At 40.2% G+C, this 144,179-nt stretch overlaps 1 protein-coding gene across 1 annotated transcript; it reads left to right on the top strand.

Annotated features, from left to right (window-relative positions):
- Positions 1-51,845: 51,845 nt before the first annotated feature.
- On the top strand, positions 51,846-111,646 carry RARRES1 (retinoic acid receptor responder 1). Its single transcript, XM_053710095.1, has 6 exons — positions 51,846-52,190; positions 86,073-86,135; positions 87,589-87,763; positions 106,104-106,240; positions 109,408-109,470; positions 109,556-111,646. Exons 1-6 carry the CDS (start codon positions 51,975-51,977, stop codon positions 109,697-109,699), a joined length of 798 nt encoding a protein of 265 aa, XP_053566070.1. The 5' UTR covers positions 51,846-51,974; the 3' UTR covers positions 109,700-111,646.
- Positions 111,647-144,179: the final 32,533 nt, after the last annotated feature.

The raw sequence follows: 144,179 nt of genomic DNA, 5'->3' as shown, positions 1-144,179 counted from the left end.
AAAGGAATTTATCAGGTAAGCATAAATTATGTTTTCTTCTGTTAAGTGTGATCAGTCCACGGGTCATCATTACTTCTGGGATACCAATACCAAAGCAAAAGTACACGGATGACGGGAGGGATAGGCAGGCTCTTTATACAGAAGGAACCACTGCCTGAAGAACCTTTCTCCCAAAAATAGCCTCCGATGAAGCAAAAGTGTCAAATTTGGAAAATTTGGAAAAAGTATGAAGCGAAGACCAAGTTGCAGCCTTGCAAATCTGCTCAACAGAGGCCTCATTCTTGAAGGCCCAAGTGGAAGCCACAGCTCTAGTAGAATGAGCTGTAATTCTTTCAGGAGGCTGCTGTCCAGCAGTCTCATAAGCTAAACGAATTATGCTACGAAGCCAAAAAGAAAGAGAGGTAGCAGAAGCCTTTTGACCTCTCCTCTGCCCAGAGTAAACGACAAACAGAGAAGACGTTTGTCGAAATTCCTTAGTTGCCTGTAAGTAAAATTTTAGAGCACGGACTACATCCAGGTTGTGCAGTAGACGTTCCTTCTTCGAAGAAGGATTTGGGCACAAGGAAGGAACAACAATCTCTTGATTGATATTCCTGTTAGTAACTACCTTAGGTAAGAACCCAGGTTTAGTACGCAGAACTACCTTATCCGAATGAAAAATCAAATAAGGAGAATCACAATGTAAGGCTGATAATTCAGAGACTCTTCGAGCCGAGGAAATAGCCATTAAAAATAGAACTTTCCAAGATAACAACTTTATATCAATGGAATGAAGGGGTTCAAACGGAACGCCCTGTAAAACATTAAGAACAAGGTTTAAACTCCATGGTGGAGCAACAGTTTTAAACACAGGCTTAATCCTGGCCAAAGCCTGACAAAAAGCCTGGACGTCAGGAACTTCTGACAGACGTTTGTGTAACAGAATGGACAGAGCCGAGATCTGTCCCTTTAATGAACTAGCAGATAAACCCTTTTCTAAACCTTCTTGTAGAAAAGACAATATCCTAGGAATCCTAACCTTACTCCAAGAGTAACCTTTGGATTCACACCAATATAGGTATTTACGCCATATCTTATGGTAAATCTTTCTGGTAACAGGCTTCCTAGCCTGTATTAAGGTATCAATAACTGACTCGGAAAACCCACGTCTTGATAAAATCAAGCGTTCAATTTCCAAGCAGTCAGCTTCAGAGAAGTTAGATTTTGATGTTTGAAGGGACCCTGTATCAGAAGGTCCTGTTTCAGAGGTAGAGACCAAGGTGGACAGGATGACATGTCCACCAGGTCTGCATACCAAGTCCTGCGTGGCCACGCAGGAGCTATTAGAATCACTGATGCTCTCTCTTGTTTGATTCTGGCAATCAATCGAGGAAGCATCGGGAAGGGTGGAAACACGTAAGCCATCCTGAAGTCCCAAGGTGCTGTCAGGGCATCTATCAGGACTGCTCCTGGATCCCTGGATCTGGACCCGTAATGAGGAAGCTTGGCGTTCTGTCGAGACGCCATGAGATCTATCTCTGGTTTGCCCCAACGTCGAAGTATTTGGGCAAAGACCTCCGGATGGAGTTCCCACTCCCCCGGATGAAAAGTCTGACGACTTAAGAAATCCGCCTCCCAGTTCTCCACTCCCGGGATGTGGATTGCTGACAGGTGGCAAGAGTGAGACTCTGCCCAGCGAATTATCTTTGATACTTCCATCATAGCTAGGGAGCTTCTTGTCCCTCCCTGATGGTTGATGTAAGCTACAGTCGTGATGTTGTCCGACTGAAACCTGATGAACCCCCGAGTTGTCAACTGGGGCCAAGCCAGGAGGGCATTGAGAACTGCTCTCAATTCCAGAATGTTTATTGGCAGGAGACTCTCCTCCTGACTCCATTGTCCCTGAGCCTTCAGAGAATTCCAGACGGCACCCCAACCTAGAAGGCTGGCGTCTGTTGTTACAATTGTCCAGTCTGGTCTGCTGAATGGCATCCCCCTGGACAGATGTGGCCGAGAAAGCCACCATAGAAGAGAATTTCTGGTCTCTTGATCCAGATTCAGAGAAGGGGATAAGTCTGAGTAATCCCCATTCCACTGACTTAGCATGCACAGTTGCAGTGGTCTGAGGTGTAAGCGTGCAAAGGGTACTATGTCCATTGCCGCTACCATTAAGCCGATTACCTCCATGCATTGAGCCACTGACGGGTGTTGAATGGAATGAAGGGTGCGGCAAGCACTTTGAAGTCTTGTTAGCCTGTCCTCTGTCAGGTAAATCTTCATTTCTACAGAATCTATAAGAGTCCCCAGGAAGGGAACTCTTGTGAGTGGAACGAGTGAACTTTTCTTTTCGTTCACCTTCCATCCATGTGACCTTAGAAATGCCAGTACTAACTCTGTATGAGACTTGGCAGTTTGAAAGCTTGAAGCTTGAATCAGAATGTCGTCTAGGTATGGAGCTACCGAGATTCCCCGCGGTCTTAGTACCGCCAGAAGAGCACCCAGAACCTTTGTGAAGATTCTTGGAGCTGTAGCCAATCCGAATGGAAGAGCCACAAACTGGTAATGCCTGTCTAGGAAGGCAAACCTTAGGTACCGGTAATGATCTTTGTGAATCGGTATGTGAAGGTAGGCATCTTTTAAATCTACAGTGGTCATGTACTGACCCTCTTGGATCATAGGTAAAATTGTCCGAATAGTCTCCATCTTGAACGATGGAACTCTTAGGAATTTGTTTAGGATCTTTAAGTCCAGGATTGGTCTGAAAGTTCCCTCTTTTTTGGGAACCACAAACAGATTTGAGTAAAACCCCTGTCCCTGTTCCGATCGTGGAACAGGATGGATTACTCCCATTAACAAGAGCTCTTGTACGCAGCGTAGAAACGCCTCTTTCTTTGTCTGGATTGTTGACAACCTTGACAGATGAAATCTCTCTCTTGGAGGAGAGTATTTGAAGTCCAGAAGGTATCCCTGAGATATTATCTCTAGCGCCCAGGGATCCTGGACATCTCTTGCCCAAGCCTGGGCGAAGAGAGAAAGTCTGCCCCCCACTAGATCCGATCCCGGATCGGGGGCCCTCAATTCATGCTGTTTTAGGGGCAGCAGCAGGTTTCCTGGTCTGCTTGCCCTTGTTCCAGGACTGGTTAGGTTTCCAGCCTTGTCTGTAGCGAGCAACAGCTCCTTCCTGTCTTGGTGCAGAGGAAGTTGATGCTGCTCCAGCTTTGAAATTACGAAAGGAACGAAAATTAGACTGTCTAGCCTTAGCTTTGGCTTTGTCCTGAGGCAGGGCATGGCCTTTACCTCCTGTAATGTCAGCGATAATCTCTTTCAACCCGGGCCCGAATAAGGTCTGCCCTTTGAAAGGTATATTAAGCAATTTAGACTTAGAAGTAACATCAGCTGACCAGGATTTTAGCCACAGCGCCCTGCGTGCCTGAATGGCGAATCCTGAATTCTTCGCCGTAAGTTTAGTAAGATGTACTACGGCCTCCGAAATGAATGAATTAGCTAGTTTAAGGACTCTAAGCCTGTCCGTAATGTCGTCCAGAGTAGCTGAACTAATGTTCTCTTCCAGAGACTCAATCCAGAATGCCGCTGCAGCCGTGATCGGCGCAATGCATGCAAGGGGTTGCAATATAAAACCTTGTTGAACAAACATTTTCTTAAGGTAACCCTCTAATTTTTTATCCATTGGATCTGAAAAAGCACAGCTATCCTCCACCGGGATAGTGGTACGCTTAGCTAAAGTAGAAACTGCTCCCTCCACCTTAGGGACCGTTTGCCATAAGTCCCGTGTGGTGGCGTCTATTGGAAACATTTTTCTAAATATCGGAGGGGGTGAGAACGGCACACCGGGTCTATCCCACTCCTTAGTAACAATTTCAGTAAGTCTCTTAGGTATAGGAAAAACCTCAGTACTCGCCGGTACCGCAAAATATTTATCCAACCTACACATTTTCTCTGGTATTGCAACTGTGTTACAATCATTCAGAGCCGCTAACACCTCCCCTAGTAATACACGGAGGTTTTCCAGTTTAAATTTAAAATTTGAAATATCTGAATCCAGTCTGTTTGGATCAGAACCGTCACCCACAGAATGAAGTTCTCCGTCCTCATGTTCTGCCACCTGTGACGCAGTGTCTGACATGGCCCTAATATTATCAGCGCACTCTGTTCTCACCCCAGAGTGATCACGCTTACCTCTTAGTTCTGGTAATTTAGCCAAAACTTCAGTCATAACAGTAGCCATATCCTGTAATGTGATTTGTAATGGCCGCCCAGATGTACTCGGCGCTACAATATCACGCACCTCCCGATCGGGAGATGCAGGTACTGACACGTGAGGCGAGTTAGTCGGCATAACTCTCCCCTCGTTGTTTGGTGAAATTTGTTCAATTTGTACAGATTGACTTTTATTTAAAGTAGCATCAATACAGTTAGTACATAAATTTCTATTGGGCTCCACTTTGGCATTGCAACAAATGACACAGGTATCATCCTCTGAATCAGACATGTTTAACACACTAGCAAATAAACTTGCAACTTGGAATACAATTCAATTAGAATAATATTAAAAACGTACTGTGCCTTTAAGAAGCACAGAAGATCTATGACAGTTGAAAATTAATAAATTGAAAACAGTTATAGTGTAAACAACACAACTTTAGCAAAGGTTTAATCCCATTAGCAAAGATAACAAATTCTGAAAGCAGGAAACAAATTACAGAATAAACGTTTTTTTATCTCAGTCAACTATAATTCTCACAGCTCTGCTGAGAGAAATTACCTCCCTCAAAATAAGTTTTGAAGACCCCTGAGCTCTGTAGAGATGAACAGGATCATGCAGGAAATACAATGAGCTGCTGACTGAAATATTTGATGCGTAGCAAAAGCGCCAAAAAATGGCCCCTCCCCCTCACACACAGCAGTGAGAGAGAACAGAAACTGTGAGAAAAAAGATTAAGCAACTGCCAAGTGGAAAAATAGTGCCCAAACATTCACTCAGTACCTCAGCAAATGAAAACGATTTTACATTCCAGCAAAAACGTTAAACATAATTTCTAGTTATTAAACAGCTTTATGTAATTCTTACAGTGTAATTCTAGTGAAGTACCATTCCCCAGAATACTGAAGTGTAAAGTATACATACATGACATTATATCGGTATGGCAGGATTTTCTCATCAATTCCATTGTCAGAAAATAAAAGCTGCTACATACCTCTATGCAGATTCATCTGCCCGCTGTCCCCTGATCTGAAGTTTACCTCTCCTCAGATGGCCGAGAAACAGCAATATGATCTTAACTACTCCGGCTAAAATCATAGCAAAAACTCTGGTAGATTCTTCTTCAAACTCTGCCAGAGAGGTAATAACACACTCCGGTGCTATTTTAAAATAACAAACTTTTGATTGAAGATATAAAACTAAGTATAATCACCATAGTCCTCTCACACATCCTATCTAGTTGTTGGGTGCAAGAGAATGACTGGGAGTGACGTAGAGGGGAGGAGCTATATGCAGCTCTGCTGGGTGAATCCTCTTGCACTTCCTGTTGGGGAGGAGTAATATCCCAGAAGTAATGATGACCCGTGGACTGATCACACTTAACAGAAGAAATCAAAGCAACGAGTACTGACACATATCAAGATATTATATTTAATAGTAGCCGTGTCTGTGTGTGGGACTGATCGATTATTAGAAAAACAGCGAATGCGTGCAGTAACAGGGTAAATTAATCAATCACATAGAGGATTGATAGTAAAAACCGCCCCATACTAATGACGTGTGCCCATAATGATAATGGCTAATATTAATTTATAGACCATATAGCCATTGTTGTATATTTAATATTTCTTCTAAAGATGTGGTGAGTCCACGGGTTCATCTTAATTACTGTTGGGGAATATCACTCCTTGCCAGCAAGAGGAGGCAAAGAGCACCACAGTAAAACTGTTAAGTATTACTTCCCTACCCATAAACCCCAGTCATTCTCTTTGCCTCTTGTACAAGGAGGAGGTGAAGTTTAGTGTGTAATTAAAATAGTTTTTTATGAAGAAGATGAATTACTTCAAGCAAGTTTCAGGGTATAGCTATGCTCCACGTTAGTCTTTGCGGTCAAGCTGTGGTGGCTTTAAAGCAGTGGGGAACTTGAAAAGAGGTGCTTGCTGCGTTTTCCTCAAATTTGCTGCCCTGGTTTCAGATACCAATGTTGGTTACTTTATCTGCATTTTGGCAAGGTCGCTGTGAGGAAGAGCTGTCCTCTCATTCCTAGGGACTGTCTTCATGTCGGACAGCTGCATAGGTAAATGCTAGTCTTCCAGATGGGAGAAACGGCACTTAGAATGTTGTACACCTTACTATGTGTATAGGGACTCTTTTAGCTCACCCTGGTGTAAGGGCTTCACTAAGACATGTCTGCAGGCACAGTGTTTGATAGACATTTAGAGTTAGTCTGAGAAACGCGTTGCAATCTGTTCTTTTTATGTATCAGAGTCATATGGTTGACACCTGATTTTTTTTCCCATTAAACTGTGGTTCTTTTTTAATACTTTCACTGAGAGCCTGAGCTTGTTTTTATCCACTGAGGACATCAGGGTTACCGGCATTAACGCTGAGACAGTGAGCTGGGACACTGCAAGCTCCCAGTCTGCCTTATTTAGCACAATTGGGTGCTGCTCCACTTGTGAGTATTCATTTAGCATCTATTTCTTTCCATTTCTATCCACCATATCACACTAGGAGGCGCCTTTGTTTTGTGATCTTGTCAGAAGGCTCTTTTTAGGTGTGTTGGGTGCTTTTTACTTTTGTTTGTTTAGTTTGGCTTATTCGCACAATGGCGGTGTGTTGGACGGCTTTACCACGCCCCCTCCTTCCCTGTTGTTCCGCGGCAAGTTTTTCGCACCTCCTCTACGTTCGGTCACATAATGGGCCCTGCCTCTCTGCACCGTTCACTACAGAGGTGAATCTCTTCATTGCGACTGTTTTTCTGTGTGGGAACACTCATAGCGCTATAAGGAGAGGTGAGTGCAAGCGGTGGTGGTAAGGAGGCATCTCAGTATACTGAGGTGTGGATGGAGTCTTTAGTCGGAGTGACAACGCTCACTCAAGCATAGCCTGTCTATTAATCTAAAGTAGCGGTTTTATTTTCCTTTGCCCCCTTTAGTCAGAAATAGAGCTTGAAGCAGGGCATTAACTGTTTACCAGCTCTTACCTTTTGTTATGACTTTTCATAGTCTGGGCATTATTCTAACATACGGTTAAGGCCGTGGGGATTGTGACAAGCATGTCTGATATGGATCAGGAGCCTGCTTAATTTAACCCTTGTTTATTGTGTTTAGAGGCACAAATTGCAGCACCCATGCAATTCTGTTCTTCCTGTGTTAAACTTACATTACAGGGTAAATATAAGTTTTTTAATGTGGAGCCTAATGTCTCTCAGGAGGATGCTGTCCAGGTGTTACCAGGGCCATCTCCTAGTTCGTCCCAAGCCTCTTTGGCAACTAACACTGTGTCCTGCGGTTCCTCGCTAAGTCCCAGTGGAGTGTTTTTAAAGGCAGATATTGCTGCATAGGTATCCTCAGCGGTATCTGCAGCATTAGCCGAGTTTTCCAGGTTTTTGGTGAAGCGCAAGAGGAAATCTAGGAATTCAGAGAATAAGGTGTCTGTCCCTGGCGATGAGTCTCAGGCTCCTCATAGATCTGAGGATGAGAGAGGCTCTCATTCTGAGGGTGAGATCTCAGATTCGGACAGTATAATTCCTCAGTCTGATGGTGAAGGAGTTTCGTTCAGGTTTAATTTTGAACACCTCCGGTTACTATTAAAGGGAGTTTTAGCTACTCTAGATGATTCAGAGACCCAGGCGGTAGTTGCGCCTAAGAAGTCTAGTAAACTGAATAGCTTTTTTGATGTCCCTTCCTACTCAAAGGTGTTTCCTGTACCAGATCGGGCTAAGGAAATCATTACTCAGGAATGGGAGAAGCCTGGAGTGCCTTTTACGCTGTCCCCAGTGTTTAGAAAAATGTTTACGGTAGAGACCACTATCAAGGAGTCTTGGTCTACGATCCCTAAGGTGGAAGGGGCCATCTCCACCCTGGCTAAAAGAACCACTATTCCCATTGAGGATAGTTGCTCTTTCAAGGATTTAATGGATAAAAAGATGGAAGCTTTTGGATACTTAAAGAAGATTTATGTACATCTCGGTCTCCAATGGCAACCTTTAGTTTGTATTGCCACGATGAATAGTGACTAGTTCCTATTGGTTTGATGCCTTGTCTGATTCTCTTCAGGAGGAGACGCCCTTAGATGAGATTCAGGATAGGATTAAGACTCTTAAGTAAGCCAATATCTATATTGCAGATGCTGTTCTTCAAGTTCTTAAACTGGGAGCTAAGGCTTCCAGTTTTGCAGTGTTAGCCAGAAGGGCTTTATGGTTGAAGTCTTGGTCAGCCGATGTTTCGTCTAAGGTCAAGCTTATGGCGCTTCCTTACTAGGGTAAAACCTTGTTTGGACTGGGACTGGCTGAGATAATTTCTGACATTACAGGATAAAAAGAACAGACCAAAGGGACATCAGAGTAATTTTTATTGCTTTCAGAACTTTAGAGGAAAGCAATCCTCTTCCTTGTCCAAACAAGACAATCCCAAGCCCTCCTGGAAGCCAAATCAGTCTTGGAACAAGGGGAAGCAGTCTAAAAAGACCAGTAATGACTCAGCATAAAGGGGTTGCCCCCAATCCAGGCTTGGATCAGATAGGTGGCAGGCTGTCTCAGTTCTCTCAAGTCTGGCTAAGAAACGTTCCAGATTCTTGGGCTGTGGAAATTGTCTCCCAGGGTTACAAGTTGGAGTTCAAGAATTGCTCTCCCAGTAGCAGGTTTCACCTTTCCAGATTATCTGCAGACCAGATAAAAAGAGAGGCATTCTTGAATTGCGTTCAAGATCTCTCATCACTGGGAGTGATTGTACCTGTTACAAAGCAGGAACAGGGTGTGGGGTTTTACTCAAATATGTTTGTGGTACCCAATAAAGAGGGGACCTTCCGACCCATTCTGGACTTAAAATGTCTAAACAAGTTCCTCCGGGTCTAATCCTTCAAGATGGAAACCATTCGTCCGATTCTTCCTCTGATTCAAGAGGGACAATTCATGACGACCATAGACCTAAAGGATGCTTACTTGCATGTTACCATTTAGAGGGATCATCACAAGTTCATGAGGTTTGCCTTCCTCGACCAACACTTCCAGTTTGTGGCCCTACCTTTCAGCCTAGCCATGGCTCCCAGGACATTCTCAAAGGTTCTAGGAGCTCTCTTAGCGGTGGTTCGGTCCAAGGGGATTGCAGTGGCTCCCTACCTGGACGACATTCTGGTACAGGTGCCAACTTTTCATCAAGCAACATCTCACACGGAGATGTTTCTGGCTTTCCTCCAATCTCACAGATGGAAAATAAATTGGGGAAAGAGCTCCCTGGTCCCGGCGACAAGGGTGGTTTTCTTAGGAATGATCATAGATTCAGTGCTGATGAAGATCTTTCTGACAGATGCCAGAATAGTGAAGCTCTTTTCCACTTGTTGAACCTTGCTGGGGACGGCTCTACCTTCAATCCCCCAATGCATTGAAGTAATTGGTCTAATGGTGGCCGCCATGGACATCGTTCCATTTGCTCGATTTCATCTGAGAGCTCTGCAGTTGTGCATGCTCAGTCAGTGGAACGGGGACTATGTGGATTTATCCCCAAAGTTATCTCTAGATCAGAAGACGAGGGTCTCTATTCGGTGGTGGTTCTCTCTGGAACACATGTCTCAGGGCACCTGCTTTCGGAGGCCTTCTTGGGTGATAGTGACCACGGACACCAGCCTACTGGGCTGGGGAGCAGTCTGGAATTCATTAAAGGCACAGGGGCTTTGGTCTCGAGAGGAGTACATGCTGCCGATCAACATCTTAGAGTTGAGAGCAATTTTCAACGCGCTGTTGGCTTGGCCTCAGTTGGCCTTGAGCCAGTTCATCAGGTTCCAATCAGACAACATAACTTCAGTGGCTTACATCAACCACCAGGGGGAAACTTGTAGTTCTCTAGCCATGAGGGAGGTGTCTTGGATCATTCAGTGGGTGGAAGCTCATGGTTGTTGTCTTTCTGCCATCCACATACCGGGCGTGGACAACTAGGAAGCGAATTTCCTAAGCAGACCGACATTCCATCCTGGGGAATGGGAACTTCATCTGGAGATGTTCTCCAGGTTGGTCTCCAAATGGGGGATTCCAGAGTTGGATCTGATGGCGTCTCGACAGAATGCCAAGCTTCCGAAGTATGGTTCCAGATCGAAGGATCCTCAGGCCTGCCTAATAGATGCTTTGGCACTCCCTTGAAATTTCAGCATGGCCTATCTGTTTCCTCCGTTTGCTGTCCTTCCTTGGGTGATTGCCCGCATAAAGCAGGAAAGGGCATCAGTGATCCTAATTGCTTCGGCTTGGCCTCGAAGGATCTCGTATGCGGATCTCGTGGAGATGTCGTCTCTACCTCCATGGAGGTTACCTCTGAGGAAGGACCTTCTTCTTCAGGGGCCCTTCTTCCACCCAAATCTCGTTACTCTGAAGCTGACTGTCTGGAGATTGAAAACATATTCTATCTAAGCGTGGGTTCTCAGAGTCAGTAATTGAGACTGATTCAGGCGCATAAGCCTGTTACTAGAAAGATTTACCATAAGATATGTAGGAAATATCTTTATTGGTGTAAATCCAAGGGCAACTCTTGGAGTAGGGTTAGGATTCCAAGAATTTTGTCTTTTCTTCAGGAGGACCTGGAGAAAGGGTTATCTGTTAGCACTCTGAAGGGTCAAATTTCGGCCTTATCTGTTCTGTTACACAAGCATTTGGCAGATGTCCCTGATGTTCAATCCCTTTGTCAGACCTTGGTCAGAATCAGGCCTGTGTTTAAGCTTTTTACTCCACTTTGGAGTCTTAATCTTGTTCTTTAAAAATTGCAGAGGACTCTGTTTGACCCAATGCATTCTGTAGACATTAAATTGTTGTCCTGGAAAGTACTTTTTCTTTTGGCTATTTCTTCTGTGCAGAAGGTTTCTGAACTCTCCGCCTTGCAGTTTGATTCCCCTTATCTTATCTTTCATGTGGATAAAGCGGTTCTTCGCACTAGGTTGGGTTTTTTCCCAAAGTTGTTTCCACTAAGAATATTAATCAGGAGATTTTTGTTCCATCACTGTGTCCGAAGCCTTATTAAGATAAAGAATGTCTGTTGCACAATTTGGATGTGGTTCATGCCCTTAAGTTCTATTTAGAGGTGACTAAGGTCTTTTGCAAGTCTTCTGCTCTCTTTGTTTGTTTTACTGGTAAGCATAGGGGTCAGAAAGCTACTGCTTCTACTCTTGCCTTTTGGTTGCGAAGTGTGATTCGTCTGGCATATAAGTCTGCTGGTAAACAACCTCCAGAGAGAATTACGGCTCATTCCACCAGGGCTGTAGCCTCTTCTTGGGCTTTCAAAAATGTAGCCTCTATGGAACAAATTTGCAAGGCTGCAACTTGGTCTTCCTTACATACTTTTGCTACATTTTACAGATTTGATACTTTTGCCTCGACTGAGGTGGCTTTTGGGAGAAAGGTTCTGCAGGCGGTGGTGCCTTCCTTTAAGGCATGCTTATTCTCCCCCCCCCCATTCATCTGTGTCCTCTAGCTTGGGTATTGGTTCCCAACAGTAATTAAGATGAACCCGTGGACTCGCCACATCTTTAGAAGAAAACAAAATTTATGCTTACCTGATAAATATATTTCTTCAAGATGTGGTGAGTCCACGGACCCACCCTTTTGTTTGTTTTTCAAGATTTTTGTCTAAACCTCAGACTCCTCCGCACGTTGTGTTGCTTTCCTTTCTCCATTTACTTTTGGTCGAACGACTGGGGTTTATGGGTAGGGAAGTGATACTTAAAGGGACATTATACACTCATTTTTTCTTTGCATAAATGTTTTGTAGATGATCTATTTATATAGCCCATAAAGTTTTTTTTTTTTAAATAAATGTATAGTTTTGCTTATTTTTAAATAACATTGCTCTGATTTTCAGACTCCTAACCAAGCCCCAAAGTTTTATGTGAATACTGTCAGCTACCTTCTCCAGCTTGCTCCTGTTTGTGTAAAGGGTCTTTTCATATGCAAAAGAAGGGGGAGGGGGGAGTGTCTTATTTGCCACTTGCAGTGGGCTTTCCAGCTACCTTTTCAACAGAGCCAAACTGTCAGCTTCTAAGTAAGTTTTTAAACTGTTTTATACTGGATTTTTATATCAGTATCTGTGCATCTTATTCTTTATAGTAGTGTCTATTACATGCAGTTATATGAAAATGAGTGTATACTGTCCCTTTAACAGTTTTACTGTGGTGCTCTTTGCCTCCTCCTGCTGGCGAGGAGTGATATTTCCCAACAGTAATTAAGATGAACCCGTGGACTCACCACATTTAAAGAAATAAATTTATCAGGTAATCATAAATTTTGTTTTTTATTGAGATGATGTATTAATGCCATATGTTACATATGTAACAAATGTATGCATGAAGGTGTTTGTATATGCACACATGCGTATGTGTGTACAGGTTTGTGTATGTATGCTTATATGCATATGTGAGTTCTTATATATATATATATATATATATATATATTTATATATAAGTATCTGGATGTGTTTATGTAGGTTGTCAGGGAGATTGATTGTAGGGGGGGGTCTTAGGCCCACAGGTGTTATCAATCTAAGTTTTGACCTACCACGGTTTAGCCATTAAAATATATATAGCAAGTGTATGTCATTTTTTAATTTTATGTAGCCTGAAGAAACAGCCTATTGCTGGCTGAGAAACGCGTGGCTGTTTTTATAATAGGTTTTAAGTTTTTCATACACTAGTGCTATTTTTGGATATATTCATTCTGTTGTGGATTCCTTTGCTGTGACCTTTGGAGTGCAGTCAGCTGGGAGGCTGTGAAGTCCCAGCCTGCGCATTCAGCACATATTTGTGCACTTGTTACGTAAGTATTCATGATCTAATTTCTCAGTCCCTATATCAAACTGTACTGGGCTATGTGGTGTTGTGTTTCCCTTCTATAGGAACTGACGCTGTTGTCCTGTTGGCTGTGGACATTATTTATACAGTGAGCTGTACCACTGTGAAGGGTCAGCCTGCCTTATCAGCATCTCTTTAGTGAACTAATTTTGTAAATAGCCACTTATTGTTTACATTTCACCCCTTGCCAAATTGAACTAGGCCATTCAGCGCCTTTGTGTTCTATTCTCATTTTTCGCAGATCATTTCCTGGGAGACTGATCATCTCCAGACAAAGAGCAGTCGAGATCTTGTACAGTGTTGAAGGACATATATCTCCATTTTCCTTTCATCTCATATACTCACCATACATCAGAGACTTTGTTGTATGTGTAATATATATTTTTTTATTATTATTATATAATATTCTACCTAGCAAGATTTGAGAGCGCCCCCTAGTGGCTGTGTATGTTTGTATACATAGCCTGCATATTTCATTACACTCATCTAATAAAAATTATTTAAAAAAATATTGTACACAAAAGTTTTAAGGGATCAAACATATGAGATCTCAGGTATTATAGGGGAAAAAAAGCTGCTGAAGGGCTTTAACATTGAGATACATACTGATACATGTCTAATGATGTATTTGTATGTATATAGATATGTTTATGTATATACTGAAAATATTTCACATTACAATGTTATGCACATAGCACAATATGTTCTATGTATTTACAGTTAGATATTCCGATATATATCTTAATATCTAGGTATAAATATTTATTTGTGTAAAAAAAAAACATCAGATATATCTAGAAATATTTATGTATGAATAAATAGAACATATTCCGTTACGAAAACCTCATTAGAATATGGAATATTTATATTTTCATGTCGAGTTAGCAAGACTGAGAATACTTTATGGTGTTTGTGCGAGAGAATCGGGCGTTAGTTTTAAAATTTTTTGGCTCCATTGACTTCTATAGGGGAATACATGAACACACACGCGATATGTTGTTTTGTTTTTTGCTAGTCTTTTAACTTGTAATACAAGCGCTACCCGATAAGGGCGATAAGATTAATAGATACAGCGCCACTTGTAATCTAGCCCATAGTTGGAAGTGAGGCTAGTAAAGGGACAGTCTACACTAGAATTTTTATTGTTTTAATAGATAGATAATCCCTTTATTACCCATCCCCCAATTTTGCACAACCAACACAGTTATAATAATATACTTTTTACCTCTGTGATTACCTGTATCTAAGCCTCTGCAAACTGCCCCCTTATTTCAGTTCTTTTGACTGACTTGCATTTTAGCCAGTCAGTGCTGACTCCTAGGTAACTCCCCGTGCGTGAGCACAATGTTATCTATATGACACACATGAACTAAATGTCTAAGAAATTAGCATATGAACCTCCTAGGGTTAGCTTCCAACTAAGAATACCAAGAATACAAAGCAAAATTGGTGATAAAAGTAAATTGGAAAGTTGTTTAAAATTACACTCTCTATCTGAATCATGAAAGTTTATTTTGGACTAGACTGTCCCTTTAAGTGTTTTTTATAGGTGCATGGGGAGCCAGTGTAGGGACTGTAGGTGGATAAGTCTAACTGAAACATTCATGACAGAACGGAAGGTGGAGAAGCTGTCTTTGGGAAGGCCATTTAGGAGTAGTCAATAGTCAATACATGACAAAATGAGAGAATTAATTAGCATTTTTGTTGTTTCTTGAAATGTTGCATAGTTGTTCATGACAGGATTTCGTAGGTTACTAGAAAAAAGAAAAGAGAATATTTGTGAATACTATTATCTACTTGTAGACCTTGATTCAAATGTGTTCTTAGGTCAATACAGATAGTTGGGCTATAAGCATGAGTGTTAATGAACAAGTATGGTTCACCTACAAAGATATAGGTTGCCCTAGGGGAATATTTTTTATTTTAATCAGCTCACCTTTTGTTTAACTAACATATAATGATTAATATTAGAATTTAATCTCAATAGCTACTGTATTAGTCTCTAACCACTAGGGTTTATCATACAAGGGGAGGAGGGATTTTCGCTCTACTTTATTAAGCGCCGTCACCTACGGCTATATAATATCCTACCTACAGTACTATTAAGTTAACTATATCCTATTTAGACCTATTACATTTATGCATATATCCTGTTTTACAACCAGCATTTAGCATATGTAGAACACTCTATGTAGTGTTCCCCTCTCCCTGTACCCCAGGGGTGATACATTTGTTACTCTTACAGCAGTATAAATCACTAATCACAAATCAAGTATCACTATTTCACTCAGTTACAAAGGTGTAGTGTTTTAATTATGTGTCAGTGTATTTCTCTGCTTTCTTTTTAATATATATTATAATAAAAGTTACTTTTTATGTCTTGATTATAAATACTGATCATTATATTTCTAAATTGTGCGGAAAAGCATATATTTTTGTGTAAATCTATATCTTTGTAGGTGAACCATACTTGTTCAGGATTTCGTAGGTGTTTGTGTGTGTTTGAAGTGAATTTGACTTCAGAGTCAAGTGTAACACTGAAACAACTGACCTGGGATGAGGTGTTGAGAATAGTGTTTCCAACTGTAAGAGAAATGTCAGGTGTGGGATTTCTATGAGAGTGGGGAATAAGAAGAAGCTCAGTTTTAGTTTAGTTGGAGGTAGTGTGAAGACACCCAGAAGGATACCGCAGAGAGACAGTTGGTGATGTGGTCAATTAAAGAGGGAGGAATATCAGAAGAGGAACAATAGATTTGGGTGTCATCAGCATATAAGTGGTACTAGAGCAAAAAAAAGGATATAACTTTTCCAAGTGAGATGTATAGATATAAAAAAATGTAAGGGACCCAAGATAGAGCTTTGTGGCACTCCTGCTGAGAGAGGCAAACAATCAGGATATTTTGTTATAGGAAACTGTAAATGAGTGGTTTGAGAAATAGGAAGCAAATCAAAAAGATAGTACAGGGCAACTAGCCTGGAACGTAACTAATGGTCAAGGCCTGGCTGAGTGAGTGCTGAGGTTGTGTGTTATTGTTACAATGTTGCATTGTGTGGGGGATGGATTTACTCACCCTTTATATGTGATGTGCAGGGAATCCACTTCCTCTTTGTTCCTGTGAATCCCTGGAAGTTTTTCCCCACTCTCCTTTCCCTGTTTGAAGGTTTATTGTTATGTTGTAATGGCGGCAATCAATTAGTTGTATCTCTTTATGAGACTCAGTAGGTGTCTAAGGCAGGAAGAGGGCTACTTGAACTACTTCCTTAACTCTGAGGACGGTAATTTGAGTTCCCCAGTTTTTGACATGCTGTTCACCTAGTTGATGCTGGACCTACCGGTTTGGAGTCCCCCTTGATGGCACTCTAATTTGGCGGGTGGTCAGGATCACGGTTGCAGGCTGTAAGGAGGTTAGAGTGACGGCCATTGCAGTCAGGGTGACGTCCACAGGCTCGAAGTCTGGGGGTGACCTGACTGGTTGAAGGTGGGCCAAGAACTCCCTAAGCTATCAAATGCGTCAAGCTATCTCTACCTTTTGTATGCAGCGGTGGCTCCTGTCCACTTTCTAGAAGGTGCAAACAGAAGGTATAAACAAAGCGCTAGGCCTAAAAGTTACAACCTGCCACTCCCAGACCACCTCCCTAAAAGTGGACAGAGTTTGAACAATAAATAAAATGAGAGAGGGCACTAAAAAGCTGGAAGTAACAAACACATGTATTCAGTGGACATCTAGTCAATAATCTAAAGATATAATAACGGATAATAATTTCCTCATATAAGATAAGCTAAACAATTGGTATAAGAACGAGGGACATCTCCCTAGAAACCCATGAAAAAGATTTACAATATGATTGTTAAAATAAATAATGATAGCAAATAAAAACCATGCAATATAAATTTGCTATGTACCACCTTAAAAAAATACTTATAAAAAATGCTTAAAAAAATGCCATATAGTTCTGGTAACGGAGACAATATCAAAAGATCTTAAAGTCTGTGTCTTTGACACACTGTAGACAAATATAATAGTCAACAGAAGTGTTACTGTGGCCACACAGTAATAGTGATGAACTATATAAGAATGTATCAATTCCTCCTAGTAGTTATAAGTTACTCAGGCGATATGATCATGTCCTTATTAGACAAAATATAAGCAGCCCACCTTCTTCGGGTTCTCTCCGAGTCTGCTCCTGCTGAAAATAGAAAACAATGCTGGCCTTCAGGGTACAATATGAGCAATCTCACTCACCCTTCTTCTTAACACTTAACAGCTTCTGTTTCTAAATTGGGACTCACAGTTCCGGTGCGTGGAGCCTGCCAGGAAAGGTCCAGTAGTTTGCAGTGTTTGTATCCAAACGTTGCAATATTCTTATCCAAGTGTGTGACACCCCACACTTACCATGTATCACTCGCGGGTTACTAGGTACCTAGTAGAGAAAAGTCTGTATATTTTGCAGGAAACAGCTTAGCTTCAACACGTTTCACCTGTATTGCCAGGCTTTTTCAAGATAGCAGCTGCTCCTGGAAACCTTGTTTAAATACCTGCTGCTATTCTTCGATTGGTAGAAATTCCATCCTAATTAATTCTTAAGGAGGAATGTTATTTAAGGTGGTACTTCCTCCTTAGTCTACAAAGTGTTATACTTGTCTTCTTTAATATAAATAGAATGATCATAGCAAACTTATATAAGGTGGTACAGCAACATATGATAAAATGTACTAAAAAAAAATACAAATAAATTTTCCTAATTTAGCCAATTGTGTATTATGCTTAATATTCGGAATTTTGAACCTATACATGGGTTATATATTTCTTTCTTAAGATGGTAATACTTTTTTTCTACACAAACACAAGTTACTTTATTATTTATAACAATAATAAGCCATGTATCATAAAACTGCTTACTGCCTTATTTTGATGAGACAGAACATTTCATAAAAGAATCCAAATTCTTGATTCTCAATGAACCTTAATAGAATCCGACAGAGGATTGCTGTTTATGATAAACAGTTTTGAACTGATGACCTTAAACTCCTAAAAAAGGTGACAGATCTAGTTCTGAATTTAACTCATTAGGGAAAAGGGTGTCTAATTTATTTATTAATTCTGATTCCTTCCTCAAGATTTTATTTGCAAAGTTACCCCCTCTCCAGTTGCCCTTGACTATGCATATACCCCAAAATTTGAAGTGTTTGATATTATTTTTATGAGTTTCTCCAAAATGTTTATACAAGTGGCTATCTAGATTACCTTTCTCTATATTACAGAGGTGTTCTCTGATTCTGTTTCCAGGATCCTGGTAGTTTCACCAATGTAAAATAAATTGCAAGAACATTTGACTAGAGATATAACCCATTTTTGTGAACATCTGATCGTATCTTTGATGTTAAAATTTTCCCCAGTTTTTGGTAAAAAAAAAAATAGAATTACTTTTTGTACTATATCTGCAGGCTCTGCAGGTGTGACATGGAAAAAAACAAACTAACATTGAGCCCTTTTAAGTCTTTATCTACCTTATCTATACCATCTCTTTTTAGTTCACTAGGGGCCAGTATTTGTTTGAGATTCTTTGCTTTTCTGAATATCATTTTTGGTTTATAAGCCAGAGCATCACCTGTCAGAGGGTCCTTTTTTAGGATATGCCAATGTCTATTTATTATTTTCTTAATGGCCAAATGGTTTTCACTGTAGTCAGTTATAAAAGCTACATTGAACTCACTACTATTCTCATTAGTATGAAGTATGGTATTCTTATATTGTAACAGAGTACTCTTTTCCGTTTTGTGTGCTCTAGTTATTACCCCTCATCTAAATCTTTTTTATGGGTTTTTAGGGAGATGTCCCTCGTTCTTATACCAATTGTTTAGCTTATCTTATATGAGGAAATTATTATCCATTATTATATCTTTAGCTTATTGACTAGATCTAAGAGATTATGACCCAAAAAAACAAAAACCCAACTTTAATTTAACCAAAAAAGACAGAGAGATTATTGAGAGGTTACAAAAAAACAAACAAGTGATTATAAAGCCAGCTGATAAAGGGGGTTGTAATTATGAATAAGGTTGACTATATAACAGAAGCTAATAGGATCCTAAGTGATCCTAAAACCTACAAGATACTTGAGTTAAATCCAACTAATAAATTTAGACAAAATCTTATAACCATTTTTGAGGAAGGAAAAGATAAAGGTATTTTGAATGATAAGGAATTTAAATTTTTATATCCAGATTTCCCTAGAATTCCCATTTTTTATTTTCTCCCCAAGGTTCATAAGAGCCTTACAAATCCCCTGGGGAGACTTATAATTTCTGGAATTGAGTCCATTACCTGCAATTTATCGAGATATGTGGATATTCACCTTCAAAAATATGTCCAGAACCTAGGTACATATCTAAGGGCCTTAACACAAGTGCTACAATTAGTAGAAAATATACAATTGGAATATAATCTTATTTTAGCAACAAGTGACGTCACTTCACTGTACACGGTCATTGACCACATTAAGGGATTACAGGCAGTTGAAAATCTTCTAAGTAAAGATAAAGAAGTTAGCCAAGAGATGTGTCAGTTCATTCTGAAAAGTATCAAGTTTATACTACAAAATAACTATTTTGAGTTTAACAATAAATACTATTTACAGATTCGCACCAAGCTATGCGAACATTTTTATGGGGGATTGGGAAGATCAGTTCCTCAGTGCGCATGAGCTTGGTGCGGATCTCATGCTCTTTAAAAGGTACATTGATTATATTTTGATCATCTGGAGAGGATCTGAAGACAATCTAAAAAAATGTTTTCAAGATATGAACTCTAATGATAAGGGTCTACATTTCACTTATGAATACAGTAAAGAATCAATTTCTTTTTTGGAGTTGGAGATATTTGTAGATAAAGACAAATTTGCCACCAAGACTTTTTTTTAAGAAAGTAGACTGTAACAATTATGTACATAAAAAAAGCTGTCATCTCAAAAGATGGAAAGAAAATATACCTACTGGACAGTTTTTGCGAATGAGAAAAAACTGTTCAAGACAAATAGATTTTGAAACACAGATCAATATTTTACAAAAAAAAGATTCAATGAAAGGGGATATACAGACCAAGAGCTAGGAGGGGCGATAACTAGAGCACACAAAATGGAAAGGAGTACTCTGTTACAATATAAGAATACCATACTTCATACTAATGAGAATAGTAGTGAGTTCAATATAGCTTTTATAACTGACTACAGGGAAAACCATTTGGCCGTTAAGAAAATAATAAATAAACATTAGCATATCCTAAAAAAGGACCCTCTGACAGGTGATGCTCTGGCTTATAAACCAAAAATGATATTCAGAAAAGCAAAGAATCTCAAACAAATACTGGCCCCTGGTGAACTAAAAAGAGATGGTATAGATAAGGTAGATAAAGACTTAAAAGGGCTCAATGTGAGGTTTTTTTTCCATGTCACACCTGCAGAGCCTGCAGATATAGTACAAAAAGTAATTAATTTTTTTTACCAAAAAACTGGGGAAAATTTTAACATCAAAGATACAATCAGATGTTCACAAAAAGAAGTTATATATCTAGTCAAATGTTCTTGCAATTTATTTTACATTGGTGAAACTTCCAGGATCCTGGAGACAGAATCAGAGAACACCTCTGTAATATAGAGAAAAATTTTGGGGTATATGCATAGTCAAGGGCAACTGGAGAGGGGGTAACTTTGCAAATAAAATCTTGAGGAAGGAATCAGAATTAATATATAAATTAGACACCCTTTTCCCTAATGGGTTAAATTCAGAACTAGATCTGTCCCCTTTTTTAGGAGCTTAAGGTCATCAGTTCAAAACTGTTTATCATAAACAGCAATCCTCTGTCGGATTCTATTAAGGTTCATTGAGAATCATAGGCTTAGGAAAATAAAAGAATTTGGATTCTTTTATGAAATGCACAGTCTCATCAAAATAAGGCAGTAAGCAGTTTTATGATACATGGCTTATTATTGTTACAAATAATAAAGTAACTTGTGTTTGTGTAGAAAAAAAGTATTACCATCTTAAGAAAGAAATATATAACCCATGTATAGGTTCATAATTCTGAATATTAAGCGTAATACACAATTGGCTAAATTAGGAACGTTTATGTGTATTTTTTTTTAGTAAATGTTATCATATGTTGCTGTACCACCTTATATAAATTTGCTATGATCATTCTATTTATATTAAAGAAGACAAGTATAACACTTTGTATACTAAGGAGGAAGTACCACCTTAAATAACATTCCTCCTTAAGAATCAATTAGGATGGAATTTCTACCAATGGAAGAATAGCAGCAGGTATTTAAACAAGGTTTCCAGGAGCAGCTGCTATCTTGAAAAAGCCTGGTAATACAGGTGAAACGCGTTGAAGCTAAGCTGTTTGTCCTGCAAAATATACAGACTTTTCTCTACTAGGTACCTAGTAACCCACGAGTGATACATGGTAAGTGTGGGGTGTCACACACTTGGATAAGAATATTGCAACGTTTGGATATGAACACTGCAAACTACTGGACTTTTCCTGGCAGGCTCCACACACCGGAACTGTGAGTCCCAATTTAGAAACAGAAGCTGTCAAGTGTTAAGAAGAGGGGTGAGTGAGATTGCTCATATTGTACCCTGAAGGCCAGCACTGTTTTCTATTTTCAGCAGGAGCGGACTCGGAGAGAACCCGGAGAAGGTGGGCTGCTTATATTTTGTCTAATAAGGACATGATCATATCGCCTGAGTAACTTATTACTACTAGGAGGAATTGATACATTCGTATATAGTTCATCACTGTTACTTTGTGGCCACAGTAACGCTTCTGTTGATTATTATATTTGTCTACAGTGTGTCAAAGACACAAACTTTAAGATCTTTTGATATTGTCTCCGTTACCAGAACTATATGGCATTTTTTTAAGCATTTTTTATAAGTATTTTTTTAAGGTGGTACATAGCAAATTTATATTGCATGGTTTTTATTTGCTATCATTATTTATTTTAACAATCATATTGTAAATCTTTTTTATGGGTTGTTTAGCTTATCTTATATGAGGAAATTATTATCCGTTATTATATCTTTAGATTATTGACTAGATGTCCACTGAATAAATGTGTTTGTTACTTCCAGCTTTTTAGTGCCATCTCTCATTTTCTTATTCACTTTCTAGAAGGGGTTGTATAGTTAGTTATTAAGCCCAGATTGCCGCCACCCATGTATATACTTATCGTATTGCAGTTCCCAGTGCTGGGCAATAATAAATACGATCCACGGGTCTTTCACCGACTTACTTTGTTGTGTGTTATTTATGACAAAGTAATTATGCTAGCTGTTAAGATAAGTTATAGGTTATTTATCCTACCTGTTTATAGTCAGCTACTCAGGAAAAGTAAGGCATTTAATCCCTTAAAGGGCTGTGTCTTGGATGCTAAAAGAATATAGAATTTGAAAAAGGAGAAGATGGTCAACTGTGTTCCAGAAGAATTAGTAAGTAGTAGTTTGTTACCTTAGTAAGAACAGTTTCTTTTGAGTGTTTAGGGCTGAAACCATATTGAAGGGGGTCAAGTAAAGCATTAGTTGACAGAAATTGAGTCAGGCAAATATAGACTAATTGTTTCAATAATTTGGAGGCAAAGGGAAGTAAGGAGACTGGCCTATAGTTAGAAGGGGTGGTGGGTAAAGCATGGGCTTTTTTAGAATTGGTGTGATTAACACATGCTTGAATGTATCAGGAAATGTGCCAGTGGTAATAGACTGGTTAAAGATGGCAATGGTTAAAGAAGGACAGAGAGCGTGGGAAGAAATCATAAAGGAATGGGGTTGAGTGGACAGGTTTTGAGATGATACAAGAGAGAGGAGAGAGTTTCATATAAAAGGAGTGGGTACAAAGGCTGGCTTTAAACGGGTTGTGGAGACATGTATTTTCTAATTGTGTCAATTTTATTTTTGGAGAGATCAGCAATAGTCTGAGCATAATCTGAGCAGTAATTTGTTAGTGTGCGGAGGTGCAGGCATACGTAGGAGGGAGTGAAATGTTGAAAACAGCCTTCTAGGGTTAGATGAATGAGTTGACATGAGGGAGGAAAAACAGAGTTGCTTATAGCTCACACATCTGCTAAAAAAAGCAGCACAGTGTCAGGCCTGTGCCTAGGATTGTCTTAGGTCTTTCTGTTTTGCTGTTTTGTGCTTCTCCCCTTTGAGCCACTGGAGGACTCTGTATTTGTCTTCTACTTTGGTAACCTGCTGCCTGCTCTGGCTCCACCTGTGGTCTCCTAATCAGCCTCTGGCTATTTTAGGTTGCCTTGCATTCAACTTCTTGCCTGACATTGAGCATACTCTCTGTTTGTGCCTCTGATTTTGTATCCTGAACCTGCTTACTGGTTTTGCTGGCTTTTGACCCGGATTTTTCCTCGGACTCTGCCTTTGAATCTCCCCTTGTTGTGAAGACTTGATTGATTGATACCACAGTGATTTGAGCTTCCTGCCTGGACTTGTTCTCTGACTGTAAGGTGCAATCTTTGTTGTTTGACAAGTTCCTGCTGTACCCAGTCTCCTACCACATTTTGGCTGTATCCAGTCTGTGCTCTTGTGGTTCCAGTACCCAACTTGTGCACCAGTGGTTCAACTATCCAGCATGTGCTCTAGTTGTTCCAGTACCCAGCCTGTGCTCTTGTGCTCCCAGATTCCTGCACAGTGTTCCAGCGGTGCCAATATACATATCACAAACTTACCTGCCAGCCAGTACCAGTGTCAGTACTACTACTACTACTTATCTCACAGTGTTTATCACTGTTTTCTCTGCTGTTACCACAGAACTTGCCTTAATAAACACTGTGCATTCCTAAATCTTCCATGCCTAAAAGTAAACAGAATTCAAAGTCTGAAATCACCTCACAAAACCAGCGCCACACACCTGAACCCAGCTTAAATGTGACACATATGTTCCACATAACTAGTTCCATTTCCACTGTTTATTCAAAAGCTCCAGCTGCCTTTACTTATATAACTGAGAGAGGATAGGAAGATGATTCAAATTACTTCATGCAAGAAATTGGAATTGGATTTCTTAGAGCTAGACCTAACTGAGTTTCTAAGCAAAGGTTACAGCAGGGTCCCCATTTCTACAATGCCTTTTCTGGCTGTTTGCAAATGCAATCAGCAGCAGCCAAGCCTGCAGCCACATAGGAGCAAGAAGGATGTTTTCTGTACAGCAACACTGTGACAGCCATCTTTGGAACACTATCACCTTATATGCAAAAGCAAATCCAAGCACTTTTCTTACACTGTGAGTCAAGGCAGGAATCAGGTGGAGCTTGGGACTCACTTGCCTAACCTCTGCTGTGACACCACTACTGACTGTAGGACAAGATGGGCCCTGTCTCAATTAAGCCCTCTGAGACCCCTGTAGTTATGTTCCTGCTTACAGTTTTTATTTAAATAATTCTTACCAGTACTTATATTTCCCTGGTGGAACAATCTAAAGATACTTTTTACCCTGAAAACAGCATTTTTGCTTGGGGAGGAGATGCATACATAAAAAAGTGCACAATAAAATTTGCATTTTAAAATTTTACAATTCACACAAAAATACACAAAAAATTGTATTGTTAAGGTGCATCAAAAATAGGCAGTAGGTCTGGGGCAGTACCTGGAAGGGCCACTCTTTTTTTTTTTCTTTCTCTATAAGCTGGAACTCACAAACTGCAAGTACAAAGCCTTATACTAAGGGGGCTTTAATGGCTGTAGACGAATATGTTAATCTGAGAGGGCCAGGCTAGATAAAGCAAATACAAAAATTAGCCAACTGAGGGTACTGAGCGACCCAGTGAAGAGCCAATTAAACCTGCATAAAGAAGGGGGAAAAATCAGTAACGTTTAAGGAGATTGAGTAGTATTTGTAAACCTGATTATGGAGACTGGATATTTTGTATGACCTATGTAAAACATAAAAAATGGGCACATGTAAAGACAAGTAAAGAATCCCCTAATTGATGATGACACCCCTGTGACAAATTAAACCAGCCACTTAAAGCCAAGGCCAAAGGATATTATTGCACCAAAACAATTCGAATGGATAATCCCATGTTCCATACACTCTTTTATGTATACTTTATGTATACTCTCCAGCGGAGATCTGAAAATAAGGACAGTAATAATGGGCTATGGAGTGATTTATCTATCAAGCAAAATATATCATACATAAGACTGTGACTTTAAAGCAGTAACCTGTTTAGACTACGAAGGATCAATAATTAATTCTAAAAATATGAGACAATGGCCTCTAGTTATCAATGTCTGTCGGACCTGATCCGACAGAGTGGATCAGGTCCGACAGACATCGCTGAATACGGCGAGCAATACGCTCGCCGTATTCAGCATTGCACCAGCAGCTCACAAGAGCTGCTGGTGCAACGCCGCCCCCTGCAGACTTGCGGCCAATGGGCCGCCAGCAGGGGGGTGTCAATCATCCCGATCGTACTCAATAGGGTTGATTTCCAGCGATGTCTGTACGCCTGCTCAGAGCAGGCGGACAGGTTATGGAGCAGCGGTCTTTGTGACCGCTGCTTCATAACTGCTGTTTCTGGCGAGTCTGAAGACTCGCCAGAAACAGAGGCCATCAAGCTCCTTACGGAGCTTGATAACTAGAGGCCTGTGACTTTAAAGCTCTCAAGAATAATCTAGAAGAACAAGCAGCACCAAAATAAAAAATAAAAATTAAAAAACTTTTTGGCCAGACTGCTATTACAATAGAGGCAGTAATCTGCTTAGACTATGAAGGTACAATAGTTACTGTATGTCTGATAACACAACACAAATAATGGCCAACTTGTTCCACTGTTAAAACAAAAAAAGGAAAAAAAGTCAATATTTGAATTTGTAACTGTCTTTTAGAAACAATAAGTTCATATAGGTCAAAGTGTATTTATATCTATGTTTGAGCTAGTTGCAAAATGCCAATTTTATCTAGAAAGAAAGTGATGATCTATATTTAGGAGTAAAGATCAAATGGGGAACTGTTAGAACAGCAAGAACATCTTATTTTACTCTTAGTAGATAAAGCTCTAGAAACACAAGCTAACTTTGGCCGATTATATTTAACGGGCAATAGTAATACTTTTCACTTTAAAGAATTAGCTAGGACCCTAAAGAACAACAAATTAAAAGGGCTTTCTCCAACATTGGTGTGTCCGGTCCACGGCGTCATCCTTACTTGTGGGAATTTCTCTTCCCCAACAGGAAATGGCAAAGAGTCCCAGCAAAGCTGGCCATATAGTCCCTCCTAGGCTCCGCCCACCCCAGTCATTCTCTTTGCCGTTGCACAGGCAACATCTCCACGGAGATGGTTAAGAGTATGTGGTGTTTAGTTGTAGTTTTTTATTCTACTATCAAGAGTTTGTTATTTTAAAATAGTGCTGGTATGTACTATTTACTCTGAAACAGAAAGAGATGAAGAATTCTGTTTGTGAGAGGAAGATGATTTTAGCAGACAGTAACTAAAATCCTTTGCTGTTTCCACATAGGACTGTTGAGATGAAGTAACTTCAGTTGGGGGAAACAGTTAGCAGACTTTTCTGCTTAAGGTATGACTAGCCATATTTCTAACAAGACTGTATAATGCTGGAAGGCTGTCATTTCCCCTCATGGGGACCGGTAAGCCATTTTCTTAGTCTCAAGCAGAATAAAGGGCTTAATATGGGCTATAAAACTGGTAGACACTTTTATGGGCAAAATCGATTGCTTTATTTGGGCATTTTATACATGTTTATGCTGGTATTTCACATTTATAAACTTGGGGAACGTTTTTTAATGTCAGGCACTATGTTAGACACCTTTTCCAGTCAGGAAGGGCCTTCCCAGTTGTAGGCTGAGCCTCATTTTCGCGCCATTACTGCGCAGTTGTTTTTGAGAGCAAAACATGCAGATGCATGTGTGAGGACCTGAAAATAGTTGGAAAAGTTCCTAGAAGGCGTCATTTGGTATCGTATTCCCCTCTGGGTTTGGTAGAGTCGCAGCAGAGGCTGTAGCTGGGACTGTAGAGGGGTTAAAACTGTAACCGGCTCCGCTTTCGTTATTTTAAGGGTTAAAGCTCTGAAAATTGGTGTGCAATACTTTTAATGCTTTAAGACACTGTGGTGAAATTTTGGTAAATTTTGAACAATTCCTTCATATTTTTTCACATATTCAGTAATAAAGTGTACTCTGTTTAAAATTTAAAGAGACAGTAACGGTTTTGATTTAAAACGGTTTTTGTGTTTTACTGACAAGTTTAAGCCTGTTTAACATGTCTGTGCCTTTAGATAAGCTATGTTCTATATGTATGAAAGTCAATGTGTCTCCCCCTTCTAAATTATGTGATAATTGTGCTAAAGCGTCCAAACAAAGTAAGGACAGTACTGTCACAGATAATGAAGTTGCCCAAGATGATTCATCAGATGAAGGGAGTAGACATGGTTCTACATCATCTCCTTCTGTGTCTACACCAGTTTTGCCCACGCAGGAGGCACCTAGTACTTCTAGCGCGCCAATGCTTATTACCATGCAACAATTGACGGCTGTAATGGATAACTCCATAGCAAATATTTTATCCAAAATGCCTGCATATCAGAGAAAGCGCGATTGCTCTGTTTTGAACACTGAAGAGCAGGAAGGCGCTGATGATAATTGTTCTGTCATACCCTCACACCAATCTGAAGGGGCCATGAGGGAGGTTTTGTCAGACGGGGAAATTTCAGATTCAGGAAAAATTTCCCAACAGGCTGAACCTGATGTTGTGACATTTAAATTTAAATTAGAACATCTCCGCGCACTGCTTAAGGAGGTATTATCTACTCTGGATGATTGTCACAACCTGGTCATTCCAGAAAAATTATGCAAGATGGACAAGTTCCTAGAGGTTCCGGTGCACCCCGACGCTTTTCCTATACCCAAGCGGGTGGCGGACATAGTGAATAAGGAATGGGAGAAGCCCGGCATACCTTTTGTTCCCCCTCCTATATTTAAGAAATTATTTCCTATGGTCGACCCCAGAAAGGACTTATGGCAGACAGTCCCTAAGGTCGAGGGGGCAGTTTCTACTCTAAACAAGCGCACTACTATTCCTATCGAGGATAATTGTGCTTTAAAAGATCCTATGGATAAAAAATTGGAGGGTTTGCTTAAAAAGATTTTTATACAGCAAGGTTACCTTCTTCAACCCATTTCGTGCGCAGAGTGGTTCTGGTTCGAGGAACTAGAAAAGTCGCTCAGTAGAGAGACTCCATATGAGGAGGTTATGGACAGAGTTCACGCACTTAAGTTGGCTAACTCTTTTATTTTAGATGCCGCTTTGCAAATAGCTAGATTTGCAGCGAAAAATTCAGGGTTTGCAATTGTGGCGCGCAGAGCGCTTTGGCTAAAGTCTTGGTCAGCGGATGTATCATCCAAGACAAAATTGCTTAATATCCCCTTCAAGGGTAAAACTCTCTTCGGGCCAGAATTGAAAGAGATTATCTCAGACATCACTGGGGGAAAGGGCCACGCCCTCCCACAAGATAGGCCTTTCAAAGCCAAGAATAAGTCTAATTTTCGTTCCTTTCGTAATTTCAGGAACGGACCGGGCTCTAATTCTGCATCCTCTAAACAAGAGGGTAATACCTCACAGACCAAACCAGCCTGGAAACCGATGCAAGGCTGGAACAAGGGTAAGCAGGCCAAGAAGCCTGCCGCTGCTAACAAAACAGCATGAAGGAGTAGCCCCCGATCCGGGACCGGATCTAGTGGGGGGCAGACTCTCTCTCTTTGCTCAGGCTTGGGCAAGAGATGTTCAGGATCCCTGGACGCTAGAAATAGTTTCTCAGGGTTATCTTCTGGAATTCAAGGAACTACCCCCAAGGGGAAGGTTCCACATGTCTCACTTATCCTCAAACCAAATAAAGAGACAGGCATTCTTACATTGTGTAGAAGACCTGTTAAGGATGGGAGTGATACACCCAGTTCCAACGGCGGAACAAGGAATGGGATTTTACTCAAATCTGTTTGTGGTTCCCAAAAAAGAGGGAACTTTCAGACCGATCCTGGATCTAAAGATCCTAAACAAATTTCTCAGAGTACCATCGTTCAAGATGGAAACCATTCGAACGATTCTACCCACAATTCAGGAAGGTCAATTTATGACTACCGTGGATCTAAAGGATGTGTATCTACATATCCCTATCCACAAGGAACATCATCAGTTCCTAAGGTTCGCCTTTCTGGACAAACATTACCAGTTTGTGGCCCTCCCATTCGGGTTAGCCACTGCTCCAAGGATTTTCACAAAGGTACTCGGATCCCTTCTAGCGGTTCTAAGACCAAGGGGCATTGCAGTAGTACCGTACTTGGACGACATTCTAGTACAAGCGTCGTCTCTTTCAAAGGCAAAGGCTCACTCAGACATCATTCTGGCCTTTCTCAGATCTCACGGATGGAAGGTGAACATAGAAAAAAGTTCCCTGTCTCCGTCGACAAGAATTCCCTTCTTGGGAACAATAATAGATTCCTTAGAAATGAGGATTTTCTTGACAGATGTCAGAAAGTCAAAACTTCTAAACGCTTGTCAATTTCTTCATTCTATTCCTCGTCCTTCCGTAGCTCAGTGCATGGAAGTAGTAGGATTGATGGTTGCAGCAATGGACATAGTTCCTTTTGCGCGAATTCATCTAAGACCATTACAACTGTGCATGCTGAAACAGTGGAATGGGGATTATACAGACTTGTCTCCAGTGATTCAAGTAGATCAGAAGACCAGAGACTCACTCCGTTGGTGGCTAACCCAGGATCACCTATCCCAGGGAATGAGCTTACGCAGTCCAGAGTGGGTCATCGTCACGACCGACGCCAGCCTAGCGGGCTGGGGCGCGGTCTGGGAATCCCTGAAAGCTCAGGGACTGTGGTCTCGGGAAGAGTCTCTTCTCCCGATAAACATTCTGGAACTAAGAGCGATATTCAATGCTCTCCAGGCTTGGCCTCAGCTAGCAAAGGCCAGATTCATAAGATTCCAATCAGACAACATGACGACTGTTGCGTATCTCAATCATCAGGGGGGAACAAGGAGTTCCCTGGCGATGAAAGAAGTGACCAAAATAATACAATGGGCGGAGAATCACTCCTGCCACCTATCTGCGATCCACATTCCAGGTGTGGAAAACTGGGAAGCGGATTATTTGAGTCCATCCGGGGGAGTGGGAACTCCACCCAGAGATCTTTGCCCAGTTGACGCAACTATGGGGCATTCCAGATATGGATCTGATGGCGTCCCGTCAGAACTACGGGTCCAGATCCAGGGATCCCAAGGCGACTCTAGTGGATGCACTAGTAGCGCCTTGGACCTTCAACCTAGCTTATGTGTTTCCACCGTTTCCTCTCATTCCCAGGCTGGTAGCCAGGATCAAACAGGAGAGGGCCTCGGTGATCTTGATAGCTCCTGCGTGGCCACGCAGGACTTGGTATGCAGACCTGGTGAATATGTCATCTGTTCCACCATGGAAGCTACCTTTGAGACAGGACCTTCTTTTTCAGGGTCCATTCGAACATCCAAATCTGGTCTCCCTCCAGCTGACGGCTTGGAGATTGAACGCTTGATTCTATCAAAGCGTGGATTTTCAGATTCAGTGATAGATACTCTGGTTCAAGCCAGAAAACCGGTAACAAGAAAGATTTACCATAAAATATGGAAAAGATATATCTGCTGGTGTGAATCCAAGGGATTCCCATGGAATAAGCTAAAGATTCCTAGGATTCTTTCCTTTCTACAAGAAGGTTTGGATAAAGGATTATCTGCAAGTTCTCTAAAGGGACAGATTTCTGCTTTATCTGTCCTACTGCACAAACGACTGGCAGTTGTGCCAGATGTTCAAGCATTTGTTCAGGCTTTGGTTCGGATCAAGCCTGTTTACAGACCTTTGACTCCTCCCTGGAGTTTAAATCTAGTTCTTTCAGTTCTTCAAGGGGTTCCGTTTGAACCTTTACATTCCGCAGATATTAAGTTGTTATATTGGAAAGTTTTGTTTTTGGTTGCTATTTCTTCTGCTACACTGTCAGAAAAAAGGGTACGGTTGGAGTCTGTTTGTGAACACTTAGGGTACAACTGCTGTGGTTGTACCCTCAATGGATCATAATTACACCTTAAGGAACTAATATGTACCATTTAGCGGTAAATAAGGTACAAATATGTTTCCAACTGTCAAAGGGTCCATGTCTGTACCATTTAATCCCCCAAAAAAGGTACAATCACTTGTGTGACGACTAAAAGGTTGAGGGGATGGGTGGTTCAAGGCTTCCAAACCCTGCAAGTCCATATCATTTGTACACCTCAATGTATCATGATTTGTACACCTCAATTATTCATATTCACATAACTGTCAGTCACCCAAAATTAATGCAACATACATGTACAGCAAAATAATTCTGTTCAATCGTTGTTGGTAATATGCAAGAAGTGGGCAAAGCAAAAAAATAAAGTATTTAAAGGGACAGTCTACACCAGAATTGTTATTGTTTAAAAAGATAGATAATCCCTTTATAACCCATTCCCCAGTTTTGCATAACCAACACAGTTATATTAATATACTTTATACCTCTGTGATTACCTTGTATCTAAGCCTCTGCAGACTGCCCCCTTATCTCAGTGCTTTTGACATGCATGCAGTTTAGCCAATCAGTGCAGCATATTTTTTATCTATATTACACACATGAACTAGTACTGTCTAACTGTGAAAAACTTTCAAAATGCTCTGAGCTAAGAGGCGGTTTTCAAAGGTTTAGAAATCAGTTTGAGCCTACCTAGGTTTAGCTTTTCAAAAATACCACTAAGGGAACAAAGCAAATTTAGTGATAAAAGTCAATTGGAAAGTTGTTTAAATTTTCATGCCCTATCTGAGTCATGAAAGTTTAATTTTGACTAGACTGTCCCTTTAATAACCCATATATTCAATGATACTGTGTTGCTGGTTCTAAATGGCAAACAAGCACTTAACATTTAATGTTTATATTTAGAGCATCAAGATGTTAACTCTTAAACATAAAGCAAATGTATTAATTAAAATTACAAAGAAAAAAAATTGTTTTAAACTCTATAAAATAAACAAGAGCTGTTTAAGAACCAGTTTTTTTAAAAATAAAAAATAAAATTGTAACCGTTCCCCAGTCACATACATGGACATTGTGTGACATACCATAGCGCCATCTGTTGGTTGAAAGTTCTTTGACATGTGTAACACAGCTCCATCTATTGGTAGAAGGTTCATCACCAAAATGTGTACTAGGGAAATAGATGCATTTGCATATATTTTGCATAGAGTGACAATTCAATGTATGGTTGTGAATTTTATCGTTTATCCCTCCCCTGAATCCCCCTTCTGTTCGTTAGAGTTAGATTTTATTATTATGTTGTTTTCTATATGTTTTCTATATATTTATGTTTTATGTGGCATGTCACCCTAAATTATATGGGGTATTTTTAGAGTCTAGTACAGAGTGATACAAATCACATTGAGTAGTTCAGTTTGGAACTGGTTGTTTAGCTTGGTTCAAGCAGGTGGTTCTGTAGTAGTCTTTGGAATAGTTACAGTTAAGTATACAAACCTTTTAAAACTGCAGTGTGGCTATTGTAATACTGCCTGAAAAAGTACACATTGAATGCATATATGAATGTTATATGATAAATTTAATGGATCAGCATTTGTAATATGCTGTGTTGAGTACAAATGTGCCATCATGAGATACAAAGGGCTTGCCACTGGGGCAGTACCCTTAAAAGGCCAGATTTGCACCATTTTTAAGGGTACGATATGGTACCATAGGACTGAGGTCCAATCTAGTCACCAAAGGTACATATTTGCCTTTGAAAGGTACAATCTGCAAAGGTACCAATTTGTACCAATTTTAAAGGGTACAGCAGGTGTACCTTTGAGGGTACTGCCCCAGTGACAAGCTGTTGTATCCCTAAAGGTACAATTTTTGCACATTTTTTCTGACAGTGTAGAAGAGTTTCTGCGTTATCTGCTCTACAATGTACTCCACCCTATCTGGTGTTCCATTCAGATAAGGTTGTTTTGCGTACTAAGCCTGGTTTTCTACCAAAGGTTGTTTCCAACAAAAATATTAATCAGGAGATAGTTGTACCTTCTTTGTGTCCGAATCCAGTTTCAAAGAAGGAACGTTTGCTACACAATTTAGATGTAGTCCGTGCTCTAAAATTCTACTTAGAAGCTACGAAAGACTTCAGACAAACTTCTTCTCTGTTTGTCGTCTATTCTGATAAAAGCAGAGGTCAAAAAGCAACTTCTACCTCTCTTTCTTTTTGGCTTAAAAGCATCATCCGATTGGCTTATGAGACTGCCGGACGGCAGCCTCCTGAAAGAATCACAGCTCACTCCACTAGGGCTGTAGCTTCCACATGGGCCTTCAAGAACGAGGCTTCTGTTGATCAGATATGTAAGGCAGCGACTTGGTCTTCACTGCACACTTTTGCCAAATTTTACAAATTTGATACTTTTGCTTCTTCGGAGGCTATTTTTGGGAGAAAGGTTTTGCAAGCCGGGGTGCCTTCCGTTTAGGTGACCTGATTTGCTCCCTCCCTTCATCCGTGTCCTAAAGCTTTGGTATTGGTTCCCACAAGTAAGGATGACGCCGTGGACCGGACACACCAATGTTGGAGAAAACAGAATTTATGCTTACCTGATAAATTACTTTCTCCAGCGGTGTGTCCGGTCCACGGCCCGCCCTGGTTTTTTAATCAGGTCCGATGAATTATTTTCTCTAACTACAGTCACCACGACACCATATGGTTTCTCCTATTTTTTCCTCCTGTCCGTCGGTCGAATGACTGGGGTGGGCGGAGCCTAGGAGGGACTATATGGCCAGCTTTGCTGGGACTCTTTGCCATTTCCTGTTGGGGAAGAGATATTCCCACAAGTAAGGATGACGCCGTGGACCGGACACACCATTGGAGAAAGTAATTTATCAGGTAAGCATAAATTCTGTTTTTTTTTTTTTTTTTACATAATTTGATGGACAAATATCTACAAAATAATACAATGGCCCTAAAAATTAAACAGGGAGAAAAAGCAAGTAGGAGGTCAATAGACAGACCAATAGACCATCAGCAGGTAATAATAGCAGAAGGCTATGAAAGAGACACTAACAATATAATAACCCACATAACTGAAATTCTGATACCAAAAATTGAAAGTGTCCAAAAAGAACTACAAAAAGATATTCAACAGAAATTAAAATCTTTCAACAAAGGTTAGGCGAGGCAGAACAGAGAATCTCAGATATTGAAGACAATCAATTAAATATAACAGAGAGGTTCAGTGAATTGGAAATACAGAGCAAAAATGTAACACTTAAAGTTGAAGCATTAGAAAACCGGTCTAGAATAAATAATTTAAGAATCCGAAGAATAGCGGAAACAATCAAGCCAGAGGAACAAGCAATATTTATAGAAACACAGATTCCTAATATGCTAGGTATCAGTATGAAAAAGGGCCCATTTTCAACAGAGAGAGCCCATAGAATTAATTAGAGGAATTTTAATCCAAGGAGAGATAACCCTAGACCAGTAATAGTGAAAATTCTAAATTACAGAGCAAAAGCAATGATTTTTAATATTTACAAACTCCTTAATATTTCAAGGTAATAAGATCTCTATCTACCAAGATTACGCTGCTGAAACGGTTAAAGCAAAGAAAAGAGCTAATTCCAGCCTGTAACAAATTGAACAATAAAGGCTTTAAAGCATTTTTAATATTCCCGGCTAAAGTAAAAACTTTTGTCCAATGCAAAGTTAAAATTTTTAACAATAAGGAAGAAATATTTAAATTTCTTGACTCTGTGAAGACTTAGTTTTGCTTGAGGGGTGTTAGAGGGTGGTAAGGGAAGATTAATAAGGACAAAAGTATGTATATTAATTAATATATATATATTATTATTTTTTTTTTAAATTCTCTCATTTGACTTTTAAAACATCAATAACAACACATATTTTTACACTTATAGAGCAAACACAAAATCACTCTTTACCACTTAATCACTTTTTTTTTCTTCTACCACAGATCCCTAAACTTACAGGAGATTAGACACTTTTCAACAATCATACTGTTTTCTCACATTTTTCCAAGTAGAACTATGTTTAGTATATAGCATTATTATTCACATAATCCCTCTTCATTCTCTACTACTTAATAGTAGAAAACATTAATAGCAACACATATGTTTACATCCTTAAAGCAAACATAAAGTCACTATCTTTCACTTATCTTTTTTTTTCTTTCTTTTTTTCTTCTCCCCCCTCTTCTTCCTTCCTCCAATCCTTCATCCCTAAACTTAATCCGTTAATGTACTAAAACTATACTGATATAATGGTAAACCTAATATTATGGAATGTGGGAGGGATAAACTCCCCCATTAAAAGGAAATCCATTTTTAATCATCTAAAGTAACCCTGATATAGTATTTCTTCAGGAGACACACTTACTGGATAAAGAGCATGCAAAAAATTGAAAAGAGAATGAATGGGTTAAAGAGTGTATATTTGTATTATATTAAAAGTCAAGCAGAGGTATCGCAATTTTATTTAACAAAAATTTAGAGTATCAAGTAAAAACAGGAATTTGTAAAACTTAAGGAATGTTTCTTATTGTACAGATATTGATAAATAAATAGATACTAACATTATGTAATATATATGGGCCAAATAAATACAGCATATTTCTGGGAATCGCTGATTGAATTATTAACCAAATGTCTAGATACAAGAATGATTATAGGCGGTGACTACAATCTTACCTCAAATGTTTACATTGATAGATCAGGCATCCAGAAGGATAAAAAAGAGAAATCTAAAACAAAAAAAGGACTAATGAAAAAAAATATATATATTTTCATTTATGGAGTCCTTGAATCTGATTGACTCATGGAGATACAGGAACCCGGTAGTAAAAGAATACACATTTTTTTTCAGGGAAATATCATTCTTTCTCGAGAATAGACTTGTTTTTGATATTAAAAGAAATTAAACAACAAATAGTAGAAGCAAAAATTGGAGACATTGTGATCTGAGATCATGTCCCTATCCAAATAATACTGTCCCTATTTAATAAAGCAAAATATTTCCACCATTTTAAATTCCCCACATTTTTGTATGGATCAAAAAAATTTTAAGAATTCCTGAAAGAAAGATGGGATCGGTATTTACAAGATAATAATAAAGGAAATTGTAATACGCAAATAATTTGGGAAGCAGGCAAAGCAGTTATAAGGGTAGACATTATCACATTTGTTTCTAATTATAATAAAGCTCTGCAAAAACAGTTCAAACAACTTTGCGGTAAATTAGAGAAGTCATATTCTAACTATCTTTGGAATCGCTCTTCTGTTAATTTGAGAGAATATCTAGCAGATAAAAAAGAGATGAATATTTATCTTACCCAACAAGCCACCAGAGATACAAGAAAATGCAAGGCAAATTATATAGATTTAGTAATCAGGCTGGTAGATACTTGGCTAATTTGGTCAAAATTCAGAAATCAGCTAATCATATCTTAACTATAGATTCAGACAATGGTTAAAATAAAAAAAACAAAGAAATTTTAGAGGAATTCAAGAAATTGTACATGAATCGATACACATCAGGAAAAAAAAAGATACCGGGAATCATGAGAACGTTAAATATTTTGAATCACTAAATCTACCTAAGATCTCAAATGTACAGTAAGAACGGTTAAACAGGGCAATCTCAATAGAAGAAGTGAAAAAAATAATATCTGATTTAGAGATAGGTAAGGCCAGACAGTCTTCCAATTGAATGGTATAAAATAGTGGAAGATCAATTAGTGGAAATTCTGTCAGAACTTTTCAATGCATATTTATCTGGAGACATTTGACCCTCACAGACCTTTTCGGCTGCGAATATTATAGTACTACTCAAAGCGGGCAAAGACCCATTAAAGATAACATCATATAGGCCTATTTCGATTCTTAACCAAGACAGAAATATTAGCTAACAGACTAAAGGAAATTCTCCCAAATCTAATTCATAAAGATTTATCCAGGCGAGATCGCCAGCTAAAAATATGAGGAAAGATTTACACATAGTTGATCACTATTGGCATCTGAGAAATAAATCCAGTTTAGAAGAATCAAGAGAGAATGTGGCACTTCTGGCCTTTGATAGGGTCGAATGGTCTTTTCTATATTCATGTCTAAAAAACTATAATATTCAGGGCACTTTTTACTCTATAATAAAGAATCTATATTGAAGCCTGAATGCCTACTTAACAATAAATGGTGATACATCGACGTGGTTTAATCTAGAGAGAGGCACGAGACAAGGGTGCCCACTGTCGCCATTACTTTTCAATGTAACACTGGAACCCCTAGCCTCTAAATTATGAGAGATACCGTTTGGGATTTGCATAAATAAAATAAGACACAATTTTTCACTTTACGCTGATGATATGCTGCTTTTTATTTGTAAACCCGAGGTATATATTGATTCTATTATGAAAACTATTAATTCATTTGGTAAATTAGCAGGATATAAAGTCAACAATAACAAGTCAGAGATATTGTGGCTTAATAGGAATAAAGAGAAAGTTTTAAAAGAATTATCGTTTATTGATGTAAAAAATCATTTACATTATCTAGGAATTACATTATCTAGGGAATAAAATATCAAGTAACCCAAAGAACTGGTATAGAATACATTTTTCACAGATCTTTGATTCTATTTACCAAAACCTTAAACGCTGGAAATCTTTACCTATCTCTTAAAAGCCCATGTGATCAAAATGATGATTTTCCCTAAACTTATTTATCCCATGAACATGCTCCCCCTCCTGATCTCTAAAAAAAGATATTGTAACAATTTATAAATCCATTAATGATTTTTCTATGGGGAGGGATGAAAGACCTGTATCAGACTTAAAAAAAATTACAGCTGGCCCCAGAATTGGGAGGTTTCGGAGTCCCAGATATCCATTACTATAATTTTGCAGCACTCTCAAAGGTGGCTATTAATTGGCTATTAGATAGAGAAAACTTTTTTTGAGAACTCAGTAGATGATCAACAGTTGGGTGGCATTTCTAAAGCATGGTTACTTCATCAAGTTTGGAAGGACATTCCCCAGATAGTTAAGAACAATATTTTGTTCGAAGACATACTTAAAGTTTGGATCAAGCTACATAAAATAATGTGGGTTTCTCCAACATAGGTGTGTCCGGTCCACGGCGTCATCCTTACTTGTGGGATATTCTCCTCCCCAACAGGAAATGGCAAAGAGCCCAGCAAAGCTGGCCATATAGTCCCTCCTAGGCTCCGCCTACCCTAGTCATTCTCTTTGCCGTTGCACAGGCAACATCTCCACGGAGATGGCTTAGAGTTTTTTGGTGTTTAAATGTAGTTTTTGTTCTTCAATCAAGAGTTTGTTATTTTAAAATAGTGCTGGTATGTACTATTTACTCTGGAACAGAAAAGAGATGAAGATTTCTGTTTGTAAGAGGAAAATGATTTTAGCAACCGTTACTAAAATCGATGGCTGTTTCCACACAGGACTGTTGAGATGAAGTAACTTCAGTTGGGGGAAACAGTGGGCAGACTTTGCTGCTTGAGGTATGACACATTTCTAACAAGACTTGGTAATGCTGGAAGCTGTCATTTTCCCTATGGGAACCGGTAAGCCATTTTCTTAGTTTAAGTAAAAGAATAAAGGGCTTCATTAGGGCTTAAAAAACTGGTAGACATTTTTCTGGGCTAAAACGATTACTTTACTAAGTATATTTGGCAGATTATTACTTTTAAATATATGTGATATATTTGTGTCATAATGTCCAAACAAAGTAGGGATTATAATGCCATAGATATGATATTGCCCAAGATGATTCCTCTAATGAGGGGAGTAAGCATGGTACTGCATCATCCCCTTCTGTGTCTACACCAGTTTTGCCCACACAAGAGGCCCCTAGTACATCTAGTGCGCCAATACTTATTACCATACAACACTTAATGGCTGTAATGGATAATTCTATTGCATGCATTTTTTCCAAAATGCCTACTTATCAGAGAAAGCGTGATTGCTCTGTTTTAAACACTGAAGAGCAAGAGGACGCTGATGATATCTGTTCTGACATACCCTCACATCTATCTGAAGGGGCCAGGAGGGAGGTTTTGTCTGAGGGAGAAATTTCAGATTCAGGGAAAATTTCTCAACAAGCAGAACCTGATATTGTAACTTTTAAATTTTAATTAGAACATCTCCACGCACTACTTAAGGAGGTATTATCTACTCTGGATGATTGTGACAATTTGGTCATTCCAGAGAAATTAGGTAAGATGGACAAGTTCCTAGAGGTTCCGGTGCCCCCCGATGTTTTTCCTATACCCAAGCGGGTGGCGGACATAGTAAATAAGGAGTGGGAAAGGCCCGGCATACCTTTTGTCCTCCCCCTATATTTAAGAAATTATTTCCTATAGTCGACCCCAGAAAGGACTTATGGCATACAGTCCCCAAGGTCGAGGGGGCGGTTTCTACTCTAAACAAACGCACTTCTATTTCTATAGAAGATAGTTGTGCTTTCAAGATCCTATGGATTTAAGGTTAGAGGGTTTGCTTAAAAAGATGTTTGTTCAGCAAGGTTACCTTCTACTACCAATTTCATGCATTGTTCCTGTCACTACAGCTGCGTGTTTCTGGTTCGAAGAACTAGAAAAGTCGCTCAATAAAGAATCTTCGTACGAGGAGGTTTTGGACAGAGTTCAAGCTTTTAAATTGGCTAACTCTTTTATTTTAGATGCCGCTTTGCAATTAGCTAGATTAGCGGCGAATAATTCAGGGTTTGCTATCGTGGCGCGCAGAGCGCTTTTGCTTAACATCCCTTTCAAGGGTAAAACACTGTTTGGCCCTGACTTGAAAGAGATTATTTCAGACATCACTGGGGGAAAGGGCCACGCCCTTCCTCTGGATAGGTCTTTTAAGGCTAAAAATAAACCAAATTTTCGTCCCTTTCGCAGAAACGGACCAGCCTCAAATTCTACACCCTCTAAGCAAGAGGGTAATACTTCTCAAACCAAGCCAGCCTGGAGGCCGATGCAAGGCTGGAACAAGGGTAAGCAGGCCAAGTCACCTGCCACTGCTACCAAAACAGCATGAAGTGTTGGCCCCCGATCTGGGACCGGATCTGGTGGGGGGCAGACTTTCTCTCTTTGCTCAGGCTTGGGCAAGAGATGTTCAGGATCCTTGGGCGCTAGAAATAGTTTCTCAAGGTTATCTCCTGGAATTCAGGGAACTACCCCCAAGGGGAAGGTTCCACAGGTCTCAATTATCTTCGAACAGGCATTCTTACACTGTGTAGAAGACCTGTTAAGCATGGGAGTGATTCATCCTGTTCCATTAGGAGAACAAGGGATGGGTTTTTACTCCAACCTGTTCATAATTCCCAAAAAAGAGGGAACATTCAGACCAATTTTAGATCTCAAGATTCTAAACAAGTTTCTAAGGGTTTCATCGTTCAAAATGGAAACCATTCGAACGATCCTTCCTACCATCCAGGAAGGTCAATTCATGACCACGGTGGACTTAAAGGATGCGTACCTACGTATTCCTATCCACAAGGAACATTTTTGGTTCCTAAGGTTCGCCTTTCTGGACAAACATTACCAGTTTGTGGCACTTCCATTCGGATTAGCCACTGCTCCAAGGATTTTCACAAAGGTACTAGGGTCCCTTCTAGCGGTGCTAAGACCAAGGGGCATTGCAGTAGTACCTTACTTGGACGACATCCTGATTCAAGTGTCGTCTCTGTCAAAAGCAAGGGCTCATACGGACATTGTCCTAGCCTTTCTCAGATCTCACAGGAGGAAAGTGAACATAGAAACGAGTTCTCTGTCCCCGTCAACAAGAGTTCCCTTCTTGGGAACAATAATAGTTTCCTTAGAAATGAAGGTTTTTCTGACAGAGGCCAGAAAATCAAAACTTCTAAGCTCTTGTCAGGTACTTCATTCTGTTCTTCTTCCTTCCATAGCGCAGTGCATGGAAGTAATAGGTTTGATGGTTGCGGCAAGGGACATAGTTCCTTTTGCACGAATTCATCTAAGACCATTACACCTGTGCATGCTCAGACAGTGGAATGGGGATTATACAGACTTGTCTCCGATGATACAAGTAGATCAAATAACCAGAGATTCACTCTGTTGGTGGCTGACCCTGGACAACCTGTCACAGTGAATGAGCTTCCGCAGACCAGAGTAGGTCATTGTCACGACCGACGCCAGTCTGGTGGGCTGGGGCGCGGTCTGGGAACCCCTGAAAGCTCAGGGTCTATGGTCTCGGGAAGAATCTCTTCTCCTGATAAACATTCTGGAACTGAGAGCGATATTCAATGCTCTCAAGGCTTGGCCTTGACTAGCAAAGGCCAAATTCATAAGGTTTCAATCAGACATCATGACGACTGTTACATATATCAACCATCAGGGGGAAACAAGGAGTTCCCTGGCGATGGAGGAGCATCCGGGGGAGTGGGAACTCCATCTGGAAATCTTTGCCCAAATAACTCAATTATGGGGCATTCCAGACATGGTTCTGATGGCCTCTCGTCAGAACTTCAAGGTCCCTTGTTACGGGTCCAAATCCAGGGATCCCAAGGCGACTCTATTGGATACAATAGTAGCACCTTGGATCTTCAACCTAGCTTATGTATTCCCACCGTTTCCTCTCATTCCCAGGCTGGTAGCCAGGATCAATCTGGAGAGGGCTTCGGTGATCTTGATAGTTCCTGTGTGGCCACGCAGGACTTGGTATGCAGACCTGGTGAATGTGTCATCGGCTCCACCATGGAAGCTACCTTTGAGACAGGACCTTCTTATTCAGGGTCCATTCGAACATCCGAATCTGGTTTTCCTCCAACTGACTGCTTGGAGTTTGAACGCTTGATTTTATCAAAGCGTGGGTTTTCAGATTCTGTAATAGATACTCTTATTCAGGCTAGAAAGCCTGTAACTAGAAAAATTTACCATAATATATGGAAAAAATATATCTGTTGGTGTGAATCTAAAGGATTCCCATGGAACAAGATAAAAATTCCTAAGATTCTTTCCTTTCTACAAGAAGGTTTGGAGAAAGGATTTTCTGCAAGTTCTCTGAAGGGACAGATCTCTGCTTTATCTGTTTTACTTCACAAAAGGCTGGCAGCTGTGCCAGACGTTTAAGCGTTTGTTCAGGCTCTGGTTAGAATAAAGCCTGTTTACAGACCTTTGACTCTTCCCTGGAGTCTTAATCTAGTTCTTTCAGTTCTTCAAGGGGTTCCGTTTGAACCCTTACATTCCGTAGATATTAAGTTATTATCTTGGAAAGTTTTGTTTTAGGTTGCAATTTCTTCCGCTAGAAGAGTTTCTGAGTTATCTGCTCTGCAGTGTTCTCCGCCCTATCTGGTCCATGCAGATAAGGTGGTTTTACGTACTGAGCCTGGTTTTCTTCCGAAGGTTGTTTCCAACAAAAATATTAACCAGGAGATAGTTGTACCTTCTTTGTGTCCGAATCCAGTTTCATAGAAGGAACGTTTGTTACACAATTTGGACGTTGTCCGTGCTCTAAAATTCTATTTAGAGGCTACTGAAGATTTTAGACAAACATCTTCTTTGTTTGTTGTTTATTCTGGTTAAAGGAGAGGTAAAAAAGCAACTTCTACCTCTCTTTCCTTTTGGTTTAAAAGCATCATCAGATTGGCTTTTGAGACTGCCGGACGGCAGCCTCCTGAAAGTATCACAGCTCACTCCACTAGGGCTGTGGCTTCCACATGGGCCTTCAAGAATGAGGTTCCTGTTGACCAAATTTTTTTTAAATTATATACTTTTGCTTCTTCGAAGGCTATTTTTGGGAGAAAGGTTTTGCAAGCCGTGGTGCCTTCCGTTTGGGTGACCTGATTTGCTCCCTCCCTTCATCCGTGTCCTAAAGCTTTGGTATTGGTTCCCACAAGTAAGGATGACGCCGTGGACCGGACACACCTATGTTGGAGAAAACAGAATTTATGCTTACCTGATAAATTACTTTCTCCAACGGTGTGTCCGGTCCACGGCCCGCCCTGGTTTTTTAATCAGGTCTGATGAATTATTTTCTCTAACTACAGTCACCACGTTACCATATGGTTTCTCCTATATATATTTCCTCCTGTCCGTCGGTCGAATGACTGGGGTAGGCGGAGCCTAGGAGGGACTATATGGCCAGCTTTGCTGGGCTCTTTGCCATTTCCTGTTGGGGAAGAGATATTCCCACAAGTAAGGATGACACCGTGGACCGGACACACCGTTGGAGAAAGTAATTTATCAGGTAAGCATAAATTCTGTTTTCAAATATTTTTCCAATTTACCTACCTTTCTATTAGGGAAAATCCGGATTTCCCGCCAGGTATGAATAAAAATAATTTATAGGCATGGGAAAAGGTTAAAATAAAGACAATAGGGGACCTTATCGACCCTGCAAAAAGAACGGTAATACCCTTTACAGAATTACAACTAAAATATAATTTAGCAGATGCTCAGTATTATGCCCATATACAACTTGTGCATTACATTAAAGAGATATTAAAGAAATCCCCTAATTTAAACAATCCACACTATCAGGCTCTTTTAAAAATAAACATTTTCATATTCAGCGACCTATAAAGTTCTGATGGATTCAAATAGGGATAAGCAAATGACATCCATTATATAAGAAAGAAGCAGGTTATATATTAACAACAGAGGAGGTGAACAGAAGCCTTACTATTGTTCGCCAAACTAGCTGTGATGCATATTTTAGAGAATCCTAAATGAAAATCCTTCATAGATATTATGTTACCCCAAGATTAGTGTGTAAATGGCTATTAAATGTAGAAGGGAAAATCCTAGTTTAAAACATTATATGTGGGAATGTCCAATGATTAACCAATTATGGGTGAAGATTAGTTATTGGCTAACAAAGTTGCTAAAAATAAATTTCCAAATTGAGTTTGGACATATAATCTACCTGTATTACAATTGTGTAGGGAAAGAAAAAAATCCTGTTTTTCATAATGGTGTTACTAATGACAAGAAAAATAATTTTGAAGGCTTGGCTTTCCCCTAGAGTACCAAATCTAAGAGAGATTAAGTTAGCTCTAAGAGATCAATTAATAATTGAAGTATTTGATGTTTTATATGAAAAAGACTGAAGAATAGAGAAATGCATTTAAAAATGGGGCATATTTATTAAAACATTAGAAACCCCAATTCAAAAACAAGTGATTTACCCTTTGTTTGGAGGTAGAAGTACTAATATATATATTAGTATATTATTACTATAATATTAATCAGTTCTTTTGACAGTCATGCATTTTAGCCAATCAGTGCTGACTCATAAATAACTCCATGGGACTGAACACAATGTTATCTTTATGGCACACATGAACGAGCGTCTAGCTGTCAAAAAAATGTCGAAATGCACTGAGGCGGCCTTTCAGGGTTTAGAAATAAGCATATGAGCCTACCTAGGTTTAGCTTCTTTCAACAATGAATACCAAGAGAACAAAGCAAATTTGATGATAAAAGTAATTTGGAACATGGTTTAAAATTGCATGCCCTATCAGAATCATGAAAGTTTACTTTTAAATACACTGTCCCTTTAAGTTACAAAACAAACAGGGATAATTAGTTAAAAATAATTTGCATAAAAAGAAAGGGTTAATGGCGAGGCACTGCAGTATAAATTTGCAGGTAAAGTAATTAAAGTACATATTATTATATTTTGTCTATATCCCAACTTGTTTTTGTCCCTTTAATCATTGTTAGCCTCACAGTCTGCTGCCTAACTCTGATAAGAAGACAGCTCCGCGGTCGGGCAGAACGGGGGGGGGGGGGTGCATTTGACAGCATTTTACAAAGTGCTATGGTTCAGCAAGCCATTTAGGGAAGAAAAGTGCTGCTGACCTGTACAACCCACAGGCTTTTTCCCAACTGTTCAGTCTGTGCTGAGTGTTCTCCCTCCCCCTGTCCCACAACGGCATGGCACACTCACTTTTATTTGCAGAAAATAATTTCTTGAAATACAGTACCCAGGTTGAAGGGCTGTGTTCAGTGCTGTCAAGAGCAAGGAACTGTCTGCCATGCAGCGTGCTAACCCTGACTCCAAATCAGTGACACAGAGTAAAATTGCCCATCCAAACTCTGTCCCTCAGCACAGTTAGGCTGACACTGTATGTAGCAGATTAAAGTCTCTACCTCTAACAGTCATACTAGAGCTACATAACTGATAGGCCTCTATGATTGTCTGTAAGGCCTGCTGTCAGATCCTGGGGACTAGGGATAACACTTCCAACTAACACACATAGCACCATCACCTTCATGGGCTTGCAGCTTGTTCCTCTGAAACACGTAAACAAGGTTTAGATAAAATAATGCTTCCAGTTGGTGTCAGTGACAGAGATGTACTTAAATGTTCATTTTACATTGTTCTCTCTAAGGGCCTGATATTCAAAACCTCGCTGTTCAGGCGAGATATTCTAAGAAGTCTTGTCGGTACAGCGAGGCCCTTAAAAAAAATGTAGAAACACAAATATTAACTTGAGACATGTTTATGTTGCTATATAGTGTTCTTTATGTGAAACAGAGGGGCCCATTTATCAAGCTCCGAACGGAGCTTTTGGGCCCCTGTTTCTGGCGAGTCTTCAGACTCGGCAGAAACAGTGGTTATGAAGCAGCGGTCACAAAGACCGCTGCTCCATAACCCTGTCCGCTTGCTCTGATGAGGCGGACAGGAATCACCAGAAATCAACCCGATCGAGTACGATTGGGTTGATTGACACCCCCCTGCTAGTGGCTGATTGGCCGCGAGTCTGCAGGGGGTGGCGTTGCACCAGCAGCTCTTGTGAGCTGCTGGTGCAATGCTGAATACGGAGAGCGTATTGCTCTCTGCATTCAGCGAGGTCCATGGGACCTGATCCGCACTGTCGGATCAGTTCCGCAAGACCTTTGATAAATAGGTCCCAGAGACTCCTATATTACAATACAAGGTCTAAAAAAAATCACAAAGATTTTGAGCTTTCCATGCCGGTGAAATTGTGAATATCAGGCCCACAGTATTTGTTTTTGAGTAAGCAGTAAACGATAAGGTGGAATTGTGTAAATTATTAGACAAATAAGATAAGATAATGTTTTCCCTGTTAGCTCAATCCATTTCATTGGGTTGTGGTTTAATTAGCAGAAACAGTTATTTCATATACAAAATTATACATAAAGGTGCAACTGATATAACAAGTAATTGTAAACACATTAACCCCTTAACAACCACGATATACACTGTATGTCGCTGGTCAATAAGGGAATCTCAGGTTATAATAACGCGGGTCTTGCTGTGAGTGGCAAGACTGTGCTATTAGACCCTCCTGTGGGCTTGCTACTGGCTATTGAAAAAGTCACCCACATAGAAAGACCAGCGACATTCAGGGTGTGTCGCTGGTCATTAAGGGGTTAAAGAGAAACAAATGTTATTGTACACTATCCCTTTAACAGAAACTTTGCAGCATATTGTGATGCCTCTTCTAAAACTGACAGGAGGTCTGTGTTTTTCGCTGCTTTCATTTGGTTTGGCCAACTGCCAACTCTCTAAAGGGCTTCTAACAATATCCCAGAGGGCAAGACATTCTGCATGCAACAAATGAAGTTACCATAAACATCAAATCATGTGTTTCTGATTCACAAATACTTCATTATATTACCTAAAATTCCTATAATTTCCTCACCCACTCCTACACTTTTGTAATTTTATGTACAAATCTATGTACCTCCCCCAACAGATGTGATAACTGTTACATTTCTATTTTCTTTCATATAGCTGATTTCCAAGCTTCCAGTCTAACCGCTAGACAATTCTGTTACTAATATATGAAAACCGCCTTCCACTCAGTCACTGCAAGTTACTCTTTATCCAAAATAAACAGATTTCTTGCCTTTACTCCTTTGTCTTTATTCCAGACAGAGACATTGTTAGGTTGCAAAAGATCACTGGTGCGTTTAGTGGAGCCTCTCCAAAATCCCTCGCAAACTTTGTTGCATATTACCACGATTCTATCATTTCAGCGGCTGATCCAATCAGCCTGACTAGTTGCACGACTAGCTGTGTAATTAGCGCTACTGATTGGATCAGTGGCAGTTTCTGCTCGGGGCCAGCAGTGCTCTGCAGATCCTGTGGTACTTCTATTGTGTCTTTAACCCCTTTTGCATGGGGGTTAAAAACATAGTAGTGCAGGATTGTTACTTCTAAAATTACATATTCTAACGAATTAGAAAATGCATTTTTTTTTAATTTACCTTCACTTGATGCCATTAACACACACAGAGTAATAATGTGTATCCCCTTGGCTGCCATTAACACACAAGGGGAAGTGATATCACCCTTTGGCTGCTAATGACACACAGTAGTATTGGTAATAATCCCATCTCCTGTCAGGAACACAGTGATTATCCTACTTTTTACCCAACACACACATGCAAAGACACACATCACATCAGGGATACACTACAATAATATTTACTAATAAAGGTTAAACCAAGCCATATCTCAGTCACATTTATAATGATGTTATTTCCTAATACAATGTGTTTCTGCACCATTTTAGGGTAATGCTCTGTTTACTTTTTCTTTAAATCCCAATGAATAACAGACAGGATCATCTATTTTTGCATTTATTTAATATTATAATTTCCTAGGACATTATACACAAATCTATATATCAGCCTTAGAGTCTGATATCAAAATGAGCAACTGAATATCTGCTTACAATACAATATATAATGTGACAAAAAAAGGCATGAACAAAATGTTTATTAGGCTAGTAGAAGTATTCAAACATATTGAAAATAATTACTGGTTGCACTCGAAGAGCATAAAATATATTTTCTCACAACATATATATTCAACATAATATATTCTCACAACATTAAAAACAATGATACTAGGAGCAACACAATATGATGATTAAGTCCCCGTTCTAGGCACGAAATGCGTAAGGTGTCTCTCCTAGTGTCATTTTTTTGTAATGCTGTAAGAATAAAAGTTATATTTTATGCTCATCAAGTGCAACCACTATTTTTTTTCAATCTGTTTGGCTACACAGAAGGCTCAACTGTTACGGCATGCACCCTGGTGCAACATGGGAATTGTAGTCTTCCCCTCTCTAGGCCTTGAGTTCCGGTAGTGGAGCGTTGATGTTGAACTTGGAAGCAGCGGTGCAAGACATAGTAGACGTTTTCACTAACAAGCTTGTTTCCCAGAAATATATATATATAAAAAGAAATTTTACACAAACTTGTAATAGTTTTCTCATGATATGTTCCCAGCAATGTATTTCACTCCTACATGTCACAGAAATAAAACCTTAGTTCTCAAGTTTCCTATTAAAGACTGTATCTCTGCAAGGAAAGCAACCGTCCCCTCCCCTTTCTCCTTATCTTTCTTATACTGGAAAGAATATTTTTAAACCTTTGTGTGATATTATTGCACAGTGAGTATTTCTTAAAGAATATATACCAAAGCGATAGCAACCTTTTACACTGTCTTAACCAATACATGTCAGAAATACCTCTGTCTCACTCTGTAAATAACAGCACTCATTAAATCTATTAATAACAATGTAGCCTAAATATTAGAGTACTAGTCCTAAAGCCTGTTCACACGGCCATTTTTTGCAGTACAGTGGTCCCACCCCTTGCGTTCTCTTCCTCCCACTCTCTTTTGCTTTCTCTCTCCCCCCCCCCTCTTTTGCGCTCTCTCTCTCCCCCCTCTCTTTTGCGCTCTCCCCCTCTCTTTTGAGCTCTCTCTCTCCCCCCTCTCTTTTGCGCTCTCTCTTCCCCCACTCTCTTTTGCACTCTCTCTCTCCCCCCCTCTTTTGCGCTCTCTCTCTCCCTCTCTATCTCCCCTCTCTCTTTCTCTCTCTCCCCTCTCCCTGTCCATCTCCCCTCTCTCTCCCCCCTCTCTCTCTCCCTCTCTCTCTCTCCCCTCTCTCTCTCTTTCCCCTCTCTCTCTCCCCTCTCTCTCTCCCCTCTCTCTCTCTCCCCTCTCTCTCTTTCCCCTCTCTCTCTCTTTCCCCTCTCTCTATCTTTTTACCCTCTCTCTCCCCCCTCTGTCTCTCTCTCTCCCCCCTCTGTCTCTCTCTCCCCACATCTCCCCTCTCTCTCTCTCCCCTCTCTCTCTATCCCCCCCCCTCTCCCGCGCTTTCAATTCATGTGTGAGGTTACGCTCTGAGGCCAGCAGTTATATGTGTGAGGTCTGAGTGAAGTATAGCGGAGCGTTCGTGAGGTTATGAGGTATTTGCGCTCTTTTTAAAGCCTCGCACCTCCTTGTGACAGCCAGACGCTTGTTAACTGATCCGCTTGTTAAGTGATCCTCGCACGGGTGCTGTCTCGCGCTTCGGTTTACTGTGGGTGCGCGTGCGAGGTATGTGTGGGTGCGCAGTCTCTGTGCGCTGAGGGCAAGTGTGTGGGCGGCCAAGTTTGTGGGTGCGAGGGTGTGCGCGTGCGGCCAAGTGTGTGGGTAGGTCCTGTCAGCTGTGCGCGTGCGAGGTGTCTTCTCAGCTCGGAGGTGCGCGTGCGAGGATCTAAGGCCAAGTGTGTTTGTCTCTACTGCGCATGACGGCTTCAGACAAACACACTTGGCCTTTTATAATATAGGATAGCATTAAAAGAACAGTCTTCTCCGGAATTGTTATTGTTTAAAAAGATAGATAATCCCTTTATTACCCATTCCCCTGTTTTGCAAAACCAACACGGTTATATTCATATACTTTTTACCTCTCTGATTACCTTGTATCTAAGCCTTTGCAGACTGCCCCCTTAAAGGACCAGTAAACACAGTAGATTTGCATAATTAACAAATGCATGATAACAAGACAATACAATATCACTTACTCTCAACTTCAAATGAGTAGTAGATTTTTTTCTAACAAATTTCAAAGTTATGTATATTTCCACTCCCCCTGTACCATGTGACAGCCATCAGCCAATCACAAATGCATATACGTATAGTCTGTGAATTCTTGCACATGCTCAGTAGAAGCTGGCGACTCAAAAAGTATAAATATAAAAGACTGCACATTTTTTTAATGGGATTAAATTAGAAAGTTGTTTAAAATTACATGCTGTATCTGAATCATGAACGTTTAATTTGACCTGAGTGTCCCTTTAATTCAGTTCTTTTGACAGACTTGCATTTAGCCAGTTAATGCCCTCTAATTTGTAACTCCATGGGAGTGGTCACAATGTTATCTGTATGGCACACCTGAAATAACGCCCTCTAGCTGTGAAAAACTGCCAAATTCATTGAAATAAGGGGAGGCCTTCAAGGGCTTAGAAATTAGTATATAAGCCTACCTGGGTTTAGCTTTCAACAAACAATACCAAGAGAACAAAGCAAATCTGATGATAAAAATGAATTGGAAAGTTGTTTAAAATTGCATGCCCTATCTGAATCATGAAAGTTTAATTTTGACTAGACTGTCCCTTTAAGGAAGATATTCATCAATAACTGTAGCGTGAGTATATATGAAAATACTGAAGACAAACATTTCTATAATGATTAACTTTAAGAAATGGCCAAATTAGGCCATTAGAGCACACATTGTCACTGCATATTAGCAAGGTCTATTCACTTCCCAGAATCCCCAAACTACTGGTCTATCTGCATAGGGATCTAGCCACCCCATACAGCTCTTTCTCGGCCTGCATAGCTAGCACCCCCAAATAGCATTCACAGGTCTCGTAACTAACAGAAACCTAGAATTGAGACTGAATATGATGAAGATAGGTATTGGGAGGTAGGCCAATGTTAGGCATCTCTTGCTAAACAGATTTCTTGATCCTAGACAATCATGCCAAATCTCTCTTTGAGTACATATTTTGGCCCTTCATCCATCGAGCTAATGACAAGGAAACTAATGGCATCAATCTGGTCTAAACACCTTGATTTGCCTTGCCTGATTGTAATTGCCAGCCCTGAGCTAAAAAAAAAAGAAGAAGCTTGTCACTGATGTTATCTATATTATAGGAGACTGGGGAAGATGCATGTGGGTCACATGATTGACTGTTCAAATAGAGTGAAGATCTTATGAGACAAAGTTTGGATGATATTCAAAAAGCTGCCTATATTTGACCATTATTCCTAAATAAGCATCCTGAATTCTCAGGGATTTCTCCTCAATTATGTACAGAAGCAGAATTATTACACCAAGAAGCATTTTTTTTTCTAAATAAATAAAAGAAATTGTAAAACATTTTTATCCTCATTTTATTGACGTAAGAAGAACCTCTGGTCCTTAAGGGGTTAAGTTGTATAGTGTGTTGCTGAAGCCAGGTCTCCAAAGTAAGTTAAAATACGTGTGCATCAAGATGACGTGAACATCTAAAGATGATTGCCTGAGTCAGTGCTGCTTTAGGTAGCATAGAGCAAAAAAAAGTGTATTTCGTTATATTTGTGATGTGCTGCTCGCCGAGTCTGACTGGGTAAACATGAAGGTTACATGTGACGCAGTATATTAATTTGAAGAAGTTTGGCCATAATTATATCTGGATAGTGCACAGCTGCAACTAATGGACGATTTATGGGAAAAAGTAATGTAGAAAACACAAAATAATGACCTTCTGGGTAAGAGATAAAGCTGTGCCTGGTGGGAGGCAAAGGATGTTGGATAAGGAAAGAAAGGGGGCTGGCTCTAGGTCATGGACAAGGGACATCCCTGCAATGAAATCCACCTTCTAAAGGGAGGACCCTGAATCGCATATAATATTCTTACCGAGGCAGCAATCCCAAGATCACAAGGGACTGTGAGTCAGCTGTGTGAGGACAGTGATCAATCTGCAGCCTGGGCACTGCTCGCATTTTGCTTAACCCAAGTATAGCTCTACCCACAGCCCTAATCTTCACTATGCAGCAGCTTCTGTGCCTCTTCGTGCTGTTACCCCTCGCCACACTGGCTCTGCCCTTCTCTGTGCCTGATGATTTCTGGTCCGCCCGAAAAATCCCCACTAGCCAAAGGGCAGCACGGGAGACTGCGCAAGTAGCCGTGCAGTACCTTAATTACTACTACGGCTCCCCCAATAACCTGCGGATGGTGCATGAAGTAAAGAGAGCATCGGTCAAGGTAAGTGATTGGCAGCTAAATCTCTGCTGCATACCGTTATGTTATCAGCAGTGGTGCAAATCTTGTACATCATTAGGGCTGCATTCATGAACATATGAGGTTGAATTGTTAATACACTGATATATGTGAATGATATTATTTGATTTATTAAATGCCTTGTAAAAAGAACCAAGTAAACTATTTTGTTCTTAAAGTGAGTGTAATTATCATGTGTTATGCTATATACAATATATAAACCGTGCTGCTACTAGTTAGGCGTTTACAAGAAGGTGATATCACGATAAAAACAGGAAGCATGAATGTAATCTCAAACCTGCTTATAAAATACACAAATAATAATACAATATATGTGGGCCTATGAGATGCTTATCCAGCGTTTAGAGAGCTCAATCAGAGATACATTTAGCATTTCTGCAAATGTATTAGATGCGTATTCATCATTTGTCTCTGGCAGCATTTTCTCCTTTTCTCTTTTTCACATTCACTATCTGCATCTGATTTACCTTCTCTTCTAATGAAACAATGATCTATTAGCATAAAAGCAATAGCTGCAAATAACTGCATAAGCAGTAGGTTGCTATAGCACTCATTGCATAGCGTTGTGGTTGCTATAACAATTATTTGACTTTTTTATTTCTTTGGTTATACAATGTTTGTTTAATACAGATCTCTTTGATATTGTTTGCACTTTTATTTTCACTTTTAAAATAAATATTAATGTAATTTTGTGTTATATGTAATGTCTCATTTAAAATATCTATTCTGTGGTAGGGTATATTTAAAGTTCTGGGACTTGCTACATATACAGACTTCACTGATAGGGCTGTTCAAAAAGCTCAGATTTTTTTTTTTTTTTAAATCAATGGAAAAAAGGAGGACAGTTAAAGGGACAGCATACTCCAATTGTCATATAACTGCATGTAATAGACACTACTATACATTTTTACAAAAGAACTCCCAGATGGCCTATATAAATGGATCATCTACAAAACATGTATGCAAAGAAAAATCTATTGTACAATGTCCCTTTAAAGATAGAGGCACTTCCTAGTCCAGTAAAAGGTGAGGTATAAACAAGGAACCAACATTTAGAAAAAAATAAAACTGACCGGGACTGAACTTGAAATAACCTGTTAACAGATTTTTGTTAAAGGGATACTGAACCCAAATTTTTTTCTTTCATGATTCAGATAGAGCATGCAATTTTAAAGGGACAGTAAACGTTCAGAATAATGTTATATAGTTCTGCACATAGTGCGGAATTGTATAACATTATTTTAGCGGTAACTTCAAAAATTAAAAGTATTTACAGGTTTTGTAGTCTAAAGTTGGATTCCGCTCCAGGATCTACTGAGCGGGTCTTGGAAATCCAAAGCGCTTTGCGGGCTTGCTGGCTAATCACAGCACGCCCAGTCGCACTATTGGACTAAATGTAGCTCGCTCCCGCTACTAGACCAGAGCGGGAGCTAGCTACATTTAGTCCAATAGCACAACCGGGAATGCGGTGACTAGCCAGCAAGCCAGCAAAGCGCTTTGGATATCCAAGACCTGCTCAGTAGATCCTGGGTAGCGCTTGCTAATTGGTGGCTAAATGGAGCCACCAATAAGCAAGCGCTATCCAGGGTGTTAAACCTAAAATAGGCCCGGTGTTTAAAAATAGAGGCACTTTCATGAAAGATTACATTGCAGCGGTTTTATTAAAATACTTACCTTTTTCTTCTTCCAAGCCGGACCAGCGATCCCCCTCCCGGTTCTCATGCTGTACTTAGCACAGCAATGACGAAACCGGCTTCCTCCAATCACAGCATGGCCTCAGGAAATGTTTGCTCTGGGGGGGAAGCCATGATTGGAGGAATCCAGATTTGTCATTGCTGACGTAAGTACAGAGGATCTGCAGGCGGGGGATCGCTGGTCTGGCTTGGAAGACGAAAAAGGTACTTTAACAAAACCGTTGCAATGTAAACTTTCATGAATGAAAGTTCCCCTGTTTTTAATAGTATTTTAAAAACCGAGCACTCATTCATGAAAATTTACACTCACTTTTTAAGCTTTACATTCCTGCTTTTTAAATAAAGATAGCTAGAAGAAAAATTGATAATAGGAGTAAGATAGAAAGTTGCTTAAAATTGCATGCTCTATATCTGAATCACGAAAGAAAAAATTTGGGTTCAGTGTCCCTTTAAATTTGACAAGGTGGTCAAATGTCAGAATTTGCTTTTTTGCTAGCAAAGCAGACTTTTAAAAGACCGCAGGCTGTTAGAGTCTCTTGTAACAGGTGATTTTACCATTTTTTTTTTCTTTTTTAAGGAGATTTTTCATTAATTTTCGGCATGATTACGAGTGGGGTGTTAACATTTACGCACAAGCGATAAGGAGTTTATCATGGGTGTTTGCACGTGTCAGGTTTTCCACTCGTATTCAAAGTTAAAAGTAAACACCATCTAATAAACATTATTTTTTAAAAAAAAAATATGGCACAAAACAGTTATAAGGGCTCAAAGATATGAGGTCTGATGTGTTAAAAAAAAAGAAAAGGCAGCCTAAGGGCTTTAACATAAACATACATACATACAAAGAACTTATTAACATATTTGACTTCTTAATAAACAGCATTCAACTTTCTTTGCCTCTGTACATTAAAAATTACTATCTATGTCAAGTATAAATAGGTCTAGGAAAAATTTTGTACTTTCTGTACTGTATTCAAACCTCATATGAGGTTTGAATACAGTACAGAAAGTACAATATTTATCCTAGGCCTATTTAAACTTGACATAGATAGTAATTCTTAATGTACAGAGGCAAAGAAAGATGACTGCTGTTTATTAAGAACTCAAATATGTGTTAATAAGTTCTTTATAATATGAGGTAACCAGCAAATGAATAATTCCCCCCCCTTGACTCTATTCTTTAGTATCTTAAAGGGACATTCAACACTGCCCACAACATTAATCTATGTTGAAAAACTAAAAATAAAGATCAAGCTGCAACGTGCCTCCTTTCTCTTACTTCCTGCCTTCACTGTTGAATCCTCTACGATCACTTCCAAATTGGTGTTCTAACATGGCTTCCTAACTCCCCCCACCGTGACGTATTCACCTTCTTTTTCAAACCAGCAGCGAATGATAGCCCATTCCTCGGACTGCAATCCAAGCGCGTTCATGGCCGTTAGCACATGCGCGATACACTAGGAACACTAAAAGCAGAACCATAATAAGCCAATTTGTTTCCGTTCCGCTTATATTACGCATAGTACTCTGAAACAAATTGGCTTATTATGGTTCCGCTTTTAGTGTTCCTAGTGTATCGCGCATGCGCTAACGGCCGTGAATGCGCTTTGCATTGAAGTAGGAGAGATGGGATATCACTGGCAGCAAGTTTGAAGAAGAAGCTCTATACGTCACAGTGGGGGGAGTTAAGCAGCCATATTAGGACAACAATTTGGAAGTGATCGTAGAGGATTCAACAGTGAAGGCAGGAAGTAAGAGAAAGGGGGCACGTTGCAGCTTGATCTTTATTTTTAGTTTTTCAACATAGATTAATGTTGTGGGCAGTGTTGAATGTCCCTTTAATGTTTATTCCAACACTCAGTATAAGTAAAAACATTTGGCATATGTATTGGATGGGATGGAATTGTGTGAAATCTACAGTGGAATAAAATAGACCAAAAAGGTTGAGGTACGTAGTGTTTCTAAATACCCCCATAAAATGCCATATATTAGATACAGCAAAATTGTAACATAGTATACTTAGCAAATACGTATGGATTGGATACAATGGCTGATAATGTTAACATTGTATAGAAACATAGAATTTGGCAATTTGAAACTACTAACATGAAGCTATAAGATATTCAAGATGACATACATCTTGCGCTTAGAATTAGGACGTAACTTGCTATTGATGTGTGTTTTTACACTAAGATATAAGCAAAAGGAAGATAATGTTGGTTTTTCATATAACAGGCCTAACTAAGTTTAAAAAATACTATGGGTACAGCGCTTAATAACTGAGAGTTGAATTAAGATGATATGAATAGGTAACAATGTTGATGTTTTGTGTCAATTGGTGAAATAGAATTCATTTCTCAAATATTGTTCACAAGTGTGTAAAGGGTTAACCAAAGCAAGGAAATGAACGTCACAGGACATTGTGTTTCTATTGAGGCTGTAAGGTCCGTGCAGCACGGTCTATGAGGAAGGCGCAAGCTGAAATGCGTAAGACCGATGCTGCACTGGCCTCTTGATCCTGTCTTGCATCTTTTAAGAATGGAATAAAAGTTATATTTTATACTTTTACATCCGCTGCCTCGTCTTTGTATATTATGTTACTTTTGGTTCGGGACACAAACAAGCGATTTGCAGCAGATGTTTTTTCATAGGAGGAAACGGGTGGAGCCTATTATGTATCGTGGAGCACTGAGACGCTGAAACCATTGGGTGTTTAGTGTTTGTTTTGCAGAGAACCTTCAGCTGTGGAACAAGGAGGAAACCAGAATGAGAAACACGCAACTAGCAAGAAATGTAAGTCACGAATGAATGTTTGACTACTGCTACGGTTGCATACGATTCCAAAATTAGACTGGGATATTGTCAGTATTCCACCTACCCCTACACTGAAGCACAGACACATGAAACACAGTCCGCTGTTGTTTAAGGGAATTTTTCTATTTCTGATACTGTTAATATAAATATGTTCATGTATGTGTGTGTGCATATTTGTATGTGTATATATGAAGGGGTGAAGGCCCCAAAACATCACATTAAATTATAGGATTCACATGTTGTGAACCTGTCTACATTCAATCGCAGATTGTGGGGAACATATTTTCCTTCTATTTTTCTAATGCTGCCACCCTACTCTTGTACAACCAATTACATGAGAGTAGTGTTTGTCAATCACCTGGGTCGAATGAGTCTGGGGGTGATTTTCATCCGCCAAATACAAACTGGCGAGAGGGTTTATAAAGCAACTTTATAAATATCAGTTACAGGCTCAAATGAACGAGCCTGCAACTGATAGAGGCATTCACCTCTTGATAAATCTTACCCTATGTGTTTAACCCTCTGCAAAAAGTAAAGACATTAAAATACCTATTGGGAGCCAGAGCACTGCCGATCCTAAATGTAGTGGCAGTTGCGCATCTGGGTTCTGTGACTAGCCTGCCCATTATTCTGTGTACAAGAACATCAGGCAGTGTTACCTGTGAAAAGGGTATATGCAATACTTCCCTGGATTCTGATAAATGAATTTGTTGCCAGTGATATAGTAGAATGTATTATGGCATTTCCTAAAGAAAAATGATACAGCAAGAGAGGCGCCGCATGTGTGTGTCAATAAACACAGGTTTAGCACAAAAACAGTAAGTACAGGGTACTCAGATTTGTGAAAGACACCCAAGTGTGCCAAGTAGCGCGGGCTGGATGTTTTACAGCAACCTAACTAGCTGTACTCCAGTATTGCAGGAACACTGGATTCTCCACAACAAGCAATGGGCTCAGACTCCAGCTGGTAGCGTAAGCTCATATAGAGCAACGGTTCAAAGGATAGTAAAAAGTGAAGAACATTCATTCAAAATGACATAATACACCAATTAAAATCACTGATAAAGAACCATATCATATGATCATATAAAAGTTTAAAACAATGTCTAATAAGAGCAAAACCTGTTGTATTTAAAAGAATATGTTAAAAAATGAAACACACAAGAAGTTTGGAAATATTTTAATGTTTATTTTTGTATGCAAATCTTTCAAGATGTAAAACTGCAAACACAATGTAATGTAACACTTGTATTTCTATTCAATTTATATAAAATCAATAAAACAAAATTTCAATACAATTTTTTTTTTAAAACAATGCACGCGTTTCTCTGCATAAACGATGTTTCATCAGGCATGTTACATAAGCATTGCGCTTGCCTTTAAATAAGGCTACGCTATCTATCAAATTGAAGCTCTCCCCATTCTCTCGGCACCCACGCCAATCACTGCCGACCTTTCCTCTTAGTCGGCATAATAATCTCACCTGCATCAGACTTGTTATAAGTGTATATATGGTTGTCGCACTCGTATGTGTTTGAAGGTACTGCTCACGATCACAATATCATGCCAACATCCAATTATCCAGACGTAGCGTCATACTTAGAGTGGTTAAAAAACGAGTGTGTCGACATCTGGATAATTGGATAGTGGCATGATATTGCTCTTTAGAGTCTAAACACGTTTGTGGGAGAAGAAAGTGCAGCCATTATCGTTAATAAGAAGATGGTCCCAATATTGGCCTAAAGGATCAGAGTGTCTCTATACAATATTGGACTTTATGTTGTTTTATTATTTTTTATATATTGTGTATCTCTATATATCGATTATTATTCACTTTTTTATCCTAGATTGGATTGCTATATTAGCATATTTTGAGCTGAGTTCAGGCGCCACCTATTCATAGTGTATTACCTATCTTTATTTTGATTATGATTATGACATTTCCTCAATGACTAGATTTTTAAACTCATATCTCGCAGCTTTAATTAGTATTATCAGAAAATATAAAAAGGCACAGCTTTAGCAAACCCATTCAATATGTAGTAAAACTCTTAAAGGGACATTAAGGGGTCAATTTATGAAGCTGCGCCGGACAGGGGTGCACATACGCCTCTTGCGGCTGAATTCCGCTGCCGGAATTCAGCATTGCACACGATACCTATTTTGCGCTTGCGTGCAATCCTGCCCCCTTCCTGCACACAGCCAATCATGCGCGGGCAGGAGCTGTCAATCTCCCCAGCCGGACAAGACCGGGGAGATTGAAATTCGCCACCTCTTAGGGTTACGGAAGCAGCGGTCTGATTACTGCTGCTTGTTAAATATGGTCTGCAGGTTCTTTTGTGAGAAACTGCAGTCGTGGGGGTCGAAGGCTTGCGAAAGCCTTTTATAAATCGACCCCTATATATAAAGCATGGCAGTTTGCATATACACAGGTGTGATGATACTCACCAGTAGCAACTGTGCATGTGCAAACTGTCATGCACATTCCTGTATTGCACAACATTGCTTGGCTGTGCAGAATAGAAATCAGTGCACAGTAAAGTGCTTCCCTAGACTAAATAAGTGTATTTTCTTGTTTTCTAAACAATATAATGCTGTGCAAGTCTCCATAAAGGTCTGCTCTTTGCATGACACATCATTTTCTATTCTTATAGTAATGCCACGAGTTTGCACAAAAGACTGCAGTATGTGTGCAAGCTCATAAGTTTGCACACAAGACTGCAGTATGTGTGCAAGCTCATAAGTTTGCACAAAAGACTGCAGTATGTGTGCAAGCTCATAAGTTTGCACACAAGACTGCAGTATGTGTGCAAGCTCATAAGTTTGCACAAAAGACTGCAGTATGTGTGCAAGCTCATACGTTTGCACAAAAGACTGCAGTATGTGTGCAAGCTCATAAGTTTGCACAAAAGACTGCAGTATGTGTGCAAGCTCATACATTTGCACAAAAGACTACAGTATGTGTGCAAGCTCATAAGTTTGCACAAAAGACTGCAGTATGTGTGCAAGCTCATACGTTTGCACAAAAGACTGCAGTATGTGTGCAAGCTCATACGTTTGCACAAAAGACTGCAGTATGTGTGCAAGCTCATAAGTTTGCACAAAAGACTGCAGTATGTGTGCAAGCTCATACATTTGCACAAAAGACTGCAGTATGTGTGCAAGCTCATAAGTTTGCACAAAAGACTGCAGTATGTGTGCAAGCTCATACATTTGCACAAAAGACTACAGTATGTGTGCAAGCTCATAAGTTTGCACAAAAGACTGCAGTATGTGTGCAGAATAGAAATCAGTGCACAGTAAAGTGCTTCCCTAGACTAAATAAGTGTATTTTCTTGTTTTCTAAACAATATAATGCTGTGCAAGTCTCCATAAAGGTCTGCTCTTTGCATGACACATCATTTTCTATTCTTATAGTAATGCCACGAGTTTGCACAAAAGACTGCAGTATGTGTGCAAGCTCATAAGTTTGCACACAAGACTGCAGTATGTGTGCAAGCTCATAAGTTTGCACAAAAGACTGCAGTCTTTTGTGCAAGCTCATACGTTTGCACAAAAGACTGCAGTATGTGTGCAAGCTCATAAGTTTGCACAAAAGACTGCAGTATGTGTGCAAGCTCATACATTTGCACAAAAGACTACAGTATGTGTGCAAGCTCATAAGTTTGCACAAAAGACTGCAGTATGTGTGCAAGCTCATACGTTTGCACAAGACTGCGGTATGTGTGCAAGCTCATTAAGAAATTATTTAAATGTAGCTCAATGTTTAGCACCTGACAAAAGTGAGCAAGAATGTATGCACTGCAACAATTTGCATTACACTTTGTGATTTTTTTTTACTATACATTAGGTAATTTTTAGAATTATTTTATATGTCTTCAAGGCTCTATACACTCTCTAATCTTCAAGGCAAGGACACTCTTAACAAAAGTGAACTAATCTGTTTCACTAGTAGAGCAGATTGTATATTTTATTTATTTTTTGACAAGCTTTATTTACTTAGATCAGCAAGTAGTACAGTGACATACCTTATAATGATTGTTTGCCTTATAGGGATCAGGGGGTGGGAGGTGTCAGGTGGGAGGGAAATCTCTACACTACAGCTAAAATTAAAGGGACACTGAACCCAAATTTTTTCTTTCGTGATTCAGATAGAGCATGCAATTTTAAGCAACTTTCTAATTTACTCCTATTATCAATTTTTCTTCTTCTCTTGCTTTCTTTATTTGAAAAAGAAGGTATCTAAGCTATTTTTTTGGTTCAAAACCATGGAAAGCACTTCTTTATTGGTGGATGAATTTATCCACCAATCAGCAAGAACAACCCAAGTTGTTCACCAAAAATGGGCTGGCATCTAAACTTACATTCTTGCATTTCAAATAAAGATACCAAGAGAATGAAGACAATTTGATAATAGGAGTAAATTAGAAAGTTTTTTTAAAATTGCATGCTCTATCTGAATCCCAAAAGAAAAAAATTGGGTTCAATTTCCCTTTAACCTTACACTCTACCTGAATAACCACTTCATATATGACTAGAATCTGGAACCCTAATAGATTTACAACTCTACTAGTGTTCTTTAAATCTGATATTTCTTGTTGAGAAGTCACCAACCCTCTTCCACAGTTCCAACATCATTTCATGTTGTTCTATGTGACCATTTTTTATATAATGATACCTTTCCAGCTCTAGGAATGGTGTTACTTGAGAGATCCACTCTGCTGCAGTTGGGGCATTAGTGGATTTCCTTTGTTGAAGTATCAGTAATTTTACACTATTCAACATAATGTTCAAAAGTGATTGGCTGCTGTTCTCAAAATTAGGGAGTGATAAAAACAACAAAATATTTGGCTCATTTGGCACAATTATGTTCCAAAACCTGGCTCATTGACTGTGTAATGTTTAACCAAAAGGTCTTCAACTCCACCATATATGAGTTTGAGATCCTTCATCCGTGCAGACGTGAGATGCCAGCTCTTGGACACGCTGATACCGACTCTTATTAGCTAGACATTTTTTTATGCCATACTTTTGTGCTTATATGGATCTCCAATTCTCTACACCGTTGTTTTATATAAGAAGGTAAAATGTTTATAGCTGATCGTAACAAGAGTTGGTATAAGATAGAAATGACTGTTTCATATTCCTTTAAACATAGTGTCTCAAAGGGTGTTAATGGATGGGAAAAATTATTTTTCTGTTTGTGTGATTTCAAATAATGACTAATTTAAACATAATGGTACCAGAAGGAGAACATGTTTGGGCTCCAGTCCTGCAGTTCCCCTAAAGGTTTTAATTTCCCTGCATTTACAATGCTATGGAATACTCCTTGCTCTAAACAATACAATACATGAATAGTGGGCTTCTTCATCTACCTCCGAAAGGAATTTCAGGGTTGTCCCAAAATGGAACTAAAGAATTTAAACACAGGCAAGTCCATAACCACCTTTAGAAAAGCATAACTGCATATCCTGTTACACTTAGACCCTCTGATTTATTTGAATATATGTTTCATTAACATTTCTGAGACACTGCTTAGTAGAAAGGTTAAAATTAAAATTTGCATGCATTTCAATTTTAAATAGAGGCATTTTTGCAATATACTTCCGTTAGAAAAAATGCTTCTAGTAAAAGTTATTCCTGTTTTTCAGGGTCATACATACATATGCTGTGAGAACCTAGGCACCAGCATTTAAGATCAGAGAGCTGGTGGTTGTTAATTTGTGTTTATACAAACCACTGCTGACCTGAGAAGGTGTGGTGCTTGAATACTGATGGACAGGACCCTCAGCATATGTACATATGTTGCTGAAAAACAGTAATAACTTTTACTAGAAACATTTTTGTGAACAGAAGTATATTAGAAACATGCTTCTATTTAAAATTGAAATGCACCCATGGACATTTGTTTTGACATTTCTATCCCTTTAAAATATAATGACAACGGACGGTGTCTCTGTAACAATATAAGCAAGTCGGAAAAACAAACTGATATGTAGTATATTTTACTCTTATCAGTCTCTTTCAGGGCCTGAACTTTTGTAAGTAGGTTAGGGATTTAGTTATTTGGCAGATTGGTTGTCATGGGCAGTGTTCTGTTTCCAGCTCTCTGCTGACTAAACTATAATACTCTTATTGTCAACCATTTAACATAACACTTTGTGGCCTAATAGAACAATCTATTAAAGATGTGTGAATGTTTTCTAGGGCATATTGCTATTTAATACATATCACCCTTTTTACAGCATAATATTTTTTTATATTGCTGATTTAGTGCTTCATCACATCAATGTCACTTAAACAGAATTTCCCAAACCTGTTTACTGATAATGTAAGTGACAAAAAACATTCCAGTGTAGATTGTGCAGAGCAATGTACAACATACAGAGACAAGCCTAACAAATGTATGGAAAGACAAAAACAAAGTTCAGGAGAACCCTACATATTTTTTTTGGGGGGGGGAATGTGTATTTGACTTTTATGTCTCAGTAAGACTAGTTGTACATGGAACTAAAATATCTTACTTGAGAATAAAAAAAATATACATACTGCAAACACTTGATATAAGAAACCTATGCCCTTGTTGTAGCTACCCCCATAAGCAGAAACCTAATACCCATTGCAGCAGGGAATGGCTGAGCCAACATTATTTCAAGGAGAATGTGCTAAAGTGTGCATCATCAAAATATTGGTAATCAAATCAAAATAAAAAGTCAGAGAATTGCTTGAAGTTTAAGGGCAAAATCTTAAACTGACCAAGATTTAAACATAAACGTATTAATAACTGAAACCTTCTCATTCACAAAGCCCAAGCTCTTTAAATGTACCAATTAATCCAGCGCTTGACAGGCTTTGTAACATATTGTAAGCCTTTCCACAGCCTGGTATTGTTAAGCACACATTCAGGAGGAAAGCGTACACGTAAAAAGTAATTAAGCATCAGACTGCAGAGTTCCAGAGGAACGTAGGAGGGGAATGAAAGGTCAAGGGATAAAGTAGGGAAAAAGCCATATTTGGATCTCAACTCAGGATTATCTGTGCTACAGAGATCTGACCATAGTTTTCTTTTAATGAATCAAATGCTTAGGATTGTTGTCGGTGCAGACCAGGCTGCAGAGATGATTACATTTTTTTTATTTTGCAATACATTCTAGATCTTAATAAGAAATACCTGATATGTTTAAGTATTGAGAGGTTTTTTTTTCTTGGTATGTTTGAAAATATATTTGTGTATATAAAATTATAATAAATAGCCATTATTTTCTAAATGTTTACATTCTACTAAAATACGATATATTGCATGAATGCCAAACTTTCCACCCCAAGGCACATTTTTAAAACACTTTTCACTGAAACAAAATTATACAAATATATAATCATAAACCTAAAGCAATAAATACTTCAGCATAACTTGTGCTGCAATAAGTACAAATATCCTTTTGGTAGTTGGAAAAGTTAGACTTTTTCTGGCTGTAAATGCCTTTATTTGTCCGTCTTGTGGGATTCCCCCTGCTATGGGTGATGGACTTGTACATTTGAAAACTGCAATATAAGCCGTTTACTCAAAAATATAGACACAGTGGAAATTTGAGTTTAAATTCTTATATTATTCTTTGCTCAAGAGAATACATAGATAGGTAGCATGCACTGGTCTGGCAGGGGTTTTGCAAGAATGATTTTGAACACTAGATGACAGCAGTGATTATTCAGGTCTAGATTACAATAGCACATCCATAAATGTATTTTTCTCTGTGCCCTCTGGAAGTTTGTATATCAACAAAACAGCACAAAAATTGACAATTTCTAAGCAGTGATGTAGTTGTAATCTCAATGAAACGCCGTACAAAAATAGCTCAGTATGACACGTGATGAAGAGGTGTGTCATTGCAATCTGTTTGTCTCAGACAGTACTGTTCCTCTTGGTGTTTATACAGCATTTTACTGTGACTTTTTTCACCTTTTACAATAAAATGAAGAGGTGGGTGACAGCATTAGATTTTTTTTTTAATATCTTTTAAAGACAACAAAATAGCTATTGGGCTTTAGTGGCAGTAGCCTTGGGTTGACGCGCATACATCATGAGTGCTGAATTACCTGTGTTTTGAAGATTGTTCACCTTTTACATTGCAAGCAATAGTTTTAATTGTATTTATTGTGATTCTATTGTAAAAAATATAGATATATTTTTTGTATGGTGCTTCATTGAGCCGACAACTGCATTATTACATATACAACTTTGTCCATTTTCATCTTAATGGGAGGAGAGTCCACTACTTCATTAATTACTTGTGGGAATTAAAAACCTGGCCACCAGGAGGAGGCAAAGACACCCAAGCCAAAGGCTTAAATACCTCCCCCATTCCCTCATCCCCCAGTCATTCTTTGCCTTTCGTCACAGGAGGTTGGCAGAGAAGTGTTGGAAGATTCGGAGTAGTCTCTTATGGAGGGTAGTACTCTTTGCAATGGGACTGGAGTTTTAAGTAGTCCTGTTAGCCTCTCAGTGAGAGCATGGGTGAAAATTAGAGTCCGGAGTTGCAGGGAGTGTTGTCTCTGCGAAACCATCCCGACTCAGATTAACAGCTCCATAAGCAATCAGCGTTGACGAGTTTCGCTGCCTGCTCTCAAGTGCATGTCAGGAGCGATGCTACTAACCTGTCACACTTGAAAGGCCGTGTTCCTGTTCCACGGCATAGATTCTGGTAAGATTGTTTCATTTTTTTATACATGTATGATAACGCTAGAAGACAGAGACTTTAATCCGTATAGAATCAAGGGTTAATATCTCCTGAGGGGGATTATTGAACAGGGGGGAATAATCTTATATGTTTATTTGATTTTATGCTGCTTTATATGTGAGATGTTATGGGCTCATAGACTGTTATGGAATATACAGGTTTCACTTTGAGAGCCATGCAGTTTACAAGCTTGGTGCGCTTTTTCTCATAGCAGGGACAGTCCTGCATTCATTGTGCACCATATGATTATTTCCCTCTTTCCTGACCAGGTGTCTATCAGAGTGGAGTCCTAACTCTCTGTACTGTCATGGTCATGGGAGGTGGTGAGTGCCACAGCCATTGGGATATAAAGGTGCAGTTTTTTTTTAATAAAATGTTTTATTTCTAGAGGGGACAAATTTCGGCCTTGTCTGTGTTACTGCACAAGAGGTTCAGTCACTTGTTAAGGCTCTGCTAGGATCAGACCTGTGTTTAGATCTATTGCTCCTTCTTGGAGTTTAAATCTTGTTCTTTAGGTTTGCACGGGATCCGTTGGAGCCTATGCATGAAGTAGACATTAAATTATTGTCTTAGAAGGTTCCTTTTCTACGGGCTATTGCTTCTGCGCGCAGAGTATCTGTGATTACTGCCTTGCAATGGGCCCCTCCTTATCTGGCTTTCCATGCTGATAAGGCTGTTTTATGAACCAAGTTAGATTTTCTTGTGTCAATTCGCAACACCAATCAAGAGATTGTGGTTCCTTTCAACGTAATTCTAGATGTGGTTTGTGTTTTGAAGTCCTATCTTCAGACCACATAGGAATTTAGACAAACTTCTTTCTCTGTTTGTTCTATTTCCGGGAAGCGTGGGGGTCAGAGGGCCTCTTTGACTGCCTTATCTTTTGGCTGAGGAGTGTCCTCCGTTTCGCATTGAGAAGGTGGGACATAAGCCTCCTCTGAGGATTACGGCTCATTCAACTAGAGCTGTGGCCTCTTCTTGGTCCTTTAAGAACAAGGCTTCTATGGAGCAGATTTGTTGGTCCTCTTAACATACTTTTGCAACTTTTTACAAATTTTATGTTTTTGCTTCGGCGGAAGCAGCTTTTGGGAGAAAGGTTCTGCAGGCTGTGGTGCCTTCAGTATATGGTCCGCCTCCTTTTACCCTCCCGTTTTTTTCATTCAGTGTCCTCTAGAGCTTGGGTATTTGTTCCCACAACTAATGAATGAAGCAGTGGACTCTCCTCCTATTAAGATGGAAAACATAAATTATGCTTACCTGATAATTTAATTTCCATCTGTGGGAGGAGAGTCCACTGCTCCCGCCCATGTCTCCGGGGGGCGGACCTAAATTTAATATTATCTTCTGGCACCATTTATACCCTGATATTCTCCTACTGTTCCTTGTTCCCTTGGCAGAATGACTGGGAGATGAGGGGAATGGGGGATGTATTTAAGCCTTTGGCTGGGGTGTCTTTGCCTCCTCCTGGTGGCCAGGTTCTTAATTCCCACAAGTAATGAATGAAGCAGTGGACTTTCCTCCCACAGATGGAAATTAAATTATCAGGTAAGCATAATTTATGTTTTTAGAGCTGTCTGCATGAATTAAATATTCTAAAAGCAATTTCTTTAGAAAGATGCTCTATGGACTAATCTGTGTTTTATAATATTTATTTTACAATATATATATTGTTATTTGGTCAAAATCTATAGATCTGCAGTGAATAAATCTATTTGATATATTATTTAGTAGTGATACTCTGTCTTCATTATTTCCCTTTTAATCTATATGCTTGTGTTAAAAAATCTATATGGAACATGGACTGATTATTTTTATAAAACATTTAGACTGTTGTAGAAATTCACTTGTCCCTACTGCCATCCTCATCCTCACAGTGTTCTCCACAGAGAATGTTGCCAGCCAAGTGGCATTATTAAGTAGCTGGGGGGGGGGGGGGGGGTAACAATTTTCAATATTATAAAATGTTCTATTATTTATAAATGTTACTTAAAGGGGCATGAAACCCAAAAAAATTATTTCATGATTTAGGTAGAACATACAATTTTAAACATTTTTTCCAGTTTACTTCTATTATCAAATTTGCTTCATTCTCTTGGTATAATTTGTTAAAGGAGCAGCAATGCACTACCGGTTTCAAACTGAACACATAGGTGAGCCAATAACAATTGGTATATATATGGAGCCACCAATCAGCAGCTAGAATCTAGGTTCTTTGCTGAAATGTTTATCTAGGTAAGCTCAGGAGCAGCAAAGGATAACAGAAGAAGGAAGCAAATTAAATAATAGAAGTAAATTGGAAAGTTGTTTAAAAATTTGCATGCTCTTTCTGAATCATGAAAGAATACATTTGGGTTTCATGTCCCTTTAAGCTATCTAAAGCACCAATTAATTGTATTATTTAACATAAAATGATTTCATGTTAATTTGTGCAACACTTTGAGATTTTTTTTATATAAAATGTTTAGTTTTGCATAATGAAACAATTTTGCAATATATTTATTATTTATTGATTTATTTATTTTTCATTTAAATTAGCTCTGAAAATCGAGCCATTTCTAATTCTCAGAACTAGATATGCATCCTTCTCAAGGCTATCCCTGCTACATGTCTGCCCCTAATTGGCTTTATCAGATAGCAACTGCAAAACAATGTACTTTATACTAACTTTATGACTCTATCCTTATTATCTGTGGACTAAAGCCCAGATTGACTCCTCCTAATAAGGCAAATGGTGGTGGAGTTTGGCTATTGAAATATAATTGCAGTAATAAGGATGTTTGTTTTACAAACATTAAGACTTGGCTGACACATTATTGTATAGCAGAAATGTCTTGTAATTACAAGGTGTTTACTATCTCTTTATATTGGCTTAAATTGGTGTGCCCATTACATAGCATGCCGCTCTGTTATCACAAGCCCATGAAAAAAAGAGTTCCTCACTTGAGCTGTAGTGTTTCCTTATACAGCTGTTCTGTGTTTCAGCAGATGTATTTTTATAACCAAAGACTGTTGCATTGTTGATTGATTTATTAATGTCTGCAGACAGCACCATACTTGAGCGCTGACAGAGCAGTTCTTTAGTAGCCTTTAACAGGTGAACCACATCTGAACCCTGGTAAGAAAATCCCAGAAATTAGATTTTCTTCTTAACAAAGGGAAATAGTTACTTCAAATCCCGGTGCTTCACATATGAACATTTGATCACAATCTTTTGAAAAAGGATTCATTGTACCCGGGATATAAGCACAGTGCAAATCTAGTCTTTCAGAGTAGGGAGGAAAAATAACTTTAATTAAACGTCTTGTAGTTTGTTCCCCTCTGGCATCTTGTGCACTAGTAGATGACATACTTGAGTTAGACTAAAGTTCAAAGCTATTTATATCCCTAGCACATAAAAAACATCAGAGATTAGACAAAAACATGGTCATGCTGTATAAAACAAGGATCTTACAGATACAAGACGTTTTGGAAAGTTCGTATTGTTTTCACAGTTTCTGGTTATTTATTACTAGTTTGGTCAGAAAGTTAATATGCACACTGAGCACTCATTTCATAAATAGCAATAAATAAAAGCTCTAACTAGATTAACATTTGTGTTGAGATTGCAGTCTTCCTTAAATGTTGCAAAAGCCATTATTTACCCTTCGTCATAGAACTTTGAAGGCTTTACATTTGACTAAAAACATTATTCATTATTCTTTCTTTTACAAAAATATTCATGAGCAACATTTTCACACCAACATTCCAAGCATGTCCGAGTATCAAATGAGAATGCCTAAGGCCTACCAGTTTATGCAAGAGGAACCGGGGTAAGAGAAACGTTATCACACAATGTGTGTGTGTGTTTTTTTCTTTGTATCTTTTTTCCAAGGAATGTATATTGGAAGAATCTTTTTAGTGTGATCGTACATTTCAAATTTGAGATTTATGTTGCTTCAAATATAGTTATTTATTTTGCCCGGTTCACCTGTGTTTTTTCTCTGCACATTGGATGTTTTTCACTTTTCTTGAGAGGCTGGAATGCACAGTTAAAGGGACATGAAACCAAATACTTTTATTTCATGATTCAGAAGCAGCAGTGTTTCTCAACCGCGGTTCTCAAGTACCTTGAACAGGCCAGGTTTTCATTATAGCTGAACTAGAGCACAGGTGAAATAATCAGCTGATCAGTAACCATGGTAACTAACCTGCTCTCACCCATCAGCTGATTATTTCACCAGTGCTCTAGTTCAGCTATAAAGAAAACCTGGCTTGTTAGGGGTACTTGAGGACCGCGGTTGAGAAACACTAAGATAGAGCATACAGTTTTAAACACCTTTCTAATTTACATCTATTTTCACATTTGCATCTTTCTCTTGGTATACTTTTTTGAATGAGACTACTGGGAGCTAGCTGAACAAATTAGGTGAGCCAATAACAAGAGGCATCTGTGTGTGGCCACCAATTAGCTTTTCAACACAGGATACCAAGAGAAGGAAGCAAGTTAGATAATAGAAGTAAAATGGATAGTTGTTTAAAATTGCATGTTCTTTCTGAATCATGAAAGGATTGTTACTTTACTGTTTCTTTAAATAATGTAAATAAATAAATAAGATAACAAAAGGAAGTGCCTTATAGTGTAATATTGTCACACTTAAAAAAGGGTACATAGGAAGGTCACAAGTGAAGTGAACCTCTATTCTCCAGACTACTGCTACCAAACTCCCAAACTGGATATCGACAGAGTTATGGCGTATCAGAAAAACAATTAGCACCAGAAGTAACGTGTTACTGCAGCTATCCCTTGTTTTTGTTGATTTTTTTTTTTAGCTGTTGATTTTTTTTTATTATCCATCTCATTTTGTTACAACAATGTCTTTTTTTTTATTTGTGAAAATATCTCATAATCTTAATAGTAAAAAAAAATCCTAGATAATACTTTGTATAAAAACAATAAAGTGAAGCGGGGCAGAGTCTGGCCGTGCTGGTGAATGGTCACTGGAGTCTAATGCTCTGTGCTAGTGCGGGACTTCATTACATCGCTTAGGGGATGGAAGTTACTGTTTTTGACCCAAATTGATACCTCAAGGTCCTCATTACCTCAGGATCAGAACCTCTTCAGTCCGGACCCTGATACGGCAAGTTGCAGCCGTTTATTTGCAAACCTGCGTTTCCTGACGCCATCTTGGCTGGAAGCAGGCCGGAACCTCACTGTTATTTCTACCAGACAAGCATGCTTCCCAACTCAGCAGGGAATGAGGTAAGATCCTTACCAAAATCAACACAAATGTGATAAAGTGGGACACCTTACTCATTTTGGCAGTATCTACTTAAAAGCAATACGCAGACAGGCTAAAGGTATGACACGATGCACTATTAATCCAGGCTGCAACAACATCAAACGCCTCATAACTATACATAATGGCCTCTCAGAGTTATATTCTGCCTTACAGGTCATACAATCTGCTTAATATAGCGCAATAATATATACACATGTGCCCTATTTCAGCGGACATATAGCGTAATTGCAAAGCACATGATGCAAGTTGTGTAAAGATCCTCACTGACCTGGGTATATGCAAATTACCTTATAAAGCAGTCAAATTGTATTGTCCAACTACATACATTCAAGATCTAGTCTACTCTTGACCACTGTCAGACCCTTTTATCAGCTGTATCATGTTCAGAAGGTCTACTAGGCCTGATAAAACAATGAAAAATCAACCTTCAAACCTCAAATCTGTGAGTAGTTTTTTCCAAGGTTCAGTCTTTCCTTCTCTGAGTTTATCAGGTCATACACAAATCTCAAAGAACGCCACAGGAGACCCACTCTTCACAGCCAATATGTCTGAGGATTATGTCAAGGAGCTCAAAGACAATATAGCTAACCTTCCTACTAAAGCAGACTTTGATGCCCTCAAGACCTTAGTTACATCGGAGTTAGTTAATATGAAAAAGGATATAAAATAATTGGGACACCGCATGGAGTATGTTGAGGTCTCTCAGGACTCCCTTACCTCAATGTATGACAATCTATCTACATACGCTAACGTCACTAGCTCACAAATTGAGCTGTGACAAATTAAAGTGGAGGATTTGCATAACAGGGGGAGACTTAACAACCTGCGAATTAGAGGCATACCAGAGACAGTTATATTTAATTACTTACAACAATACCTACAAGGCCTCCTTAAATTCCTACTTCAAGACCCCCAAGCAAAAGATATGGAATTAGACAGAGCTCTCAGACCTCTACCTTCTCCAAATTCTCCACCCAGGGACGTTATACTGAAGTTTTTATGCTTCACGGACAAAGAGAGGGTCTGGTAGCAAGCTAGAAAATCCCAAACTATTTCCTATCTAGGTCACCGTCTTCAAGTATACCTTGACTTAAGTCCTGTTACAGTACAGAAACGCAAGGATGTCCGCTTTATTACTAAAGTGCTAGAGGAAAGGTCTATAAAGTATAGATGGGGCTTCCCTTTTAACCTGAATGTCACACACAAAGGACAGTCGTATACCTACAAATCCTCAGAAGATTTGGAGATGATTTCAAAAGCCCTGAACATCACTTTCCACGTCCCTCAAATTTCGGATGTCTCACTAAAGGGATATACTCCAGAGACCTCTCTTTCATGCAAGACCAGAAGCTCCGGATGGACGAAAGTTGCCTACAAGAAAGGCAAAGCAAAGCCTGCTCCACCAAATGAAGGACTATCCACTGACAATACAACCTGACTGTCTAAATGCCTATTTAATTGGGTGAGATCTTTCCACTTATCATATTCCCAACGCCAGGTCATATCCACTTTAGTTAGGCTAAAGTCCCATTAAATGGTAATCTTAGTACTGGACTATGCTATATAAACAGTCACCATAGTTGTTTGAGTGAATTTTATATGTTTCGCATTCCAAGTTATGTAGCTGTAACACTGCTCGTTTAGTATGCCTGTTCTCATGTTTTAGGTTCATATCCTCCTATTATGGGTTCTGTTAGTTGCTCATTATTAATCATTGAATTTCTCCTGTTTATTAAAAAACAAGATAGGAAGTCTGCACTGAGCATTTCCCCAACCTAGTGTCATGAAACATGACTTATTTAATGTTCACTGTTTTCATTGTTATTGTTATTTGTTTATCGTTTTATTTCAGTTTGATCTCTTGTCTTGCATTGTATTCACTTTGTATTGTTGCTATAAGGTATATGTCTAATTCTGGATCAATCCCATTCCAGTTCTCATGTTTTCATGTTCTCCAGTCGTTTCACATAGGTTTACATCTTACACTAACTCCATTAGTATCATTATAATGCTAATAGGCGATACCCTCATCTCACCTTGTCCAAATGATTCACAATAATAAATATTTAAATTTTATTACAGCTAACCCTAAAGGTCTGAATTGCCCGCATAAGCGAAATGTGGCAATGCGTGACATTATTCGCCGTAAGGTCAATGTTGTTTTCCTGCAGGAGACACATTTTGTCTCCTGTAGGGAACCTAAAACTTTTGCCCACAAGTTTGGCAATACGTACTATGCCTCAAACTCTGCAAAAACTAATGGGGTGGCCACCTTAATTAAAAGGGGCATCCCTTTTACCCTTAATAAAAAATTCAGTGAGAAAATCGGGGCACTATCTCATTCTAGTAGGTAAACTTGTTAATAATATTGCCACTCTGATTAATGTTTATGCCCCTAACCTGAAACAAGACACGTTCTTCAGACACCTCACCTATGTAATACTAGAAGTAACAAAGGGAGCTATTATTATGGGCGGAGACTTTAATCTCACCTGTGACGAATCAAGCCTTCTCAGCGTCACAATAGAGGGGCGTGGGCATGAAGGGGTTAATGGCACACAGCTCTGGTTCCCTAATCCTTGCAACTCTGCAAAAGGACCTTAAAGGAGCCACCACATTAACCCCGATCTTGTTCACGCTGCTCTAACAATTTCTCTGCTGCCACCACCAAAACTTTTAAATTAAAGGGGTGTTTTGGGGAACCCCTAACAACTCACACTATTTAACAATTAGGTACATGCCTTTAACCGGGTCTCAACAGGAGTGTGAATTCAGATATTAGAGCCCAAAGACAGAATGAGATTTTCTATGTGTTTAATAACAAAAATATCAACACAGGTTACAGAGTGCAAAATTATAAAGACATTCAGAATAACATACAAATGCAAAGCTACAGTTCTTTAATAACAAAATGGGACATGAAAAGAATTACACAAAACCTTACTTATTATCAAATTCCTTTAGGTATGTGGAGAGCTGCCATCCAATGTTAGTCTCTTGGTCCCAAGGCAGTTCTGCCCAAAAAGTCTGTCTCTTGCATACTTAAATCAAATTCTCTCTTTGTCTTGTCAAAGACAATGCCCTGGTTATGATTTACAACGACTTCAGCCAATTACAAACAAGTCTTAGCCCCCACTATCAGTCTCCAAGGGGAGGAGCATGCTGCATTCCTATACACAGCTACACTACTAAGGAGGGGGGAAAGGAAAGGGGGGAGGGGGAAAGGAAGGAGGGGGAGGGGGAAAGGAAGGAGGGGGGGAATCTCAGCTTACTGAGAGCAGACTTCACACACACAGCAAAGAAGCAATTCACCTTAACCTCTTCCAAGCTGAGGACACCATACCACCTCTGCTGAGTAGCCAATCCATGTATCAACTTCTTCACATGATTGTATCATGACATCACCCTTAACCCAAGTTTAGATAATTCTAATAATTTGTCCTCCACATAAAGTCATTAACTCAGTAAAACAAAATTTTAAAGATCTCACTCTTCATGATACCTGGAGGATATTACACCAGGAGTCTAGAGAATATACCTTTTTCTCTAATCCCCTCCACCCCACATTCCAAATTGATTATTTCATGATGGATGTCACTAATCTTGCCAGAGTCATGCAGATAACAATTAGCCCTAATGCATGGTCTGACCATTCGATGGTCAGTTGTTCCCTGGACTGGCCTCATACTCCCCTGCACCAATATGTGTGGAAAATGGACGACACCCTAATATCTGACCCGGTTTACTCTACCCGTATTGAGAAAGCACTTCAGGAATACTTTCTCTTTAATAATAACCCTGACAGAATAAGTTGGGAGGCCCATAAAGCGGTTATTAGAGGGGAAATGATTAGTATTAAAACACATCACGACAAACAATCCAGGAAACTGATGGACAACACAATTATTGACCTCAATAATTTAGAAACACAACGCAAACTAGACCCGACAGACCCTACCACTTCCCAGGCTATCGCAAATTGCAAAATACTTATTAATGAATTGCTCCACAAAGAGTGTCAGAAATTTGCCCTTAGGCTACAACAGCGGTACTTTGAGAGCTATAATAAAAGCAGTTCCCTCTTCGCAAGAAAATTAAAATGGAAAGTAAATAAAAAATTTGTTCTTGCCCCTAGATCCAACAGAGGTAAAGAGTTGCATACATCCCAGCGAATTGCAAATGCTTTTAGGGAATATTACAAAAATCTATATAACCGAACGCCCAAATTTGATAGCTCTAACCTGGAGGATAGTAAACATCTCAATAAAAAATTACTTAGATAACATCACCTTACCTCATCTTAGCTCTGACCAACAAGACTCTATGAATTAACCTTTTACACAGTCTGAGATTCTTGAAGTTATCAAAAATCTCCCTAATAACAAAGCCCCTGGACCAGATGGCTATACCAATAAATACTACAAGACATATAAAAACATACTTGTCCCACATTTATTAAAAAACTTTAATGAGATATCAGATACTGACCCATTTTCATTTTCAGCCTTAGAAGCCCATATAGTAGTCATCCCTAAACCTGGGAAAACCCCAGACTGCGTTAAAAATTTTAGACGAATCTCACTCCTTAATTTGGACCTTAAAATATAAGCGAAAATTCTTGCAAACAGATTGTCAGAGATTGAATAGAGTGTGCCAACTCTTATATGTAACGATCAGGTCGGTTTCATTCAGTCCAGAGAGGCACTTGACAATACTGTCAGGGCTTCTCACATCCTAAATTACATTAATCAACACAATACTCCCTCAGTGGTGGTGTTGACGGATGTGGAAAATGCTTTTGACCGCGTCTGTTAGCACTTCCTGAGATCCACTTTAGAGAGGTTTGGGATAGGGAAACATTTCATTTCCAAAATTATGGCCCTATATAGTTCCCCATCTGCTAAAATTAGAATCAATGGCCTAGTGTCTGACCCGTTTTCAATATCCAACGGCACTAGACAGGGATGTCCCTTGTCCCCGCTCCTTTTACTTGTATAATTGAAACTTTGCCTATTTCTATAAGATCCAACATTGATATCTCTGGAATCCAGATCCACAATTCTACACATAAACTACTACTATACGCAGATGATAATTTATTCTTTCTTTCCGACCCTCTCTCCTCTATTCCCCATTTGCTAGCAGAGTTTGACGCATTCCATCAGGCCTCAAATTTCCTAATTAACAAATCTAAGTCGGAAATGTTCATTGTACATTGTGATGCCCATCATATCTCCCTTCTGACACAGGGGTGCCCTTTTTGTATTCAAGATAAAAAAAAAAAATATTTGGGAATTTTCATTGCCCTCTCCACACAGAAAATGTTTAAATCTAATTATGAAACCCTGCAAAGGACCATCATAGCAGATCTATCTTCTTGGAGAACTAAGGGTATCTCCTGGGTCGGTAGGATCAACTCTATCAAAATGAACATTCTCCCCAGGGTATTATATTTACTGCAAACCCTTCCCATCCCCCTGCCTAGGGGCTTTTTGTCTTCACTACAAAATAAGATCTTTGATTTTATTTGGGATAAAAAAAAAAGCGAGAATTAACAAGACCTTAATGTGTTTACCTGTTGCAGAGGGGGGTTTGGGGGTTCCTAATCTAGTTAAGTATAGGCAGGCAGTCATTCTGCAAAGGGTGGTAGACTGGTTTAAGAATTATCAGTTCAAAGCATGGGTGTCCCTAGAGCATGATCTAGCAGGAAAATTCCACCTATTTTCCTATTTTAATGGAAACCCTCTCTGTGTGGAATAAAAGTATGATAGATTACCCAGGCCTCACTTCACGATCCTCCCCGCTCACACCTCTCACGGAAAACACTGAGCTTACCACATCTATACTCCAAAAAATCAAGCACCTGGATATACCCATGAGAGCTCTAATGATATTTCATATGGGAAACGATACAAAACTTTTTAATCAAAAAGAACTAAAAGACAAAGGTCTGGGTTTTTTTAATAACTGTTTTTTTTATTCACCAATGCCATTCCTTTATTTCCAAACACCCTGACAGACGTAACTTACTCCGGCCTCTCACCTCCTTTGAATCTCTGTGCCATTCCGAATCCCCTTCTAGAAGAACTTTGTCCTTAATATATATGTTATTACAAAACCCCCCACAAGGCTACACCCCCTATTATATAGACAGGTGGAACGAGGAACTAGACAATGAACTTTCTATAATAGATGTCTCAAAAATGTTTTCTAACTAAAGTATCAATATCTAGTAATCTCATAGAACTAAACCTTAAAATAATACAGAGATGGTACCTTACTCCCATCAGGATTAATAAGTTATTTCCTTCGGTCCCCAATAAATGCTGGAGGTGCGGACGAGCGATAGGATCTATGCTCCATATTTGGTGGGCATGCTCGTTATTATCCCCGATTTGGCATTCCATAATTGATGCAACAAATTTAATGCTTGAAACTAAAATACCTCCAGATCCCCGTGTCTGGCTATTCAACATTATCCCTAACAAACTTCCATCATACAAAAAAAGTTGATTTTCATAGCCAGCAATAGTTTGAAAAAACAGATAGCGAAAAATTGGAAATCTCAATTTATTCTGAATTTGGCCATATGGTATTCACAATTTCAATACATTTTAACCCTTGAAGAATACACATACATGAAAAACGGGAGGAGAGACACTTTCCTACAACTGAAAGTCATATGGGAATCTTTCCTCAATAGTATATAGACACGATACATATAGACGGTTATGGGGTAGAGACGGTTATGTATCAGAGTTGGCTAGCAGTTAGACTGTTGGACAGCTAAATGGAGTTCCTTTCTGCATATGCGAAACATGTACCTTAAGATTATTATTTAGACAAGATTGATCATTTATGTTGTTTTGACTAATGCAAATTTAAGACAAAAACTGTATAAGTTTCTGTATTTTCTTAATGCTCTTTATTTTTGTGAAATGTCTTGAAAACTTTAATAAAAATGTTTGAACAAAAAAAAACAATAACGTGAAATACATAATTTATAACAATAACATTGTATAAAACAAATTTACCTTTCATAACCACAAATCAACCACATTCACAATTTTATAATTAAAAAAAGAAAACAAAACTTGTGACAGTTTCACAGGCGTAGAGTTATCTGTACTGGGCTTTGGTTCAGATCATCAGACATTTCCTGTTTGGTTTTAAAATTATGTGTATCTAATAGAAATAGTTTTTCTAGTGTTTGTTTAGAACATTCAGACTCCGCTTTATAAGACTAAGCTAAAAAAAATGTGGATTGAGCAAGGTTTGTTTTTGTCCCACTTGGTGTTGTTTTTTCAAGGACAAAAAAATACCGTAAATGACTTAGAAATCAAGGTGCCTGTATGTTTAAACTTTAGTTAAAAAATAACTGTTTTGTAAGACAGCGCTGTTTTCCACAAGGACATAGCCACATTTAAAGGAGCAGTAAGCACCAACCAAATACAAGGTATTTCTTTTGTGTTGCTGTAGAATAACGTCAGCCAAGTCTAAACATTTTAAAAATATATTAACACTTTTTTGCTTCAATTATTTTTCAGTAGCCAAACTGCACACACCATTTGCATTATATGGAGGAGCCAATCTAGGGCGCGATCACATATACGGCGCATGTTTCGGCACAAGTGTCCGCCCGTAATTTCACCTCGCACATCGGGGTATTACATATATTGCGCCGTTATATGCTAAACTGGTGTAAGTAGGACAAACTGGCGATCTTCTGAAATGTGCGCAAATACACATTTTAGTCGTCGCAAGTAACTTACGCCAGTATTTTGTCCACGGAAAGTGTCAATAAAGAGTAGTTTTATGCAAATTAGGCGACACTCAATTACGCTATTCAAAATTCATATATAAACCCATGTGCAGCCGCCATTTTCTTCAGTGTGTTTGGATTGTTCTTTGAGCTACAGCACACTACACTGAAGTGGAGGATTAGTCAGAGTAGAGAGAGAGGCGCAAACAGAGGAGTTAGTTAGGTCGCATTGTTGTTTGATTAAGCTTGTACACTTACACATATTTTTACATATTGCACACATTTTGCATACATACATATACAAATACACCACACTTTTTTTTCTAACACCTCACACATTTTATTTAAATTTCACAGTGTGATAGGCTGAGTGTTTGGTTGTGATTGTGTGTGATTGAACTGGGAGTGAGTGTGAGTGTGTGTAGTGTGAGGATGGCAGGGAGAGGTAGGGAGGAGGGGAGAGGAGTGGCAGGGAGAGGAGTATTGGAGAGGACAGGAGGAGCAGTGGGGTCCCCGTCAGGGAGTAAGTGGAGTGGGGAGAGGGAGAACTAGAAGGGATGATGGGAGGGGAGATGCCCGAAAGCCCCAGAGAGCAGGCACATATAGGAGAGGGACAGAGGGTGCACATGTGGACAGAAGGGGGGAGGAGGGAGAGGATAGGGAGGAACCCACACCAGGGACATGAGAGGCTGAGATGTCCCAACTTCTCATTTGAGGAAAATGTTGCCCTAGTCCAGGCCATCATGGACAATTACAGTGCCCTCTTCGGGTAGGAGAAGGGCAAAGGCATTGCCAAAAGGAGAAAAACGGCATGGTTGGCGGTAGAGGATGCCGTCAACAGTGTGGCCCCGCAGAGGAGGACTGTTGAGGGCCTGAAAAAGCGGTGGAATGACTGCAAGAGGCGGGTCAAAGAAAAGATGGGGCAGGAAGCTATGCACCAGAGGGGAACAGGCGGTGGTCCATCCCTAGATATTGAGTATAACACCTGGCAGGAGATGATACGCAGGTCCCTGAGTATCACAGCAGTCCGTGGACTTCCAGGGGCTCGTGACTCAGGGGCTGCAACCACAGCACATCATGCTGGTGAGTAACATCCCACACACCAGTATTATATGTATTTGAGATATAACATCCTTTAATATCACACATTCATGTACACAATGAGGAGCATGGTATTTGGACTACTAACAAAAACATCTACAATTATACTTGACATTAATGCTACTTGACACAATGCAATTCATGATATGAGGTGTAATAGTGCAATACTAACATGTCTCAGATTAACACAGGACACATGTTATAGAGTTTGACATGAAAATCAGTATAGGCCCTAGCATGTATCAATGTATATTGTATGCCCACGTGGACATATATCTGACTTTACTTATCCATCTCATCCTTTGACTCCTTCACAGAACCTCCTGTCACAAGGATACAAACATCCATGCCATCACCACCACCCTTCAGGCAACTGCAAGAACAGTATGCTCCCAGTCATGAGCATGGTTGGATGGCTTCAGTTGAGGACCCGGGAGTGATGCCACCACCATTGCCATATGACCCCTGGCAAGATTCCTGAACCTGAACCTCAAGAACCATCAGATGCAGGTGACCCTGCCCCACATGAACCATCAGTTGAAGCTGGCCCTGCCCCACATGAACCAGCAGTTGAAGCTGGCCCTGCCCCACATGAACCAGCAGTTGAAGCTGGCCCTGCCCCACATGAACCGGCAGTTGAAACTGGACCTGCACCTCAAGCAACAGCAGATGCAGGTGACCCTGCCCCACAAGCAACTAGAAGCCCTGCTGCTCAAGAGCCTGTGGATGCATTGTATTCACCCTTGGGTGAGAAATACATTGCACTCCAGAGGAGGCTCATAACAAGCACTGAGAACATACAAATAGGCCAAGAGAGGTTCTTCAAGAACTTTGAAAGGTTCATCAGGAGCCAAGAGAGGAGACAACAACGTAGCATAGAGCTACAGAGGGACATGGCAGCATCGTTAAGTGCAAGTGTTCATAACCAATCACAGATGATGCAAATTCTGTCTGATATGCAGATGCAAATGGACAATAGATGGAGAGAACAAAATTAACTCTTGGGTGTGTTGGTTGAGCATTTTACACACCAGCAGGACACTGCCTCCAGCCTATCATCTGTGACCAGCAGAAACAGCAGAATCTTCTCAAACCAGGAGAACAAGGAAATCCACTACAGTCACCTCAGCTCCCTCATCCAAGAAGCAAAAAAATAAATAAATATTCTTATAGTTCACCATAAATCTTGTCCTCCGTTATTTACCATATAATTGTCATCCACATCCATGTGAGGTGTGTTTTAGTACACTAATATTGTTAAAACATATAATAAGACCTATGTGGAAATGGCAATAAAAAAAGGTAATATTATCATGTTTATGACATATTCTTGTACTATAACTCACATCCACAATAGTTGTTTATGAAGGGTACATATAGTAATATTCACTTCTAAGATGTAAATCAATGTATCTTTCATCCAATATAAATTGACACATTGGTATATATAGTAGTGATGTTACTGATAGGGTGGGCATTATCAGGTGTTTTAAGGCTGCAGGTGAGAGGTTGTGGTGTCTGTGATTGGTTTGACACAATTGCAAAGAGGCAGCCTTCAAGAAGGTCTTAGAAATTATCATATGAGCCATCCTAGGTTTTGCTTTCAACTAAGAATACCAAGAGAACAAAGCAAGTGTTAGAATTAAATCTGAAAGTAGTTTGAAATAACATGCCCTATTTAAAACAAGAAGGTTTTCTTTGGACTTGACTGTCCATTTATATATTTTGGCATCAATGCCAAGCTGTGTTAGTATTAGAATAAATTACACTCCAGTGGATTCTAAAGAGATGAAGGTAATACAATTATGTTTTCCCATTGTTCTCTCCTCCAAGTATTGTTGATTGTTTTGAGAAGAAATTTAAAGTAAATGAGCAAGTATATGTCCACAATGTGATAAAGTACCTACAAGCTCAATCCATTTGATTATGTTGTGGCCTCAAACTATTTCAAATACACAAATAAACCTTAAAAAACAAATATCATAGAATACTGTCCCTTTAACCTTGAGATGCTGCTTAAATGTATGTGTTTGTTAAGGCTTCCAGGGAGTTACGTTGCTTTTTTAATCAGTGCAAGGGTTGCTGCGCCTGCAATATGTGGCGAGATGAGAATGGTGTAGATTTTCTGAATTCTGCGCGCGTAAGTCCTTATGCTGCATATTGGATACCAAATTGCACGGCTGTTCTATGTTAGTCTATGGGTAAAAAAAAATATGTCCGAAGGGTGAAATATACGCGCGTAACTTGTATGCTACGCCGTATATGTAATACCAAAAATCTCATAAAATCTGGCGGCAGAGGATTTTGCGGGCGACGCTGCATATGTAATGGAGGCCCTAGGTTTTAGTCTGGAGACAATAAGGCTAGTCGTGATCATAATGTTAGTAAAAAGCACATTGTTTTGCAATTTTTACTAGATAAAGCCAATAAGGGACAGCTGTTTAGCAGGGTTAGTCTTGAAAAGGTGTAAAAAAATTAATAATGAAAGTATATTGTAAAATTATTTCATCACTCATAATTGAACATGTTATAGAACAATGTTTACTGTCCCTTTAATGGAACACATACTTACTGCAATATAATAATGGCTGATTTGTAACCCTGTGGTATTGCTTTTCCATAAGTGAAAGAAATGAAAGTGTTAGAAACTCAAAATTAAATTTTCATTATTTAAAAAGAGCCGTTCCCAAACAGACATGGCCGGTCAGCCAATTGAAAGCGGCAGTTGCACAACTCTGCAACCTGCTTGGGACCTGCAATTGTGACTTTACCAATTGTGTTTATCTCCTTTGCAGGGGTTAAACACATACGGCTAGATTACGAGTTTTGCGTTATGAGTGAAAAAGCCTCATAACGCTGCTTTTTTACTACCGCTGCTATTACGAGTCTTGTAGGTATAGCTGTACCGCACACTTTTTTGGCCGTCACGCAACGTAACTAACGCATTTTTTAAAAAGTCCTTTTTCAATGGGACTTCCATAGTGCCGGTATTACGAGTTTGCCTGTCCGGCCAAAAAGTGAGCGGTACAGCCCATAACTACAAGATGCGTATCGTAAACTGAAAGTCAGTAGTTATGGGTTTTGCGCTACAAAGCTGTAGCATAAAACTCATAAATAAAGTGTTACAAAGTACACTAACACCCATAAACTACCTATTAACCCCTAAACCGAGGCCCTCCCGCATCGCAAATACTAAAATAAAATTATTAACCCTTAATCTGCTGCTCCGGACATCGCCACCACTATAATAAACATATTAACCCCTAAACCGCTGTACTCCCGCATCACAAACACTAGTTAAATATTATTAACCCCTAATCTGCCGTCCCCAACGTCACCGCCGCCACTATACTAAAGTTATTAACCCCTAAACCTAACGCTAAGTTTCACCCTAACACCCCTAACTTTAATATAATTAAAATAAATCTAAATAAAAATTACTATCTTTAACTAAATAATTCCTTTTTAAAACTAAATACTTACCTGTAAAATAAACCCTAAGATAGCTACAATATAACTAATAGTTACATTGTAGCTATCTTAGGTTTTATTTTAATTTCACAGCTAAGTTTGTATTTATTTTAACTAGGTAGATTAGTTAGTAAATAGTTATTAACTATTTACTAACTATCTAGTTAAAATAAATATATATTTACCTGTAAAATAAAACCTAACCTGCCTCACACTAACACCTAACATTACAATACAATTAAATAAATTACATTAATTAATTAAATACAATTAACTAAATTACAAAAAAATAAACACTAAATTACACAAAAAAAAAAGAAATAATCAAATATTTAAACTAATTACACCTAATCTAATAGCCCTATCAAAATAAAAAAGCTCCCCCCCAAAAATAAAAAAAACCCTAGCCTAAACTAAAAGGGCCTTTCGCGGGGCATTGCCCCAAAGAAATCAGCTCTTTTACCTGTAAAAAAAAATACAAACGACCCCCCCAACAGTAAAACCCACCACCAACACAACCAAACCCCCCATGCCCTGAAAAGGGCATTTGGATGTGCATTGCCCTTAAAAGGGCATTTAGTTCTTTTCTTTGCCCAAACCCCTAATCTAAAATTAAAACCCATCCAGTAATCCCTTAAAAAAACCTAACACTAACCCCCGAAGATCCACTTACAGTTTTTGAAGACCGGACATCCATCCTCATCAAGCCGGGAGATGTCTTCATCCAAGCGGGCAGAAGTCCTCAATGAAGCCGGGAGAAGTCTTCATCCAAGCGGCAAGAAGTTGTGCTCCAGGCTGGCAGAAGTCTTCATCCAGACTGCATCTTCTATCTTCATCCTTCTGACGCGGTGCGGCTCCATCTTCAAGACATCCGGCGCGGAGCATCCTCTTCATACGGTCCCAGCCGTACACTGAAGGTTCCTTTAAATGACGTCATCCAAGATGGCGTCCCTTGAATTCTGATTGGCTGATAGAATTCTGATTGGAACAGCCAATAGAATGCAAGCTCAATCCTATTGGCTGATTGGATCAGCCAATAGGATTGAAGCTCAATCCTATTGGCTGATTGCATCAGCCAATAGGATTTTTTCACCTTTAATTCCGATTGGCTGATAGAATTCTATCAGCTAATCGGAATTCAAGGGACGCCATCTTGGATGACATCATTTAAACTAACCTTCAGTGTACGACTGCGACTGTATGAAGAGGATGCTCCGTGCCGGATGTCTTGAAGATGGAGCCGCTCCGCGTCGGAAAGATGAAGATAGATGATGCTGTCGGGATGAAGACTTCTGCCCGCCTGGAGCACAACTTCTTATCGCTTGGATGAAGACTTCTCCCGGCTTCGTTGAGGACTTCTGCCCACTTGGATGAAGACTTCTCCCGGCTTGATGAGGATGGATGTCCGGCCTTCAAAAACTGTAAGTGGATCTTCGGGGGTTAGTGTTAGGTTTTTTTAAGGGTTTATTGGGTGGGTTTTATTTTTAGATTAGGGGTTTGGGCAAAGAAAAAGAGCTAAATGCCCGTTTAAGGTCAATGCCCATCCAAATGCCCTTTTCAGGGCAATTGGGAGCTTAGGTTTTTTAGATAGGATTTTATTTGGGGGGTTTGGTTGTGTGGGTGGGGGGTTTAACTCTTGGGGGGGTTGTTTGTATTTTTTTTACAGGCAAAAGAGCTGATTTCTTTGGGGCAATGCCCTGCAAAAGGCCCTTTTAAAGGCTATTGGCAGTTTAGTTTAGGCTAGGGTTTTGTTTTTTTGGGGGGGGGGGGTTATTTTGATAGGGCTATTAGATTAAGTATAATTAGTTTAAATATTTGATCATTTCTTTTTTATTTTGTGTAATTTAGTTTGTTTTTTGTGATTTAGTTAATTGTATTTAATGTAATTTATTTAATTGTAGTGTAATGTTAGGTGTTAGTGTGAGGCAGGTTAGGTTTTATTTTACAGGTAAATGTGTATTTATTTTAACTAGATAGTTAGTAAATAGTTAATAACTATTTACTAACTAGTTACCTAGTTAAAATAAATACAAACTTAGCTGTGAAATAAAAATAAAACCTAAGCTAGATACAATATAACTATTAGTTATATTGTAGCAAGCTTAGGGTTTATTTTATAGGTAAGTATTTAGTTTTAAACAGGAATTATTTAGTTAATGATAGTAATTTTTATTTAGATTTATTTTAATTATATTAAAGTTAGGGGGGTTAGGGTTAGACTTAGGTTTAGGGGTTAATATATTTATTTAGTGTTAGTGATGTGGGAGGCCAGAGGTTTAGGAGTTAATAACTTTAGTATAGTGGCGGCTGCAACGTTGAGGGCGGCATATTAGGGGTTAATAAATTTATGTAGGTGGTGGCGACGTTGGGGGCGGTAGATTAGGGGTTAATAAGTGTAGTTAGGTGTCGGAAATGTCGGGGCGGCAGATTAGGGGTTAATAAGTGTAATGTAGGTGTCAGCAATGTCGTGGGCGGCAGATTAGGGGTGTTTAGACTCAGGGTTTATGTTAGGTTGTTAGGTGTAAACGTAAATGTTCTTTTCCCTTAGGAATCAATGGGGCTGCGTTACGGAGCTGTACATTCCTTTATTGCAGGTGTTAGTTTTTTTTTTTAGCCGGCTCTCCCCATTGATGTCTATGGGGAAATCGTGCACGAGCACGTAAAACCAGCTCAAAGCAGCGCTGGTATTTGTGTGCGGTATGGAGTTCAACGCTGCCATATTGCCCGCTAACGCCAGGTTTTTGCAAACCTGTAATAGCAGCGCTATTAAAGGTGAGCGGTGGAAATAGCTTGCAAGTTATTACCGAGCCGCTCATAACGCAAAACTCGTAATCTGGCCGATAGTTATCTATGGTCAGTAATGCACTTCAAGCCCATGGGTAAAATACCAATACATAAAAATCAAGCAAGTTTATTTTCAAAATTAAAGTCATAATCTACTTATGAACTTCATTATGTCCTAATGGAATGTTATTTTTATTTTTTTTCTCCAGTCATTTCCTGATATAGGAAACAAGTACTACATTGAATTTTCAACCAGGGACATTAAAACAAATGTAAGTACTTAATTTTTCTAATTATTTGTATTTTAAATACAGAGACTAATTCCCAAATCCAGAATTCCAAAATCCAAATGTTTTAATTAATACTTTTTTTAAAAAAAAGATATAAAAAATTACTATTTTTTCAGCCTGTAAGTCACAATCTTCTCTGCCTGAATCTTTGGTTTGTTAATTTGTGATCTAAAATGCAAATAATAGTATAAATTTATTTAAAACAGCAAATATTCCCTTTCTGATTACAGTACTGTACCATCTGAGGGTACTATGTATAGAAAAGTACTAAAAATGATTTAAAACTACATTTAGGTTGCTGGTAAATGCTGTATTATGATATGTAAATATTGCCTAAATGACACAAGATATTATTGTTTACACGTAGTCCCATCCCCTATTCAAGCTATCCTATTTTAAAGATGTAAATATACAGCTATTCTGAAATCCAAACCTTTTCCGGTCCCAGTCAGTTTGAAAAAAAAAAGACTTTTCTACCTGTATATGAAATGGGGCAATATTTGGCCATTCCAGTGTACCATACAGTGTTGCAAAAGAAACCTACCTGCTTACTATTGTGTTTATATCAGCAGATCCTGACCATTATTATAAGGATAATATTTGCTCCCTATATCATAAAGTTTATATGAAATGAGTATTTAAAGGGTCATGCATGTCAAAATGACACATGGGTCAGAGAGACACTGCACTTACAGAAAAAATAATAATTTTAAATTGACGTTGTTTTGTTTGTTAAAACATATCTCTTTAAAACAAGACCACCATACCCACAGTAGGTAGGCTCGGGAGTGTGCTTGTGCTCTATTTGGCAGCAGTGTTTGCAATATTGTTTGTAAAAAAGCAAAATAATTCAGCACCAGTGTTCAGATAATGTGCTTGCTGCAGGGTCCACACTCCAGGCCCATAAAGTATATACAAAGTCCAAGAGGCAGCCGCACCATTCAATAATAGTTTTTATTTTTTACATAAATGCAACGTTTCTGATCTATTCAGTCCTTAATCATGCATGATTAAGGACGGAATAGGTCCAAAACGTTGCATTTCTGCTTATGTATTAAATACATAACTATTATTGAATGGTGCTGCTGCCTCTTAGACTTTGTAATAATGTTTGTAACAATGTTCTACATTTAGTGCTTGCATTTTCCTAAGCCTACCCACATAATGCATTGTGAAGCAAGGTTGTGTATTCACCCCATAGTATATCACACATTGGTGTTAGAATTTCACTGTCCAATATTCAGTAAACATGCTATTCATTCACAGATGACTGAATTGTTTCATTTTCAAATTAATGAAACAGGAATGCATTAACAAAAACATTGCTTTTCACCTTGTCGTTATATTTATACTCCTATTTATAATTTAAATGTTCTTGTACAGATTTGAATATTTGGGATAGCCTTCAAGCGTATTCTTCCATTTTATTGACTAGGAAATTACTGGATTGTGCACTGCAAAGGTTTTCTTCCGAACCAATAAACCTCGACCGGCTATAAATGTAGATTGTTCTAATGACAAGGACCTCAAGAAGGCACAAGAAGACGATTACGACTTTTACAAGAACATGAAGACGCAAACGACTCCCATTACTGGAAAAAATATTCCAGGTAAGATATATTTTATTTCACAGAATCTGTTAAAAATGTTAATATATTCCATTTTTATTAGGCATTTCTGTCTCCACCAAATTTGATTGTGTCCCCCCTTCCTGCCAAAAATATATTTTAACTTACACCATATAATCAAAGGTATGTGTACACCCCTACGAATTGGTTAAACCCATTGCTAACAGATGCATAAAATCCAGATTATAGTCATGATATTTCTATAGACAAACATTTACAGTATATTGGATTGTACTGAAGAGCTCAGTGCCTTTAAATGTGGCACTGTCATAGGATGCCACTTTTGTCGTAAGTTTGTGAAATTTCTGCCCTACTAGATCTGCCCAGTAAATCATAGCCATCTAGGAGCAACAGCAGCCCTACTAGATCTGCCCAGTCAATCACAGCTATCTAGGAGCAACAGCAGCCCAGCCACAAAGTGGTAGACCACACAAACTCACATAGATAGGCTGCAGAGTGTTGAAGCTCAATTTGTGTAAAAATCGCCTATCATCTGTTGCATCACTCAATACAGAGTTTCAAACTGCATCTGGAAACATCATCAGTGCAAGTACCTGTGCATCTGGAACTTAATGAGATGAGTTTCCATGCCCAAGCATCTGTAGACAAGTCTCACATCAAAATGAACAATGACAAGCATCTGCTGGAGAAGTGTTCTCTGTAGTGATAAATCATGCTTCACTATCTGGCAGTCTGATAAAAGAATTTGGGTGAAGCAGATGCCAAGAACGCTACCTAAGCCTCCTACTTTAAAATTTGGCGGCGGAGGGATAATAGTCTGGAGCTGTTTTTCAGGGTTTGAGATAGGCCCTTTAGTTCCAGTGAAGGGTCATCTAAATGCTACAGGATACAAACACATTTTCGACAATTGAGTGCTTCCAACAATCTGGGCAAGGCCTTTTCCATTTCCAGCATGAATGCGCCCCTGTGCAAAAAGCGAGATCCATGAAGACATGGGTTGATGAGTGTGGTGTGGAGGAACTCAAGATGCCTTAACCCCATTGAACCCCTTTGGTATTCATTGGGGCAAACTCCAAAATATTGTGGAAAGCTTTCCAGAATACTATGTTATAGCCATAAAGGGGGGGGTACACCATATTTATGCCCATGGTTTTGGAATGGGATGTCCAGCAAGCTCATATAGATATGATGGTCTGGTGTCCACATACCGTTGGCCATATAATGTAATTGCTTCTATTTCATCCTTAATCAATAATAAGGTAAGTTAACTCTACGATTAATTGGGATGGTTGGTGCCTCCTGGAGGATCTTCTTGTTTGTGTGTCGTCCTAAAATGAATAAATGCTTCACAGGCGCATTAAAAAAGGAATAAATATGGAAATATAGTGTAGTATGTTATTAAAGAAATTTAACTGCATGTACAGACCGAGTATCTCTCATCAAAAGATCACTTAGCACAACAATCCTCTGATAAACAAGGTTTAACTCTTTGAAACGCATTAGGAGACTGAACTACTGTACCAGCAAACTGTTTTGCAACTATACTGAACTTAAAGGGACAGTAAATACCTTGAACTGTTAACATAAAGGACCAGATTATGAGTGGTGCGTTAATAGTTACACGCAAGCGATAAGGGGTTTATCGCGGGTGTTTGCATGTGTCAGGTTTTCCGCTTGTATGAAAAGTTCAAAGTAAATGTTATTGCTTGAGCGCAGTTGAACTGCAAAACAAAAAAGTGTCACAAGACACATCCAAAATACATTACAAAGTACAGTTACACCCATAATAATGTCATCTAATAAAAAGGTCTCAGTTGTTAAAAGAAAAAAAAGGCAGGCAAAGGGCTTTAACCCCTTATGCCATTGCGTCCGTATATATACATTTGCGGTACTTTGCTTATTGTACCACACAATATATATATATATATATATATATATATACGTCGGAGCTGCAGGAAGCTCCAGCAGTTTCTGGCTGTTAAGTTACAGCCGACAGCTGGAGTTCCTGAGCTTATGGCATCTGTCTTCATATAGTAGCAGAGCACGATTGTTACAGATGGTGAATGCCAGATCATTACAGGTAGTGACACTGTGTGTGTCACCGTCTGTAACCATCATCTTCTGGTGCCGGAGAGAGGTGAGGGAGGGAATCCGGGAGGTGGGTGGGCAGCCCAGCTGCAGAGGGAGGAAGTGGGATGGCCCTATACTACAAAAAAAAATAGGGAGCGGGAGGGATGGGGAGCAACACTACAGAAAAAAGTGGGGTGGGGGTTCCCTAACTAAAAATCCGGAGGGGAGGAATGTGGGGGGACCACTACACTACAGAAATAGTTTCGTAAGACATTAGTTAGAGGGGTTAGGGTTAGAGAGCTGTTTTGAAGGGATCAGGGAGGTTGGAGGGTAAGCTAAAATGAACCTTACAAGCTACATGATTAACCCCTTCACTGCCGGGAATAATTAAAGGGTGGAGCGCAGCTGCAATAATAATTACCAAAAATCAATGGCAAAGCCATGCATGTCTTCTATTTCTGAACAAAGGGGATCCCAGAGAAGCTTTTACAATTATTTGTGTCATGATTGCACAAACGGTATGTAAATAATTTCAGTGAGAAACCCAAAGTTTGTGAAAAAGTTAATGATTTTTTTTATATGATCGCATTAGCAGTGAAATGGTGGCATGGAATATACCAAAATGGGCCTAGATCAATACCTTGGGTTATCTACTTATATACGGTATATAATTTTGACATGTAAATAAAAAAAGCCAAGGCTCTATTTCTGTTTAAAGGGACAGTCAACACCAGAAGTTGTGTTGTTTAAAAACATAGATAATCCCTTTATTACCCATTTTCCAGTTTTGTATAACCAACGCAATTATAATACACGTTTTACCTCTGTGATTACCTTGTATCTAAGCCTCTGCAAACTGCCCCCTTATTTCAGTTCTTTTGACAGACTTGCATTTTAGCTAATCAGTGCTGACTCCTAAGTAACTTTACATGCGTGAGCTCAATGTTATCTATATGACACACATGAACTAACGCCCTCTAGTGGTCAAAATGCATTCAGATTAGTGGCAGCCTTCAAGGTCTAAGAAATTAGCATATGAGCCTACCTAGGTTTAGCTTTCAGCTTACGAAGAGAACAAAGCAAACTTGGTGATAGATAAAAGTACATTGGAAAGTTGTTTAAAATAACATGCCTTATTTGAATCATGAAAGTTTATTTTGGACTTGACTGTCCCTTTAAATGGAGTGATAGCAAAAATGCTAAAAATTCTCTGGTGTTTTGGGCAAGTTCTTCTCTAAGAAGTCCAGATAGTGAAGGGGTTAACATTAAGATACATACATACATACATACATACATATACATGTTTGAATATATACTGTATGTGTATATATAATATACATGTCTGAATATGTATGTGTGTGTGTACATATATATATATATATACATGTCCTTGTTGTGGTATATAACCCTCTCTGCCCGGGTTGCACTTAATATAATAGTACAGTCAGCAGATAGGAAGGCCCTCACCAGGTCTTACAATTGTAATCCTTTATTATATATAAAAAAGGATTACAATTTTAAGACCGGGTGGGTGCCTTCCTATCTGATGACTATATATATATATATATATATATATATATATATATATATATATAGAGAGAGAGAGAGAGAGAGAGAGAGAGAGAGAGAGAGAGAGAGAGAGAGAGAGAGAGAGAGAATAAATAAATATATAAATAAATAAGAATAACTCATTGTGCAGTTCATTAACACATCTTGACAGGACAGAAGGCTTGTTTTTCTCTTGTTAAGTGTGTTCAGTCCACGGGTCATCCATTACTTATGGGATATATTCTCCCCAACAGGAAGTTGCAAGAGGATCACCCAAGCAGAGCTGCTATATAGCTCCTCCCCTCACATGTCATATCCAGTCATTCTCTTGCAACTCTCAACAAAGAAGGAGGTCGTGAGAGGAGTTAGGAGTTTTTTACTTAATTATTCTTCAATCAAAAGTTTGTTATTTTAAATGGCACCGGAGTGTGCTGTTTTTTCTCTCAGGCAGTATTTAGAAGAAGAATCTGCCTGCGTTTTTTATGATCTTAGCAGACGTAACTAAGATCCACTGGCTGTTCTCGTACCTTCTGAGGAGTGGGGTAACTTCAGAAAAGGGAATAGCATGCAGGGTCCCCTGCAAATGAGGTATGTGCAGTATAATATTTTCCAAGGAATGGAATTGACTAAGAAAACACTGCTGATACCCATATGATGTAAGTACAGCCTTAGATGCAGTAGTAGCGACTGGTATCAGGCTGATATATGTATGCGCAGTAGAGTTATTTCTTCTGTTATGTGTGATCAGTCCACGGGTCATCATTACTTCTGGGATATAACTCCTCCCCAACAGGAAATGCAAGAGGATTCACCCAGCAGAGCTGCATATAGCTCCTCCCCTCTACGTCAGTCCCAGTCATTCTCTTGCACCCAACGACTAGATAGGATGTGTGAGAGGACTATGGTGATTATACTTAGTTTTTATGACTTCAATCAAAAGTTTGTTATTTTACAATAGCACCGGAGCGTGTTATTACTTCTCTGGCAGAGTTTGAGGAAGAATCTACCAGAGTTTTTTACTATGATTTTAACCGGAGTAGTTAAGATCATATTGCTGTTCTCGGCCATCTGAGGGAGGTAAAAGCTTCAGATCAGGGGACAGCGGGCAGATGAATCTGCATTGAGGTATGTAGCAGTTTTTATTTTCTGAATGGAATTGATGAGAAAATCCTGCCATACCGTTATAATGACATGTATGTATACATTTCAGTATTCTGGGGATGGTATTTCACCGGAACTACTCTGTTAAAAGTCACTAATCCTTTTAATAAGTATTTATCATGTTAAACGTTTTTGCTGGAATGTAGAATCGTTTACATTTCTGAGGTACTGAGTGAATAAATATTTGGGCATTATTTTCCACTTGGCAGTTGTTTGCTTTTAATTGTGACAGTTTCGTTTCTCTTCACTGCTGTGTGTGAGAGGGAGGGGCCGTTTTTGGCGCTCTTTGCTACGCATCAAAAATTTCCAGTCAGCTACTCTTATATTTCCTGCATGATCCGGTTCATCTCTGACAGATCTCAGGGGTCTTCAAACTTCTTTGGAGGGAGGTAGATTCTCTCAGCAGAGCTGTGAGAATTTTATATTGACTGTGAATAAAAACGTTGCTCTGTAATTTTTTATGTCAAATTTAATTATTGTTATTTTACTAATGGGAACAAACCTTTACTAAAAGTTGTGTTGTTTTAAAGTTTGATGCTATAACTGTTTTTTCAGTTCATTATTTCAACTGTCATTTAATCGTTTAGTACCTCTTTGAGGCACAGTACGTTTTTGCTAAAAAAGATTATAACCAAGTTGCAAGTTTATTGCTAGTGTGTTAAACATGTCTGACTCAGAGGAAGATATCTGTGTCATTTGTTCCAATGCCAAGGTGGAGCCCAATAGAAATTTATGTACTAACTGTATTGATGCTACTTTAAATAAAAGTCAATCTGTACAATTTGAACAAATTTCACCAAACAGCGAGGGGAGAGTTATGCCGACTAACTCGCCTCACGCGGCAGTACCTGCATCTCCCGCCCGGGAGGTGCGTGATATTATGGCGCCTAGTACATCTGGGCGACCATTACAGATAACATTACAAGATATGGCTACTGTTATGACTGAAGTTTTGTCTAAATTACCAGAACTAAGAGGCAAGCGTGATCACTCTGGGGTGAGAACAGAGTGCGCTGACAATACTAGGGTCATGTCTGATACTGCGTCACAGCTTGCAGAGCATGAGGACGGAGAGCTTCATTCTGTGGGTGACGGTTCTGATCCAAACAGATTGGATTCAGATATTTCAAATTTTAAATTTAAATTGGAGAACCTCCGTGTATTACTAGGGGAGGTTTTAGCAGCTCTCAATGATTGTAACACCGTTGCAATACCAGAGAAATTGTGTAGGTTGGATAAATACTTTGCGGTACCGGCGAGTACTGACGTTTTTCCTATACCTAAGAGACTAACTGAAATTGTTACTAAGGAGTGGGATAGACCCGGTGTGCCGTTCTCACCCCCTCCAATATTTAGAAAGATGTTTCCAATAGACGCCACCACTCGGGACTTATGGCAAACGGTCCCTAAGGTGGAGGGAGCAGTTTCTACTTTAGCTAAGCGTACCACTATCCCGGTGGAGGATAGCTGTGCTTTTTCAGATCCAATGGATAAAAAATTAGAGGGTTACCTTAAGAAAATGTTTGTTCAACAAGGTTTTATATTGCAACCCCTTGCATGTATCGCGCCGATTACGGCTGCGGCAGCATTTTGGATTGAGTCTCTGGAAGAGAACCTTAGTTCATCTACGCTAGACGACATTACGGACAGGCTTAGAGTCCTTAAACTAGCTAATTCATTCATTTCGGAGGCCGTAGTACATTTAACCAAACTTACGGCTAAGAACTCAGGATTCGCCATCCAGGCACGTAGGGCGCTGTGGCTAAAATCCTGGTCAGCTGATGTTACTTCTAAGTCCAAATTACTTAATATACCTTTCAAGGGGCAGTCTTTATTTGGGCCCGGTTTGAAAGAAATTATCGCTGACATTACAGGAGGTAAGGGCCACGCCCTACCTCAAGACAAAGCCAAAGCTAAGGCTAGACAGTCTAATTTTCGTCCCTTTCGGAATTTCAAAACAGGAGCAGCATCAACCTCCACTGCACCAAAACAGGAGGGAGCTGTTGCTCGTTACAGGCAAGGCTGGAAACCTAACCAGTCCTGGAACAAGGGCAAGCAGGCCAGGAAACCTGCTGCTGCCCCAAAGACAGCATGAACCGAGAGCCCTCGATCCGGGACCGGATCTAGTGGGGGGCAGACTTTCTCTCTTCGCCCAGGCCTGGGCAAGAGATGTTCAGGATCCCTGGGCGCTAGAGATCATATCTCAGGGATACCTTCTAGACTTCAAATTATCTCCCCCAAGAGGGAGATTTCATCTGTCAAGGTTGTCAACAAACCAGATAAAGAAAGAAGCGTTTCTACGCTGTGTACAAGATCTGTTATTAATGGGAGTGATCCATCCGGTTCCGCGGTCGGAACAAGGACAAGGGTTCTACTCAAACCTGTTTGTGGTTCCCAAAAAAGAGGGAACTTTCAGGCCAATCTTAGATTTAAAGATTCTAAACAAATTCCTAAGAGTTCCATCGTTCAAAATGGAAACTATTCGGACAATCTTACCCATGATCCAAAAGGGTCAGTACATGACCACAGTGGATTTAAAAGATGCTTACCTTCACATACCGATTCACAAAGATCATCACCGGTACCTAAGGTTTGCCTTCTTAGACAGGCACTACCAGTTTGTAGCTCTTCCATTCGGATTGGCTACGGCTCCAAGAATCTTCACAAAGGTTCTGGGTGCCCTTCTGGCGGTACTAAGACCGCGAGGGATTTCGGTAGCTCCGTATCTAGACGACATTCTAATACAAGCTTCAAGCTTTCAAACTGCCAAGTCTCATACAGAGTTAGTTCTGGCATTTCTAAGGTCGCATGGATGGAAAGTGAACGAAAAGAAGAGTTCTCTTTTTCCTCTCACAAGAGTTCCATTCTTGGGGACTCTTATAGATTCTGTAGAAATGAAGATTTACCTGACAGAAGACAGGTTAACAAAGCTTCTAAATGCATGCCGTGTCCTTCATTCCATTCAACACCCGTCAGTAGCTCAATGCATGGAGGTGATCGGCTTAATGGTAGCGGCAATGGACATAGTACCTTTTGCACGCCTACACCTCAGACCGCTGCAATTGTGCATGCTAAGTCAGTGGAATGGGGATTACTCAGATTTGTCCCCTACTCTGAATCTGAATCAAGAGACCAGAAATTCTCTTCTATGGTGGCTTTATCGGCCACACCTGTCCAGGGGGATGCCATTCAGCAGGCCAGACTGGACAATTGTAACAACAGACGCCAGCCTACTAGGTTGGGGCGCTGTCTGGAATTCTCTGAAGGCTCAGGGACTATGGAATCAGGAGGAGAGTCTCCTTCCAATAAACATTCTGGAATTGAGAGCAGTTCTCAATGCCCTTCTGGCTTGGCCCCAATTAACAACTCGGGGGTTCATCAGGTTTCAGTCGGACAACATCACGACTGTAGCTTACATCAACCATCAGGGAGGGACAAGAAGCTCCCTAGCAATGATGGAAGTATCAAAGATAATTCGCTGGGCAGAGTCTCACTCTTGCCACCTGTCAGCAATCCACATCCCGGGAGTGGAGAACTGGGAGGCGGATTTTTTGAGTCGCCAGACTTTTCATCCGGGGGAGTGGGAACTTCATCCGGAGGTCTTTGCCCAAATACTTCGACGTTGGGGCAAACCAGAGATAGATCTCATGGTGTCTCGCCAGAACGCCAAACTTCCTCACTACGGGTCCAGATCCAGGGATCCGGGAGCGGTTCTGATAGATGCTTTGACAGCACCTTGGAACTTCGGGATGGCTTATGTGTTTCCACCCTTCCCGCTGCTTCCTCGATTGATTGCCAAAATCAAACAGGAGAGAGCATCAGTGATTCTAATAGCGCCTGCATGGCCACGCAGGACTTGGTATGCAGATCTAGTGGACATGTCATCCTGTCCGCCTTGGTCTCTACCTCTAAGACAGGACCTTCTGATACAGGGTCCATTCAGACATCAAAATCTAACTTCTCTGAAGCTGACTGCTTGGAAATTGAACGCTTGATTTTATCAAAACGTGGTTTTTCTGAGTCGGTTATTGATACCCTGATACAGGCTAGGAAGCCTGTTACCAGAAAGATTTACCATAAAATATGGCGTAAATACCTATACTGGTGCGAATCCAAACGTTACTCCTGGAGTAAGGTTAGGATCCCTAGGATATTGTCCTTTCTACAAGAAGGTTTAGAAAAGGGTTTATCAGCTAGTTCATTAAAGGGACAGATTTCAGCTCTGTCCATCTTGTTACACAGGCGTCTGTCAGAAAATCCAGACGTCCAGGCCTTTTGTCAGGCTTTAGCTAGGATCAAGCCTGTGTTTAAAGCTGTTGCTCCGCCATGGAGTTTAAACTTAGTTCTTAACGTTTTACAGGGTGTTCCGTTTGAACCCCTTCATTCCATTGATATAAAATTGTTATCTTGGAAAGTTCTGTTTTTAATGGCTATTTCCTCGGCTCGAAGAGTCTCTGAGTTATCAGCTTTACATTGTGATTCTCCTTATCTGATTTTTCACTCAGACAAGGTAGTTCTGCGTACTAAACCTGGGTTCTTACCTAAGGTAGTCACTAACAGGAATATCAATCAAGAGATTGTTGTTCCATCCTTGTGTCCAAATCCTTCTTCAAAGAAGGAACGTCTTCTACACAATCTGGATGTAGTTCGTGCCCTCAAGTTCTACTTGCAGGCAACTAAAGATTTTCGCCAAACTTCTTCCCTGTTTGTCGTTTATTCTGGACAGAGGAGAGGTCAAAAAGCTTCTGCTACCTCTCTCTCTTTTTGGCTTCGTAGCATAATACGTTTAGCCTATGAGACTGCTGGACAGCAGCCTCCTGAAAGAATTACAGCTCACTCCACTAGAGCTGTGGCTTCCACTTGGGCCTTTAAGAATGAGGCCTCTGTTGAACAGATTTGCAAGGCTGCAACTTGGTCTTCGCTTCATACTTTTTCCAAATTTTACAAATTTGACACTTTTGCTTCTTCGGAGGCTATTTTTGGGAGAAAGGTTCTTCAGGCAGTGGTTCCTTCTGTATAATGAGCCTGCCTATCCCTCCCGTCATCCGTGTACTTTTGCTTTGGTATTGGTATCCCAGAAGTAATGATGACCCGTGGACTGATCACACATAACAGAAGAAAACATAATTTATGCTTACCTGATAAATTCCTTTCTTCTGTTGTGTGATCAGTCCACGGCCCGCCCTGTTTTAAGGCAGGTAAATATCTTTTAAATTATACTCCAGTCACCACTTCACCCTTGGTTACTCCTTTCTCGTTGATTCTTGGTCGAATGACTGGGACTGACGTAGAGGGGAGGAGCTATATGCAGCTCTGCTGGGTGAATCCTCTTGCATTTCCTGTTGGGGAGGAGTTATATCCCAGAAGTAATGATGACCCGTGGACTGATCACACAACAGAAGAAAGGAATTTATCAGGTAAGCATAAATTATGTTTTTCTAGGGAATGGAATTTGACTGAGAAAATAATGTTAATACTGAAATAATGTATGAGCCTTAACTGCAGTAGAAGCGACTGGTAGCAGGCTTAGTGATAACTTTACATAACATTTGAAATGTTTGTTTTTAAAACGTTTACTGGCATGTTAATCGTTTTGTGAGGTACTTGGTGATAAATCTTTTAGGGCATGATTTTTTTTCACATGGCTAACGTATATTTCTGCATGGAACCCGTTATATCAGGTCTCCCATTGTTGTAATATGAGTGGGAGGGGCCTTTTTTTAGCGCCTTGTTGCGCAGTTAAAATTCGATCACAGTCTTCCTGCTTCTTCCTCCTTGATCCAGGACGTCTCCAGAGAGCTCAGGGGTCTTCAAAATTTATTTTTGAGGGAGGTAATCAGTCACAGCAGACCTGTGACAGTGTGTTTGACTGTGATAAAAACGTTAATTGTTGAATTGATTATCCGTTTTTGGTATTAAGGGGTTAAATCATCCTTTTGCTAGTGGGTGCAATCCTCTGCTAATTTCATACATTTACTGTTAAAATTTGGTTGCTATAACTGAATTAGTTCATTGTTATTTCAACTGTGACAGTTTTTTTTTGTATTCTTAAAAAAGCGCAGCAGCGTTTTTTATATTGCTTGTAAATTTATTGAAAGTATTTTCCAAGCTTGCTAGCCTCATTGCTAGTCTGTTTAAACATGTCTGATACAGATGAATCTGCTTGTTCATTATGTTTAAAAGCCAATGTGGAGCCCAATAGAAATATGTGTACCAATTGTATTGATGTTACTTTAAAGAAAAGTCAGTCTTTACCGGTAAAGAAATTATCACCAGACAATGAGGGGGAAGTTATGCCGGCTAACTCTCCTCACGTGTCAGTACCTTCGCCTCCCGCTCAGGAGGTGCGTGATATTGTGGCGCCAAGTACATCAAGGCCCTTACAGATCACTTTGCAAGATATGGCTAATGTTATGACAGAAGTATTATCTAACTTGCCTGAGTTAAGAGGCAAGCGCGACAGCTCTGGGTTAAGGACAGAGCGCGCTGATGACACGAGAGCCATGTCCGATACTGCGTCACAATTTGCAGAACATGAGGACGGAGAGCTTCATTCTGTGGGTGACGGATCTGATCCAGGGAGACCGGATTCAGAAATTTTAAATTTAAGCTTGAGAACCTCCGTGTATTGCTAGGGGAGGTGTTAGCGGCTCTGAATGATTGTGACACGGTTGCAATCCCAGAGAAATTATGTAGGCTGGATAAATACTTTGCGGTACCGGTGTGTACTGACGTTTTTCCTATACCTAAAAGGCTTACAGAGATTATTAACAAGGAGTGGGATAGACCCGGTGTGCCTTTTTCCCCTCCTCCGATATTTAGGAAAATGTTCCCAATAGACGCTACCACACGAGACTTATGGCAGACGGTCCCTAAGGTGGAGGGAGCAGTTTCTACTTTAGCTAAGCGTACCACTATCCCGGTGGAGGATAGTTGTGCTTTCTCGGATCCAATGGATAAAAAATTAGAAGGTTACCTTAAGAAAATGTTTGTTCAACAAGGTTTTATATTACAGCCCCTTACATGCATTGCGCCCGTCACTGCTGCGGCGGCATTCTGGTTTGAGTCTCTGGAAGAGGCTATTCGCACAGCACCATTGGATGAGATTATGAACAAGCTTAAAGCACTTAAGCTAGCTAATGCGTTTGTTTCGGATGCCGTTGTGCATTTAACCAAACTAACGGCTAAGAACTCCGGATTCGCCATCCAGGCGCGCAGAGCGCTATTGCTTAAATCCTGGTCAGCAGGCGTGACTTCTAAATCTAAATTGCTTAATATTCCTTTCAAAGGGCAAACCTTATTCGGGCCCGGCTTGAAAGAAATTATTGCTGACATTACTGGTGGTAAGGGTCACACCCTTCCTCAGGACAGGGCCAAATCAAAGGCCAAACAGTCTAATTTTCGTGCCTTTCGTAAATTTCAAGGCAGGAGCAGCATCAACTTCCTCCGCTCCAAAACAGGAAGGAACTGCTGCTCGTTACAGACAGGGTTGGAAAGGCAACCAGTTCTGGAACAAGGGCAAGCAGGCCAGAAAACCTACTTCTGCCCCTAAGACAGCATGAAGAATGGGCCCCCTATCCGGAAATGGATCTAGTGGGGGGCAGACTTTCTCTCTTCGCCCAGGCTTGGGCAAGAGATGTCCAGGATCCCTGGACGCTGGAGATCATATCTCAGGGATACCTTCTGGACTTCAAAGCTTCTCCTCCACAAGGGAGATTTCACCTGTCAAGGTTATCAACAAACCTAATAAAGAAAGAGGCATTTCTACAATGTGTACAAGACCTCTTAGTAATGGGAGTGATCCACCCAGTTCCGCGGACGGAACAAGGGCAAGGTTTTTACTCAAATCTGTTTGTGGTTCCCAAAAAAGAGGGAACCTTCAGACCAATCTTAGACCTAAAGATCTTAAACAAGTTCCTAAGGGTTCCATCGTTCAAAATGGAAACTATTCGAACCATCCTACCCATGATCCAAGAGGGTCAGTATATGACCACAGTGGACTTAAAGGATGCCTACCTTCACATACCGATTCACAAAGATCATTATCGGTACCTAAGATTTGCCTTTCTAGACAGGCATTACCAGTTTGTAGCTCTTCCCTTCGGGTTAGCTACGGCCCCGAGAATTTTTACAAAGGTTCTGGGCTCACTTCTGGCGGTACTAAGACCGCGAGGCATAGCGGTGGCTCTGTATCTAGACGACATTCTGATACAGGCGTCAAGTTTTCAAAATGCAGTCTCATACAGAGATAGTTCTAGCTTTTCTGAGGTCGCATGGGTGGAAAGTGAACATGGAAAAGAGTTCTCTATTACCACTCACAAGGGTTCCCTTTCTAGGGACTCTTATAGATTCTGTAGAGATGAAGATTTACCTGACGGAGTCCAGGTTATCAAAAATTCTAAATGCTTGCCGTGTCCTTCATTCCATTCCAAGCCCATCAGTAGCTCAGTGCATGGAAGTAATCGGCTTAATGGTCGCGGCAATGGACATAGTGCCATTTGCGCGCCTGCATCTCAGACCGCTGCAACTATGCATGCTAAGTCAGTGGAATGGGGATTACTCAGATCTGTCCCCTCTACTGAATCTGGACCAGGATGCCAGAGATTCTCTTCTCTGGTGGTTGTCTCGGGTCCATCTGTCCAAAGGAATGACCTTTCGCAGGCCAGATTGGACGATTGTAACAACAGATGCCAGCCTACTAGGCTGGGGCGCAGTCTGGAACTCCCTGAAGGCTCAGGGATCGTGGACGCAGGAGGAGAAACTCCTCCCAATAAACATTCTGGAATTAAGAGCAATATTCAATGCTCTCCTAGCTTGGCCTCAGTTAGCAACTCTGAGGTTCTTCAGATTTCAGTCGGACAACATCACGACTGTGGCTTACATCAACCATCAAGGGGGAACCAGGAGTTCCCTAGCGATGTTAGAAGTCTCGAAGATAATTCGCTGGGCAGAGTCTCACTCTTGCCACCTGTCAGCGATCTACATCCCAGGCGTGGAGAACTGGGAGGCGGACTTTCTAAGTCGCCAGACCTTTCATCCGGGGGAGTGGGAACTTCACCCGGAGGTCTTTGCCCTAATGATTCTTCATTGGGGCGAACCGGAACTGGATCTCATGGCATCTCGCCAGAACGCCAAGCTTCCTTGTTACGGATCCAGGTCCAGGGACCCGGGAGCGGTGCTGATAGATGCACTAGCAGCCCCTTGGGTTTTCAACATGGGTTATGTGTTTCCACCGTTTCCGTTGCTGCCTCGACTGATTGCCAAGATCAAACAGGAGAGAGCATCGGTGATTCTAATAGCGCCTGCGTGCAGACCTAGTGGACATGTCGTCCTGTCCACCATGGTCTCTGCCTCTGAGGCAGGACCTTCTAATTCAGGGTCCTTTCAACCATCCAAGCCTAATTTCTCTGAGGCTGACTGCATGGAGGTTGAACGCTTGATTCTATCAAAGTGTGGTTTCTCGGGGTCGGTTATTGATACATTAATACAGGCTCGGAAACCTGTTACCAGAAAAATTTACCATAAGATATGGCGTAAATATTTATATTGGTGTGAATCCAAGAGTTACTCATGGAGTAAGGTTAGGATTCCTAGGATATTGTCTTTTCTACAAGAGGGTTTAGAAAAGGGTTTATCTGCTAGTTCGTTAAAGGGACAGATTTCTGCTCTGTCTATTCTTTTACACAAACGTCTGGCAGAAGTTCCAGACGTTCAGGCTTTTTGTCAGGCTTTAGCTAGGATTAAGCCTGTGTTTAAGACTGTTGCTCCGCCGTGGAGCTTAAACTTAGTTCTTAAAGTTCTTCAAGGTGTTCCGTTTGAACCCCTTCATTCCATTGATATTAAGCTGTTATCTTGGAAAGTTCTGTTTTTAATGGCTATTTCCTCGGCTCGAAGAGTCTCTGAGTTATCTGCCTTACATTGTGATTCTCCTTATCTGATTTTTCATTCAGACAAGGTAGTTCTGCGTACTAAACCTGGGTTTTTACCTTAGGTAGTTTCTAACAGGAATATCAATCAAGAGATTGTTGTTCCATCATTATGTCCTAATCCTTCTTCAAAGAAGGAACGTCTTTTGCATAATCTGGACGTAGTCCGTGCCCTGAAGTTCTACTTACAGGCAACTAAAGATTTTCGGCAAACTTCTTCTCTGTTTGTCGTTTATTCTGGACAGAGGAGAGGTCAAAAGGCTTCGGCCACCTCTCTCTCTTTTTGGCTTCGTAGCATAATACGTTTAGCCTATGAGACTGCTGGACAGCAGCCCCCTGAAAGAATTACAGCTCATTCCACTAGAGCTGTGGCTTCCACCTGGGCCTTTAAGAATGAGGCCTCTGTTGAACAGATTTGCAAGGCTGCAACTTGGTCTTCACTTCATACCTTTTCAAAATTTTACAAATTTGACACTTTTGCTTCTTCGGAGGCTGTTTTTTGGGAGAAAGGTTCTACAGGCAGTGGTTCCTTCTGTTTAAATGTTCCTGCCTTGTCCCTCCCATCATCCGTGTACTTTAGCTTTGGTATTGGTATCCCATAAGTAATGGATGACCCGTGGACTGAACACACTTAACAAGAGAAAACATAATTTATGCTTACCTGATAAATTTATTTCTCTTGTAGTGTGTTCAGTCCACGGCCCGCCCTGTCTTTTTTTGAGGCAGTTCTAAATTTTAATTAAAACTCCAGTCACCACTGCACCCTATAGTTTCTCCTTTCTTGTCTTGTTTCGGTCGAATGACTGGATATGACATGTGAGGGGAGGAGCTATATAGCAGCTCTGCTTGGGTGATCCTCTTGCAACTTCCTGTTGGGGAGGAGAATATATCCCATAAGTAATGGATGACCCGTGGACTGAACACACTACAAGAGAAATAAATTTATCAGGTAAGCATAAATTATGTTTTTTTCCCACAGAAAACCTCTGAATTTCATTGTTTCCAATGCAGCAAAGGATTCTGGGCAAGATATGCAAATTAGGATCACAATGACACACCTTTTTACTTCAAGTCTGCTTTTCAGCAGATTCCCTTTACGCCAAAGTATTGCTGTTCACACAGCTTATAAGCTTAGCTAGGGTTAGTGCAGTGATTCATAACCATCCCAGGACAGACTGTTTCGTAGTTATTGCTACTCATCAGCTGAGAGAAGGTTTGAATCACTGCTGGGTGAAGTTGATTCCGGGCAAAATACAACAACATTTAAAATTAGGGGGAGGTAAAAGGTGAGATTAAAATCCTCCACTACGCACAAAATATAGAGAAAATAACTATGAAACAGTCTGTCCTGGGGTCGTTATGAATGACTGCACTAACCCTAGCTAAGTTTATAAGATGTGTGAACAGCAATACTTTGGCGTAAAGGGAGTCTGCTGAAAAGCAGACTTGAAGTAAAAAGGTGTGTCATTTAAGTGCATTGCAGCCCTTTGCAGTTAAGTACGTAGATTAAAACATGTAAAAACATATTTATGCAATATTTATATTTAATAAAGTATTATACTGTGTATTTATTTACTGCAAATATTTCACATTTGTGTTCTGCACATAGCAGAATATGTTCTTAGTATTTGTAAATACATATTCCTATATACAGTATATCTATATATATCTATACCTATATATAATTATATATATATATATATATATATATATATATATTTTACAAAAGAAACATCAGATATATGTAAAAATATTTATTCATGAATAAATAGAACATATTCTTGTATGTGAAGGACAGTGGAATGTGAAATATTTATATTTTTATGTCAGGTTAGCTCACTTGAGAATATACGATCATGTTTGCACGCGAGTAGGGTGTTTTTCAATCCTTTAACTGGAAAATGTGACTAGAATGTCAGCAATCTGTACCATCAACGCATTTCGCCGTTTTACACGGCTTTATCAAGATCTTCATAAAGCCGTGTAAAACGGCGAAACGCATTGATGGTACAAACAGAGATTGCTGACATTCTAGTCACATTATCCAGTTGAAGGATTGAAACGGATCCAAAAAGGGACTCAATTTTGAGAAAGGAATCCAATAAAACTCGCAGAGTAAGGATATATGAATTGTAACGGAACTACTTCCCATAGTAGTGTATGCAGATAGTGACGTCATCAACCCGGAAAGCCAAACAAATGGACAGTATAGACACCTGTGCCATGCTGAACACACGGAATGTTCCTAGACTGAATCAAGGAGGTGTAACAGCCCGTTTGAGTGTGGTATTCTTCTGAGGATAACAATATCTTTGTACAAAGTGTAAAACCAAGCTATTAAACAACAGGAATTCTCTCTAACAATTCGGCAGGAATCTATTAAGATTTCAAACATTTAACATTCACATTTACCTTTAAAAAGGACTTTTTAAACATCTAAGTGCTATAAATTCCTGATGCATAAGGAAATCAAAATATAAGGATACTGATTAAATTTTAATTTTTATACAGAGGACCGGCCATATATAAGATTAAGTTTTATATAAGTTTTATATACAGTTGTATGTTTTAAATAGGTTTGTGCATGTCACAGACTTTTTACTATAACTTTATAACCTTGCATATCAATTAAAAATATATACAGTTTATTTTATACCTTCTGTTCTTGTTTTCATTTGATTATTACTATAACTATTCAGGCGAATTTAAATAGAGACACTAGTCTGACTAAATATTTAACAAGCCCACCTGCTGTCTAGCGCACATATACAACTTTTTTCCATATATTCTTTATAGACCTCTCTCCTACCTCCCTCTGTACTTGCTGCTGCATCTCTTTAATAAAATATTATACTATATTCATAAGTGTTCATTTTTGTACTGTTGTTTTCTCTGTTACACAACATATCTGCTCTTAAAATCCAAGTTTTTCTACGGAAAAGGAGAGTAATTTTTTTTTCCATCGTGTAGTTAACTAACCTACTTATACAGGAAACCAATCATATATGATGGGTTTCTATAGTAGTCTCACTTATCTTTATAATGGAATTTTAGAATTAAGGGCTGCATTACAAGTGGCATGCTATCAGAATTGTTTGCTTGTGTACTAACTGAGCTCAAAGTAAAATTTGTAAGCAGCCAGGTTAGCATAAGGATTACAAATAAATATTATAGCACAGTTTCAACTTGCGCTCGAGAGTAACCTATAACTTAACTTGTAATTGAGTGCAAATTATTGTGGTCTCTATCCCATTGAAAGTATAGGTTGCACTTGAGCGAAGTCACCCGCGCTAGCCCTGGATGTGCTTTACCATGTAATATCGAAGTGGCGTGTTAATGGTAGCACGGACAAGCGAAACAGGTTGTGGTGCTCGCTCTATCAGCACACCACTTGTAATCTGGGCCTAAGTAGTGCTCTGATGTTCAACATTTAAAACCTATTCAGTCAATGAAACATGTAAATTCTAGGTCCTTTGAAAATGATGGATTCAAATCTGTGGTTTATATTGTATTTTATTTTGAAAACCAGAAGCAGTGAATAAGTGGTGTGTCTAAAGCTGGTGAATTACATTTCTAATATGGGTAGTATAAGCAGGTTCTCATTGTAGACGTCCACATTCAACCAACCTATTCCTATAATTTTTTTTTTTACACAGACAGCTTTGGATTTGTTGAACCTAAATTTGAACCTCTACAGGATCTGGCTATTATGGGAAGCTCCTATGTTATGTGGGAAAAGACAACAGAGAACCTGCACTATAATATGGCACAAATAAAGAGCTTGAAACAAGTGGTAAGAGAAATATATAAATCAATAATATAAATATCACAATCGGTACTTTCTGCATACAATAAATATATTTTGAAATATCGACTCTGGAAAAAATTTACTATTCTTTTCAGCTCAACATGTAATATTGTTCTAGTTATTCAGTAACTTATAACAGTAGATTAAAAACTGTTATTAGCAAAAACATTTTTTTGTCAGACATAAGGTGGATTAGACAAGGTGTTGGTGATATGTGTGAGATTCTGTAAAGATAATAAAACTGCTTTACAAATGTCTGAGTATCTTTCAGGTGAATAAAAATCACATTTGTTTAGAAGCTATTTTTGAGCAATACACATTCACAATCAAAATGCTTCTGACAATAAGTAATCATGTGGTTGCTTTCTTGATGCATGAGACTCCCATGTGCATGTGAACTGCCTGCACAGGCATCATGAGATAGTTGTGTATGTTTAAAGTATACTTTTGTGTAGGATGCACTTGCACAATGCTTAACTGTGTGCCAGTGGTGTATTTAGGTTTTGTGCTGCCCTAGGCGCTCAAAATTCTGCTGCCCCCTCAGGCTTTACTTCCCCAAACACAATACTGAGTTCTGAAAGCCTACAGAGCTAAAGGCAATAGCCAGCTACATCATTAAATCTATCAGCCAATCGGAATTAAGGTAGGAAAATTCTGAATGGCTGATGGAATTAGCCAATCAGATTCAAGTTCAATCCGATTGGCTGATCCAATCAGCCAATCAGATTGAGCTCGCATTCTATTGGCTGTTCCGATCAGCCAATAGAATGCGAGCTCAATCTGATTGGCTGATCGGATCAGCCAATCGGATTGAACTTGAATCTGATTGGCTGATTCCATCAGCCAATCAGAATTTTCCTACCTTAATTCCGATTGGCTGATAGAATCCTATCAGCCAATCGGAATTCGAGGGACGCCATCTTGGATGACGTCCCTTAAAGGAACCTTCATTCGTCGTCTAGTCGTCGGAAGAAGAGGATGGATCCGCGCTGGAGGTCTTGAAGATCAGCCGGTCGGATGGAAGAAGATAGAAGATGCGGCTTGGATGAAGATGTTTGCCGGTCCGGATGTCCTCTTCTGCCCGCTTGGATCAAGACTTCAGCCGGAGGATGGATGTCTTCAGCCCCCCGCTTGGGCTTGGATCAAGACATCGGAGGCTCTTCTGGACAGATCGGGACCCGGCGTGGTGAAGATAAGGTAGGGAGATCTTCAAGGGCTTAGTGTTAGGTTTATTTAAGGGGGGTTTGGGTTAGATTAGGGGTATGTGGGTGGTGGGTTGTAATGTTGGGGGGGGTATGTTTTTTTTTTACAGGCAAAAGAGCTGAATTCTTTGGGGCATGCCCCGCAAAGGGCACTTTTAAGGGCTGGTAAGGTAAAAGAGCTTTTCTATTTTAATTTTAGAATAGGGTAGGGCATTTTTTATTTTGGGGGTCTTTGTTATTTTATTAGGGGGCTTAGAGTAGGTGTAATTAGTTTAAAATTGTTGTAATATTTTTTTATGTTTGTAAATATTTGTACTTTAGTTAGTTTATTTCATTGTATTTATTTGTAGGTATTGTATTTAATTAATTTATTGATAGTGTAGTGTTAGGTTTAATTGTAGGTATTTTATTTAATTTATTTATTGATAGTGTAGTGTTAGGTTTAATTGTAACTTAGGTTAGGATTTATTTTACAGGTAATTTTGTAATTATTTTAACTAGGTAACTATTAAATAGTTCTTAACTATTTAATAGCTTTTGTACCTGGTTAAAATAAATACAAAGTTACCTGTAAAATAAATATTAATCCTAAAATAGCTACAATATAATTATAATTTATATTGTAGCTATATTAGGGTTTATTTTACATGTAAGTATTTAGCTTTAAATAGGAATAATTTATTTAATAAGAGTTAATTTATTTTGTTAGATTTAAATTATATTTAACTTAGGGGGGTGTTAGGGTTCGGGTTAGAGTTAGCTTTAGGGGTTAGGGGTTAATACATTTATTATAGTAGCGATGAGGTCCGGTCGGCAGATTAGGGGTTAATTATTGTAGGTAGGTGGAGGCGACGTTGGGGGCGGCATATTAGGGGTTAATAAATATAATATAGGGGTCGGCGGTGTTAGGGGCAGCAGATTAGGGGTACATAGGTATAATGTAGGTTGCGGCGGTGTACGGAGCGGCAGATTAGGGGTTAAAAAAAAATATGCAGGTGTCAGCAATAGCGGGGGCGGCAGATTAGGGGTTAATAAGTGTAATGCTAGGGGTGTTTAGACTCGGGGTACATGTTAGAGTGTTAGGTGCAGACTTCGGAAGTGTTTCCCCATAGGAAACAATGGGGCTGCGTTAGGAGCTTAACGCTGCTTTTTTGCAGGTGTTAGGTTTTTTTTCAGCTCAAACTGCCCCATTGTTTCCTATGGGGGAATCGTGCACGAGCACGTTTTTTAAGCTGGCCGCGTCCGTAAGCACCGCTGGTATCGAGAGTTGCAGTGGCGGTAAATTATGCTCTACGCTCCTTTTTTGGAGCCTAACGCCCTGAAAACGCAGCCATTCTGTGAACTCTAAATACCAGTGGTATTTAAAAGGTGCGGGGGAAAAAAAGCATGCGTTAGCTACGCGGGTCGTTACCGACAAAACTCTAAATCTAGCCGTTAAGGTTTTCAAAAGTGCTGCATTTCCAGCACTATTTTATGTTGTACCTGATCTCATCCCTTGATTCACCACTTGTAATATGAGCAATAATAGTGCACCCTGTTGGCTGTGTTAAGATCCTCTGATAAACCTTTTTTTCCATCCACTAGTAATACCAGATAGTGCACTATTCTTAGCATAAGGTCACACTAAGGATAACACACCCTGGAATTGTGCTTCATACTCAAAATAATTCTGTTTTAAAGGAACATTAAATGTTGTGTATTCATTAGATTTTTGTCTGCTTACTAAGTGAGTTTGAAAATGTTTTGAATGCAATAACACTTTTTTGCTGTAATTGTTTTTCATTAGCCAAACTATACCTACAATTTGCCTTATTTGTACATAATAAATAATTACATTAACACTTATTTCTTACAAATCTCATTTAAGTCTAAACTATTACAGAGCTATAATGGTCCATGACTTTATTTTTTATGAAAATATGAAATACATTATTTTCCATATTTTTTCAGTTGAGACAAGACGATTTAATCGGCTTTGATTACGATATCCTTCTTCATGAAACGCCAACCCAGGTTTGTTATTACCAAGTGCTTTCATATTTAAAACTATGAAAGAAATATCAAATTACAAATGATTGTTGTTATTTTTTTATAATAGGCCGTTGTGATCTGCAGTGTACACGTTGTCTGGATACCAGGGAAACCACCTAAAGTGGAGTACGAATGCTCCGGGGATTCAGAGGAGAATGGATCAGGTAGCGAGTCAGAAGAAGGATCTACTTTCATGGGAAACTTTAAATAAATATTTACTAAAATACTTCCTCAATTCCCAGTTCATAGATTATGAAAATGTATACTTCTGACCTTCATCAATATATAGCTTCTAGACTAGACAAGTAAGAGATTATTATGCCAGTTAATTTAGTTGCACTTACTCAAGCAGTACAAAATAACTGCCCTATATACACTGCTTGAATATTAACTGCTGTAATTAATAGGGATTACTGCAAGAGTTGTGGATATACAGCCCATTGCATAACAGAGTCTAGAGATAAGAGACCATCAATCCTACAGTCTGCTGGAGTCCAATTTAGTGATTGAATCAGAATATTATACTAATATGGCTGCTAACAAGTAATGACAGTGAAGGAATGCTGAATCCTCCATCATTAGGCTTGTGATGCTATGTTTTTGTATTAAGTTCAGTGTCTGTCTATTAAACTCTGACTTAGGACTAGTTTCCATTGAGATGGTAAAGTTTGGAAACTGGTATTAAAAACATTTGTCCACATGAAAGTCTATGGCGAATTTTTATGATACCACCAGTTTCCAGTCTTCATCATCTCAATGTAAACTAGGCCTTTGTTGGGGAAATCCAGTTATCTTAAAATTACATTTTAGTCTTTTTTATTTTTCCTTCTTTTTTCATTATCCTGAGGACATTTTTTAAAATGTGTTAATACAGTAAACATTTTGTTGAAAAATTATACTGCTTTCTCTTTAAAATGAATTAATAATTTAAATGCTGCTCCCTCACAATAAAAAACCTGAGTATTATGTCCCTTTCAGTGTGAAATTGCTGTTATACTACCTACTTACAATAAGGGTTTAAATTAAGAGCTGAGGATGCTTAGATTTCACATTTCTCATGATATATTTTGGATGTTATTTTAAGTTTAACAAAAAGTTTGTATTATGGCCTTTATATATTAGTATATTTTATTTTTGTTTAATTTTATTACGTTAGAGTCCTTGGGATATCAAAAGATATATATATATATATAAATCTGGGTGTCACGTAAATTTAAAATATATGCTGGTGGTGTTCCAGAACACAACACTGGATTCAAGCATTAAATGAACAGTGTACTGTTAACATTTCTCTGCTTTAATGTGTTCCCAATGATCCATTTTACCTGCTGGAGTGTATTAAATATATCCTTTAGCTTTATTTTGTCATATGAAATAACTGAAACCACCACCTATACTGAAAATGTCAATACTGCAGTAATGGGTACAGAAAAGTTATGCAAACAACATGAAGTGGTTGCAGTAGAGATAGGTACTACAATGTTTTCAATTGCTATCTCTAAGTATTGACTTTTATGTATACAGGAAGAAAAAAATTATAAGGAAGCCTTTGTGGCTATTAAAAGTGAGAACATAATGAGTTCTGCACTCCTTGCAAGATCAGCCCATATGTGTGGGTTGTGGTTTCAATAGCAAGAACAGATATTTCATAAACAAAAAATTAATTGGACATATATTTTATACTCTGCAGCTGGTATTACAAGTCACTGGAAACGCACTGTCCTTTTAATGGCATTCTGGACAGAACTGGTGACCATCAGACTGTGAGGTTTATTTTTCAGATGCTCTGAACAAATCAACTTAACATGATGGAGTATCAAATCACTCAGAATTTAGCCAAGTGATTTGCAGGTTTAAAGAAACCTTTTAAAGCACTGTTGAAACTAAAATTTGTCGCCAGTATTTTAACAGATTTTTATTTCTAAAAAAAAGGTTTATCAGTAGACCCAGCCTGGACATAAAAACTTGTTTAAAAAAACTATGTATCTAGAGCACTTTATGTAAATGTAAAAGGTTGCCATATATACGTCTTTATTAAAGAAAATGTAATCTATTTTTTCATTTTAACAAACACAAAACAATTTTTTGCACAAAAGCCATTTACCAGTCTGCACCTGTCAAAAGTATAAAAATAAAGTGTCTGCTATTTTAATAAAAACCATGTTTCATTTTATTTTGACATATTTATATAATTTGTTAAAGTACATTATCTGTATTAATGGGACCATGATATACAGTAAAGTACAGGAACAGGCAGTGCTCACGTTATTCATTGTCTTATAAAACGTGACTAATGAAAGCAAAGCTTTTTGCATGTTTTATTCTTTAGGTAATGCTAAGAGTCTCAGGACACACAAGAAAAGAGGGAAATACATGTTGTGATAACAGAATACACAGTAAGAGTTAAAAGCACTTGTATGTTCAGCACTGTCTCAAGATACTGTCTAACCTGACTGGACAGCACCATTTCCAGTGCAGTTAGGCCTCTAAATTATATTTCGACAAGGAGAAAGGTATAACAATCTGTTACTGGAGAATGGCTGGCTTTAATTTCACTCTTTACATATGTAAGCTGTATTCTAATTTGCTTGTCTACTCTGGACTTGAGTTAGCTCAGAGTGGGAGCCCATGTAGCCAGTGCAGGACTATTAAAGTGTCAGTAAACTTTAAAAATAATGTTATATAATTCTGCACAGGAGCGAGCTGCACTTAGTGCTATGGCACGGTCGGGCCGGGCTGTGACTATACAGCTGGTCCGATTCGCTTAGTAAATATAACAGACCCGCTCAGCAGAGTACAGAGAGCGGGTCTGTAAAACAGCGTTTTTAAAAAAAAAAATTAATAGGGTATATTATGTTTTATAACTGTTTGGCTAATATAATGTTATATAATTCTGCACTATGTGCAGAATTATATAACATTATTTTTAAGGTTTACTGTCCCTTTAAGTTTCTTGCTAGTAAGGCAACTGTGTTAATAAGCTTGTGACATTTCTTTTTTTCCTTCCAAAGAAAATATCTGCCAAGAGAAAGCTAGTGATACCAAGCACAATTTACTTAGCTAATATTCTACTCCCCTACCAGAGTTTGGAAATCTGTGGGCATCCCTACTATAGAGGAATCAGTGGGGGACATGGAAAGGAGTATTTTGCACATACATCAGTCAGCCCTTTCTCCAATTTAGAGTGCAGTGTGGGGTAATATAAGCTTGATGCAGTAATTTATGTACTGTAATTCCCCCATATACACTATTTATTTTGCTTCCGCATGGGGTTCAAGGAAGGCCCCCGGCCGATCCTCTGGCATCCACCCCAAGTGCACCTTGGGGAATGAGGTTTACAAGGGGGTCTTCGCCCCCTTGAACCCCCTAGACAGAGACAAAGAAAGATAGTGAAGATGGGGGAATTACAATGCATGCTATATATGTTTGATGCGGTGACTCCGCACTCTGAGGGGATTTATAGTCATACATTGGGCTTTACCCACAGCCGCTTGGGTAATGTCTGTTTTACCCGGGTAATCCTAAGATTACCCAATATCTGACTTTACCCATAACATATATACAATATATATATATTGACTACACCGGAAATAAGACTGCACTTTCTAGTTCAGCAGAAGTTAGCTGTAAAATGCAGTAACTTCACCACACATGACCTCCTTTGAGACATGTTAGAATAGGTCTATTTAAACCTCTCATATTTCTTCCATGTATTCTTGAAATGTGACATGAAAGCCAGGCTACGAACCAAGAGCAGGGAAACTGCCATATTCTGCAAGTGTTGTCTTTTACTCCCACAGATGTAATCAACCAAATGGGAGCATGGTCTAAAATCACTATTTGTGGAATGCCTGAATCCTTCATGGAGGGATTAGCTGCATGGGAGGTGAGGTAGGGTATGGAGTAACTTGAAGGGGCAGTATACACTAATTTTCATATAACTGCATGTAATAGACAATACTATAAAGAAGAATATGCACAGATACTAATATAAGAATCCAGTATAAAAACTTTTAAAATTTGCTTAGAAGCTCCCAATTTAGCACTGTTGATGAGGTTAGGCTGGGACACCCACTAAAATGGGCTGAGAAAGCAAGGAATGTAGATACCCCCGTGCATATGAAAAGACCCATTACACAAGCTAGGGTCTGTAGACATCAGTATACATCTATAACTTTGGGTTTTTTTTATACAATGAGAAACAATGCTCTAACACATAAGGCTATTTCTCTTGTTAAGTGTATCCAGTCCACTGATCATCCATTACTTGTGGGATATTCTCCTTCCCAACAGGAAGTTGCAAGAGGATCACCCACAGCAGAGCTGCTATATAGCTCCTCCCCTCACTGCCATATCCAGTCATTCTCTTGCAACTCTCAACTAAGATGGAGGTCGTAAGAGGACTGTGGTGTTTTATACTTAGTTTATTTCTTCAATCAAAAGTTTGTTATTTTTAAATGGTACCGGAGTGTACTGTTTATCTCAGGCAGTATTTAGAAGAAGAATCTGCCTGCGTTTTCTATGATCTTAGCAGAAGTAACTAAGATCCTTTGCTGTACTCACATATTCTGAGGAGTGAGGTAACTTCAGAGGGGGAATAGCGTGCAGGTTTTCCTGTAAAAAGGTATGTGCAGTTAAAATATTTTTCTAGGGATGGAATTTGCTAGAAAATGCTGCTGATACCGAAGTAATGTAAGTAAAGCCTTAAATGCAGTGATAGTGACTGGTATCAGGCTTATTAATAGAGATACATACTCTTATAAAAGTGTATTTTAAAACGTTTGCTGGCATGTTTAATCGTTTTTTACATATGTTTGGTGATAAAACTTATTGGGGCCTAGTTTTTTCCACATGGCTGGCTTGAATTTTGCCTAGAAACAGTTCCCTGAGGCTTCCCACTGTTGTAATATGAGTGGGAGGGGCCTATTTTAGCGTTTTTTTGCACAGCAAAAATTACAGACACAGACACCCAGCTTCTTCCTGCATGATCCAGGACTTCTCTGAAGGGCTCAAAAGGCTTCAAAAGTCGTATTGAGGGAGGTAAAAAGCCACAGTAGAGCCGTGGCAGTTGTTGTGACTGTTTAAAAAACGTTTTTGTCATCTGTTATTCTGTTTTTGGTATTAAGGGGTTAATCATCCATTTGCAAGTGGGTGCAATGCTCTGCTAACTTATTACATACACTGTAAAAAATGTGTTAGTGTAACTGCATTTTTTCACTGTTATTTCAAAATTTGGGAAAATTTGTGTTTCTTAAAGACGCAGTAACGTTTTTTTATATTGCTTGTAAACTTGTTTTAAAGTGTTTTCCAAGCTTGCTAGTCTCATTGCTAGTCTGTTTAAACATGTCTGACACAGAGGAACCTACTTGTTCATTATATTTGAAAGCCATGGTGGAGCCCCATAGGAGAATGTGTACTAAATGTGATTTCACCTTAAACAGTAAAGATCAGTCTTTATCTATAAAAGAATTATCACCAGAGGGTTCTGTCGAGGGGGAAGTTATGCCGACTAACTCTCCCCACGTGTCAGACCCTTCGCCTCCCGCTCAGGGGACGCACGCTAATATGGCGCCAATTACATCAGGGATGCCCATAGCGATTACCTTGCAGGACGTGGCTGCAATCATGAATAATACCCTGTCAGAGGTATTATCTAGATTGCCTGAATTAAGAGGCAAGCGCGATAGCTCTGGGGTTAGGAGAGATACAGAGCGTGCAAATGCTGTTAGAGCCATGTCTGATACTGCGTCACAGTATGCAGAACATGAGGACGGAGAGCTTCAGTCTGTGGGTGACATCTCTGACTCGGGGAAACCTGATTCAGAGATTTCTAATTTTAAATTTAAGCTTGAAAACCTCCGTGTATTGCTTGGGGAGGTATTCGCTGCTCTGAATGACTGTAACACAGTTGCAATTCCAGAGAAATTGTGTAGGCTGGATAGATACTATGTGGTGCCGGTGTGTACTGACGTTTTTCCTATACCTAAAAGGCTTACAGAAATTATTAGCAAGGAGTGGGATAGACCCGGTGTGCCCTTTTCCCTACCTCCTATATTTAGAAAAATGTTTCCAATAGACGCCACTACACGGGACTTATGGCAGACGGTCCCTAAGGTGGAGGGAGCAGTTTCTACTTTAGCAAAGCGTACCACTATCCCGGTTGAGGACAGTTGTGCTTTTTCAGATCCAATGGATAAAAAAATTGGAGGGTTACCTTAAGAAAATGTTTATTCAACAAGGTTTTATTTTACAGCCCCTTGCATGCATTGCGCCTGTCACTGCTGCGGCATCATTCTGGTTTGAGGCCCTGGAAGAGGCCATCCAGACAGCTCCATTGAATGAAAGTATTGACAAGCTTAGAACGCTTAAGCTAGCTAACTCATTTGTGTCTGATGCCATTGTTCATTTGACTAAACTAACGGCTAAGAATTCCGGATTCGCCATCCAGGCGCGTAGGGCGCTATGGCTTAAATCCTGATCAGCTGACTTGACTTCAAAGTCTAAATTACTCAACATTCCTTTCAAGGGGCAGACCTTATTCGGGCCTGGCTTGAAGGAAATTATTGCTAACATTACTGGAGGCAAGGGTCATACCCTTCTTCAGGACAGGGCCAAATCAAAGGCCAAACGGTCTAATTTTCGTGCCTTTCGAAATGTCAAGGCAGGAGCAGCATCAACTTCCTCCGCTTCAAAACAAGAGGGAACTGTTGCTCATTCCAGACAGGCCTGGAAACCTAACCAGTCCTGGAACAAGGGCAAGCAGGCCAGAAAGCCTGCTGCTGCCCCCAAGACAGCATGAAGGAACGGCCCCCTATCCGGAAATGGATCTAGTGGGGCGCAGACTTTCTGTCTTCGCCCAGGCGTGAGCAAGAGATGTTCAGGATCCATGGGCGTTGGAGATCATATCTCAGGGATATCTTCTGGACTTCAAAGCTTCTCCTCCACAAGGGAGATTTCATCTTTCAAGGTTATCAGCAAACCAGATAAAGAAAGAGGCATTCCTAAGCTGTGTGCAAGACCTCCTAGTAATGGGAGTGATCTATCCAGTTCCGCGGACGGAACAAGGATAGGGATTTTATTCAAATCTGTTTGTGGTTCCAAAGAAAGAGGGAACCTTCAGACGAATCTTGGATCTAAAGATCTTAAACAAATTCCTCAGAGTTCCATCATTCAAAATGGAAACTATTCGGACTATCCTACCCATGATCCAAGAGGGTCAGTACATGACCACAGTGGACTTAAAGGATGCCTACCTTCACATACCGATTCACAAAGATCATCATCGGTTCCTAAGGTTTGCCTTTCTAGACAGGCATTACCAATTTGTAGCTCTTCCCTTCGGGTTGGCCACTGCCCCGAGAATTTTTACAAAGGTTCTGGGCTCACGTCTGGCGGTTCTAAGACCGCGAGGCATAGCGGTGGATCCGTATCTAGACGACATCCTGATACAGGCATCAAGCTTTCAAATTGCCAAGTCTCATACAGAGATAGTTCTGGCATTTCTGAGGTCGCATGGGTGGAAAGTGAACGTGGAAAAGAGTTCTCTATCACCACTCACAAGAGTCTCCTTCCTAGGGACTCTTATAGATTCTGTAGAGATGAAAATTTACCTGACGGAGTCCAGGTTATCAAAACTTCTAAATGCTTGCCGTGTCGTTCATTCCATTCCACACCCGTCAGTGGCTCAGTGCATGGAAGTAATCGGCTTAATGGTAGCGGCAATGGACATAGTGCCATTTGCGCGCCTGCATCTCAGACCGCTGCAATTATGCATGCTAAGTCAGTGGAATGGGGATTACTCAGATTTGTCCCCTCTACTAAATCTGGATCAAGAGACCAGAGATTCTCTTCTCTGGTGGCTTTCTCGGGTCCATCTGTCCAAGGGTATGACCTTTCGCAGGCCAGATTGGACGATTGTAACAACAGATTCCAGCCTTCTAGGTTGGGGTGCAGTCTGGAACTCCCTGAAGGCTCAGGGATCGTGGACTCAGGAGGAGAAACTCCTCCCAATAAATATTCTGGAGTTAAGAGCAATATTCAAGGCTCTTCTAGCTTGGCCTCAGTTAGCAACACTGAGGTTCATCAGATTTCAGTCGGACAACATCACGACTGTGGCTTACATCAACCATCAAGGGGGAACCAGGAGTTCCCTAGTGATGTTAGAAGTCTCAAACATAATTCGCTGGGCAGAGTCTCACTCTTGCCACCTGTCAGCGATTCACATCCCAGGCGTAGAGAACTGGGAGGCGGATTTTCTAAGTCGTCAGACTTTTCATCCGGAGGAGTGGGACCTCCATCCGGAGGTGTTTGCTCAACTGGTCCATCGTTTGGGCAAACCAGAACTGGATCTCATGGCGTCTCGCAAGAACGCCAAGCTTCCTTTTTACGGATCCAGGTCCAGGGACCCGGGAGCAACGCTGATAGATGCTCTAGCAGCTCCTTGGTTCTTCAACCTGGCCTATGTGTTTCCACCGTTTCCTCTGCTCCCTCGACTGATTGCCAAAATCAAACAGGAGAGAGCATCAGTGATTCTGATAGCGCCTGCGTGGCCACGCAGGACCTGGTATGCAGAACTAGTGGACATGTCATCTCTTCCACCATGGACTCTGCCTCTGAGGCAGGACCTTCTAATACAAGGTCCTTTCAATCATCCAAATCTAATTTCTCTGAGACTGACTGCATGGAGATTGAACGCTTGATTCTATCAAGGCGTGGCTTCTCCGAGTCAGTCATTGATACCTTAATACAGGCTCGGAAGCCTGTCACCAGGAAAATCTACCATAAGATATGGCGTAAATATCTTTATAGGTGTGAATCCAAGAGTTACTCATGGAGTAAGGTTAGGATTCCTAGGATATTGTCCTTTCTCCAAGAGGGTTTGGACAAAGGCGTATCAGCTAGTTCTTTAAAAGGACAGATCTCTGCTCTGTCTATTCTTTTGCACAAGCGTCTGGCAGAAGTTCCAGACGTCCAGGCATTTTGTCAGGCTTTGGTTAGGATTAAGCCTGTGTTTAAAACTGTTTTTCCCCCGTGGAGCTTAAACTTGGTTCTTAAAGTTCTTCAGGGAGTTCCGTTTGAACCCCTTCATTCCATTGATATTAAACTTTTATCTTGGAAAGTTCTGTTTTTGATGGCTATTTCCTCGGCTCGAAGAGTCTCTGAGTTATCTGCCTTACATTGTGATTCTCCTTATCTGATTTTTCATTCAGACAGGGTAGTTCTGCGTACCAAACCTGGGTTTTTACCTAAGGTGGTTTCTAACAGGAATATCAATCAAGAGATTGTTGTTCCATCATTGTGTCCTAATCCTTCTTCAAAGAAGGAACGTCTTTTGCATAATCTGGACGTAGTCCGTGCCTTGAAGTTTTACTTACAGGCTACTAAAGATTTTCGTCAAACATCTGCCCTGTTTGTCATTTACTCTGGACAGAGGAGAGGTCAAAAAGCTTCGGCAACCTCTCTCTCCTTTTGGCTTCGGAGCATAATACGCTTAGCCTATGAGACTGCTGGACAGCAGCCCCCTGAAAGGATTACAGCTTATTCTACTAGAGCTGTGGCTTCCACCTGGGCCTTTAAAAATGAGGCCTCTGTTGAACAGATTTGCAAGGCTGCGACTTGGTCTTCGCTTCACACCTTTTCAAAATTTTACAAATTTGACACTTTTGCTTCTTCGGAGGCTGTTTTTGGGAGAAAGGTTCTACAGGCAGTGGTTCCTTCCGTTTAAGTTCCTGCCTTGTCCCTCCCATCATCCGTGTACTTTAGCTTTGGTATTGGTATCCCACAAGTAATGGATGATCCGTGGACTGGATACACTTAACAAGAGAAAACATAATTTATGCTTACCTGATAAATTTATTTCTCTTGTAGTGTATCCAGTCCACGGCCCGCCCTGTTCTTTTAAGGCAGGTCTAAATTTTAATTAAACTACAGTCACCACTGCACCCTATGGTTTCTCCTTTCTCGTCTTATTTCAGTCGAATGACTGGATATGGCAGTGAGGGGAGGAGCTATATAGCAGCTCTGCTGTGGATGATCCTCTTGCAACTTCCTGTTGGGAAGGAGAATATCCCACAAGTAATGGATGATCCGTGGACTGGATACACTACAAGAGAAATAAATTTATCAGGTAAGCATAAATTTTTTTTTTTTGTTTAAAGGACCATTTAATGCAGTGGAATTACATAATTAACAAGTACATAATAAAAAGACAATGCAATATCACTTACTCTGAACTTCAAATAAGCAATAGATTTGTTTTCAGACAAAATGTTTTTTTTCCTCCCATTTTCCGGCCCTTGTATCATGTGACAGACATCAGCCAATCACAGACTAGTATATGTATACCCTGTGAGTTTGTGCACATGCTCAGTAGGATCTTGTTCTCCAGAAAGTGTGAATATAAAAAGACTGTGCAAAATTTGATGATAGAAGTAAATTGGAAAGTGTCTTAAAACTGCATGCTCTATCTGAATCATAAAAGTTTATTATGACTTGAGTGTCCCTTTAACTATTCTGTCTTATTGATTGTGGGAAGCTTAGTTTTATGAATCAGTGATCTGCCTTCAGAATGTGTACGTAAGAGGGCAGTAAACACCTTGAGAGTGTAATGTAAAATGTTTTGTGTACCCACCACCACCCATTCTGTAAAAAAATGTGAGTGGTGGATTCATGGAATAAACTTCTTATAGAGGTGGTAAACACAGGGACTGTAAAGTCTTTAGAAAATGTCTGGGCCATGCATAAAGCTATCCTAAGAAAACAGTAACATGCAATATGGGTAGACTTGATGGTCCTTTTGGTTCTTATCTCCTGTCAAATTCTATGTTTTTATGTTTCTGTCATTTTGTTAGCTACATCTCCATCAATTTTCAGTTCCTTATCACCCTTGCAGAGGTTAAAGAGACACTCAGGTTAAATTAAATTTTCATGGTTCAGATATAGCATGTAATTTTAAACAACTTTCCAATTTACTTCCATTGAAAAAAATGTGCACAGTCTTTTATATTTACAATTTTTGAGTTACCAGATCCTACTGAGCATGTGCAAGAACTCAGACTATACGTATATGCATTTGTGATTGGCTGATTGCTATCACATGGTACAAGGGGAGTGGAAATATACATAACTTTGAAATTGGTTATAAAAAAATCTACTACTCATTTGAAGTTCAGACTAAGTGCTATTGCATTGTCTTGTTATCTTGCATTTGTTGATTATGCAAATCATGGGCGCGATCCGATATTGATCGCAGTTTGCGGCGCAAGCGAGGGAACCGGCGTCGCCCGCAGTTTCAGCTCGCAACTCGAGCTATCCCATATAGGTCGCCGTCAGATGCTAACGTGCCGTAAGTCTCACAAACCAGCGATGTCCAGAAATCTGCGTAAGTACAAATTTCTGGCGTCGCCAGTGACTTGCGCCACGTTAGAAACTGCCGGCGCCTATAAAACCTGACTAAAGTCTAAAACACCCGCACTGTCTAACACGCCTCCCTAACATAGCCCGCACTGTCTAACACGCCTCCCTAACATAGCCCGCACTGTCTAACCCTCTATTCGCTATCCCCCCTCACTAGCCTAACAATAAAAAAGCTATTAACCCCTAAACCGCCGCTCCTTTACCCCGCCGCAACCTAATAAAGTTATTAACCCCTAAACCGCCGCTCCCGTACCCCGCCGCCAGCTATATTATATCTATAACCCCCTAAAGTGAGCCCCTAACACCGCCGCCATCTATATTAAAATTATTAACCCCTAATGTAAGCCCCTTACACCGCCGCCATCTCTATTAAAATGATTAACCCCTAATTTAATCTACCTACCCCGCCGCCAGCTATATTATCTATATTAACCCTAAGTATATTATAGTTAATATAGGTATTACATTATATATATTAACTATATTAACCCTAATTATATTATGGTTAATATAGTTAATATAGTTACTATAGTATTTATATTAACTATATTAACTCTATCTAACCCTAACTAAATTTATATTAAATTAATCTAATTCATTTATAAACTAAAATATTCCTATTTAAATCTAAATACTTACCTATAAAATAAACCCTAAGATAGCTACAATATAATTAATAATTACATTGTAGCTATGTTAGGGTTAATATTTATTTTACAGGTAAATTGTTAATTATTTTAACTAGGTATAATAGATATTAAATAGTTATTAACTATTTAATATCTACCTAGTTAAAATAATTACCCAATTACCTGTAAAATAAATCCTAAACTAAGTTACAAATACACCTACACTATCAATAAATTTAATAAACTACAAATATCTATCTAAAAATACAATTAAATTAACTAAACTAAATTACAAAAAAAAACAAACACTAAATTACAAAAAATAAAAAAAAGATTACAAGATATTTAAGCTAATTACACCTATTCTAAGCCCCCTAATAAAATAATAAACCCCCAAAATAAAAAAAATTCCCTGCCCTATTCTAAATTCAACAAATTTCAAAGCTCTTTACCTTACCAGCCCTTAAAAGGGCCTTTCTTCTGTTATGTGTGATCAGTCCACGGGTCATCATTACTTCTGGGATATAACTCCTCCCCAACAGGAAATGCAAGAGGATTCACCCAGCAGAGCTGCATATAGCTCCTCCCCTCTACGTCAGTCCCAGTCATTCTCTTGCACCCAACGACTAGATAGGATGTGTGAGAGGACTATGGTGATTATACTTAGTTTTTATGACTTCAATCAAAAGTTTGTTATTTTACAATAGCACCGGAGCGTGTTATTACTTCTCTGGCAGAGTTTGAGGAAGAATCTACCAGAGTTTTTTACTATGATTTTAACCGGAGTAGTTAAGATCATATTGCTGTTCTCGGCCATCTGAGGGAGGTAAAAGCTTCAGATCAGGGGACAGCGGGCAGATGAATCTGCATTGAGGTATGTAGCAGTTTTTATTTTCTGAATGGAATTGATGAGAAAATCCTGCCATACCGTTATAATGACATGTATGTATACACTTCAGTATTCTGGGGATGGTATTTCACCGGAACTACTCTGTTAAAAGTCACTAATCCTTTTAATAAGTATTTATCATGTTAAACGTTTCTGCTGGAATGTAGAATCGTTTACATTTCTGAGGTACTGAGTGAATAAATATTTGGGCATTATTTTCCACTTGGCAGTTGTTTGGTTTTAATTGTGACAGTTTCGTTCCTCTTCACTGCTGTGTGTGAAGGGGAGGGGCCGTTTTTGGCGCTCTTTGCTACGCATCAAAAATTTCCAGTCAGTTACTCTTATATTTCCTGCATGATCCGGTTCATCTCTGACAGATCTCAGGGGTCTTCAAACTTCTTTGGAGGGAGGTAGATTCTCTCAGCAGAGCTGTGAGAATTTTATACTGACTGTGAATAAAAACGTTGCTCTGTAATTTTTATGTCAAATTTAATTATTGTTATTTTACTAATGGGAACAAACCTTTGCTAAAAGTTGTGTTGTTTTAAAGTTTGATGCTATAACTGTTTTTCAGTTCATTATTTCAACTGTCATTTAATCGTTTAGTACCTCTTTGAGGCACAGTACGTTTTTGCTAAAAAAGATTATAACCAAGTTGCAAGTTTATTGCTAGTGTGTTAAACATGTCTGACTCAGAGGAAGATATCTGTGTCATTTGTTCCAATGCCAAGGTGGAGCCCAATAGAAATTTATGTACTAACTGTATTGATGCTACTTTAAATAAAAGTCAATCTGTACAATTTGAACAAATTTCGCCAAACAGCGAGGGGAGAGTTATGCCGACTAACTCGCCTCACGCGGCAGTACCTGCATCTCCCGCCCGGGAGGTGCGTGATATTATGGCACCTAGTACATCTGGGCGGCCATTACAGATAACATTACAAGATATGGCTACTGTTATGACTGAAGTTTTGTCTAAATTACCAGAACTAAGAGGCAAGCGTGATCACTCTGGGGTGAGAACAGAGTGCGCTGACAATACTAGGGCCATGTCTGATACTGCGTCACAGCTTGCAGAGCATGAGGACGGAGAGCTTCATTCTGTGGGTGACGGTTCTGATCCAAACAGATTGGATTCAGATATTTCAAATTTTAAATTTAAATTGGAGAACCTCCGTGTATTACTAGGGGAGGTTTTAGCAGCTCTCAATGATTGTAACACCGTTGCAATACCAGAGAAATTGTGTAGGTTGGATAAATACTTTGCGGTACCGGCGAGTACTGACGTTTTTCCTATACCTAAGAGACTAACTGAAATTGTTACTAAGGAGTGGGATAGACCCGGTGTGCCGTTCTCACCCCCTCCAATATTTAGAAAGATGTTTCCAATAGACGCCACCACTCGGGACTTATGGCAAACGGTCCCTAAGGTGGAGGGAGCAGTTTCTACTTTAGCTAAGCGTACCACTATCCCGGTGGAGGATAGCTGTGCTTTTTCAGATCCAATGGATAAAAAATTAGAGGGTTACCTTAAGAAAATGTTTGTTCAACAAGGTTTTATATTGCAACCCCTTGCATGTATCGCGCCGATTACGGCTGCGGCAGCATTTTGGATTGAGTCTCTGGAAGAGAACCTTAGTTCATCTACGCTAGACGACATTACGGACAGGCTTAGAGTCCTTAAACTAGCTAATTCATTCATTTCGGAGGCCGTAGTACATTTAACCAAACTTATGGCTAAGAACTCAGGATTCGCCATCCAGGCACGTAGGGCGCTGTGGCTAAAATCCTGGTCAGCTGATGTTACTTCTAAGTCCAAATTACTTAATATACCTTTCAAGGGGCAGTCTTTATTTGGGCCCGGTTTGAAAGAAATTATCGCTGACATTACAGGAGGTAAGGGCCACGCCCTACCTCAAGACAAAGCCAAAGCTAAGGCTAGACAGTCTAATTTTCGTCCCTTTCGGAATTTCAAATCAGGAGCAGCATCAACCTCCACTGCACCAAAACAGGAGGGAGCTGTTGCTCGTTACAGGCAAGGCTGGAAACCTAACCAGTCCTGGAACAAGGGCAAGCAGGCCAGGAAACCTGCTGCTGCCCCAAAGACAGCATGAACCGAGAGCCCCCGATCCGGGACCGGATCTAGTGGGGGGCAGACTTTCTCTCTTCGCCCAGGCCTGGGCAAGAGATGTTCAGGATCCCTGGGCGCTAGAGATCATATCTCAGGGATACCTTCTAGACTTCAAATTATCTCCCCCAAGAGGGAGATTTCATCTGTCAAGGTTGTCAACAAACCAGATAAAGAAAGAAGCGTTTCTACGCTGTGTACAAGATCTGTTATTAATGGGAGTGATCCATCCGGTTCCGCGGTCGGAACAAGGACAAGGGTTCTACTCAAACCTGTTTGTGGTTCCCAAAAAAGAGGGAACTTTCAGGCCAATCTTAGATTTAAAGATTCTAAACAAATTCCTAAGAGTTCCATCGTTCAAAATGGAAACTATTCGGACAATCTTACCCATGATCCAAAAGGGTCAGTACATGACCACAGTGGATTTAAAAGATGCTTACCTTCACATACCGATTCACAAAGATCATCACCGGTATCTAAGGTTTGCCTTCTTAGACAGGCACTACCAGTTTGTAGCTCTTCCATTCGGATTGGCTACGGCTCCAAGAATCTTCACAAAGGTTCTGGGTGCCCTTCTGGCGGTACTAAGACCGCGAGGGATTTCGGTAGCTCCGTACCTAGACGACATTCTAATACAAGCTTCAAGCTTTCAAACTGCCAAGTCTCATACAGAGTTAGTTCTGGCATTTCTAAGGTCGCATGGATGGAAAGTGAACGAAAAGAAGAGTTCTCTTTTTCCTCTCACAAGAGTTCCATTCTTGGGGACTCTTATAGATTCTGTAGAAATGAAGATTTACCTGACAGAAGACAGGTTAACAAAGCTTCAACATGCATGCCGTGTCCTTCATTCCATTCAACACCCGTCAGTAGCTCAATGCATGGAGGTGATCGGCTTAATGGTAGCGGCAATGGACATAGTACCTTTTGCACGCCTACACCTCAGACCGCTGCAATTGTGCATGCTAAGTCAGTGGAATGGGGATTACTCAGATTTGTCCCCTACTCTGAATCTGAATCAAGAGACCAGAAATTCTCTTCTATGGTGGCTTTATCGGCCACACCTGTCCAGGGGGATGCCATTCAGCAGGCCAGACTGGACAATTGTAACAACAGACGCCAGCCTACTAGGTTGGGGCGCTGTCTGGAATTCTCTGAAGGCTCAGGGACTATGGAATCAGGAGGAGAGTCTCCTTCCAATAAACATCCTGGAATTGAGAGCAGTTCTCAATGCCCTTCTGGCTTGGCCCCAATTAACAACTCGGGGGTTCATCAGGTTTCAGTCGGACAACATCACGACTGTAGCTTACATCAACCATCAGGGAGGGACAAGAAGCTCCCTAGCAATGATGGAAGTATCAAAGATAATTCGCTGGGCAGAGTCTCACTCTTGCCACCTGTCAGCAATCCACATCCCGGGAGTGGAGAACTGGGAGGCGGATTTCTTGAGTCGCCAGACTTTTCATCCGGGGGAGTGGGAACTTCATCCGGAGGTCTTTGCCCAAATACTTCGACGTTGGGGCAGACCAGAGATAGACCTCATGGCGTCTCGCCAGAACGCCAAACTTCCTCGCTACGGGTCCAGATCCAGGGATCCGGGAGCGGTTCTGATAGATGCTTTGACAGCACCTTGGAACTTCGGGATGGCTTATGTGTTCCCGCCCTTCCCGCTGCTTCCTCGATTGATTGCCAAAATCAAACAGGAGAGAGCATCAGTGATTCTAATAGCGCCTGCATGGCCACGCAGGACTTGGTATGCAGATCTAGTGGACATGTCATCCTGTCCGCCTTGGTCTCTACCTCTAAGACAGGACCTTCTGATACAGGGTCCATTCAAACATCAAAATCTAACTTCTCTGAAGCTGACTGCTTGGAAATTGAACGCTTGATTTTATCAAAACGTGGTTTTTCTGAGTCGGTTATTGATACCCTGATACAGGCTAGGAAACCTGTTACCAGAAGGATTTACCATAAAATATGGCGTAAATACCTATACTGGTGCGAATCCAAAGGTTACTCCTGGAGGAAGGTTAGGATCCCTAGGATATTGTCCTTTCTACAAGAAGGTTTAGAAAAGGGTTTATCAGCTAGTTCATTAAAGGGACAGATTTCAGCTCTGTCCATCTTGTTACACAGGCGTCTGTCAGAAAATCCAGACGTCCAGGCCTTTTGTCAGGCTTTAGCTAGGATCAAGCCTGTGTTTAAAGCTGTTGCTCCGCCATGGAGTTTAAACTTAGTTCTTAACGTTTTACAGGGTGTTCCGTTTGAACCCCTTCATTCCATTGATATAAAATTGTTATCTTGGAAAGTTCTGTTTTTAATGGCTATTTCCTCGGCTCGAAGAGTCTCTGAGTTATCAGCCTTACATTCTGATTCTCCTTACCTGATTTTTCACTCAGACAAGGTAGTTCTGCGTACTAAACCTGGGTTCTTACCTAAGGTAGTCACTAACAGGAATATCAATCAAGAGATTGTTGTTCCATCCTTGTGTCCAAATCCTTCTTCAAAGAAGGAACGTCTTCTACACAATCTGGATGTAGTTCGTGCCCTCAAGTTCTACTTGCAGGCAACTAAAGATTTTCGCCAAACTTCTTCCCTGTTTGTCGTTTATTCTGGACAGAGGAGAGGTCAAAAAGCTTCTGCTACCTCTCTCTCTTTTTGGCTTCGTAGCATAATACGTTTAGCCTATGAGACTGCTGGACAGCAGCCTCCTGAAAGAATTACAGCTCACTCCACTAGAGCTGTGGCTTCCACTTGGGCCTTTAAGAATGAGGCCTCTGTTGAACAGATTTGCAAGGCTGCAACTTGGTCTTCGCTTCATACTTTTTCCAAATTTTACAAATTTGACACTTTTGCTTCTTCGGAGGCTATTTTTGGGAGAAAGGTTCTTCAGGCAGTGGTTCCTTCTGTATAATGAGCCTGCCTATCCCTCCCGTCATCCGTGTACTTTTGCTTTGGTATTGGTATCCCAGAAGTAATGATGACCCGTGGACTGATCACACATAACAGAAGAAAACATAATTTATGCTTACCTGATAAATTCCTTTCTTCTGTTGTGTGATCAGTCCACGGCCCGCCCTGTTTTAAGGCAGGTAAATATCTTTTAAATTATACTCCAGTCACCACTTCACCCTTGGTTACTCCTTTCTCGTTGATTCTTGGTCGAATGACTGGGACTGACGTAGAGGGGAGGAGCTATATGCAGCTCTGCTGGGTGAATCCTCTTGCATTTCCTGTTGGGGAGGAGTTATATCCCAGAAGTAATGATGACCCGTGGACTGATCACACAACAGAAGAAAGGAATTTATCAGGTAAGCATAAATTATGTTTTTGTGGGGCATGCCCCAAAGAATTCAGCTCTTTTGCATACAACAAATACAATACCCCCCCCCCCATTACAACCCACCACCCACATACCCCTATTCTAAACCCACCCAAACCCCCCTTAAAAAAGCCTAACACTACCCCCCTGAAGATCTCCCTACCTTGTCTTCACCACACCGGGCCGAACTCCTGATCCGATCCGGGCGATGTCTTCCTCGAAGCGGCAAAGAAGAATTCTTCCTCCGGCGACGTCTTCCTCCAAGCGGCAGCAAAGTCTTCATTCTTCCGGCGGCATCTTCAATCTTCTTTCTTCGCTCCGCGGCGGCGGAGCATCCATCCCGGCCGACTGCTGAACTTGGAATGAGGTACCTTTAAATGACGTCATCCAAGATGGCGTCCGCCGAATTCCGATTGGCTGATAGGATTCTATCAGCCAATCGGAATTAAGTTAAAAAAATCTGATTGGCTGATTGAATCAGCCAATCAGATTCAAGTTCAATCCGATTGGCTGATCCAATCAGCCAATCAGATTGACCTCGCATTCTATTGGCTGATCGGAACAGCCAATAGAATGCGAGCTCAATCTGATTGGCTGATTGGATCAGCCAATCGGTTTGAACTTGAATCTGATTGGCTGATTCAATCAGCCAATCAGATTTTTTTAACTTAATTCCGATTTGCTGATAGAATCCTATCAGCCAATCGGAATTCGGCGGACGCCATCTTGGATGACGTCATTTAAAGGTACCTCATTCCAAGTTCAGCAGTCGGCCGGGATGGATGCTCCGCGGCGGCGGAGCGAAGAAAGAAGATTGAAGATGCCGCCGGAAGAATGAAGACTTTGCTGCCGCTTGGAGGAAGACGTCGCCGGAGGAAGAATTCTTCTTTGCCGCTTCGAGGAAGACATCGCCCGGCTCGGATCAGGAGTTCGGCCCGGTGTGGTGAAGACAAGGTAGGGAGATCTTCAGGGGGGTAGTGTTAGGCTTTTTTAAGGGGGGTTTGGGTGGGTTTAGAATAGGGGTATGTGGGTGGTGGGTTGTAATGGGGGGGGGTATTGTATTTGTTGTATGCAAAAGAGCTGAATTCTTTGGGGCATGCCCCACAAAAGGCCCTTTTAAGGGCTGGTAAGGTAAAGAGCTTTGAAATTTGTTGAATTTAGAATAGGGCAGGGAATTTTTTTTATTTTGGGGGTTTATTATTTTATTAGGGGGCTTAGAATAGGTGTAATTAGCTTAAATATCTTGTAATCTTTTTTTTATTTTTTGTAATTTAGTGTTTGTTTTTGTAATTTAGTTTAGTTAATTTAATTGTATTTTTAGATAGATGTTTGTAGTTTATTAAATTTATTGATAGTGTAGGTGTATTTGTAACTTAGTTTAGGATTTATTTTACAGGTAATTGGGTAATTATTTTAACTAGGTAGATATTAAATAGTTAATAACTATTTAATATCTATTATACCTAGTTAAAATAATTAACAATTTACCTGTAAAATAAATATTAACCCTAACATAGCTACAATGTAATTATTAATTATATTGTAGCTATCTTAGGGTTTATTTTATAGGTAAGTATTTAGATTTAAATAGGAATATTTTAGTTTATAAATGAATTAGATTAATTTAATATAAATTTAGTTAGGGTTAGATAGAGTTAATATAGTTAATATAAATACTATAGTAACTATATTAACTATATTAACCCTAATATAATTAGGGTTAATATATATAATGTAATACCTATATTAACTATAATATACTTAGGGTTAATATAGATAATATAGCTGGCGGCGGGGTAGGTAGATTAAATTAGGGGTTAATCATTTTAATAGAGATGGCGGCGGTGTAAGGGGCTTACATTAGGGGTTAATATTTTTTATATAGGTGGCGGCGGTGTAAGGGGTCAGATTAGGGGATAGATAAGGTAGATGGCGGCGGTTTTAGAGGCTCACAGTAGGGGGTTAGTTTATGTAGATGGCGGCGGGGTCCGGGAGCGGCGGTTTAGGGGGTAATAACTTTATTAGGGATTTCGGGGGGGGGGGGGATCGCGGTTGACAGGGAGATAGACATTGCGCATGCGTTAGGTGTTAGGTTTATTTTAGCAGATCGCGGTTGACAGGGAGATAGACATTACGCATGCGTTAGGTGTTAGGTTTATTTTAGCAGATCGCGGGTGACAGGGAGATAGACATTGCGCATGCGTTAGGTGTTAGGTTTATTTTCTAGTTAGTTTAGGGAGTTACGGGGCTCCAATAGTCAGCGTAAGGCTTCTTACGGCTGCTTTTTGTGGCGAGGTGAAAATGGAGTAAGTTTTCTCCATTTTCGCCACGTAAGTCCTTACGCTGCATATTGGATACCAAACTGCGCGGGTTTGGTATACCTGCCTATGGCCCAAAAAACTGCGGGCGACGGCAGAAATATACGGGCGTAACTTCTAGGTTACGCCGTATATGTGATACCAAATCCGCGCAAATATTGGCGTCGCCGGCTTTTGCGGGCGACGATTTATATCGGATCGACCCCCTAATGTGTTGACTGGGACAAATATGTAGCAGAGATTGCTTGTAAATTCTTCACTGTGCACTTCAAATTCTCATTAGTTGAAAATCCCTAATTTTCTGATTTAATTTTCTGGAAAAGGGGCAAAATAATTAAAAGTATACGGTAAAGTTGATTTACTATTCATAATTAAACATTTTATAGAACAACCTCAAAGTGTTTCATGTTCCTTTAAATGTGTTTGTCCCTAATCTTAAAATAAATGCAGAAAGTACAAGTTTTTTTGAGAAGTACACATTTAATTATTCATGAATGTGACTCCTACTAATATTGGCTCGCATAATGAGAGCCACATGCAGTATCTGGACTATTGCAAGTGATTCACTATTCTAAAGAAAAGAAAAAGAAAATAGTTTCTTTCTGTGCTTACAAAACAAAACAGTTCTTTTTTTTTTTTTTTTAGCAAAGATGTTTGCCCAAAAGTGACTCATCTATCTGGCTCCTTCAGCTTATATGCTTAAATGATTTTTTTAAAAAATAAACTCACATATATAATAAAGTAGCTGCTTATAGTAAATATAAATCTGGTGTATAATAGTCTCTCAGTGTATTACTGGGAATGACACAAGTCGTATAGCATGACACCAAATACAAAATGTCACTGTATTACGGCTTCATAAACATTCTAAACATGGTCACAAAAAGTTTTGTTCCATGTTTTATGGTTACAGGCAAATAAATTGTACTTAAGGGAAATGTATATAAAATGAAAGCAGCATTGACATTGAGAGGAATATGTACAAAAAATTTTTCTGACTTAGTTCCATATTGTGACATTATTAGTAGAGCTCTCACTTGTTAACTAGAAAACATTTCTCAGGCTTTTTTCTTCAGTTATGTCGCAAGCCAGTAATCAGTATTGTTAGTCTAAATAAATTCAAACCAGAGGTTGAAAAAACAAGAGTTTATATAATGGGGAAAAACAATTACATTTTAGGTTTTGAAATAAAAATATTGAACTGCCTTATTAAAATAATGATGTTTACATGTACAAGCAACTTCCCACTCATTCCAGTAAATACAAAGATTTCATTGTAGCATAAAAAAAACAATATTTATTAATGACCTCTGTAGGTGCAGCAGCTGTGGTGGTTCTAAAAATCTTATTATGGGGCAAACCCTTCTGGACTTAGTCGTGGGTGTTCCATGGGTGGAAACAGTGTGGACAGAGATGTACTTACCAGTGTACCATGGGCAGGGGGAGCTGGAGTTGCAGGTGTTCTCTGGGTTTGGTTAGGCAGTTGTGTAAGGAAGTCTGCCTAGAAGGACAGGGATAGGAAGTAGTATTTCTCCAACATTGGTGTGTCCGGTCCACGGCGTCATCCATTACTTGTGGGAATATTCTCTTCCCCAACAGGAAATGGCAAAGAGCACAGCAAAAGCTGTCCATATAGCCCCTCCTCAGGCTCCGCCCCCCAGTCATTCTCTTTGCCGCTCTGAACAAGTAGCATCTCCACGGAGATGGTGAAGAGTATGTGGTGTTTAGTTGTAGTTTTTTATTCTTCTATCAAGAGTTTGTTATTTTAAAATAGTGCTGGTTGTACTATTTACTCTAAAACAGAAAGGAATGAAGAGTTCTGTTTAAAAGAGGTGTATGATTTTAGCAGCAGTAACTAAAATCAATTGCTGTTCCCACGCAGGACTGTTGAGCCCAGAGAACTTCAGTTGGGGGGAACAGTTTGCAGACTTTTCTGCTCAAGGTATGACTAGTCCATTTTCTAACAAGACTGTGTAATGCTAGAAGACTGTCATTTTCCCTCTTGGGGATCGGTAAGCCATTTTCTTAGACTCTTAACAGAATGCAGGCTTATGATGGGCTATACACTGGTGACACTAGTTGTGGGCTAAATCGATTGCTTTATTTAGATTTTTTATGAAGTTTGAAGTGATATTTCTAAACTTTTAGTGTGGGGAATGTTTTTAGACGCCAGGCAGTCACTTAGACACCTTCCCAGTCAGGAAGGGCCTTTCACTATAGTAGGCAGAGCCTCATTTTCGTGCCATAATTGCGCAGTTTCTTTTGGATGCAGTGCATGCAGCTGCATGTGAGAGGGTCTGGTGATCTTTGAAAACGTTCCTGGAAGGCTTAATTTGGTATCGTATAACCCCCAGGGACAGGTGGAGTCGCAGCAAACGCTGTGGCTGGGACTGTAGTGGGGTTAAAGTGGTTAGTTGATTAAACGGCTCCGGTTTCCTCATTTAAGGGGTTAAAAGCTTGATAATTCCTTCATAGTTTTTCACATATTCAGAAATAAAGTGTGCTCTGTTTAACATTTAAAGAGACAGTAACGGTTTTGTTTAAAAACGTTTTTTTTTGCATTATTAGCCTGTTTAAGCCTGTCTAACATGTCTGTACCTTCAGATAGAACATGTTCTGTATGTATGGAGGCCAAGGTGGTCCCCCCTTCAAATGTATGTGATAATTGTCCCACCTCCTATATTTAAGAAACTGTTCCCCATGGTTGACCCAAGGAAGGACATGTGGCAAACAGTCCCTAAGGTTGAGGGGGCAGTTTCTACACTAGCCAAATGCACGACTATTCCCATTGAGGACAATTGTGCTTTCAAAGATCCTATGGATAAAAAATTGGAGGGTTTGCTTAAAAAGATTTTTGTTCAGCAAGGTTACCTCCTCCAACCAATTTTGTGCATTATTCCTGTCACTACGGCGGCGTGTTTCTGGTTCGATGAACTAGAAAAGTCGCTCAATACGGAGACTCCATATGAGGAAGTCATGGACAGAATTCACACACTTAAGTGAGCTAATTCCTTTATTTTAGATGCCGCTTTGCAATTAGCAAGATTAGCGGCGAAAAATTCAGGGTTTGCAATTGTGGCGCGCAGAGCGCTCTGGCTAAAGTCTTGGTCGGCGGACGTATCTTCCAAGACAAAATTGCTTAACATTCCTTTCAAAGGTAAGACCCTTTTTGGGCCAGAATTGAAGGAAATTATTTCAGACATCACTGGGGGGAAGGGCCATGCCCTCCCACAGGATAGGCCTTTTAAGGCTAAGAATAAGTCCAATTTTCGTTCCTTTCGTAACTTCAGGAACGGACCGTCTCCTAACTCTGCAGCCTCTAGACAAGAGGGTAACGCTTCCCAGGCTAAGCCAGCTTGGAAACCAATGCAAGGCTGGAACAAGGGTAAACAGGCCAAGAAGCCTGCTGCTGCTACCAAGACAGCATGAAGAGGTAGCCCCCGATCCGGGACCGGATCTAGTAGGGGGCAGACTCTCTCTCTTTGCTCAGGCTTGGGCAAGAGATGTTCCGGATCCCTGGGCGCTAGAAATAGTCTCTCAGGGTTATCTTCTAGAATTCAAGGAACTTCCTCCAAGGGGAAGATTCCACATGTCTCGCTTATCTTCAGACCAGATAAAGAGACAGGCATTCTTACATTGCGTAAGAGACCTGTTAAAGATGGGAGTGATACACCCAGTTCCGACAGCGGAACAAGGTCAGGGGTTTTACTCAAACCGGTTTGTAGTTCCCAAAAAAGATGGAACTTTCAGACCAATTCTGGATTTAAAAATTCTAAACAAATTCCTCAGAGTTCCATCGTTCAAAATGGAAACTATTCGAACAATTTTACCTTCAATCCAGGAGGGTCAATATATGACTACCGTGGATTTAAAGGATGCATACCTACATATTCCTATCCACAAAGATCATCATCAGTTCCTAAGGTTCGCCTTTCTGGACAAACATTACCAGTTCGTGGCTCTTCCATTCAGCTTAGCCACTGCTCCCAGAATTTTCACAAAGGTGCTAGGGACCCTTCTAGCGGTTCTAAGACCGAGGGGCATTGCAGTGGCACCTTATCTAGACGACATTCTAATTCAACCGTCGTCCCTTTCCAAGGCAAAGGCTCATACAGACATTGTTCTAGCCTTTCTCAGATCTCACGGGTGGAAGGTGAACGTAGAAAAGAGTTCCCTGTCTCCGTCAACATTGGGAACAATAATAGATTCTTTAGAAATGAAGATCTTCCTGACAGAGGTCAGAAAGTCAAAGCTTCTAAACGCTTGTCAAGTTCTTCACTCTATTCTGCAGCCTTCCATAGCTCAGCGCATGGAAGTAGTAGGATTGATGGTTGCAGCAATGGACATAGTTCCTTTTGCTCGAATTCATCTAAGACCATTACAACTGTGCATGCTCAGTCAGTGGAATGGGGATTATGCAGACTTGTCTCCCCAGATTCAAGTAGACCGGTTAACCAGAGACTCACTCCGTTGGTGGTTGACTCAGGATCACCTGTCTCAGGGAATGAGTTTTCGCAGACCAGAGTGGGTCATTGTCACGACCGACGCCAGTCTATTAGGCTGGGGCGCGGTCTGGGACTCCCTGAAAGCTCAGGGTCTATGGTCTCGGGAAGAGTCCCTTCTCCCGATAAACATTCTGGAACTGAGAGCGATATTCAATGCGCTCCGGGCTTGGCCTCAACTAGCGAAGGCCGGATTCATAAGATTCCAGTCGGACAACATGACGACTGTAGCTTACATCAACCATCAGGGAGGGACAAAGAGTTCCTTGGCGATGAAAGAAGTAGCCAGAATCATCAAATGGGCGGAGGATCACTCCTGCCACCTATCTGCAATTCACATCCCAGGAGTAGACAACTGGGAGGCGGATTACTTGAGTCGTCAGACTTTCCATCCGGGGGAGTGGGAACTCCACCCGGAGCTCTTTGCCCAGTTAACTCAATTATGGGGCATTCCAGACATGGATCTGATGGCGTCCCGTCAGAACTTCAAGGTTCCTTGCTACGGGTCCAGATCCAGGGATCCCAAGGCGACTCTAGTTGATGCATTAGTGGCGCCTTGGTCGTTCAACCTAGCTTATGTGTTTCCACCGTTTCCTCTCCTTCCCAGGCTCGTAGCCAGGATCAAACAGGAGAAGGCCTCTGTGATTCTGATAGCTCCTGCGTGGCCACGCAGGACTTGGTATGCAGACCTGGTGAATATGTCATCGGCTCCACCATGGAAGCTACCTTTGAGACAGGATCTTCTAGTACAAGGTCCATTTGAATATCCAAATCTAGTTTCTCTACAGCTGACTGCTTGGAAATTGAACGCTTGATCTTATCCAAGCATGGATTTTCAAATTCAGTGATAGATACTCTGGTCCAAGCCAGAAAACCTGTGACTAGAAGGATTTACCATAAAGTATGGAAAAAATATATCTGTTGGTGTGAATCCAAGGGATTCTCCTGGAGTAAAATTAAGATTCCTAAGATTCTTTCCTTTCTCCAAGAGGGTTTGGATAAAGGGTTGTCAGCGAGTTCTCTAAAGGGACAGATTTCTGCTTTATCTGTTTTGTTACACAAACGCCTGGCAGCTGTGCCAGATGTACAAGCTTTTGTACAGGCTTTGGTCAGAATCAAGCCTGTTTACAGACCCATGACTCCTCCTTGGAGTCTAAATTTAGTTCTTTCAGTTGTTCAAGGGGTTCCGTTTGAACCTTTACATTCCATAGATATCAAGTTACTATCTTGGAAAGTTCTGTTTTTGGTTGCTATTTCTTCTGCTAGAAGAGTTTCTGAATTATCTGCTTTGCAGTGTGATCCACCCTATCTGGTGTTCCATTCAGATAAGGTTGTTTTGCGTACAAAGCCTGGTTTTCTTCCAAAAGTTGTTTCCAACAAGAATATTAACCAGGAAATAGTTGTTCCTTCTCTGTGTCCGAATCCAGTTTCAAAGAAGGAACGTTTGTTACACAATTTAGATGTAGTTCGTGCTTTAAAGTTCTATTTAGAAGCAACAAAGGATTTTAGACAAACCTCATCTTTGTTTGTCGTTTACTCTGGTAAGAGGAGAGGACAAAAAGCTACTACTACCTCTCTTTCTTTCTGGCTGAAAAGCATTATCCGATTGGCTTATGAGACTGCCGGACGGCAGCCTCCTGAAAGAATCACAGCTCACTCTACTAGGGCTGTGGCTTCCACATGGGCCTTCAAGAACGAGGCTTCTGTTGATCAGATATGTAAGGCAGCGACTTGGTCTTCTCTGCACACTTTTGCCAAATTCTACAAATTTGATACTTATGCTTCTTCTGAGGCTATTTTTGGGAGAAAGGTTTTGCAAGCCGTGGTGCCTTCCGTTTAGGTAACCTGATTTGCGCCCTCCCTTCATCCATGTCCTAAAGCTTTGGTATTGGTTCCCACAAGTAATGGATGGCGCCGTGGACCGGACACACCAATGTTGGAGAAAACAGAATTTATGCTTACCTGATAAATTACTTTCTCCAACGGTGTGTCCGGTCCACGGCCCGCCCTGTTTTTTTTAATCAGGTTTGGAAAAATTTCTTTCTCTATACACTACAGTCACCACGGCACCCTATAGTTTCTCCTTTTTTTCTCCTAACCGTCGGTCGAATGACTGGGGGGCGGAGCCTGAGGAGGGGCTATATGGACAGGTTTTGCTGTGCTCTTTGCCATTTCCTGTTGGGGAAGAGAATATTCCCACAAGTAATGGATGACGCCGTGAACCGGACACACCGTTGGAGAAAGTAATTTATCAGGTAAGCATAAATTCTGTTTTTGTACTCTTTTACCTTCCTCCTCAGCCCAATGGAGGTGCAAAAGTAGTTTATGGTGCTTTTGACCTCCTGCCCCCCCCCCCCCCCCAGAACTGCCACTGTTAATCAGGGAATTTATTCTAATTCGTCCACCATGGCCATGGCTCTGGCAGAATGTACCTACCAGAGGTGGAGCCCAATATTTGTTTTAGCTCCCAGAATTGTGTCAGCAGACATAAGTTGCTAGGAAGGTTCAGTTTTATTTGTCCTTTGCTCTAGCAAACAGAAGGACATAATGAGTCAAATTGTAGACATAAGACCAACCAGAATAAGTAGTAGGAAATGATGCCTCCATAACTGTACTAAACATTTGACACATAACCTCATGGCTAACTTTGCTAGCATCCACAAATATTAAGGTCTAGAACCACCCCTGGTGCCCACACCATAAAAGTTGTATTCTTCAACCTGAGTTCATAATTCATGGTGGTAGAACAAAATTAAATTGGACAAAAACGTTTTGGAAGCCTTGTATAATCATTGATTCCCTTTATCACTTCATGATAACATTGCAGGGACCTAATATTGTGAAGCATTTAGTGAAAGGCCTCTTGATCATTCATAGATTTAGAAAACACTAACAAATCTTATTTTCTTTATTTTTACCAAAAAATGTCCTAAAGTGCTCCTTACCCAAATAGAAAACTAAGAACAAAAAAAAGAAAGGTCCTAGCTCTGAAGAAGAAAAAAATGTAGGTAAATTGTATTTAATGTTACCCTTAATGATAATTTATGCATAGCTTCAAAAGACTAAAATTTCTAATGAGCAATGGGATGCTCTAGAGACATTCCACCAGGGTGAAAAAATATATTGTGTTATTGAGAAAGTAGAAACCTGAACTTTTAAATAAGTTGCGTGAAGAGATAAAAATGAATCTGAGGAGCATGTCGAGGGAAGGTTCATAAATTCATGAGCTGCTGCAAACAAATATAAAGCTTTAGATGCAATGTATTTTATAAACCTGTTGTGACGGATACCGGCTACCCCGACTGGGTAGCTCCGCCAAGAGGGTCCTTCCTGTACCTGGAACTTGTAGCTATAGAGCGGAGAGAAATGATTATAGCCAGAGCCACCCAAATAACCAGACAAAACCAGTATTCAGGTTAAACACGAACAGACTTAATTGTAAAACACACACACTTATATACCCACAGCTCATCATGATAAGGGTCTTATCTGACCTCCAGATCTCCCGCCATTCCCGCACCTTCAGACAGACTGGCGCCCCCATAGCAGCCATAGTTCCATACAGTCCCCGTAATACAGAGGTGGTGGTTTCGGGGTGATCCCGAGGGAGTGGGGGCTATTCCCTAGTACAAATGGAGAGCTCCGGGCCCCAAGGTGTTCCAGTCCAAAATGTGACATGATCCGTTGCTGGGGGCCAGAGTGGAAGTTGATCAAAGGTACACCAGGTAAGCCTGGCGGAGTAGGGGGGGTCTGAAAACCCCAAATTCCCAAGGGAGCTCCCTTCTGGCAATCACCCCACCTCTTTCCTAGGGGGTACCAATTCCCAAAAGAGCGGAGCTCTAGGACAAAGGACTGCTGGAGCGACCTGTGGTAAAAGTTAGCGGGCGTCCGGGGTAGTCTGGCCAGTAGTTCCAGGAGCCTGGCCACCTGGAGAGAGGTCAGGCGGTATGCGATCAGTTCTTCCACGAGGAGGTACAAACAGTAAAACATGAAACAGGGAGAGTTTGGAATCCCGTAAACCATGAAAGGGCCAAAACTGGTGTAATAAGTAGTGAGCCGGTCTCGAATAGTGAAGTTGAAGGGCTGCAAGGCTAGACTCCACCGCAATAGTCGTCCATTGTCCCCAGAAATGCTGTTGAACCAGACCAGGGGGTTGTGGTCCATGAGTACGGTGAAGGCCCTTCCATATAAGTACGGTTGTAGTTACTTAAGGGCCCACACCAGTGCCAGGCATTCTTTTTCCACCGCCACGTAGCCTACTTCCCTGGGCAATAGTTTCCTGCTGATATAGGCTAGGGGGTGTTCACGGCTCTCCTCATCCACCGGGCTTAGTACTACTCCCAACTCGAACATGGAGGCATCTGTGTGGACACAAAAACGTTTGGATGGGTTAGGAGCGGCCAGGATAGGGGCAGAAGTTAGAGCTGACTTTAGGCCTTTGAAGGTGGCCTCACACTCGGGGGACCACAGGACTTGTTGGGGTAACTGTTTCCTGGTCAGGTCAGTCAAAGGTTTGTCCAGGGCACTGTAGTTGGGGACAAACTGGAGGTAGTACCCTGCTGTCCCTAGGAAAGCTAAGACCTGGGTCTTGGTTTTGGGGGTTGGCCAGTTTGCGACTGCCTCAATCTTGGCCGGCTCCAGCCGCTGTTTCCCGCAGCCTACCAGATGCCAGAGATACTGGACCTCCAAGAGCCCTACCATACACTTGTCTGGCTTGAGCGTCAGACCGGCAGCCTTGATGCGGTCCAGAACAGTACCTAGTTGGACCAGGTGGTCCTCCCAGATATCGCTGTAGACTGGGATGTCATCCAGGTATGCGCAAACATAATCCTGGAGGCCATCCAGGAGGCGATCTACCATCCTCTGGAAGGTCGCCGGAGCATTCTTCATCCCAAACGGCATGACCTTAAACTGGTATAGGCCGAATGGGGTGATGAATGCCGACTTCCAGGGTGATTTGCCAGTGTCCCTTGCAGAGGTCTAGGGTGGTCAGGAAGTTGCCGCGGGCAATGCGGTCCAGGAGGTCATCCACCCGGAGCATGGGATAGGAGTCGGTCGTGGTACTGACATTGAGCCTACGGTAGTCTACACAAAATCAGGTGGTCCTGTCCCGCTTGGGCACCAGTACCACCGGGGATGCCCAGGGACTGTTGGACGGCTCAATAACGCCAGGTAACAATAAAGTGGGACACAGGTACCATATTAGAAATGTGTGTAAAGATGAATTTAAAGTGATTAAAACTTTAAAAGACAATAAACATATCTTGAAGTCTGCAGATAAGGGCAGAGCCACTGTCCTTTTGGACAAGGAATACTACATTAATGAAATCAAATTGCAGTTATCTGATAGTAATGTTTATTGTCTTTTATCACATAATCCCATATTTTATATTCAGAAAGAAATTAAACATAAGGTAACAATTGCCTTGAAAAAATGTATTATTGGTAAGAAAGAAGTATCCTTCTTGTTATGTGATTGTGCAAAGACACCAGCAGTGTTCCCTCTAAGGCCAGTTTTGTGTGCGGCCCAGCAGTGAAACAGTTAATTAGATAACCACACCCTGCAATTAGCAAACACTGCACAATGCAGATGGCAAAGTATCGTTCTCTTGTTAACTGTTTCACTGCTGGGCTGCACACAAAACTGTCCTTAGAGGGACCTTCTGCCCTACGTCTAAGGTGCGGTTACAAGCATTCCTGTCGTACCACCTCTTCTGCCTACCTTGGGCGATCTGAAGGTTCTCTCGTACTCTAGTGGCGAGGCCCTTCAGTCGGTCTCTGAACTCCAGGACGTACCCCATAATGGAGTGTCCTTCCTCCCCAACTGATCCTTCCCAGTGGGCTCTAAGTAAGTCTAGGGGCCCCCTCACCCTCCAGCCATACACTAATTCAAAGGGGAGAACCCAGTGGATTCCTGGGGCACCTCTTTAAGTGAACAGGAGGTGCGGCAGGTATCTTTCCCAATCTTTCTGAAAGGCCAAGCTGCTTCAGGGTCCCGTTAAACCTCTCACACAGCCCGTTGGTCTGGGGGTGGTATGGAGAGCTTGGCAGGGGTCTTATTCTGCAAAGTCTCCATAGCTGCGGAGTGCTGGGTGATAATCTCCTGGGGAAAACCCACTCTGGCAAATATCCGGAGCAGTGCATCGGCCACTGTCTCTGCCTGCATATTGGCCAGGGCGATTGCTTCCGGGTATCGGGTGGCATAGTCTACCACGGTCAGGATATACTTTTTCCCTAACCGACCGGGGCGGGGCAAAGGGCCAAAAATGTAAACAGCTACTCTGCTGAAGGGTACGTCGATAATGAGGAGGGTGTAGGAAGGATTTGGAGTGGTCCCCGGTCTTGCCTACTCTCTGGCAAATGTCACAGGTCCGACAGTACTGCCTAATGTCGCCGGTGATTCCTGGCCAGAAGAAGGTCTGAGTTAACTGGTGATGGGTCCTAGTAATCCTTAGATGTCCTGCCAGGGGAATAAGGTGCCTTATGCGCAGCAGGTCATACCGATACTTTTGGGGTACCACCAGCTGGCACTTGGGCATCTGCCTGCCTCCCCCCTCTGTAACCCTATATAGGAGCCCTTTGTCCCACTCAAAACGGTTTCCTCCTAGCCCCCCTGGGACGGTCCCTGCCCGGGCACGGTAGAGAGCTAATTTCGGGTCCCTCAAGGTTTCCTGGGTGAAGTTGGTGGGGGGCGCCCAGGAGGTCGGGTCAGCTGTCGGGGTAGGAGTCGGAGAGTAGTGGCTTACCTGGGTCCCCAGATTGTGTGTGGTGGCCTGAGGTCGACCATCCAGAAACTGATAGGCCAGGACGGCAGCTTGGTCGACTGTTTTGGGCTTCCGATCCCTGACCCATTCTCGTACCTCCAGCAGGGAGTGGACATAGAAGTGTTCGAGAAGAATTAGCTGGGAGGCTTCGTCCAGGGTGGTTACTTGGCAGCCGGCGAACCAGTAGTCCAGGGAGCGGGTTAATTGGTGTGCCCACTCCATGAAAGGCCTGCCCCTCTTGCTTCCTTAGTCCTCGAAACTTCAGCCGGTGAGCCTCCGACATGATGGCATATCAGGCTAGGATGTGTTCCTTTACCCGGTCATAGTTCCTCTTGTCCTCCAAGGGGATAGCTTCGAAGGCATCCAAGGCTCTCCCTGATAGCTTACTGATCATGAGGGTGACTCGGTCGGTGCTGGCAATATCCTGCAGTTCACACTGCATCTCAAATACTTGTAGGTATCTGTCTATCTCCTCGTTTCCATCTTTAAAGGCACGGAAAGCCTCATGAGGTAGCTTCTTTGGAGGAGGCTTCAGAGTGACCGGCATGGCTCCCCCCAGAGACTTCTGGACCTCCAACATCCTGAGGTGGGTGGCGTTGGCAATTATCTAAGTAATAATCTCCTGTGGTGGGGTGGTCTCATAGAGGGTCAACCGCCACCGGACCTCTCATCTTTCCCTCTGTCGATGCCGGGCTCACTAGCTCAATTGCCTTCCATTAGCTCGGTGATGATCGCGGCCTTTGACTTGTTGCCGGCCACTTGCCCAGTAAATCTTTAAGTGTACTCTTTTTGAGCTCAGAGTACTGCTGCTCCATCCGTAGAAGGCTTAGTTGGTGAATTGGATGTCCCAGGTAAACGGAAGCATCCCACTGCTGCCAACTATTTGTCACGGACACCAGCTACCCTGACTGGGTAGATCCGCCAAGAGGGTCCTTCCAGTACCTGGAACTTGTAGCTATAGAGCGGAGAGAAGTGATTATAGCCAGAGCCCACCCAAATAACCAGACAAAACAGTATTCAGGTGAAACACGAACAGACTTTATTGTAAAACACACACACTTACAGTGGATATGAAACATCTACACCCCCTAAAATAACTAAAATAATATGGTTGCATAAGTGTGCACACCCTTAAACTAATACTTTGTTGAAGCACCCTTTGATTTTATTACAGCACTCAGTCTTTTTGGGTATGAGTTTTTCAGCATGGCACATCTTGACTTGGCAGGATTTGCCCACTCTTCTTTGCAAAAGCACTCCAAATCTGTCAGATTGTGAGGGCATCTCTTGTGCAGAGCCCACTTAAGATCACCCCACATATTTTCGATTGGATTCAGGTCTGGGCTCTGACTGGGCCATTCCAAAACTTTAATCTTCTTCTGGTGAAGCCATTCCTTTGTTTATTTGGATGTATGCTTTGGGGCGTTGTCATGCTGAAAGATGAAGTTCCTCTTCATGTTCAGCTTTCTAGCAGAAGCCTGAAGGTTTTGTGCCAATATTGTCTGGTATTTGGAACTGTTCATAATTCCCTCTACCTTGAATAAGGCCCTAGTTCCAGCTGAAGAAAAGCAGACCCAAAGCATGATGCTGCTACCAAAATGCTTCACTGTGGGTATGGTGTTCTTTTGGTTATATGCAGTGTTGTTTTTGCACCGGACATATCTTTTGGAATTATGGCCAAAAAGTTTAATCTTGGTTTCATCAAACCAGAACACCTTTTGTGACATGCTTTTGGGAGACTTCAGATGTGTTTTTGCAAAATTTAGCTGGGCTTGGATTTTTTTTGCAAGAAAAGGCTTCCGTCTTGCCACTCTCCCCATAGCCCAGACACATGAAGAATATGGGTGATTGTTGTCACATGCACCACACAGCCAGTACTTGCCAAATATTCCTGCAGCTCCTTTAATGGTGCTGTAGGCCTTCTGGCAGCCTCCCAAACCAGTTTTCTTCTTGTCTTTTCATCAATTTTGGAGGGACGTCCAGTTCTTGGTAATGTCACTGTTTCGCCATATTTTCTCCACTTGATGATGACTGTCTTCACTGTGTTCCATGGTATATCTAATGCCTTGGAAATTCTTTTGTACCGTTCTCCTGACTGATACCTTTTAACAATGAGATCCTTTTGATGCTTTGGAAGCTCTCTGCAAACCATGGCTTTTGCTGTAGGTTGCGACTAAGAAAATGTCAGGAAAGACCTACTAGAACAGCTGAACTTTATTTGGGGTTAATCAGAGGCATTTTAGATGATGGCAGGTGTGTACTGACTTCTATTTAACATGATTTTGAATGTGATTGCTCAATTCTAAACACAGCTACATCCCCAGTTAAGTGTACACACTTATGCCACCATATTATTTTAGTTTTTTAGTTTTACTTCCCTCCACCTAGAAGTTTCAGTTTGTTTTTCAATCAAGTTGTACAGTTTATAGGTCACATTAAAGGTGGAAAAAGTTCTGAAATTATTTATCTTTGTCTCATTTTTTTTACATCTCAGAAACCTGACATTTTAACAGGGGTGTGTAGACTTTTCTTTCATGTAATTAGCAAGAGTCCATGAGCTAGTGACGTATGGGATATACATTCCTACCAGGAGGGGCAAAGTTTCCCAAACCTCAAAATGCCTACAAATACACCCCTCACCACACCCACAATTCAGTTTTACAAACTTTGCCTCCCGTGGAGGTGGTGAAGTAAGTTTTGTGCTAGATTCTACGTTGATATGCGCTT

The sequence above is a fragment of the Bombina bombina genome, chromosome 4, assembly GCF_027579735.1.
Source record: "Bombina bombina isolate aBomBom1 chromosome 4, aBomBom1.pri, whole genome shotgun sequence".
NCBI classification, from domain to species: Eukaryota; Metazoa; Chordata; class Amphibia; order Anura; family Bombinatoridae; genus Bombina; species Bombina bombina.
The sequence above is the reverse complement of the archived record's forward strand: the minus strand, read 5'-3'. Positions and strand labels throughout refer to the sequence as shown.

Bases quoted from the DNA above. Each gene is read 5' to 3' on its own strand.
- RARRES1 (XM_053710095.1), top strand. From the start codon at position 51,975: ATGCAGCAGCTTCTGTGCCTCTTCGTGCTGTTACCCCTCGCCACACTG. The intron at 86,136-87,588 runs GTAAGTACTTAA...TTTATTGACTAG, and splicing joins CCAGGGACATTAAAACAAAT to GAAATTACTGGATTGTGCAC. The intron at 109,471-109,555 runs GTTTGTTATTAC...TTTTTATAATAG, and splicing joins TTCATGAAACGCCAACCCAG to GCCGTTGTGATCTGCAGTGT.